Source organism: Amblyomma mixtum, chromosome 6 (assembly GCF_055824585.1).
Source record: "Amblyomma mixtum isolate Tamu chromosome 6, ASM5582458v1, whole genome shotgun sequence".
Classification (NCBI taxonomy): Eukaryota; Metazoa; Arthropoda; class Arachnida; order Ixodida; family Ixodidae; genus Amblyomma; species Amblyomma mixtum.
In genome coordinates this window covers 101,546,289-101,684,672 of record NC_143017.1, presented here as the reverse complement: position 1 = coordinate 101,684,672, position 138,384 = coordinate 101,546,289, and the positions used below count along the sequence as shown (strand labels likewise).

The 138,384-nt window shown below is 47.4% G+C and overlaps 3 protein-coding genes and 1 pseudogene across 4 annotated transcripts; 1 reads left to right on the top strand and 3 right to left on the bottom strand.

The window, feature by feature from the left end:
• Positions 1-16,945: 16,945 nt before the first annotated feature.
• On the bottom strand, positions 16,946-65,207 carry kuz (zinc-dependent metalloprotease kuz). The gene is made up of 14 exons (XM_089548518.1): positions 65,040-65,207; positions 53,740-53,881; positions 50,176-50,297; positions 49,336-49,595; positions 45,246-45,578; positions 43,580-43,775; positions 41,489-41,673; positions 39,502-39,679; positions 38,351-38,501; positions 35,305-35,403; positions 32,564-32,757; positions 27,641-27,855; positions 26,893-27,057; positions 16,946-22,775 (listed from the first exon to the last, which is right to left on the bottom strand). Exons 1-14 carry the CDS (start codon positions 65,095-65,097, stop codon positions 22,533-22,535), a joined length of 2,541 nt encoding a protein of 846 aa, XP_089404644.1. The 5' UTR covers positions 65,098-65,207; the 3' UTR covers positions 16,946-22,532.
• An 80-nt stretch (positions 65,208-65,287) lies between these two features.
• Smu1 (Smu1 spliceosomal factor) lies at positions 65,288-89,672 on the top strand. Its single transcript, XM_089548517.1, has 10 exons — positions 65,288-65,378; positions 65,765-65,831; positions 65,930-66,073; positions 67,611-67,763; positions 73,514-73,900; positions 76,551-76,646; positions 79,035-79,162; positions 80,695-81,010; positions 85,545-85,697; positions 89,501-89,672. The coding sequence occupies exons 1-10, from the start codon at positions 65,353-65,355 to the stop codon at positions 89,597-89,599; spliced, it is 1,569 nt and encodes a 522-aa protein (XP_089404643.1). The 5' UTR covers positions 65,288-65,352; the 3' UTR covers positions 89,600-89,672.
• A 2,928-nt stretch (positions 89,673-92,600) lies between these two features.
• Positions 92,601-95,788, bottom strand: LOC149339865 (gamma-glutamylaminecyclotransferase-like). Of its 2 annotated transcripts, none has more exons than XM_089548514.1 (3): positions 95,468-95,788; positions 94,884-95,219; positions 92,601-92,780 (listed from the first exon to the last, which is right to left on the bottom strand). In XM_089548514.1, the coding sequence occupies exons 1-3, from the start codon at positions 95,732-95,734 to the stop codon at positions 92,778-92,780; spliced, it is 606 nt and encodes a 201-aa protein (XP_089404640.1). In that variant the 5' UTR covers positions 95,735-95,788; the 3' UTR covers positions 92,601-92,777. The 2 variants fall into 2 exon arrangements, with proteins under 2 accessions (XP_089404640.1, XP_089404641.1); XM_089548515.1 differs by having other exon boundaries at positions 94,966-95,219.
• A 28,695-nt stretch (positions 95,789-124,483) lies between these two features.
• Positions 124,484-125,283, bottom strand: LOC149339864 (uncharacterized; annotated as a pseudogene).
• Positions 125,284-138,384: the final 13,101 nt, after the last annotated feature.

Sequence of the window (138,384 nt, the reverse complement as noted above, 5' to 3'; positions counted from 1 at the left end):
ACGCCTAAAATTTCACGGCAGGGACTTTATGCTTCGCTATTGTTGCCGTTGCTAGAGTTACAGGACGGTCCCCCCTCCTAGAAATGAATGAGCTTCATATTTTGGTGCGTGAGCTGAAGAACACGCCTGTCAGTCTGAGTTAAATGACTGCCATATCTGTACCCGTGCTTGCGCAAGCCTTGAGTAAGCGAGTAGATCTTGTTTTCTGGGGGCCTTAGATAGGAATCAACTCTTTCGCTGGCTTTCCGTTGTGCAGATCTGTTTCTGGGAGAGACCGCACTTAACGACGCAGTTATGTTCGGCAGCTTCTCTTGAAACACGGCCAAAGTAGTAAGTTCGTGCACCCCATCGCTCGCAAGTGCTCATAAAAAAGCTGTGGTGGAAGGTTGAAAGACCTCGCCTACGAGTCCTTATCATGCAAGGTGTACAGAGTTGGTCAAAAGTTCACAGGCCAGGGTCTGCTTTTCTTTCGTACATCTGGGCACTTAATAGGCCGATCAAGCTATCAAGGTAGTCAAAGGTTAGGACGATACTTCTTGTACCCTATACAAATATTTTGAGCTTCGTGGGTGTCGTAACTGCCTGACTATACTGCTCAAAAGTAGACCCGGTGGCCTGGAAATTTTGACCGACCCTGTGAATAGAAGGTTTTTGACGCATTAGATTTATTCAAGATATCGCACCACGTGCTGGTCAAAGTGGTCATTGCGACCTAAGACTGAGTGCCGGCCATTTGGGAAGCTTTTAGGCTACGCAGTGCACGTGTGTCTGGTATACAAGCGCACCAGAACCGTCCGTACCAACTCACCCAGCTGAGAACTCTTATTGGTACCATTGTGAAATCGACGCGTGTTTGTAACTGTTTAGACCAGACAGAGCGAAATGCATGTACTGACAAGAATAAATGCTACCTGCTATACCCTCTCGTGTTCAGCAAAACGACCAAATGTTTTAAAACAGGAAAAAGAAAACTGAAGGCGGTGCGGGCATCGTAACAGCCATTCACTTTTCGTAAGGGGACATGATTTCGATAGAGGCTGCGGTTCTGAATGCTGAAGTCGTGGGGTATTTCAGTCTCCTGTAATGTTCCTATAGTTCCAAAATCGCGCAACGCTGTGTTGCGTGGGTCGAAAGCTAGGGTTGAAAACTATACGCATATTGGAGAGGTATGACTGAGGGGAAAATCTATTCCTGGTACTCTGACAAGTAAGGATGCGTCAAGCCCGTATCGATAGCCGGAGCAGAATTCCGGTCTGTTAATCTCTACTCAAGTGGTTGCACGGGAGAACGTTTAAAGCTTTACGCGCATTGTTTCTTTGTGTGTTTATGCAATCGCGTGTGAATGTCGTGTGCGCCTCTGATGCTCGTAGAGTGCGTAATTTAGTCTGCGCACGCTTTTGTACCCGCTCTGTCATCTACAAGGTGAAACGCGTCTTCATTGAAAAAAAAAAAAAAGGCGTATCGCGAGAATACGTCGCGAGGCCACTGGTGTTGTCGTACATGTTTGTGCAGCATATACTTACTTCACTGTATATCTAGTCATTGTGCATTTTGAAGGGGGTCCAATAAAAACGCAACAAAGTTCCTTTCTCCCCGACAGTGTGCATCTCGTCCGCTTCTTACGTGTACATTCAATGACTCTCAGGGAATCTGTGCTGTGCCGAAACTCATTTTACTTCAATAAAGTCATTTCTCAGCAATGTGCTCGAGGCTCTGACATTTGGGCTCGTGTGTTCTTATCTTTCGCTGTACGTTCTCTTCTGTACTAATACTGCTGAGTTCTATAACTGTCCCGCAGGCGTCCACAACGGAGAAATGTGTTGGCTTTGTCATGACGCGACGCTTCCCTCAACGGTGGTCGCTGCAGCTCAAAGATTAGCGTGCCCCCAACCATTGTGCCAACCTGTGCGGATAGCCCCGCCGGGTTTCGGATCGCTTTGTTCCTTAATCATTTATGTTCGCCTTCGGGTGCGTTCAGTTCCTTTGAGGTCTTTCCTCATCAGTTATTTTGCAACTGCCATTCTGTTGTGTATCGTGGTGCTGCCGCTCCACTTGTGTATCACACTACTGCCGCTCCAAGCGCCGCTTCCCGTATAGTACCTTCTGTCTGGCCTGAGCATCGTATTTCGCTCAACACCTCATCCCCGCGTCTCCGCGGCTCTTCGGTCCTGGCACGTACCATATGCATGTACGAAGCTACACGCGGACACTGAACTCTCTACACTCTCTCTCTCTATCCCGACAGTCTGCCTCGCTTGTACGCTTTCTCTGAATAAACAGTTTTGCCTCAGACTCCGACTGGAGAACACATCACTGGCGACGAGGATGGGATTGCCGTGATCCCCAGCGCGCAATTGCAGTCAATACTGACCGCCTCAGGCAAAGCTCCTGGATCCGCTCCAGCCCTGCACGTCCGTCGACATGGCAGCGCTTCTGCCTTCGGCCACGATCGGAGAATTCTCGCCCGCCGAGCCTTCCTCCTGGCCAGTCTACTTAGAACGCCTCGAGTTCTACTTTCAAGCCCACGACATCCAGTCCGATGAGAAGAAACGGGCTTTCCTCTGCAGCGTATGCGGCGTCGACGCGTATACTCTGCTGCGCTCGCTGTGCGCACCCAAGGCACCTTCGGAGGTTCCCTTCTCAGAAATCGTTTCCTTGCTCGACACCCACTTCATCGGGAAACCGTCCGTCACCATGGAACGATTCCGCTTCAACAAGCGAGACCAGCAACCTGGTGAATCGGTGCCGGAATATCTCGCCGCTCTTCGACTGTTAGCTCGCCACTGCGAGTTCGGGGATTGGCTGGATCGACTTCTTTGCGACCGCCTAGTCTGTGGCCTGCGTGAAGAGCCTATCCAAAGACGTCTCCTGGCTGAACCGGACCTCAAGCTGTCGAAGGCCATTCTACTGGCACGTGCTGCGGAAGAAGCAGCAGCCAAGACAGAAGAGGTTCGCCGCTCAAGGGTCCCCTCAGAAACGCATCAATTGCAACGGAACCCCAAGCGCTCGGACGTCAAGCCCGCCAACCATCCTCCGAGTCATCAATGTTGGCGTTGCACCGGCGAGCATGACGCTCGTACTTGCTCCTATCATTCCGCCATCTGTCGCTACTGCGGCAACAAAGGTCACCTGGAGAAGGCCTGCAGGAAGAAAGCAGCAAAAGAAAAAACTTCCAAGCCTGGTCAACACCGAAAGGAGTTTTCTCGCAAAAACAAGTACTCTCGTGGACGCAACCATCAAATTTTGCAATCAGCTGATCCAGCTCAAGACGTTAACTCTACGGCTTCAGTCAGCTTTCATCGGGAAATTCAAGACCGCAAGTCTACGAGTGGTGCCAACACCATCACTTCTCCGGCAGTCTGCGTGGACGTCCTGATAAACAGTAGGCCTCTGACCATGGAGGTTGACTCCGGGGCCGCCTGCACCATCATCAGCGAGAGGACCATGGAGAAACTTCGGCTCTCAAGGCAAGACCTAAGGCCATCCTCTGTACAGCTGCGCTCCTACACAAGGGAAAGCTTGGAGATTCTGGGATCATTGGAAGTTGCCGTCTCATACAGAACGAAGAGCACTCGACTTCAACTTCTCGTTGTCCGAGGAAATGGCACCAGCCTGTTGGGGAGAGACTGGTTTTCTGCGTTGGGAATATCGCTCTGCGGAATAAACCACGCATCTCAAATCGAAGTTCCGCTAACCCTGCTGAACGCCGTCTCTGAATACCCAGAAGTCTTCGCTGAAGGACTAGGGAAGAGCAAGGGACCATCCGTTCGTATTGAGCTCAAGGCTGAAATCACTCCCATCTTCAGGAAAGCACGTCAAGTTCCGGTGGCTCTACTGCCCAAGGTAGACGAAGCCATCGACGTTCTTGTACAGGAAGGCGTCTACCAGCCCGTGCGATCCTCCCGATGGGCGACACCGGTAGTCTGCGTCGTTAAGAAGAACGGCAAGATCAGGCTGTGTGGTGATTACAAAAGCACCGTTAACCAAGCAATCAAGATGGAAACATATCCTCTTCCAACCATCGATCAGCTTTTTTCAAACCTTGCGGGGTGCACTGTATTCTCACAACTAGACCTCAATCAAGCCTACCAGCAGCTTGCCGTGGACAGTGACACAGCCGATCTGCTAACAGTCAATACGCACCGGGGACTGTTCAAAGTTACTCACCTGCCGTTCGGAGTGTCGTCCGCCGTAGCCATATTTCAGCGCTACATGGAAGAGCTCCTCTCGGGACTACCTGGGGTCCACGTGTACCTGGACGATATTATAGTGGGAGGTCAAGATGCCTACGAGCACAACAAACACCTGCGAGATGTGCTGAAACGCATAAGTGACGACAACATTCGTCTGAGCCGAGAGAAATGCACCTTCGGCATGCCGGAAGTAACCTTCCTTGGATACCGCATTGACGCTGCCGGTATTCATCCGACCGAAGAAAAGGTCGAAGCTCTTAAAGAAGCTCCCAGTCCAAGGAACAAGCAGCAACTTCAGTCTTTCCTCGGACTGCTCAACTTCTACAACAGATTCTTGCACGGTGCAGCTCACGCCCTCGAGCCTCTATACCGTCTGCTAGCAAAGGATCAGACGTGGAGATGGCACAAAGAAGAAGCCGACGCTTTCAAGCACGCCAAGGAACTTATACAGACATCCGATGTCTTAGTCCACTACGATGTGCACAAGCCGCTCACGCTTGCCTGCGACGCGTCTGCCTACGGGATAGGATTTGTCCTTAGTCACGAAGACTCTACCGGACAAGAATCTCCAATTGCATTCGGTTCCCGTACTTTGAGCTCGACCGAAAGGAACTACTCTCAGACAGACCGAGAAGCTCTGGCTGTCGTTTCCGGTGTCAAGAAGTTCCACCAATATCTGTATGGCAGACACTTCAAGGTCTATACTGACCACAAGCCGTTGCTGGGTCTGCTGCATCACAGTCGTCCAATACCTAGCGTACTTTCACCGAGGATGCTTCGATGGAATTTACTCCTCGCACAGTACGACTATGAGCTAATCTACCGACCAGGACGTCAAATGGGCAATGCTGATTCACTCAGCCGCCTGCCGCTGCCCTCCAGAAATGCCGAAAGTCCCATTATGACAGACGTCCTGCTGCTCGAAAACCCCCCAGAAGCCTTTGCAGATGCATCCAAGATTTCTCAGCTGACAAGGAAGGACCGTGTGTTGTCGCGAGTACTCAAGTGGATTCGTACCGGATGGCCAGCAAAGGTAGAGGACCAGTTCCAACCTTACTTCGTGCGCCGCGACGAACTCTCCGCTTATCGTGATTGCATTCTGTGGGGCTCCCGAGTCGTGATTCCACCGCAACTACGCATGGAAGTGCTTGAGCTACTTCACTCATCACACCCGGGAATCGTTCGCATGAAGGGACTCGCGCGAGGTTACGTCTGGTGGCCGAAACTCGACAGCGATGTGGAGAACACCGTCCGTGCGTGTGAGACCTGCCAAGAATCCAGGAATGCTCCACCCCGCGCTGCAGTCCATCCCTGGGAGCAGACTACGAGACCGTGGTCTAGGCTGCACATGGACTTCGCTGGACCAGTCCAAGGCAAGATATTTCTGATCGTCGTGGACTCGTTCTCAAAATGGCTAGAGGTCGTTGTGGTGAGGACAACTTCAGCTGCAGTTGTTGTCCGAGAACTCAAACGGCTGTTCGCCACACACGGACTTCCCGACGTCGTCGTATCTGACAACGGTTCTGCATTCGCATCAGCTGAATTCCGGCAGTTCCTCGCCAGGAACAACGTTCGTCAAGCTTTAGTCGCACCCTACCATCCGTCTTCTAACGGACAGGCCGAACGCTTCGTTCAGGAAACAAAGAAAGCTCTTAAGCGACTGAAAGGGGGCGACATCGAACTTCAGCTCAGTCGTTTCCTGTTCCAGCAGCACTTGCTGCCCTGCACGACTACAGGAAGAAGCCCGGCGGAGCTACTGTTCTCACGTCAGCTAAAGTCCGCCCTAGACTACTTGCACCCTGATTCTCAGGAAGGCAACTTGCGACGCGACCAGTTGTCGCGGAAGCTCCGCGCTACACCAACCCGCAAGTTTGAGCCTGGTGACTCAGTTTTCGCTAGGAATTTTTCGCCACATGGCTCTCGGTGGCTTCCCGCGATCATCCGCTCCTGCAAAGGACCTGTGTCCTATGAAGTCGAACTCCTGGACGGTACGTCCTGGCGTAGGCACGTCGACCATCTTAGAAAGAGGGACTATAACCTACCCGATCTTCCTCAACGTGCACCTGAACTCGAAATGCCTGAGCCGCATTCAGAGTCAGAAGACCAGGACGAACAACCCGCTAGCACTTCGGCCGAGCCAGACGCCGACTCACCAGAACCCGGGCACAGCCGCTCCAACTCAGAGAACGCGGATACCTCCGACAGAATTCCTCCGGCGACCGGCACCGTTCCTCGACGCTCCGCCCGAGAGAGGAAGTTTCCTTCTCACCTCCGAGACTACTACGTCTAAGGGGGGAGGAGTGTTGTGTATCGTGGTGCTGCCGCTCCACTTGTGTATCACACTACTGCCGCTCCAAGCGCCGCTTCCCGTATAGTACCTTCTGTCTGGCCTGAGCATCGTATTTCGCTCAACACCTCATCCCCGCGTCTCCGCGGCTCTTCGGTCCTGGCACGTACCATATGCATGTACGAAGCTACACGCGGACACTGAACTCTCTACACTCTCTCTCTCTATCCCGACAGTCTGCCTCGCTTGTACGCTTTCTCTGAATAAACAGTTTTGCCTCAGACTCCGACTGGAGAACACATCACATTCCCAGGAATCTGGGACATCGACGACACGCCATCTATCGGTTACTTGGCTATGCATTTTCAACGGGTGGGCTGTGTTAAAAATGTTTGTTTGGAACACCGTATTGCAGTCGCCCGTTATAAGAAAATATGAAGAAAAAAAAAACATCACGTTGTCGTTCCACGTGAAATATAAGAAAAATCGATCTGTAATTTTAGCAGTAATGAGCATTTTACCATAGCTGGCAGCACAAATTGCACAGCTGCGCCAGAGGAAAGCGCGTATAGCCGATCAGCGCAAGGAAAGTTCAGAAAAACAAAAAGAGACACCTGCAGGCAATAAGGTAAGGTCAGTGCATGCTCCGAAATGTAAACTTGCCGCTAGCACACCAGTATGGGAGGCGGTACCAGATACGAGCAGTATACATCACCAAATAGTCCGAAATATCGGCAAGAGTTTACACAGTGGAACTGCAGAGGGCTCTCTAATAAGGTTGTGCAAGTTGTGCAAATTAAGACGAAAATATTACACGGCAAACTGCATTCATGGGCGTTCTTGTTACAGGAACATAACCGGTTGGGTCCCATCACAGAATATACAGGGTACCAGTGCCCTTCCATCCCTTCTAAAAGAGCAATGGCAGAGATGGAGCGTAAATTGCTGGGCTAGTTGGTTCATAATGTTGTCAGGGTGGAACCAGCGGAACACAGACGCAGGACAAGAAAAAGGAGGTACACACACCACACCGCTGGACTTGCAACTGATTTATTTCGAAAAAAACCACCACATTTAAAGGTTTCCTTGCGCAAGCGCACACTCTGGACGATGGGAACAACTGTATTAAGATAAAAGAAAGTTATATTTTTTATCCGTGATAAAAACCGAGGGATCGCTGACGCACATCTCCTTGTTTTTCCTGATTAAAAACGCTTCAAGAATTTCACGCTCGCGTCTTGTTCTCCCCCGACCGATAATGCTCGCGCGGTGAAGCAAAGGAGAACATCCTTTGCATACCTTAACATGCAAGGCTAAATTGCTTCCAGTGCCTGAATTGAACGTTGTTCGGTGCTGTCTCAGACGTTCATTGATACACCCTCCGGTTTGCCCGATGTAGGTTTTCCCGCAGGACATTGGGATGCAGTACACCACCCCTACTTCACACGAAGTGAACCTCGTCTGGTGCTTGGTTTTACAGGTCCCCTTTTTCTGCGGACCACCAGAAATATGGGCGCACAAATCAGACAGTTTCCAAGGGGGGGGGGGGGGGGGGGGGGCAGAAGAAACCGTAGTGACACCGAATTTTTGTGCCACTTTTTTCAGACCATGCGATGTCTTGTGGCAGTAAGGAAGCACTTCAATCTTCTTCAGCACTTCATTGTTCTCTTGCGATGGACTTGCAGACTTAGCCGACAGTTTCTTCATCTTATTCCCCAGTGATTCACCCACCGCAAGCAAAACCGACGGGGGAAACCCAGAATCCGACAACCGCGCAACCTGCTCGGCCAGACTTTGCTGCATGACATGTGGGCAACTTTTCTTGAGAGCGTTCGAAAAACACAAATTTGCGATGCTGCGTTTCACCAGCTTCGAATGAGCCGATTCATATGGCAAAAGCGACTTTTTAGTCCTGGGCGCATATTTCCAACACACGTGCCCGTCGGGTAAAAAAGTCAATTCTAAATCAAGGAACCTAATGGTCTTGTCAGAAGGAATCTCTTTGGTAAAAGCCAAGTGCTTAGAGCATGCGCTAAAAACATTTAAAAGCTGGTCTGCCACAAGAGTGAGCTGGTCAGTTTCATTTAATTTTAAAATGACTAGAAAATCGTCCACATATCTGAAAACCCTAATAACACGTGTGTCTTGAATGGAATCCTGTAGAATCGAGTCAATTTTCGCTAAAAAAATGTCACAGAGAACTGGCGCTACACACGAGCCAATGCAGATACCTCGGTTTTGCACCACGTACTTGCTCTCATATTGAACAATTGTCGAATTTAAATACACCTTTAACAGCTCAAGGAAAGAATATTCCAGAGATATGCCACACTTATTCTGGAAGGAAATTGTCCCGCTTCTTTCAATTAACTCGCGTACAGCACAAAAGAGTTCATCATGCGGAACAGATGAGTAAAAACAAGTCCACAATGTCCAAAGAGAAGGCTGCATGCATTGGCACCGGGAAAACCGGAACAGAGGCACTCCACCAGGTTCATTGAGCTCTTCACCCTAAAGGGATCCGTCGGCACCAGACCCTCGAAGGAAACCTTGAGGTAGTTGGAGACCACTTTTTGCCAAGCGCCTTCTTCTGTAACGATGACCCTAAACGGATAACCAGGCTTATGGGTTTTAGCGCTGAAGAACACCCGCAGGACGTCTTGATCACTCTTCCGAACTTCTTCTTCCAGGCGACGCAAATTCAGCCGATTTAACAGCCCCAATTCCAGGGCCTTAGCCTTTCGTGGTTTTAAGTCAGAATTCCTGAAGTTCTTCTCGATAGCCTCGGTGGCTTTTGTCTTAAAAAGTGAAGAAGGCAAAACCACGAACCCACCTTCCTTATCTGCTTGCAGAAGGCTGAGGCCCTCCTGCTGGAAATGGTTGACCAAGGGGCGAAGATCCTTGCTTCTTTTATGTCGGCTAGGCCAAGTCCGTGCAAGACAGCCGACTCCCTCCGAGCGAACAAGACGCGAGCGTGAAATTCTTGAAGCGTTTTTAATCAGGAAAAACAAGGAGATGTGCGTCAGCGATCCCTCGGCTTTTATCACGGATTAGTGCACTGCACGGGCTCGGGCCGGCCCGAAAGCCCGGGCCCGGCCCGGCCCGCGGGCCGGGCCGGGCCGAGACATGATCTGTTTTGCCGGGCCTGGGCCGGGCCCGGGCCTGAAGTTGCGGGCCCGGGCCGGGCTCGGGCTTAAACCTGCGGACCCGAGCCGGGCTTCGGTCCGTATAGAAACGGCTGGTGTCCGACTATTCATTCACTATTGCAGAGTGAAGTACACAATTGCGGCATTGGAGCAGCGGCACAGGTGAGCCATGGGTTATAGTACGCGCTGAGAAAAGAACTAAGCTTTATTGATTGACTTATTTATTTCCTTGTTTCCGCACCGCGGTGGCTTAGTGGATAAGGTGTTGATTACTGAGCCGGGGAACCAGGATTTGCTCCTAGCCTCGGCGGCCGCATTTCTATTTAGGAGGCAAGCATGACAGCCATGTACTTTGTATTATCATTGCTCATTGAAGAAACCTATGTGGTCGAAATGATCCGGAGCTCTCTGCTTCGCTGTCTCTCACAGCCTGACTCCCCTTGGGCCCTTAAGCCCCAAAAACATCGCTTTCATTTTATAGCTATATTTTTCTCGTGTGAGAAAATTCACAAACTAAAGCGCGTTTGGTTTTCTTTTTGATCAGCTGACCGGAACGTCTCGTAAATGAAATAGTCACAAAAGCTCGCGAGAGTTTGTAAATCTCATCTGATAACCACATCTATCCCTCCTTGCTTCTTCAGCCTGGTTGACATGACAAGTGTTTTGCCCTGTAAGTTATCACGTGCTTCGCGCGTTATCTTCTGCTCCACCAACGAGAGTAAAAATTAACCGGTCTTAATCGCCCATTGATCGTTCGTCATCCCAAAAGATACCTATACACTATTAGAATTGCATTCGGGAAGGACATATTAGTTTAGGACGCTTATAGTCTTCAAAACACACACCGTGAAATACTCAAGCCTTTTAGCTTTTCGTTTCTGCTGAAAAGCGACTAGTTCGGCTAAGAGTTAAACCTGTGAGATCGCGTTCACTAAAAAAATGTCACCCCACTGCTGGCTAGGCAGCTTTAATGTTTATACTTCGCGGGCGGCAAAATATAACTGATTAAAATCATAGGGGAATGCAAAGTAGTCTATTACGCGCGTATGCAGCCCTTTTTATTTGGTTCTCGGAACTTCCGAGTTTACCTTTGCGCACGTACACGAGATCAGTGTCCAGAAGAGGGCCTGGCGAGCACTACTCTTAATCACTTCCTTCTGGGTCAAAAAGAACCAAGTTTCTGCAAGCCAAACTCAGAACCTTTGTCGGCCAGTTTCTTATCGGTCTAGTAGCAGTCTACTTGCTCAGAGTGAGCAGTATACCTCAAGTGGTACTGTGAAGCGGGCCGGGCCGGGCCCGGGCTGGGCTTCACTCCGGGATTCACGGGCCGGGCCGGGCTCACTAGAGCGATAATTTAGCGGGCCTGGGCCGGGCCCGGGCTTGAAGCCGCGGTTCAGGGCCGGGCTCGGGCTTCAGGTCGCGGGCCCGGGCCGGGCTCGGGCCTCAAATTCAGGCCCGTGCAGTGCTCTATCACGGATAAAGAATATAACTTTCTTTTATCTTAATACAGTTGTTCCCATCGTCCAGAGTGTGCGCTTGCGCAGGGAAACCTTTAAATGTGGTGGTTTTTTTCGAAATAAATCAGTTCCAAGTCCAGCGGTGTGGTGTGTGTACCTCCTTTTTCTTGTCCTGCGTATGTGTTCCGCTGGTTCCACCCTGACAAAAGCAGAGATGGAAACGCCAGGAAAAGCTACCAGCTATATTAGGGCCAACGTTCCCCAAACGCCACTTGTCTTGAGCAATTAGTGCTGTAACACTCAGCAGGAAGTAGTTGCGGTGCCAGCGTGTCCAAACAAAACGCCCCTGATACTAGTGTCCATGCAGGCTCGTCCCAGGAACGCAGTAATTAATCTTGGATGGGCTAAACATATCTGTCATTCATACTCTGGAATCCCGATACTGATAGGTGGAGATTTTAACACTCCGCACATTGCTTGGGGATATTATATGATGTAATATGATCAAGTTCACACTGCCTTCACAGAAATGGAGCGTACGCTGCTAAATCACCCAGGGGTCGCAACACTGCCTGCTACACAAACACACTCACCAGATCTGACCTGTGGAAGGGCCCCGGTGCGCTAGAATTAATGGCAGGCAGATGTTTAGGGTGGTGACCATGCGCCCATTGAAACAATTGAAACCATTAGCATAGGTTTCAATTTGGGACAAGTGAAGAAAATTCGAAGAAAAGTTTCTGTAACACATTGGGATGGCGTACGGCAAGGTGCAAGAACTCATGCTGTTAGCCTGAATACTAGTCAGATGTTTAGGGGAATCCCCCAAGGTGGAGTAGATTTGTAATAAGGGAGTAATTACTCATTGGCATCCACCCGAGCGCAGCCATACGGCTACAAAGGAAAGCTATACAGCTTTCTCAGAAACTTCGCAGTTAAAGAAAAATTCGTCCTGGTCCGGGGATCGAACCCAGGACCACCGCTTCACCGGAGCAGTCGCTCTACCAATTGAGCTAACCAGGACGGCAAGCTTATGGTAGGGCGAGAGCGAATTGATCAATAACTCGAAGTGGGAACTGTGTTGGTCAGGTGGATGCCAATGAGTAATTACTCCCTTATTACAAATCTACTCCACCTTGGGGGATTCCCCTAAACATCTGACCAACACAGTTCCCACTTCCAGTTATTGATCAATTCGCTCTCGCCCTACCATAAGCTTGCCGTCCTGGTTAGCTCAATTGGTAGAGCGACTGCTCCGGTGAAGCGATGATCCTGGGTTCGAACCCCGGACCAGGACGAATTTTTCTTTAACTGCGAAGTTTCTGAGAAAGCTGTATAGCTTTCCTTTGTAGCCGTATGGCTGCGCTCGGGTGGATGCCAATGAGTAATTACTCCCTTATTACTAGCCTGAATACTATTGTGCCCACCCTTCAAACTGTTCTCGAGGATCGTACCATTACAAAGACAGTGAACGAAGGTCAGCCAACTGCCGACCTTCACCTTCGACAACTTTGGGCACGCCGAAAACGGGCGGAGATGCAGGCTGCTCGACGTCCTGTCGACGTGCAAAAAAATAATTTAGGTGAACCGAGTAACGGCACAGGCACGCCGTTATGAAAAGCAGCTCGTTCATAACAGGTGGAGCGACTGGTGCAGTCGTTTGGGCTCATGTACAACCAACAGGGCAGTAACATCTTTTGCGTGGTTCTTCTTCCCTTGCAAGTGCGCCGTCAGGGCAGGTCAGGGACGGTGTTCTTAAACGAAGACTCGTAACACGGGGAGCAATAATGACAAAAGGAACACAAGCTTTATATACAACTTATTTACAATAATTACAAAAGTACAGCAAGTTGAGCCTAATAAAACACAAGGTGGATCTGGCTAACATTGAAATCACCCCTCCTCGCCTTAGCCGCAGATGCAGAGCATCTGAGCCTAGCCCAGACCGATGGATTGGCTCCCGGGCTTGTTTTCATACTCTCAGGAATCCCTCTCACATCCGGGGAACATTCAATCGCAGCTCGCATTGGTTGCTTCCTGCATGCTACCCCCAAAACACAGATTCTAAAAAAAATTACCGAAGACACTTTGGAAATTCTAAAGTGTGATCAGCGTCATGAGCCTCCGGGACATGAACGTTTGAGTGCAGTGGGGCCGTGCGGGGGCCCACGGACCTGTGTGTCCCAAACTCCCCTGCTGCAGATAAAGTTTTCAGCACCACCACCTTGGCCAAAGCCTTGTGGTCAACCCACTGCCGCTTCCCCGAACCGCTTGGCGCGTGGCGGGCTTCACGCATGTGCGGTTTTTTTGTCTTTGGCGACTGCGATCACTATACCAACCTTTGGTAGCATATATACAGTAACTCTAGCCATGGAGGCGGAGTTCGCACACATGAACAGTAGAAAATGAATTTCGTCCAGACCTATGTTCAACGGCAGTTAGTTCGCCCATACAGAGGTACTTGATGGCGAGCAAACGTACGACAGCGTACCCCATGCCGTGCTTTTGTCCGGGGATGGGGGCGGCGGTAGGTTAGCACCAAAAAGGAACTAGTGCATAAATAATATCCGCAATTTCAGGGGGGGTTGCCCCCCTTCCGGACGCCCACGGTTTCTTGTGTTTATACTGTTCTCTTTTTATTAATTTACTCAGCTGTATAGTTTTGCAGTACGTTATTACTTCTGCAGGGTTTGTTGTGCAAGTTTTGCCCATTTATGTCGTCTCTGCTGACATGCAGAGCAGCTAGAAAGGAAGACCACATGGACAGTTGTAAAAGTTGCAAACAGGAAACAGAGCCTGGGGCAAAATTGAAAGCCTTCAGCTGCCTCACCTCTCGGTTGATTCCTCCCTGGCCGGGTGACATCTGAGATCGTTTCAACCTTTCCGATCTAGACAATTTATAATTTTCCCTCTGTCTTATCGTGTCATGCATGATGAAAACGCTTTGGAGAGGTTCGAACACCTGAACCTTGCATCGGGTTCACGCTTCGTGTTCGTTCGTTTTTCTTTGTGTTGGTCTGGCGGGACGAGTGGGTGTCAGACGGCACTTGCTTTTGTTGTGTGTGGCTTGGCCTTTTTTTCCCGTTTGGCTCGCTTAGAAATTTCCAGAGCTGGGTATCCCCAGCCGATGAGCAGAGGCCTGGAGTACTGCAGAACGAGAGCTCATTCTCGCACGTCAGCCGAGCTGCGTAGGAGCAGCTCACGAGCTCCCAGACAAACAGTCTGGCGGTGGGGGGTGCTGTTATGATCGGATGCCTTCCAGCCTAAGTGGATTAAAAACGCGGACTCTAGTCCGGCGACACGGCAGCGGCGACAGCAATTAAGCCTCCCCTGAAGGCAGCCAGCGCAGCTCTGCCAGTGCACCCTCATATATATGACGAATATCAAAGCCAGCCGTAATGGATTTTCATGAGGGCTAGGCCCAAGGGTCAGCTGAGTTCAGTCATGCTTGACAGCGCAATCCGTCTTCAAGGGAGATGTTGGCGGCGAGCGGTTTCCCTACTCCGATGTGGCCTTGACCTCCAGCAGACCGTGCCACTAGCGGACCTTCCGGTGTCTGCGCGACGCAGATGGCATCCTTCTCTCAAGCTCAACGTGTGAAAGGGGCGTGTTCCCTATGAGAGATTGTGGGATGAGTGCCAAAGCGAACTTTTCAGGACACGCCTTTCTTGGCAGGTCCGGCCTCTATCCAGGGTTTTCGGGAAGGAAAACCCTATATAACTCGGCATCAAGTACGGCCGAAAAGCTCTCTCAGTTCCTATGAGTGCAGATACTGTAAATGTTTCTATAAAGTTTTCAGTGTCTTCCTCGTTATAACGATGCCTCCGACTTCCTCGAACGTCCCTTCTCCAGCCCGGACACGCTACCTAGGCCCAAACACTGCCTCCTTTAGAATGGGGAACAAAGTGGGACGCATGTACCCCATTGTTCCACAAAGGGTTAATGAAATAGCAAAAGGCCTTTTGTCTCCCATCAATAAAAACAAAGAATTATATATGCTGTTATCCCGTATATGCACCGATTAAAGGAACCCTGAAACGATTTCGATGGGCATATTCTAGTGCAGCAGATCTGTAGAGATGGTTTTTGTGGGCATTCGAGTCAAATTTGAAAGCTCTGCGTGGGCCGTATAATTTAGAGTGAATTTTTAAAAATCGCTGCTCGCAGTAGCTCGCAACCGATTAGGGCTACCTGTGCATGCGGACCACCGTGATGCAGACTGATGAGGCGCGCAGTATGCTATTTAGCAGAGCGTGCACTGCTGAAGTATCGCTGCCGCTCACCGCCGATGCGCATGCGCAGCTAGATCGCTCAGAGGCGCCACGTGTCGGCACCTGCTACAATCTGCCCGTGCGCACCGGCGGCGCGCGGTACACGCTGTGCTAAACATCGCGATAAACAACGGACTTAAATTAAAGCGTAAGCATTTCAGGGGTCAGCGCAAGCGGAAATGGCAAAGGCCGTCTGTCAATAGCTAGTGGCAGATGGCCCACTTGGCCACCAGGGTACGACCTTGCGCACCACCTCGACATAACAGACCTTAGAGTGCCACTTCGGATATAACGAACTTAGAATGTTTAGCTCGCACAAACGTTTGGCTGCTAACACATTCAAACAATCCGTCGAGGATCAGCCAAAAATCTTATTTTATTACAGCCACCTTACATTTTGTTAGCTGTAACTGGCCAAATCTGTTCCGCGCTGAATATGTATATACCTTTAAGTGGGCAAGTGTTCGCTCAGTTTTACTTCTCTCTTCAAGGTAAATTTCTGCGGAGCAAGACAGTTAAGTTGCCGGGTTGTTACGCAAGAGCCCATCGAGCGCGCACGCCGCACCGACAGGTTGCCCTTGTTTTATGTGTGTTAGTATTGTCTGTCGGGGCTCCGGCAGCCCGGCGCTGTCGAAACGGTGTTGTTTTGAAACAAACGTGGCAGATGGCGGCAATGACGGCTAACCGGCAGCGAAAAGGTCCGGCCTTGCACGGTCGCGTTCAAGCCGCAAGATGGAGCCGATGCGCGGATGCCTGGGGTTGCGAGGGGAGTCATGGGTTCCCTTCGACGGCACACAGCACGACGGACCGGATGTCCTAGAGACGAGCAGCGAAGCGTGGGAGCGCGACTAAGGCAGTGCGAGTGGTTCCGACTGCGCGTTCGCCCCCCCCCCCCCCCCCCCCCCCCGCTTTTTTTTGCTGGCGTTTTTGTGTGCCATAACTACAAACGGAAATGCGTAACGTTTTCATGGAATTCACGCGGTGGTTGCGCGTTATCTGTAGAAGTCAACCCCGTGAGCAACGCGCGGCGTATCATTGGCTCCTTGAATTTGAAAAAAATTCTCCTGATCTGCTCTGACAAGCGCACTTCCTATTGGCTACGAAGAGGGTCTCCAGAATGCTGGTCCCGGGATTCAAGGAGGCGTTTTGGCGCCAAAAATGAGAGTTGGGAGTCGAGAGACCGGATAGATCCAAGCTTTGAATGAGCCGCAGTGCGAAGCATGAATTAGGTCAGTCAGGCTGACAGTTTCATAGGGGCAAGATCTGGCCTGATGCTCTTGACCGTTCGGGATGAGAACAACCGACCTGATTGATGTGTAAGAAGCTCTGAACAGTTGTATATAAACCAAGCTGTACATTTGTCCCAAGAAGGTAGTCTACGCCTCCCTTCTGCAACATGTCGCACCCAAACGAACCCCAGCCTCCACCGAAGACAGACATTGCGGAACTGCAACAATTATACCCAACCAAGTCTAACCAAGCCCAAACTGCCTTTTACAACCAGGCAGCACTACAGTGTCTATCTTTGTATATACCAAGTACTCTCAGACTGTGAGTATGAACTTCTTAATAAAGACATTCCGATGGTCAGTGCTTTGCTGAAGTGTTTTATTAGAAACATCTCCCTACGATCATTCTCCAAAACTGTTTCCTCTCATGTTGTTTGCAAATAACAATAAACATAGGACACACAAATGAAGGTGGAAGATTTGAACAAGTACATCAGCAAACACACACTGGTCTCTCGTGTTGCAACACAGAGAAAGCTATGTATATTTTATGCATTTATATATATATATATTTATAATATGTATAATACCATTCACACACAAACTTGAAGCATAACATCTACACATAAGGTACAGACAAGAGAAAAAAAAACTGCCAGCACTTCAAAACACTTCATTTCTCAACAGGCACGCACGCACGCACACGCACACACACACACACACACACGCGCGCGCGCGCACACACATACACATATATTTACAGGTCTCTGCAGCTGTGTCTTACATCTTGAACGAAATAGTGCTGTTGCCTTTGTACAATGCATGAAAGAGTAGCGCAGATTCTATCAACACACATACATGAATGTTTGATAACTGCCTGCATGCACGCTAGCATAACCAACAAGGATGCTCATGCACCCACAGTTGTGTCGCCCAAAACAAGCCGAAATGAACAACCAAAACAATCTTTCAAGCCTGTGGCACAAATGCTGTTTTCTCTCCAAGACGACTGATGGTGACTCACACTTAAGGAGTTGTGCTTCGTTTCAGTTTAAAAAGGTCCCATGATAAACAAAGATAACTTCAGCGAGGAGCACTACATTGTAATGTGCATGCTTAAAGAATGAAAATATTGTGATCCTTTAATGCTCAAGTTGCTATCACACTGAGCTCACGCTTAAAGCATGTCACATACTGCACTCTTCAAGGGGTGTCACCAGTGGCAATAAGACTCTCTCACAAGCAGCACGGGCATCAGGTTGCTGGAGCCAACATACCACAGTGTCATATCGAATTAGTGCAGCTTGTCTCTTGGCAACACGGGACACCTCAGAAATTGGTGCTTTTGTTCATGGCTGCAAGAGTGTAGGTGCAAGCGTGCTGTGCTCCGCAGCAGGGCTACAAAGACTGGGCACTTTGCCTTAGGCTCTGCCATGCTGGCAGACTCTAGCAGAACAGGCAGATATGCTACATGAACATTTGCATGACTATCAAGCAAAACCCAAATGCTTAGCATGCATGCATGAAGAAAGAAGGTGTGAAACCTTATTTATACAGCCCTCACGGCAGGGCAGATTTATGAGACGGGCAGCGTCCCCTCAAGAGAGAAATTTTACATTGGAAAACCGTGCTGAACCTAATCATTTAGACAAAAGTCCACGAAATGCATGTCTCAAATGAAATTGCCCCCACCTCCTACCCACAACTGCCCCATCCAAGAGGAACTCATAAGTCTGCTTCTGCTTTCTGGGCCCACAAAATACTCATAAACACAGCTTGTGGCACAACCTGGCAGAGGGCTCAAACATGCATTTCAGTACAGAGTCTCAAACAGTTTTGTTCATGCCACAGCTGTCAGAAAACCCCCAAGTATCAGCATGTCATAGCTGCAGCTGACAGGACACAAAGGGATTCACAGTGGCTGGCCCCTAGCCATCAACTGCACACAACTCTTTATTGTGCACATCCATTCAAACCAGACATACAATGTGTTTAAAAAGAAGAGAGAATCACGTTAAAACATCTAAAAGGACACTTGTGGCTTCTTCACATGCGCAAAGTATGTTTCATTGAGTGTGTATATGTGTGTCCATCAGTGTGTAGAGGCTTTGTGAGTGTGTTTACATGCATGGTCCATATCACACCACTACAACCCTCCTGGTGCTTCTTGGAGAGCTTCTGCGTGGAAGGATGCTCTAAGCGGCAGAGTTTATAGACTCAGAAGCCTTCTTAAACAAGATTCCAGTGATGTATGCTGACTAGCTTGTCTGAGCTCTGCTTGATTAAATTACACCCTTTTTCGATTAACTGCCTTCTCTATCTTGGATCCTGCTCACACCTCTTGCTGAGTAAAAGGTAGACCTACTGGCAACACAGACTAACAGAAGCACTCACATTCTATTCCCTGCGGCACTTCACAAAAAAAATCTCCATTTAGAGTTTAGTAATAAAGCTATGTTTTCACGCTAATAAACTTTCGTTGTTAAAAAGAAAACACAACCACAGAGGAAAAACACATTAGAAAAGCCAAACACTAACAAATGAACACATTAAGATCTCTACAAGTGTGCTCTTCAATAGTTTATTCTTTTTTGTTCAAATCGGATAAGATGAGCCTTGATAAAAGGCAGCTACAAGGTTAAAACAAGATTAAATCATACACTGTAGCCATTGTGTGTTGCAGGTGAACGTGAATCGCGGTAAGACATAACACCAGCACAAAATTGCATTACTTATGATACTTTGTGGTGCGTGGTGCGCACTGCATCTCAAGTAGGCGTAAGTAGAGATGAAAACAGTGTGGCAGCTTACAAGCATGTAAAATCTTTTGAGTGTAAAACAATAAATTAATAAACGTCTACATGGAAACACTGGTAAAGCTGGTCGTTACCTGCCATGCCAACCTGCAGCAGCAACAGCATTTCCTAGCAATAAAGCTGGTGGGCATAACTTAAACAACTATAAATATCGAAATTAGAAGACCAGCAGGAATATAACATTAGCAACTATACAATTAGGAAACATCATCAACAACCGTTGCAGCCCGATTTAGCCACAGCGTTCCTTGTAATTGATCAGCCGAATCTGCCACCTAAAGCTGACACAAAGGAGGAAGAACTTGGTCTTGGAGTCCGCCAGACTGACGCTCAATTTATGATGCACCTTTAAAAGGTGCGACAAAAGATTTGCATTATGTTCTAAGCCACATATTTGTGCACAAGAGGTAAAAGAAAGAAAGTATGTCAATGCACTCATGTTATCAGAGATGGAAGCGCTATCAAACCATTTACAATGCATTTTTTTTTCTCCACAAACAAACTGCAGCTAGAAAAAAAGGCCAAAAGTGCATTGCTAATGTACGCAACAAATTGAAGCCATCCAAGAATGTTGGAATGTGCAAAACAAGAAAGTCAAAAGCCCAGCCAAGAAGTCAGATGACAAGAATCTACACACTTCTTCCTGTGTGGTAGTCGTACATGACGCAGACATTCAAAATTCTTCAACACGATCCAACCATCGTAGCTCCAATTGCCTTCTTTCTTTTCTAGCAAATCTGCCTTGTTTAGGTGTAACCTAGTGGAAGTTACTGGAAAAGTTGAAAAAAGTGAAACCCTTTCAGCTGTCATGAATGCCCACACAACTGTAATGCTCACAATACACACAAACTAAGGCAGTGCTATTCATTTCTTCGCATGAGCCAGAAATATGCCAATACTAATCTGGAGTGAAAAAGATGGAAGTTGGCAAGGCAAACAAAGAAATGATCTGTTGCTAAGAAGGAGACATGGGCCTTTGAGGGTCATCAGCCCATTGGCAGCCATCAGAAACGCTTTCTTTGGAACAGCCTCTCCTCACTGCAAAAACATGCATCAGAAGGAGTGCATCTTTCTCCCACACTTGAGTGCAACGTCTAGGAAGCAAGCACACTGTCAAGCAGCATCCAGGGCAAGCCTATTGCACATAGAAGACTTCATTGCACAATGCGAACAATACCAAGCACCTAGAATCAGTTTTAGTTATCTCAGAAGGACTAGAAGACTTCTCTCTTGACTGCCTCGTGTCAATCTCAGAGAAGCAGATGTTGGGTGGAGCAAACTCAGCCTGTGAGCAATGAACGACTCCACACAAGTTCCTTTCTTCAGCGAGGACTGTGTCTTGGCACACAAATCCTGAATTCGTAGCCTTCGGGTTGCATAACCTAAACTTGTCAACTTGAGAATAACCTCCCGAGAGAAATGTCCCCAACCGAAAGCAACAGCTGGCATAACACTTGCGCACTTTCCAGAGAGTGCAACGGAGCTGACAAAAAGAGGAAAATACCAATATTATCTATGCGGCTTGGTGGTAATGTCTGTACAATGTGTTGGAAAGGTTTCCCAATACACATTTAACACATAACACGTGGATGTATAAGAAGCATTAAGAGCTCTTTAGTTACAGCAACCTGCCATCAAAGACAACTTAATGAGCTATGAAATTGGAGCAAAACTCTTTTTCAACATACCATTAGTAATGTCCAGCTGCTTGTTTTAAACTGAAATTCACTGTACCAGCCAGCATGGCACGTTCAACTGCCAGCCTTCAGGCTTAGATGAGTGGCAGTTCTTTCGATGAATGTGAACACCATTAACTAAAAGAAAAAATAGACTTTGAAATCAAAGCATTCACTAAATTTGGCAGTCTACTATTCCAAACAAGGAGCAGTGCAAAAGTCCTGGCACCTGGGAAGAAAACTGTGGTGCTGAAAATACAATTATTTTAACAGACGAAAGTTCACAACTTTGTCAATAATGCAAGAAAAAAAAAAAAACAGTGGCATAGAAACAGCTTATGGCAATATAAGCAGTCTACTCTCACATACAGTTCCAGTCTTCTAATGATACCATTTTGGCTTTTGTTTACCAGGGGCAGCAGCAAAAACAAAACTGCAAGAAATAAGACAGTGCAGCCTAATTGTGCAAGCTCTTGGGGACAGAACTACAGTCTTTAAACTTTATGTGGCCTTGAAATCTTTCGCATTCAGGTGCCAGTGCATACACCACACACAAAGAGAGCCAGCCAAGATTTGCACATGCTTTTGAATTATGCCTTCAGCAAGACACCGGCATGGCAAAAAAAAAAAAAAGGAAGCCCCTCTGCCCTAGCATTCAGTGGAAGTTGAGCTGGCTAACATCCTTATAAACGAAATTTTGGCAACTTCAGCGGCTAATTTTCCACTTCTCACTCTTTTCAGCTGCAGAAGAGGGCATCCATCAACATGAAAGTGTGTCCCAACAGATGAAGAAAAAAAGCACATTGCAGTGGAAGAGAGGAAATGGTGGTGTTGTACCTGAATGTTCAAAAGTGCACTTCCTTCGTGGATGAAGGACTTCTCCTGACGTGCTTTCATGGCATTCAGTGCAACTTTACTGTGATGCCATTCACACTGAGTGCCATAGGAGATTCACCTTAAAGTCTTTGATCGACAGAATGCTCTCTGTGGCGCCTCCCCATGCAAGTAAGTGTACACCTGACCATCTTTCCCCAGCCCTCCTGCGGGTCTGCCACAAGGCCTAGGCAGCAAGAGCTGGGGCTGTTTCCGCGTCGCTGGTGGCAGTACCGAGCTATGAGCCTCTGGAAAACAAATGCCACTACAACCGGTCAACCCAACTTTCCTCGGAACTGCAGGTTTCACCGGCATTTCTACACCCAAGCCATGCTTCTCTGAGCCACACACTTGAATTCAAGTTTCCACCAACGTCAGAAACAAGCAGCGCTATGTTGTCCACTGGCACAGCCAGAAAAAATGGCCCTAGAGTCTCAAGCTATGCTTCCACCCCTACAGCAATGGTGGCAGGTGGATGTTGGCGACAAGATGAGGCACAGGCCGCACTATTCTTTTGGCAGGTAGGAAGGCAGTGGGATGGGCAGGCCAGCCTCTCCCTCTTGCAGTCGCCGGTAGTGGCGGTGTCAAAGGTGGCGTTTGCTGGCCGGCCGCAGTTCCACTGCTTCCGGAGGCAGGACCGCCCCTCGTGAGGACCCCTGGTGGTGCCTTGCCGACCCAGACGACCCGTGAGCCGACCGGCTGTTGTAATGGCCCCTGCCCTGGCCATAGCCGTGCGAAGGGCCAGCCGGAGGGGCACTCGGCCGCGGTCCCCCCGGATAGGGCGGTGGTGGGCCCCCAGGCATTGCAGAGGGATCAGGCACTCTCCGCTGCGCAGAAGTGAAACTCAGCATCAGCATTTTCAGGCCACCAGGTTCTTCCAAACTCTTTTGGCCTTGAAAGAAGCCCCCAAAGAACGGTTCTGGGGCTTGCCCCAAACTGAGGTCCAAAAAACATCAAGCCAAAAAACAAATTAGGGGGTACACTTAAGCTCTGCCTTTAGAGGTATGAAGCAATATAGCATTAATGGCTCCCTTTAGCATTTTCTCTTCACACAGTCACTGTTCTCTGTCCACATTCACACATTTCTTACAATCCTTACTACGCAGTTTCCACATTCTTGTCTTTGAACTGTTCCACACAGCAGTCTAGGCACATAATATTGCTTCTAATACACGCACACTCAATAGTACTTACGGCACTACACACATAACGACATGGCCACAAATAAGCGTTTAGCCCGGGCGCAGGTTCCACACTGAGGAAGCTTTTTACTCCTCTCGCGATATATCTGTTGGGGTAGTGGTGTACATCAGATTGCGGGGCTTTCCGATGGCCGCCGCATGCCAGCGCCACTACGCCAAGTCAAGTAAAGAGGATATGATGCGGATTTTTTTTAACACAATGGCATGACACGAGTTTCTCGACACATCTCAGACACAACTTTTCTGCTAAATGGGAGCCTTAAAGGTGTCGCTTTAAGGACATCCTAAAATCTGGATCCTAATATCCATGCCAAGACACACATGTCCCGAAAACTTGGAGAGCTGGCTGGCTCCATCACTGGAAACCAAATAATGCCTTGCTACTCCTGGTACAGCACATTCGCAACATGGTGGGTGAGCAGAGGCAATCCCCTTTCCCTAAGAGGTCGGACCCGACCTAGTAAAATAAGGTTCTCCTTGCTATTAGCATACCCTCATTATACTAAGTGTTCATTTTGAGTCTGGGTACCACAGCCTGAATGTGCACTGTGGCAGACACATCACTTTGGCTCATATCAGGAAGTACCTTTTATAATCGGCATGTAAAATTGGCCTTCTCTGTATGTTTGAAACACTACCCAATACAATGCTGGAAGACACGAACAGAAGGATGAGAATACACATCCACACACACACAGCGTGTGTGAATGTCTTCTATCAGTGTCTTCCAGTGCTGCTTTGGACAAGGCAGAACCAACTACACCAACAAGCCATTTTGAAATACACTGAGGCCATCAACATCAACTGCTTTGATGGATGCACACACAAGGAAACGGTGTCACCGTATGCGAGCAACCGCGGTTAGGACCGAATTACATTTTGAAAGAAACAGTTTTCTAGTCTCAAAGGATCCCCCTGATGTTAATCTGTACATCTGCTGATAAATCATTTGCCTCAGACTGCATACACGAGCAGTGAGAAGTGATGCGCAGCAATGCAGGAGTTACAGTTGGGCAGAACAAAATTCCATGCACCAGAAGCCTGAAAATGCTCAATTTCTGGATAGCTGAATAGCTATAGCCAGCAGGCCAGCTTACCATGTCACAAAAAGTTTTTCAATTTTCAAGGAAGTATAGACTACTCGAAACCTTTCGGACTCTCGAACAGCAAACATTGCACACACATGCGGCGCTGAAGCCACTGCGGTGGCTTAGTGGTTATGGTGCTCAGCTGCTAAGCCGAACGTTTGGTTTACGGTTCGTGGGGTTTAACATTCCAAAGTGACTCAGGCTATGAGGGACGCCGTAGTGGAGGGCTCCAGAAATTTCGACCACCTGGGGTTCTTTAACGTGCAATGACATCGCACTGTACACGGACCTCTAGAATTTCGCTTCCATTAAAACTCGACCGCCGCAGCCGGGATCGAACTCGCGTCTTAAAGGCAGCAGTCGATCACTATAACCACCGAGCCACCGCGGCTGCAAACTGACCCAAAAGACACTGGTTCTATCCCAGCGACGGTGGTCACATTTCACCTCCATCGGAATGCTAGAGGCCCGTGTACTGTGCGATGTCAGTACACGTTAAAGAACCCCAGGTGGTCGAAATTAACCAGAGCCCTTCACTATGGCATCCCTCATAGCCTGAGTCCTGAGTCGCTTTGGGATGCTAAACCCCATAAACCAAACCACATGCGGCGCTGCACCAGTCATGTGGAATAGCACTGCATTTCTCGCTGCAAGTTCTTGGAAATGGGCCCATCATGTGCTAGTAAATATGTTTTCTTTTACTCTTAGGGCAAGCATGCTGACCAGTGATAGCATATTTCAATGGTGGCCGTAGCTCAATGAGCCCACAGTCTACAATATGAAAACTGGGGTGGGGGTTTAAGCTGACGCACTGCTTGATACATAATGGGGTTTAATGGGTCTTTGCAGGAACCTATAAAAGGCAAGCTAAAGTATGTGCAAGGCATAATCGCCACAGAAATGTCTTCATAGCAGCCTGTCCACCGTCACTACTCAGAAGGGAAATGCGTGATGCGTAGAGAAAGAGCTCATAACCCAATAAAGGGCAACCCGGGTGGGGGGGAGTTTCTCCAACTTTCTGAGTTGACTGTAATATTCCTTGAGTCTCCTCTCTCCACCACAACAAACCATCTTTCAAAATACTGAGTGCAGCTATTTTAAAACAGCAAAAATAGCAAACTGAAACTGAACTTCAGTGCGTTGCCAGAGACGATGCTTTGTGTGACACCGTGATGATGTCACAAACATTGCTGGAAATACACTCGTACATGCTTTCCATGTTTGAAGTAGCAACTTGAAATGATGAGTCCTTTATAAAATGCCCGAGACGACCTAATACCATATATACTAGAGTAACGAATCCAATTTTTATTCAGTAAGTTGATGTCGATTTAGGGGAAGAATTCATTATGTGGCAAAAAAAGAGTCCAAACTTTTTTGGGAGACTCGAAATTTCATATCATACGTCGCCCACCCGTCCGTCCATCTGCCTGTCTGTCCGTCCATCCATCCATCATCAACAAACGCAAGGGGTCAGAAGCGTTCGTGTCGCTGGTGTTTAGCATCATTCACTTCCGAAAGGTGTTTGCTGTATCAAGGAATGATCTAACGGTTCTGTGATAGCCGGCGACACTGGCCATTCACGGTGAGATAAAGTGAATGTGCTGAACACCGGCCCTCAAGGTCAGGTGTGCGTTTTTTTATGCACACCTGAATATGCGAATATTTAAGCCTTAGCTGTCCCGACCTTGAGCTCGCCAAATCATTTGGGGGGTCTGAAGGTCCTGCTTCCTTCATTGCATTTGAGTGTTTTACAGCGCTGTGGTTTAAACTGCTATGCTCCTCTTCAGTGCTCAAGCACTCGCCGGCTTTCTAAACTAACAGCAACGCAGCCTGGCACGCAACAGCACGCTGAGCAGGCCGCTGGTGCTGGCGCCACAACCTTTTGGCACTCTGTCAAGTTCATCCAGCCCGACACACCACTGCATGCAGCATTTGGGCATGCTGCCAAGATCTCGGCTAATGATGGCGTGAAAACTGAGGAACACGTTGTCAAACATGGTGTGAGTCGTCAGGAATGAGAGAAAAACGTACACTATAAGTTCGATGACAATACGGTATCCTTGAGAAGCCCCCCAAGCAGCTCTACCATTACGTCGCATATAAAGCTGAAAATTTAAAAATGCTACTATGTGCAGCAAGTATACAGTCGGGAACTCAAGAATAAAACAATAGATGCCCCTCTAAGGACATCCGTCCATCAATGGCATTGACGTATTTTCACGAGATGTATTGAAAATGCCCCCCTTAATTCAAAGAAATTTTTGGGCCCCTTCGAGAATTACCAAGAGTTGTGCGTACACATACTGGTGGAATTCGATAGTGGGAAAAGTGCAAACTCAGCACAAACTGAAAGGGGTTTATGGTTTATGGGGGGTTTAATGTCCCAAAGTAACTCACGTTATGAGGGACGTCATAGTGAAGGGCTCTGGAAATTTCGACCACCTGGGATTCTTAAACGTGCACTTGCATTGCACATGGGCCTCTAGCATATACCTCCACTGAAACGTGACCACTGTGACCGGGATCAAACCCGTGTCTTTAGGGTCACAAGCCGAGCACCATAACCATTGAGCCACCGCAGCAGCCGAAACTCAAAAGGGCACGGATAAGCTAGATACACAAGCAGATGCCCAAACTGCATGCGTACTGACCTTTCTGCGGAAGGTGTCGCCTGGCCTCCGAAGGGTGTCTGTGATGCGCAGTGCGGGTGCCTTGCGTGGGTTGCTGCTGGGTGTGTGCACAGCGCAGCAGCGGATGAACACTGCCATCACCACGATGAGGGCCACGAGCATCAACAGCACGGCCCACCAGTTGAGCTGGACACAAAGGAGAACGCGGTCCTTCCTGCCACTGCCTTCGCAATTACAGGCACGCAGAACCATGGCCACTCTAACCTTTCACTGAGGTCACTGCTTCTCCATCTAGAAATCTTTCCTCTTCCTACTGGCACTTCCACTTCTAGCATGCAAGGAGGTGCAATGAAAGGCTTAATACATAATGGCTGGCTAGTTGGTTGTGCACACTTGGGACTACAGTGCAGTAGCGACACTGAGAAGTCAAGGTAAGGACACTGTGTTTGCGCCCTTTTCTTGCTACTATGCTGTAGTCTTAAGCAATGACAGGCTTGCAGTGAAACAGTTCAACAGCACACAAACCAAACAGAGGAAAGGACAACACAGCACTGACTAATAACTGAACAGTCAGGTCAGGCAGTGCTGTGTTGCATCTCTTCTCATTTATCTGCCCATGTGCCCATGATTAACACGCGATGCTCCCAATGATGCTGACTTCAGCATCCTTTTTCCTTTATAACCCCCTCTCCCTTTGTGCATGCACACACACACCGAGAGAGTGAAGTAGTGGAGCTGGTGCATTTAAACTATTGCCAGAGCCACTGACCGTGACCCACTGCTTCACAGTGAGCAGTGACTCCTTGTCAAAGAGGAGCCGCTTGAGACGCGCCAGCGGCCCTTCGGCATCCACGTTGCGGCACTTCTGGAAGACATCACAGTAGCCGTGGAAATTGTTGCACGGAGAGCCTGGCCGCAGCTTGATGCCACGGATCTCCTTCATGCGCTCGATCTCGTACGTGCTCTTGCAGGACTCTGGTTTGCCTGCGTGGGAGAAACAAATGCCAGCTCAGCAAAGACGGGAGAAGTGCACACATCTGCTGCACATTAAATGCAACATGTTTTACATGAAACACAATGGAGGAACAACCTGCATGTTTCACATGCCATGTTTCCTACTGAAAGACAGTCTGAAATGGTTTGCCTGACCATGTTTTACATCTGCCTAACATAAGCACAACATATGCTCTGTCCTACAACATGTTCTCAGCGAAGTGGAAGCTACGACTGCAAGTCGATGACTACCACAGATTGGCTGTTTCTCCAGCACTTGCAAGCCAACCACAATTGCCTGCTGGATGTTACCATTTCATACTCGCAGCTTCCGCTCCACTGCAAACAAGTTGCACGATGGAGTGCAGAGTCTTGAATTACATGAGACGCTTGGAAGATGACGTATAAAAAGGCAGCAAACACTGCAATTACTGAGTGCCGCAGCTTGTGCAAGGAGCAAGAGACTTATCAAGAAATAACCCCCTACCTCTTTCAAGCTGTACTCTTCCCCCAATTGATGAACTCAGTCCTACTTTTTATAGTACTCATTAAAAGACAATAGACACTTAAATTTAGCTGCATGCTTTAATTTTTCAAACGATGCGTTAGACATTACAATTAGGAGTGTGTAAATAGCCGAAATTTAGATGCCTCAAAATTTAGATGCCTCAAGAACACGAATTGAATAAGTTTTGATATTTGGTTCATATTCGTATTTGAGAAATTTGAACCTCCAAAAATTTTCTAATACCCTCCAGCGATCATACACCGCATTGCCTTTCATAAATTCAACCATGCGAAACAACAATATCTGAGCAAATTATCCAACGACTGAGTTCAACTCTTTCTTTACTGCGAAAAATACTGATTTTGAGTGTTTTAAAGGGACACTGAGGAGAAATTGAAGTTGGCTTGTATCGACAGAATACCAGCTCCTGATTACAAAAACGCCACTCATACTGACAACAAAGCTCTTGTAACGTAGAAAAGAGCAAGAACCAAAATACAGGTATTGCCGCCACAGGCCAAACTCGCAAGTACAAACGTGATGAGGTCATAGGACAAAACAGTGTTGCTAGAAGCAATGGTTGTAGCAACACTAGGACACGAGAAGGCACGAATCACTGAGGCGCAGCCAATGCTTGCGCAAATCTCCTTGACGTCGCCAGATGGCGCCACGTACCCGGCAGCATCAAGACCAATCAGCGCCTGCTCACCGGCAGTAGGCGGGCTCCCGGTATTCCGCTAACGGTAACAAGGTACAAGGTATGCTAAAGGTGTCTATTTGCGAGAACTTCGTTGACGACTTCGAAAACGGGATCCATCGTAACGCTGGTAAAATGCCGGTGGAAACGTAAACGAAGCGACAGTAGCGACGGCCGCAATAGCCGATAGATGCCTTCAACGTGCGGCCGGCGGTAGCTTTCTTTTCGGCTGGTGCCAGGCTGCCCTGCTGGTGGCCAGAAATCACGGAGTCTGTGTTACGTCATGTTCACGTCATGTTCCACGTCACTTAGTCCTGTGTCGTCATAAGAGAATCCCAAGTTTGAATCAGAGCGGCGGGAAAAACTTTTTCAACTTCAAATCCAAATTTCTTAGAATTAATGCATCTTTCACTGCTGGCCCAAGTGGCAACAAAGCCATGAAATGCCGAACTATCGGATTTTGCTTTAAAAAATATATTAATAGAGCTCTCCTCACTGCCCCTCTAAAATTAAAATTAATTCATCAAGAAGTGTTAAATGCACTGCACATTATAATACATAAAACTCTAGCTTACTAATTATACTTGCGAAAGAAAAAATGCTAGAGTTGTGTGTGCAAAACTTGTAAAATTTATTGGTAAAATATGCTGGGAACACAAAAAAAGAATACAAGCAAAACAAAAATAAGCCTCACTGTTTCATTCATGGGGTTTAATATTCCAAAGCGCCTTAGGCTATGAGGGACGCCGTAGTTGAAGGCTCTGGATAATTGCGACCACATGGTGTTCTTCAATGCGCAATGACATCACACAGTACACAGACCCCTGGCATTCTGCTTCCATCGACATGAGACCACTACAGCTGGTATCGAACCCACATCTTTTGAGTTGGCAGTTAAGCACCGTAACTACTAAGCCACTGCAGCGACTTGACCTTGCTGCTCAGTGGAGGCTGCATAATATTAATATATAAAGATTTTTTCTGGGAGCTGGACTCACGACCTTGTGCGCGGTGCTTATGAAGGTTGTGGGTTAACCTTTCACAGGTAGCCAGGTGGCGTTCTTCTCCTCTACTTTGGTAAAATTATGTACGTAAAATGACCACGCAATTAGTTCGCTTTGCTAACCAGCACCATCACCACCACCAAGAAAATAAAAAAACATTCCCTTAGTGGTTCCCAAAGAGGGGTCCATGGAACCCTAGTGTGTATGTGCGCATTCACCACGAATTGTGCCCGCATCAAACTCAACGGCAGAGTTACTGCACACAGTACCTTTCACAGTGCTACGCTTGCCACCGACCATACTAATCAAAAGGGAAGACACCATCATCATTGCCACTGCTGTCACTATGATGCCGCATCGACCAACACCGACCAGCTATACAGTGCTCGCTCAGCATGTGCCAAGAAGCTTTCTTGGTAATGTTGACAACGTCCATGTTGATGATCTTTTAACACCAGTGTCTGATAAGATGCACACTGCGTGCCATCGCAACGTTGAAGTTACGACGGCACATAGATAGTTCCCTGATGTCTGGGTCAGCGGAAATTGGCGGCAAGCTGCAATAATGCATTTTGTGCAGTGAAGTGCTTGCACATAGCTCCCTCGTGCCAACCAAGCTGGCCCGCAGCCACCTCGACTTCTTCGCAGCAAAGAAGTGCACGCTGGAGCCCCAGAAACTAGATAACCCAAGTGAAGCAAGATCACATCAGCAGCAGTTTGATAAGAGGCTGCCAATTAACCTTGCTTTATTTGTCGATCGGCAGTTGCATGTCTGCTAGTTTCCTGCTGGGGTTGGGAGTAATGTATTGTCGGGTGAAAAAATGAGGGGCTTCTGCAGAAAACTTCAAGCTATGATGACACTCTTGGAATGTCTATCTTTTGCAAAAAAGAATTATGATTCTATCTAGCGCCGTTCAAAAGTTACAGGCTAAATTGTTACCTGCATCGTGCTGAAAGAAAAAAAAAAAAAAAGGTAAGCTGTTACACATGCAAAAAAGACTACGGAAATGCCCAAGACGCTTCCTACAGGTGTGAAACATTTTAGCACTCTGGGTCTTTGCTTTCTTGTGTATACAGAAACTTATTCATATAAGACATGTAATTTCCAATTTTATTTTTCTCAAAAAGAAAACTTGTTCTTTTTTGTGTTATGCCAGCATGGATAAAATTACCCCCCGTAAAAATTTTTGCTTGAAACTTCGCCTGCTCATTTATTAAGATATCAAGGCATGCAATGAACTAGGATTATTGAAATCCACTAATATGCTTTTGGAAAGCCAATTTTAGTGTATGTTTTCAGTTTTTTTTGCAATAACTGCCTGCGAAGTCATTACTGACTCATCGTTCAGGTCAATGCACAGCTAAAAGGTAGACCTGCATGAACTGCAAAGCATTATGGTGCGCATTAATTTGTTTGCGAGTTATCACTGTTGGTGCGAGAGGCATATTTAGCATTTTCCAAAGGAAGAAGTTATGATTAATAAATTACAAAACATTTTAATGAAGCAGTATGCCCCCTGACGATATTAACATGGTATGCCTAACAAATGAAAACAGAAAAAAATTATATTTTATCCGATAAACATTTCGCCTTCAAGAGTGGCGTCATACCTTAAGGTTTCCAGAGTACAACAGGATGAGATGATTATTCCCCATTAAAGTTGCAGAGGGACCTCAGAATCTCTGGGACAGTATTTGCAACTGACAAAGAGACATTATCGCACATTTGAGCAAACTCAGACTCTGGGAAATAACCTAACCAGTTACTTCCCACATTTTCCTTCAGACGAATGGCTTGTGACCCTTTTCCAGGCAGATATAACTTGCTTCACTAACGAAAGTGTTGATGCTGAAAATTGGTGAATGGAGAGCTTCTAGAAAATGCTGTAATTAAGGAAAAGTTTCCCTTTGAGGAGAGCTGAAATGCTTCCCCTGCTCTACAAAGAGGCTGAGATTGTCACAGTTTTCGACAACATATGCGCGCGAACATGCATTTTGAAGGCCTGCTTACTTGAAAAGCAAGTGTCAGTGCAGGCAGCTATGCTTAAGTGCAGCTATGCCACGAATTGAGGAGCTAGCAAAAGTGAAGTAAAAAGGGCCTCTGGATGCGTCCCTTGTGCATGGCAATAAATCCTATTCATGCTTGTGAATATCTGCATTATCTGCTTCAGCATCGTGCACGCCGTGTTGCTTGCGCAATCAATAAACAGTGTCCATTTCACACTGCAAATGCTTCCACTCTTAGTCGTGACATCACACACGAGCTAGTATCTCCCATCTGGGTCCCCCACTACTTGTGTCCGCCCACAAGAGGTCCCAAACACCCACGGCTGAGAATCGTTCTACTATCGCACCCGCGGTTTCACAGACAGCTGGCTTTCACATATTTATTGTAATGAGCCCCTCATCGGTGCTATTCTTGTCTGCTGTCTGTATGCCAAGCATGAGCAATCTGCAGCACGATGCATGCACTGCAAGATGAGGGCCCACCTTTCTCCTGACAGGCCACCTCGCACATCTTGTCAGGCGACGGGTTGGCGTCATCCGTCAGGGAGCACTCCTCCATGCCATACTTCTCGCAGATGGAGCCACTGCACTCGCCGCTCCAGCACACCTGGGTGCCGTTGTTGCACTCCGTCTTGTTCAGCTTGTGCTCGGGTGCTGGGCAGCTTGCCTGCTTCCCAGTGCAGCAGTGGTCAAGGCACTTACCACATGTGAGAGAACCTCCCTCTCCAACAAGCAGAGAGTTCAATGCCATAACCTTCTGCCTTTGAAATTAAAGCTGCATCAATCGTTAAACCACTCACTTCGATCTACATAACTTGTGCTGCCATTACTCTTCACCTCAAGTTGCGTGCCGTATTTTCTCGACTACAGTCTGCAGCCGATGCGTTAGTCAACAGGGGCAAATTTCAGCCAAAAATAAATAGCTTTTGTTTAGATAGTCCGCAGACGGTGTACAGCCCACAGGGACTAATTTCTGCTGAAAACAAGTTTTAAGCCGAAAACGACTTTCCGCAGATGTTTCAAAGAAGCAGCCCAGATATCCTTCGGATTCTCTAGGGAAGCAGCCCACATCCAAGCAGTTCTTTCATTGACATCAAATTTTTTCTCCTCTGCGTGGTTCGACTAGACTGCTTGCGCACACTACTCCACTACACTAAGCTCGAATGCTGCGAGGAAGGCTCTTCACGAAGGCGTTCTGCCATTACTCACTGAGGTTTTTTCGCATGTGCTCACAAATTCCGAGCAGTGAAAAGCAGCCACTCTAAGTACCACCAGCCACATTTGCTTGCTTATCGGAGCTGATTTCACTACGTGATTTAGCATGGCAGAATGTTGAGGCTGTAGTCGGATCGTTTTCTTTGCTTCGATGGCCACACTAGCCTTCTTCGGATGTGACAAATGATCTTAGAAATGAAATCATGTATAGTCTGCACCGATAGATACTCTGCACTACACAAAATATTAGCTTTTAGACATGTATAGTCCATGGACTAGAGTCAGAAAAATATGGTAAATCGAAAACATTGATGTGATTGCCATTTCTTATTGTTGAAACAGTTCTTAGTTCAACATGTTAAACTATTTCTTGCAACCATGACAATGGATCTGCACTTTGTGAGTGGATTATGTAGTCATTATGTTTTCATGTAGCACTTTTATTTTGTACCTTGTTTTCTTCTAATAACTAATCTTTACACAGGCATGACATCAGCAATTGCTTCAGTTTAGTAGCTTAATTTACTAATGACAAGAGGTTCCACCAGAGCTTTTACAGCAAAACCTCGGTACTTCAAACTCTGGTTAATTTGGAATTCTGGAAAATTAAAAGAATTCCATCACCCTCATAATTTCCACTGTAGATATGACCAGATAATTTGAAGCAGCACCCTGCACCAGTCCAGTTAATTAGAAAAAACCTGGGGTGCTATGCGGGAGTGCCTGATTCCGATTCCACCACAAACCGGTGAAGTGATGGCCCCTCACAGCCAGTCACAGAAGTGCCGATGCTTGATACGCGAAGCACCCCATGGAATTTTTTGCTTTTGACCTTAAAGGGAAACTGCATAGGTTTTAGAAATCAACGAGCTTAAGAGGGTCGAATGTGTGAGACTTGTAGGTAGAGCATGCGAAGTCTCCCTGGGCTAGCGCTTGAAATAGTGACGTAATCGTCGATTAAAATCGCGATGCCCTTCAAGCTTTTCTGCCATGCACAACGCCAAGTGGGGGGTGCATGATGACGTCATCGAAGGTATCAGTACATTTCCAACGCACGAACGCCTGCTTTGAAGAAAAAAAAAACAATGCCACCGAAGGCAAATCTCTCCGAGAGTTGTTTGGCAGTACCCAACGAGGCGGTGATTTGAAATTATAGCTTCCGTGACATCAATATGAACTTTCCTGCATTCCTTCAGTGCACTGAGGAGAAGTGCAAAATTCAATCGTCGATTACGTCACTATTTTAAATGCTAGTGCAAAAACACTTGGCATGCTTTACTTACAGCCTATATGGATCTGAATCCTTGAATATCGCGAAATTCTCAAAAAGTGGTGCAGTTGCTCTTTAATTGCCTTCAGACCTTGTGATCACATCATTATGCATTTGTTTCAAGCTCTGTGCACGCCGTGATACCATACTGCAGGATGCTATAATCACACATGACAAAATTACTTTTGAAAAGTAACTAAATTACATTTACTAAATTACTATCACAGTAATTTAATTACTGTGATTTCATTACAGTTATTTAATTATTGCCATGTTTGGCTGCAATGCAATGTGCGGCAGCAGGACGATGCAGGTGGGGCGGGGAGGGCATGTATTTGTACCGTGTAATCCACTTATAATGATACCAGATATAACAATATTTCGCTTATAACGATCAATTCCTTTAGCCTCATCAATTCTCTCTTAGCCCCTATGTAAAAAATAAACCCTATATAATGACACAATTATCGGCGAAATAACGGATACAACGATAGGATTCTGTCCACCCTGAAGGTGTTTACCACCAATATTTGAAAGTTTGATACACTCAGTCTCTCTGTACAACACAACATATATGCAATGTCTCCCTGTATGGGTGCACTGAGACCACACAGAAGGTGCTGGATAGCTGAGGTCCTGCGATGCGACACTTGCAATGACACGTGTAGCAAGCCTGCACTGCTCAGTTCTACCTTACACACATCCAGCACAGTTTGCAATGGCACTGAGAAAAGGATATTCGCAATAGGACAGCTTTGTGCAGTCAGACTCATGCTTGCAGAGCTTCTCCTTGCTCTCAAAGTCGCACTTGTTGGTACAGCAGGGCCCCTGGCTGGGACTGCATCAAGGAGACAAACACAAATCTGCATTGGTCACAAGTCCAGATCACCATAAGAAGTTCATAATGTTACTGCTGAACATACAAAGGCAATCATATTGCTGGCAACAGATTTAGTAATCTGCTGATGAAGCTTCTAATTACAATTTGCCCCAATTAACCGAGCTTAAAAGAATCCTTGCATGCCAGCAAAACGGTTGTAAGAAAAAGAAATGGCGCAGTGAGTGGTGGACAGCTCAACTGCGTGCTACGAGGGAAGGGAGGAAGGCGGAAGTGAAAGGAGATAGAGATAGAAAGAGATGCCGCAGTGGAGACTCAGGAATAATTTCAACTACCTGGGGATCCTTAACGTGCACTGACATTGCACAGCACACTGACAAGCCATTCCTACTCAATGCACTCTACTGCATTTTGCTGCAACTACCATATCCAAAGATATAATGCTATCCCACTGCACATTAAATACTTGTCGTGTTTTCCTCCAAGGCTTTGAAAAATAAGAAACTCACTGAAAAACAAACACAGCATGCAAACAACACTTTTATGAGACGCCGCACCATCACCACCACCAGACAGGTCGCGTCCACTGCAATACAGACAGTGGCACCCCTATGCCAGCAAACTTCCAAACCTCACCTTCCCATCCAGCTCTAAACTACATTTCCGAACCCTGGGAGCACAACCTTTATCTGTTACTGACCACTGGTAACCTGCTCTCCACACTGCACATCCCATCACTTCCCCATATTACCCCACGTTTCTTCTCTCTGCCTTCTCTGGTACCTTCAGCTGCTTGTTTCAGAGCACACTGGAGTACTTTGAGGCAACTGCACGTTCAGCTGGCTCTTGCCGAGTGCTCGCCTCCCACTTCAAGGCACTCTGCCTTTCTCCTCGGAGCATTCTGATGGTTAGTACCCACCAATCCCAGCGCAGTGCTAGCACGATGGCGGTATGGTGCAGTTGTTGGTGGTGGGCAGCGAAGTGGACACATGACAAGTGTTTTGAGGTTCTTGAACATAAGTTCTGCGCAAGCTTCAATCCAACAAAGTATGCTGAAGCCTTAGAATATTCCTTCCCAGTGCACAGTAGCAGTGATGACCCGATTAATGTCGGTGACTGCACCAACAGCAAGTGTGAAAAATACCTAGTACGAGGGGCCTTCTGTGGTGTCTGCACATCTCCATTTTTGACGGGATATCTTTGCGGCTCTCTTCTTGTGTCAGTGGAAATGTAGTTTAGGCGTTCATTACAGTGTCATCATCATCATTAGCCTGACTACGCTCACTGCGGGGCAAAGGCCTCTCCCATGTCTCTCCAATTGACCCTGTCCTTTGCCAGTTGTGGCCACCGTATTCCTGCAAATTTCTTAATCTCATCCGCCCACCTAACTTTCTGCCGCCTCCTGCTACGCTTGCCTTCTCTTGGAATCCACTCTGTTACCCTTAAGGACCAACGGTGGTTATCTTGCCTTCGCATTCCATGCCCTGCCAAGCCCATTTCTTCCTCTTAATTTCAACTAGGATGTCATTAACCCGCGTTTGTTCCCTCACCCACTCTGCCTGTTTCCGGTCTCCTAACGTTACACCTATCATTTTTTTTTTTTTTCATAGCTCTCTGCGTTGTCCTTTAACTAAAGCTGAACCCTCTTTGTTAGCCTCTATGTTTCTGCCCCATAGGTGCAGAATAAATGAAATGTACCAAATGCTACCCATCGATGCCAAGTGCACGTTTTCTTTTTCGTGTGACTGGTCTTGGAGCAGCTCGGATATTCAGTTTGACGGCACCTCCTCTGACTCGAAGCTCGCCCCGATTTTATGCTCTGGGTCAGAGGACCAAAGTGACCAGTCGGAAATACCATTGATGATATCACTGTTGTTTACCTTTCCCTACTTGTGCAGTCCTTAATTTATACTGAACCTTCTCATCACCTTACAAGTTCCAGACCCAATATAACCGAGTACTGGCTGGATAAAAATAATCGCATACCTTTCTATTGAGAGGCATCAATAAAGTTCCATTAAAGCTCCTGAGAACTGAAACAAAGTGCACTTTAACTGATGCTGATTCTCTCGGATATTTCTTTTCATCGTTTGGGTCTGTGGTCACCGCTTGGCCTAGATAGATGTCCTAGATATCGGCCTAGATAGATAGATAGGCGGCCATTGACGCTAGATTCATTCGCTGTCCATAGATGGCATGGCGTGTGGGAGCGCGGGTGATTCAAACACATTTTAGGTGTAGGTGATTCAAAAGATCGAAATTTAGCATGTTTGAATTTTTTTTTTTTCAGCTCGTTTGCACGTTTTGAGCCCTGCGAATACAAAAACTGCTTCGTTATAACCGATACAGTGTCAAATTTTGAATTTCTTGTTTCGTTATGGAGATAGAACTCCCATAGAAATAAAGCATGACCAACCAAACTTTCCTTTTACTTCGTTACAACGAGGTTTGACTATAATACTTTGACTATATACTTTTCTTACTAAAAAACCATAAACTGTCTATGAATGCAGACCCCTTCCTTAAACCTAACACTACGCGCCAAACACGAAATCATCATACACAATCATTAACCCCTTACAGTGCTAGGATTAACGCCTTTAAATACTCATTTTTTCCACGCACCATTGAGGAGTGGAACAGGTGTCCGCCAGATCTCTCAACCAGAGCTGATTCTTTCGACTCAATGTTTTCTTCACAGCATTTAATTTGAGAGCCATTTATTTCTACGTTTACTTTTTGTATTTTGCATCTGAGCCTTGTATTTATTGCTGTATTTTGTGTTACAACTTGTATTTAACATTTTTCAATTTTGCTAAACCTGTTCTTTTTTGCATATATTATGTATTCGCCCCTCCGGCTTGGGCCTACTGTAGGCCTGCAATATGTTCTAAATAATAATAATAAAAAAATAATGAATGCAGGCCAACTTATCCTCAGCCTATACCTGCAGATGGCCCTGGGCTTGCGTGTGCAGCCTTTGCCCTGGTGCTCGCGAGGGTAGCAGCAGTCCTCCATGCACTCCTGCTCCTCGTAGCCGCAGTCACACTCTTCGTCCCCTTCCACAATCTTGTTGCCACAGAAGGGGCCCTCGTCCTCTGCAAGGGTGGAACCGCATGAAGCTGCACAGGGGCTACCACAGGTGCCACAGCAGAGAGGTTGGGATTGATTCTGACCACCTCAGGCTCGTCAACTGGCATTGAATAGCACATAAGAATCATCATCATCAGCCTGACTACGCCCACTGCAGGGCAAAGGCCTCTCCCATGTCTGTCCTTCGCCAGTTGCAGCCTCCCTATTCCCGCAAATTTCTTAATCTCATCCGCCCACCTAACTTTCTGCCGCCCCTGCTACGTTTGCACTCTCTTGGAATCCACTCCGTTACCCTTAAGGACCAGCGGTTTTCTTGCCTTCGCATTACATGCCCTGCCCAAGCCCAGTTCTTCCTCTTGATTTCGACTAGGATGCAATTAACCCGCGTTTGTTCTCTCACCCACTCTGCCCGCTTCCGGTCTCTTAACGTTACACCTATCATTGTTCTTTCCATAGCTCGCTGCGTTGTCCTTAACTTAAGCTGAACCCTCTTTGTTAGCCTCCACATTTCTGCCCCATGGGTGAGTACCGGTAAGATACAGCTGTTGTATACTTTTTTTCTTGAGGGATACTGGTAAACTGCCATTCATGATCTGAGAGAACCTGCCATATGCACTCCACCCCATTCTTATTCTTCTAGTTATTTCTCCCTCATGAGCCGGATCAGCTGCCACTACCTGCCCTAAATAGACGTATTCTCTTACTACTTCCAGAACCGCGCCACTAATTTCGAACTGCTGTTCCCTTGCTAGACTGTTGAATATTACTTTGGTTTTTTACACATTAATTTTTAGCCCCACCAGTCTGCTCTGCCTGCCTAAATCACTGATCATGCTTTGCCCCCGTCAAAATGCAGAAAAACTTGAACAAAGAACGTTTCGATGCATTCCTTCTGGTACCCCATAGCTTCTACAGCCATGCATTGAGCTTGTCAAGGGAAAGACTGTTCTAAGCCAGAGTAGGAGAAGATTAAGCAGCTCTTTGGGTCACAGGGAAGCCGGTTACCCTGGAAGCAGTTCTCCTTCTGCTCCCCGTGCAAGATTGCCGACAGCACGGCCGAGATGTTGCGGATGCTGCAGGGGGAGAAGCGCTGGTTGTTGGCCTGGTGGCCCTGGGTGGCGCTGGCGTACATTATGTAGTTGCCAAATGTTCCTCCCGGCACACACTCGGGCGGGTAGTCGTGCTGCACAGAACATGACCACCCGGCTTTGCAGTGCACATTTCCAAGAACAGTCACACAGAGGTGGCCAGGGGGGGTTATGTGGAAAGGCTCTACTAGTTGTTTGCTTAGCATGTTTCCAGGAGAAGATTCAATGCAATCACACCAAACACCACAGCAAAATTAAAAATCTCCCTTATCTGCTGGACAACTAAAGTTATGCATCCTTGCAGAGCTTCCTCATGGAGACCTAATGCTTACTCAAGTTGAGCATGCCAAGTGAATTATAGCCATCCAGGGAGAACACCCGTTTGAAAAGTCCACCACTGCAATGCAACGGATTAAAATGCGGACGACTGCATAAGATGAAGTGGTGATATGTCTCTTGAGCTGCTTCCCAGCACACATCCGTTAAACAAGTTTGAGTAATCGCCACAGTTGTGTTCACATACTATAATACCCGTGCCACACGGACAGATTTAATGCCATTAAGTGCTTACTGCCTTAAGTTTTAATGGCATTCGTGCAGTGCCACACGCATAAATTTAATGGCATTAGCCTTACTGCCGTTCGCGACCTACTGAGTTTGCCACAACTCATTCGCCCGTGCAATGTGTACTCTCGTTCCCATTCCACACGCAGAAAAGCATGCAGCTTTGTAAGTAACAACTTCCTAACAAGTAGAAAATGGTTAATTCTTAACTTTCAGTCAGATGAGGCATCTATATCACATTTTCGTTGCAAAGAGCACCATTTTAACCAGCCTTATTGACAGGTACTCTCGACTTATGTGCTGACATGTGAGTTTATGGCTACTTTTAAGACTTGTAAAGCAGGAACAGCCGTATTTTCTGGAAAATCGTTTTAACATTACATTTGAACAACATTCCCGATATATTGTGCTCATTAGGAATGTTTATATTCAGATGAAACTTTTGACCACCTTGCAAGCGTTATCGTCATCGTCACTTTGGATAATGGCATTAAATGTGGACGTGTAGCACCAACTCCGAAAATAATGGCATTAACAAACTTGAGGCCTTAAGCATTGACTGCCATTTCTTGTGCGCGTGTGGCACGGGTATTAGACGTCAAGGCATTCATGTCTCTGTTCTTCTGTTCATACCTTTACTACATCATTACTAAGTCAAGAGGTGAGGGTCGGGAATGTTGGGAATCAGCATGGAGCCTGCCAACTGGTTCACTGCTTTCCACATGCATTGCTCAGATGGCTTAGGGCCACAGCACCACACGCCGTTCTCTCCTTTCAGTTTCCTTAGCACATTTACAAATGATGCTGCCATGACCACAAATACCGAAACCCCACTTGTCCCTCTCCAAAGCACAACCACTCTTCCAAAGGATTAACAATACGGAAAACGAAGAATTTGTGATGGTAAGGTTCTTTCGCAAATATTTTTTGCCATGAAACTTGCAAGAGCCTTTAGCTGGCTCATTTAACACAAACCTAGTGAAGATTTGCTAAAGAAAGTCCAAGTGAAACAACAAGTGCAGCGAGTAAATGCATGCCGCAGTTAAATGGCTGCAGGCATAAAAAGAAAGCTCACCACACTGCTCTACTGGGCCAGTTAATAACACACTACAACAGTAGAACAGTGCACAGGCCCAGCAAAAGTTCATTATCGTAAACTGGGCTTTCGACAAAGTTCAGCACAGCACTAAATGCACATGTTGCAGTGCCTGGACACTGACTTAGAGCTGTTGATGTACTACAAAGTGACAACCGAGCTGTCAGCGTTTAATTTTTTTTTGCCGCAGGGGAAGGCGACAGCGTGGCACGGAAAGCAATGGTGCATAAGGCGAGGCACTCACAGGCGAGCCAAAGTTGTGGCCGATCTCATGGGCAAAGGTGATTTCGGAAACCTTCAGTGGGATTTTGGCGTTATGATTGAGGAACGTTATGATGCCTGTGTTGAGACTGCGCTTCACGTTCTCCGACTTGCCATTGATGTTTTCAGAGTAAGTCTTGTACTTCTCGCAGATTCCACCAGAAGCACCTGCCAACAAGGAGAAAATTGCAATCACAAAAAAATCCTGTTCCACTCAAACAACCACCATCTGAGATGAGCAAACTACTTCACAACAGACTGTCGCAATCGGGTTTTCACAAGGTGAATTGCCTCATGATAAACAACATGACACTGAGTACAGCTGACAACCAATTTTAACGCGGCAGGGTTGAAGGACCCGTTACACAGAAAATACGGTGTTGGCACTGTGAGCGAAAAATCATGGGCATGGATCTTCTGGCATGTGATCCCCAGAGAGCAACCTAGGAGGCAGCTGGGCCACCTAGGTCACGTGACCTTACGGCATCATCACAACCTGCCCAACCGACAGATAGCAACCTGCCCACCATAGCAGGTGGCAGTTAAATCAATGAGGCATCTCAAACTGCCTGCATGGCACTCAAGACGATACGCTGTGAGCCGCTGACGACCAAGAAATGGTCAGCAACAGCAATGACAGCTCTGATTATGACAGTGAGACCAACAAGTGGCCAAGAGCATGCTGTGAATAAATATGAATTTTTGATTCACGTACATCACACACGTGTTTTCACAACAAAGGTAAGGTTTTGATCCAGATTTTCTCACCTAGGCAGTGGTATAAAATTTTGAAAATTCGTTTTTGGTTTTAGAGCAGGGGTTCTCAAACTGGGTTCCGCGGGCTGTCTTCTTGTGTTCCGCGAGAACCCTCACCGGCCCTGACCCGGCAGCTGATATGAGACTGGCTCTGAGTGCTACTGAGCCACGCTTTGACTTGCTCTTAAAAGGGAAGAAGCAGTACCACCCATCACATTAGTATTTGTATTAATCTGTGCAATAAACACTTAACTGTTGCAACTTTCTCTTTGCAAAAATGCACTCGACAACATTGCTGGTAAGTGAAAGCGGGGGGGGGGGGGTTCCCTGCAACTTATTGAAGGCTTTTGGGGTTCCTCCAAGCAAAAAAAGTTTGAGAACCCCTGTTTTAGAGGAAAGGAAATGGCGCACTAAATCCCTCACATATGGGTGGACATCCGCGCCATAAGGGAAGGGAGGAAAGTGTGAGTGAATGAAGGAGAGGCCATAGTGGAGGGCTCCAGAATAATTTCGACCACCTGGGGATCATTAACGTGCACTGATATTGCATAGCAGATGGGCACCTTTTGCATTTCGCCTCCATCGAAACGTGGCCGTCGCGGCCTGGTTTGAACCCGGGTACTCTGGATCAGTAGTCGAGCACTCTAAACACTGAGCTAACGCTGCGCCGCTTAAGAAAAAAAATCTGAAGACACTTTTTCCTCCCATATAATGAACTGTCCCCAAGCTGAAGTCAGCTTTCTTTAAAAAAAAAAGAAGGGTTCATTACACGATTAGGTATGGTACTGGATGCAGCTATTACTGCTTTGTAGCAACCTCATCTTCCCTGTAAGAGAATGTCAGTGAAAGAGGAACAGTAAGATAACAACCCAACCAGTGATAAGACTGGTGAAAGCATTACCTTTACTCCAACAGAGCACGAGATGAATATAAAATTTCTGGGCAAGACATAACAGCAAGGAATTCAGCCAGTGTTCACAACTACAACCTTGGCAGCATTTTTTCATTGTACAGATCATCAATAAGTCTTTTGGCACGCTGCAATCACAAAGCTTCACAGGAAACAGCAGATCGAGCACTGATAAGTCAAAAGCGGGCATAGAAAAACTACAGACAATTATTCATTTCTTTACTACGCTAACTACTCCATTTTAAGCTGCCAGAAGTGCCAATCACAAAGCTTCACAGGAAACAGCAGATCGAGCACTGATAAGTCAAAAGCGGGCATAGAAAAACTACAGACAATTATTCATTTCTTTACTACGCTAACTACTCCATTTTAAGCTGCCAGAAGTGCAAACAGGAACTCGAAACCCACCATTGACCGATGCCACCCAGGCCAGGCCCAAGGTGCCATGCTGGAAATCTCTGAAGGTCCACACATAGGCCAGGCAGAAGTCGTCGTGGTTGGACAGGGAGTTGAGGTTCAAAAAGTTGGAGGCGTCCAGGTTGCCCGCACAGAATGGATTGGTCCGACGGTTTCTGTCATCAGAACATGCTGAGGTGTCATTGATCTGTAAAAGAAGAATGTTTGGTAAGTGACATGGGGTCCCCTGTCTAGGCTCTCACTCCTCCTGGCTCTGACGTCAACCAGAAATACAGATGGCACAGTGCGACGCAAGCCCTGAAGCGGCAAATGCAGAATGGGTCACTGCATTTTTTGGATTGGACTGGATGTGCAGCTTACGCCTTTATAACGCGCAGACATTAAAGAATAGTCCTAGCCAAGTTTGAGACGCTACGGTGGAGTCTGTCCTGCCGTGTTGTCAACACCACCTGTCGTTTAAGCCTATTCCAATTTTCAAGGCAGTGTTTTGTAGTTGTTGCCTACTACATCTTGAGTGCGTTACTGCCTTCTCAAGTGAACAAAAAGGCCCTCTGCTAATCTGCTGAAAGGCCCTCTGCTGAAAAAAGAACATTCTGAGAATCATGCGGCTTAAAAACGAAATGCCAGCTTCCACTTCATCACGTTCCTATTCATGTGATTCTGAAACTGCTCTTCAACCACTGCAGTTTTATTTTTATTTGGAAGCTTGTTTCATGCCCTTTCATTTGACACCTACCAAGATGGCATCAATAAGTGCACACAGACTTCAAGACTCTCAGTTTGTGATTTTACCAATACACTCTCTGCCTTAAGGGCTTTTTCTCTGACTTGCCTTGGGCAATTGAAATGAGCTTGAGTACAGCTGTGTGGTGACGCTATTTTTACTGCCTTTAAGATTATTCCTAAATTTTAATTATGCGGCTTCCTATATTGCCAGCCAACCCATTTTGCATGTTACATTCCTAGAATTTTTTACCAACGTGTTTTCACTGAGGCAAGTGTAAAAGCTGCATTACTGCACAAAGTGCATCTTGAGTGATGCACTGCTGTAAATACTTCTAATACTAAAAATTTTTTGGGCAAACAACCAGTAATGAACAGTCCAAATAAAACCATAAACCTCCTTATAAATAAATTCTGAGTGATGTCAGAGCAGGTTAAAGATCCCAAGGGGGTCCAAATTATTCTGGAGACCTTTCTTCTTTCACTGCCACCTTCCTCCCTTCCCTCAAGACAGTGTTCCCAGATGTGAGAATAAGTGAGAACAAGTGCACCATTTCCTTTCCTCAAAAACAAATTAATTTCTTAATCCCCCCCTTAAATGAGCACAGGCACCAAGTTTTTGAGTTACGGTTCCTTTTTTTTTTTTGTGGCAGCAGTGCACAGGGTCTTAAGAGCAAGAGAACTGGTAAAGATATGCAGCTCCTCACCCTCTACCTTGGCGGTGAGCAGTGAGCACGCATCTGGCGGGAGCGAGCGACTATGCACGCGGCGCCGACGACAGCGATGCCACCTGGCGGAGCTCGGCTGAAACGGTTGCTAGGCAATGGCTGTTCGAGGCCATTCGTGCCTACCGGCTACCGGCTACGCGACGAGGTGAAAACCTGGCGTAGTGTTGCTAATGCAACAAAAATAAAAAAAAAAAGCCTGCACGCACCCGTATCCTCTGCACGGCAAACTTGATGTCCCGGATGCCATTGAAGTTGGTGCTCCGGTAGATGCGGCTGGCCGCCTCAACATGCTGGGCGATGAGGGAGGAGATCTCCTCACGGGCCTTTACGGGGTCCTTGCCCGTGATGATGTGGTCCCACAGGTAGGTGTCGGTCTGCACAAACAGGTTGCAGACGCGCCGCTTGGGCAGGTAGCTGCTGCTGGCCCCCAGGTGGAGGCTGCTGGCCGACCGCAAGTACTTGGCCTGTGGTGCCTCTGCTACGTGGTGGTCCTCCGAAGGAGAGCGAACTGACCGCCGGGGCTTGCTCTGGCTGCTTTCCTGAGCACAGCCAGGAGAAAAAAACAAAGGGCAAGTTAAACCTTATTAGTATCATGAAACTCTCAAAAGCTCTCGACTTTTGTCACGTGCAGGTGTTGGTCACATGCAGATTTCGCAGCGGAAATGAACGCACAATGCAAATAAATGTAAGTGATCCTACCCAGCTAATGTTGGCAGTGAAGTCTTAAAAATTAAAGAAATGTTCAGAGATAATTAGAGTTGCAAGACAAAAGCAATTCCAAAATTTTCAGGGTACTAATCATGCACTGTAGAAATTTAAGACTTATCTAAGTTATTTAGCATACAAAACTTCACTATGCAGAACAAGTGCTATGTTGCAGCAGGACACTGCAAAAAGCATAGCTGCCAAAAGAACAGCATGCGAGTTTTTAGCTCACAGTTGCATTGGTAACACAACTGCGTCAGCAGCCGCTACCATCTCCACCACAGCTCACATGGTGACACTACTTGTGGGGCGAGGAGTCGGAGGTGCGCACCTCTTCCTATGTCAACCCCCCCCCCCCCCCCCCCCCCCCACCTCTCTCTGCCCAGCCTTGAACTGCCCTCAGAAGACAGACTCTGCTCTCGCCTCAAGTCTCCGTTGTTGCCAGTGTTACAAAATGTGGAGGATCATTACATTCAAGATTACGTTCACACACAGTGAAAGCTCATTACTTGAAACTTCCTTAATTCCAATTTCTGAGCAATTCTAACTCTACGACTTAGTCCATCCACGCTTCATTGAAGTCTTCATAAAACGTAGCATGTAAATTCGAATGTGAATCTGTTCAGCCACTGATAATTCAAACTATGTGCTGCCACACCTGGGCGGCCGGTGCACATGGCCAACCAAGCAATGCACCCGCCTGAGAGAACAGGTGAAATAACCCTGCAGTGAATGAGAGTGGGAAGGGGTGGTCCCTAGTGATGCAAAACTATCGGTAGTACTATCGATACTATGGATAGTTGATTCACTATCAATGGTAAAAAAGACTATCGATACTACTATCGATAGTTCTATTGATAGTACAATCAATAGCCGTATCGATGCTACTTGTTATATATAGTTCTATCGATTCTATAAAATCAACCACGCGTACCCACTGCATCCTAAACTTGGTTTCCTGAGTGTGTTGTATGGAGGTGATGGTATGAGTATCTGACAGGACTCGCCGGTTTTCGCGGCCTACGCGTCACCGAGCTCTGCAGACGTTTCCTACGTAAAGCTGCTGGATAAGATGTTAGCGTGCGAATGTCCTAGTTGCGAAGCATGTGTGCGAAAAGCATTTCTGCAGCAGTTACGTCAGCAAGACGACGTCTGCTGTGCACGCTGGGGTCGTGTAAGCCAGCACAACTTGTGCTGTTTGTTCTTTCATCGAATGCAGTTCCAGGCATTTGTCCAAACTGTCCCTGTGCATGTTAAAAGAACCACAGCTGGTCGGAATTTACCCGGAGACCTCCACTACGGCCTCCGTCATACCTCGAGTTTCTTAGGAACGTTAATTCTCATGAGACCGTGAAACCAATCAGGTATCACAAATGTTTTGGTTATATTGCTGGCCAACAAATCCATAATATCAATATTGTTACTATCGATAGTGTTACTAGTGATAGTGTTACTAGTGATAGTGTTACTAGCGATAGTATCGCTATCGATAGCAAGACTATCGATAGCAACATTATCGATAGTAATACTATCAATATTATTACTATCGATAGTAATACTATCGATATTATTACTATCGAGAGTAATAATATCGATAGTATTACTATCGATGGTAATAATATCGATAGTATTACTATCGATAATACTAATACTATCGATAGTCAATTTTCCGATAATTTTACATCACTAGTGGTCCCTCTGTGTTAGCGGCAACATAGAGCAGCGGCAACTACAACTTCCAAGATTTGTACCAAACCGCTGGTTGTAGTCACTGACCTCAATCACTCCAGTTGCGTGCTTTCTTGCTAAGCAATGAAAAACGTCACCAGTGCAGAGATAGTGTGGATCAAGCTGATCATGTGCATCGCACCGTATTTGGCACTCCGAAGCCACGGTGTGTACGAATCCGCGATTTGCACAAAACAAAGTGGAGCTTTCGCTGAGAAACCATGCTCTTTGTCGACTTGGGAACGTCATTTGTCTGCGATGATTACTCCACCAAAACGTTTCAGGCAAAGATTGAAACCATGCTTGAAGTCGATGGCCATCCATTACCGAAACAGGATATTGCCAAAAGGCACACTCATTGGTTTAGCAGTTTGTGACTAAGAAAGTTGGAAAATCTGGTAACGTGCGAACATCCTAATGATTGTCGCACAATGTGTGCAACTTGCAAGTGGGAATTTGTGAGTCTCTCAGGTTATGTGACAGTTTGGTCAAAAAGTGGCAGTCGCGAGATGATTGCATGCTGCTGTATTTTCCAGCCTTGCAAGCACGCTCATAGCCGGCCGCATGCGGGATGTGCAGGAACCAACTGGTTCCAGTTGTGTTTTTAGTCACCCGACCAATTGGACCCATTAGGCCAGGCAGTTATTTCACCCACAAAATATGTTATGTTCATTGAGAAAGGTAGCTAAATGGTTGTGAATTATATGCTCTAGGATCTTGGATAAGTAATTCTACAACTTAACATATTATAATGTGCAAAAGTAAAACTGATTTAAGAGGACTGCAGGGAGACTCTCTGTGCCTAGTGCCAATCAACATTTTTCTATGAAATTGAAATCAACATGCTTTTAGGGAAATCAAAGTCAACAGACACACATACATCGCACACAAGCAACACTGCACATTCAGGCAACAGCAGCATATGTTAGCTAAATATGTACATCCAAAGAACACACTTCTGCGCCAACTTATATACCCAATTTACGAGGCTCTCATGCTGGGGACAGTGGCGCTTGGCCACAGAGCGCAGTTATTTAATTTCAGCTGCAGTGGTGGTGTAGATGATGAGTACAATTTAGTAGGTTAAGCTGCTGATAGCTCTTATTATAAGAACCATATTAGTTCTACCTTGTTTGTAAAATATACAAACATTCATCGGATAAATTGGGTGCAGTTGGGTGGACCAATTGGATGCAATGGGTAAGAACAATTGGGCTCACCAATTGGAAACCCAACTGATCCAACTGGATAGTCCATCTGGACCATCCAAATGGAACACCATTCCAATTGGAACCAGTTGGAAAGCCAATTGGTTCCAATGGTTTTTTTTTATTACTGGCTTGACCAAACCATAATTTTATTTTGGCATCCTAATCATATAACACGCGAGGTGTCAGAGGCCTATAATATCTAATAATGAGCACACATGTGTTAGTGACCCATCAGTTGTCCTGCATGAAAGGGAGGTCTAGATATGGTCATATCTAGGCGCTCCTCATTGATTTCTAATCTTTTATTGTTTGTGAGTATGTACCTATTCTGCGTTTTCTGAATAAACAGCCAGTTGCGAGCCAGCACCTGCTGCATCTGTTCCTTCTAAGTCCGGGTCTTTTTGCACTGTTTTTTCCAAGAAGCACTTGACAATTATGCAACACCAAACTGCCAACCACAAGAAGCACAACCCAGCACTAATTCCTTTTGTGATGCTTCGTTCCACCGCTCCAGCTAACTTGTGATCATCAAAAGCCCTTCCAAAGGTAATCATTCCAGAACACAACCTTGGTGTACACATTGAGGTTACTGGCCTTCCCGCTTTTCGTCCTGCAGTGACCTCAACAAGGCACATTTTCCAAGACAACTTACGGCAGTGTCCTGCACGGCGCTGTTGGCAACCCTGTCCATCCACTGCCGCACGTCTTCCGTGATGCCACACCCCGGCTGTGTGCCGTTCTCGTGGCCAGGCAGCTCAACGTCATGGGCTGCGTACATGATGGAGTGGTATGGCTTGCCCTCGCCAAAGTACTTTTCAGACCGCTCTGCATAGTAGTGGCCCCCCGTTGTCTCAATGCGCCCCTCAAAGATGCCACCATGGAGGGCCCCAAACACATGACTCGTTGGCTCTCCTGCAAAGTAAGAGAACAACCAAAGCAATACACAGGTTGCTGCAAGAGGACACGAGGCTTTCCTTGAAACTAAGGTTCAGGCAGACTGACGAACTACCAATGGCACCGGGAAATGTCAGTACTTTTTTCAGAGCAAGCGAAGTGGTTCTGGAATTTGAAACATTGACAGAAGCTAATTGCAATCAAGACTCGATACAGCTAACCATTTGAAATTAAAATGGCCTCTTCAATGTATGTTGTTAAGCATGAACAACAGTGAGTTTTATTTACGTCACTACAATTCTCCCCTTGATCTCTATACTAGCCTTCCTTATTGCAGTTTTCTTGCATTACATTTACAGATTTACAGCAAAAAGGGTGTTTGTGCCCCTAGGCAAAGGCTCATTTTTGGTGCCTTTCATGAGATGTAATTTTGATGGTTTTAAAAGTTAGTCTATGCACTACACATGGGAGAAGTTTCGGCAGTGGAACAGGGAACTCTGTCATCTTCCATGAAAAATCACATGAGTAACCACAATAGGGAAAACGAATGGTAGTTCCCAGGCTGGGACAAGATACTGCAAAGTTTTCCAACACTCACCTAATAAATGCCCAGAGTAAATGTGCGACAGGTCTACGTCCAGCGGTGTCCTGTCGTGAGCTTCTATCACAAGGTCATTGCTGAATACTGATGTGTCGCGTTTTAGTCTCAAGTGAAAATGTCTGAAAAACAGAGGTCAAGCATACATTGCTGTATTCAAAAAGCCCCACACGTGAACCAAAATCGTCAGTGAGCACTGTGGTACAATAAGGCACGTGCCACTGAGCTTTTGATATTGCTAGTGGGTGCAGTGGTAAGTCAGCACTGCATAAACAAAAACAGAATTCACAACATAAAAGAAGAGAGACTGGACAAACTAATCTACACTCTGAAATTTACATATCACTTACCCTAACAACACAGCCTCATAGAAGATACTGGCTTACTGAATAAAAATTTCCACAAAAGTAGTCCCAAGGCAGACGTTGCATATAAAGTGAACACGTTACTTTCAATGCAAACACTGGCGAAAGCTCGCCTAAAGGACCTGCCAGAAAATTGACAAAAAAAAAGTGTCAAAGTGTCCCAGCGCCACTGCCTAAATTGCACAAGGACAGGAGGTGAAATACGAAATACACTGCGTTCAATAGGAAAAGTCCAACCTTAAGAACTGATGGAAGCAACACATTGATTCAGGCTCCCAATTTTTTTTTTTCACAGAAGTTGGCAAGACTGCTAATTTGAAATTTTCATTTCACAACTCAGCGCCTCTGTTATGAAACCAGACATCGAAATTCAGTCCGCAACTCCTTGCTCGAACACTGGTAGCAAACAAAATTACATTAAATTTGGCATTATATTAAGCCATTTTATAAACAAGAAATCTGCAAAACCCTGTGTGTTTGCGCTGTTGAACCATCACTAATGCTTCCACACAGTGATATTAATAGACACTTTACAAAAGTTAGCGCCATCTAGTGAGAAAAACATGAACAGCGCACGGCGGCCATGTTTGGTTCAGTCCGTCCGCGCCGCCCGGAGTACTCGGAGGACAGTTCACTGTACCCGGAGAGTACGCGCCAACGTGAGCCCTCGTGGAACTCGTGCACGCACAGCGAGCTTCATTGGAATTCCCGCAAGTGATTGCGTCATTTGTTGGCATCACAACAGTCGGTGCTAGCACCAAGCTCCATTCGGAATGCCAGCATGTTGCTGCGTGCCTTTCTGCAGCCAGCGCAGCGTCGTAGACGCGCACGGAAACAAGGTGTGTATACGACCGTTCGTTTGCATTCTTGATCGGCTTTACAAGTGTCACTTGCAGCATGTCAGGCATTACGGCATGTACCTCTGACTGGGAGATAGCTCATAGAACGCGATCGCGATCACCTGAAACAGCGAGGTTGTTTTGCGTGCAATGGAGCCTTGTGAACTTCACGAAAGCTTGTGCTGAGATGGAAAATGACACTGGAGAAGGAGCAATACATGTGTAACGAACGCTAAAGCTCGAATAGATCCGTTGGAGCCTTTTGTACGTGGATTGCATTCGCCATTCTCTATTTGACTTATTACAAGGGCATGATTACCGAAGCTAGTTTTCAAACCATTGTGTGAAATGGCCGTGCATTGTGCAGATGGAAAAATGGTTGCCTAGGGCGCCCAAGCTGCCTGTTTCACGCTACAAAAGCGCCTGCCAAAGCCGCGGCGTCCTGTAAAGCAGGAAAAGATGAGGCATCACACGTGTAGCGTCATGCTCACATCCAGCCCGTTTCAAAAGATGTTATCGCCTGATGACGCGTGCGAAGTCCGGTACGCGTCCAGAGCGCGCAGCTCAGGTTTGTAGTCTGTGCCTATGAATACTTGCCAGCGCGATCCACAAAATAACGAAGCTTGCGTTTCACTCTAGTGGGTTTTCTCGAATCCCATGATGGTTTCTTAGTTGACAGCCACCCGATAAGTCAGTTGGTTTTGTAAAGATGACGATTTCTTGTTTATTTCCTCTTTTAGTAGACATTTCAAGCTTTAACCTCATATGCAAGAGCTGAAATGGGCGGCCTCGGGAAAAAGGAACTGTGCTGAAATGATAAGGAATTTTAAAAATCAGCTATCACCGCGCCATACCTGCTTCGCGCAAGAGTTCGTGTGAACAGATTTTCCAGTATTGCTATAAAGTATAGCATCCACAGCTGTAATGTGGTGCTTGTTGACAAAACCTGTTTATTATTTGTGCAGGTCTCCTTCCATGGCTTCCCAAGCAACCCGGCTTTGAGAAAGAAGTCGATTATTGCAATACGCAGAGATGTGGGGAAATACTTCACTATAACGCATCACACCACGCCTCGGCTCTCAAAATATGCCTCTAGCCGTCGCTGGCAGAAACCGTCAGGGACAAAAGAGAGGTCCCTAGACCAGGAAAGGACTTCGCTTGACATTGAAAATCCGTTCCACGCACAGTACACTTGGCGACAACGTTACAAGCACGGACACAACGGCGGGCACTGACGGACGGACACGGAGCGGACGGACGAAGCGATCCAAAGATGGCCGCCACCGCGGGGTCAGGCGAGGTCAGCGTGCCTGTCACTGTTGCCAGACCTACTTTTGTAAACCCTCTATAGCATCAACTTTGTTCTATTTAAAGCTATAAGTCTCCGTTTCAACTGCACAACTACAGGTTCATGAAATTTAAATCAAGGTTTTCATGTTTAGTTCATTTCAGCAACTGTCATGCACAAAGCTGGGACCTTCAACTAAATGCCATTTCTATCAGTTACTAGAACTGAATTATTAACAGTCAAGTATCATAATTCAAATTAAAAGGACTGAAAATTTGTGCCCGTTAAGTAGAGTCTGAATTAAGGGGAACCTTTTTAATATACTCTATAGTCACAGGGCCAAAGAAAGCATCAGTCCAATTAAAGCAAATGTTTATATTAAGCGAGTTTGAATTGACAATAGTCTACTTTTAATTAGTTCGGAGCTCTGAGAGGAGGTCTAAATTAAAATCCATTAGTACCAGAAGCTCTCCCTAGCGTTACACTGAAACCTAAGTACGCCACAGGTATCTTGATTCTGCCTCCACTGAAATGGGGCAACTGAAAGAGGGACGGGTGCCGCAGCCTCACCGTCAACAGCAGGAGATCGCAGCCCCTAAACTATCCTTACTCCCAGTTGAAGGGACATATATTAGGTTGGGGCAACCTAAAAAGAAGTAAAAATAATAAGCCCCTAGTTAAAGGTTCACTCAGAACATGCCAAGTGGTTGCCGTACTCTAAGGATGGAGAGGCTGCTGTCACAGAAAACATTTTTCCTTTGTTTTAAAAAAAGCCAAAAAATAAAACCGAGGTATCACCACTACAAGCAGTCTTCAGAAACAAACTGCACTGATGTCACATACTATTTTGGTTGCGGATATCCTAAATTTGAACCAAGTGGCAGAAAAAGACATCCCACTTGAAGCCAAACTAGCCTCAAAATAGCCCTCAAGCAGCTGAACTTTGCCAACAAAAAATAGAACGCAGTTGTTGCCCCTCACAGAACAACAGTGCTTCTGTTGATATCAAACATACATGCAGCTTAAGGAGTCAACAAGTGCACCCTTCACCATACTTTTGAGCTGGCTTTACCTGTTATGTGCATAAAACTTGAGGTGGAGTGCTGTGTCCCGCTCTTCAGGAGACCTCCTGATGCGCATGTGTCGTTCATGGACATCATGATGATTGTATATCAAAGGCTCATAGTGTCTGACAAACCTATTAAGTCTTCTTGCTGAAATTAAAGGAAAATAAGGCTGGATTGTAGGGCAACACATTTCACTACAGTGACTGTGCACTAAAGAACATGAACGACCAAGTGGTGAAAACAGCTTGCAGATGTACACCCCTGGTTATAGATCTTCGAGCTGTATGGTGTGGTTTTCGGCAGGGTAATAATGCACTTATGACACACACGAAGACAACCCTTGCCTTTCAAGACCTTCTTGGTCTTTAGAGGTTCTGTAAGTGCTATGCTGCACAGCTCAAAACCAAACTACGTAGCCTGAAAAATTCGACGAAAGTTGTACATCAGGTTTCACTTTTTCATAGAATTCATGCAAATTCAGTAGGCTCGACCTTCTAGACTGTGTACTACGGATGTCATGCAGACATGAGAAAGTGATGTGTGAACAAGTGTGGGTGTGCTTAAGAAAAATAGCAATGGTACTGTCTACTGCATGGCTACTGTATTCCTTCTTTAGCTGATTTATAGATGGTTTGCATGTTAGAGAGCTGTACTTGGTGCATGTGCTGTCGCTCCTGCACCTTAGTTTCTGCAAATTGTGCACACAATTTCTGATAAAAATCACTCAGCAAAATGCCAATAACATTGGCCACTAAATCGCAGCATCATATTTTTACCTGGGACTACCTCAGTATAAAATTTATGGTCAATTATGCATCAATAGCACTTTTTGCTACTTCAGGATTTTTTTCTTTCTCAAACTTCATTTGTTAAAACTTGGTTCAAACATTTTTAACACAGTACAGATCTCAAACAGCTGAAGAAATTTCTCATAACACCTTGTAAAGACACCTCCATTTTTTCATAAACTGCTGAGCTGATAATTTCTGCACTCAAATTACATACAAATTAAGTGCTGCCATTTTGCTGCTACTCAATGGGATGCTTTAAACTGTGTTCAGAGCTAGTTTTGCACTTGTCCAGAAAATTTGAGGGGTGGTCTATGACCTCAAGATCCTTTTTTTTGCCAGAAATATGTAAAAAAAATCTGACAGTACAATAAAGAGCCATAAATCTGGAAGAAATCGGGAAGGGTTGAGCACGAACTTTGGTGCACTTGACAGGAATGACCTCACATTGTCTGCACTGTATATTAGGGAAGGAGATTCCTTGACCTTTTCAAGAAAAATGTATGTACTGCTGACCAGCACTGACAGAACTGCAGACGATACTGAACAGACAAAATATTATAAACAACGGTTATTTTATTGATAGATACCGAGGTTACATGACGCATAGGTAACTTAATCCAGCTTTTGTGTTCTTGGCTGGCTGTCAGGATAGGCTTGGCTTTGACCAGCTATGGCTACCTGCAAACCTATTGCGAACAACCATGTGCCCAACAACATATCCTTTAATACTATTTCACGCAGTGTGCATAAAAATATTCATATCATAGCTTTTGTTCCTAGCATTCTTTCACAAATGTAATGTCCATAGCATCCATTATTGGGTGCATACGCCCCCTTTATGGTTTATGGGGGTTTAACGTCCCCATGCGACTGGCTATGAGGGACGCCGTAGTGAAGGGCTCCGGAAATTTCGACCACCTGTGGTTCTTTACCGTGCACTGACATCGCTCAGTAAACGGGCCTCTAGAATTTTGCCTCCATAGAAATTCGACCGCTGCGGCCGGGATCGAACCCGCGTCTTTCGGGTCAGCAGACGAGCGCCATAACCACTGAGGCACCGCAGCGACTTGCATACGCCCCCTTTGGCCACAATTCAAATCAATTGCGCAGAGAGGGACGACAGAACAAAAAAACAAAGAACGGCAGAGGGCGCTTCGTCCAGTGTCTATTGTATGGTAATTGTAAATGGCTTCTCAAAACTGGGCACGACAAAGAGGAAAAGCAGACGGCTTTTCCCCCCGTAGCACAGCGAACGCAACCAGGCCCAATTAATAACACCCCACCCAGCCGAAGGAAAGGGGCTGGACAGAACCCGTTCAGAGGCCATCCTCCGGGGGTGACCCGTTCGAACAAACCGGCGCTCGAGAAAAACCGCGCGCCCAACAGCGCCCAGCTGGCCGCCGCACCAACTGGTTCTCCCTTTCCACCGGTCGGCGCCGGTGGTGGAGATGGCAGTGGCAGCGTCATCAGCGGCGCGGGGAGTGGCTGTTCACCTCAGGAAGTCACCCCTCCCTTCGCTGCTCGGCATTGTTCGCGGCTCTCGATCGGCGGCCCAATGATAACAAAAAGTATGCCGCAACTCAACACGCCCACGCCATCGAAGCGGGATAGGACGCGCGGTTTACGTGCACTTCGAGCCTCGCCCGGCATCCGCCTATCTGCGTGCGCCGGCCCGACATGACGCGTTTCGCACGTCCGGCGGCTCACAGGAATGTGCAAGACGCGTGTCGATTCCGACCATTGAGTTTGCTTCCCACACATCGCAACCGGAAGTGCGTGCGATTACCGCGACACGGAATATCTGTACAATCGGCTTCCACGAAAGATATAGTGAGAACGACAGTTATCTGTTATCGTTGTCAAGAGCCTTGGGCCAGCGATAGCACAGTGAAGAAACAACAGGAGGATTCACTTTGGTCTTTCAAACAACTCCGTGTATTTCCGCAACGAGACAATAGACACATTTAGCATACCGTGTTACCGTTACCGAAGTACCGGAAGCCCGCTCGCCGTGGGTGAGCACGTGCTGATTGGTCCCGAAGCTGCTGGCGTGCGCGCAGCTGCCGGGTACCTGGCACCATCTGGCGCTGTCAAGGCCATCTGCGCACGCGATTGGCTGCGTGCGGCCTCCCGGTATTCCGGCACCGGTAACACGGTACACAACATGCTAAATAGACACCTTTAGCATACCATGCTATCACTACCGTTACCGAAGTACCGGCAGGCCGCCCACCGGCGGTGAGCACGCGCTGATTGGTCCCGGTGCTTCAGGTCCCGAAGCCCCCTAGCCATGACTCGTGATATGTCACACTTGACTTCAGCCACCAATAAGACAGCCTGTTCTCTCTAATTCAAAGAGACCGGCCAAGTGGTCACCACAGAGCCCAACCTTTCGGCGCTATAATATAAAGCTTCGTGGACAAAATATCCATTCGGTAACGCTTGCTTAGCATAGACCGTGAAACATTTTGAAGAACTTGTCGGTCACAAGAACGCGATGGCACACCGGACAGCAAAGCCAGCGGGTTTTATCAAAAAACGAATCGAACGGCAGCGAAGAATTGCGATTGTGATCCTCTCCTTCATGACACATATACTATACACGCATCTTTATACACGTTTGCGCACACGATCGCGCCGCCGTGTCACGTGGGCTGTCGCTATTTAACGGAAACAATTGAAAATAAAACGCAATGCACGTAACAGCCAAATTACACGTGGCGGGATACACCGTCGGCACTAAGATTTCACCGTAGAACGTCGCCTAATCTGGTTTCATGCGATTTGCCATGTAAATCAAAATTGTAATGTCCCTACCTGACCACGTCAGTGAGGCATGGTGTTCTGAGTCAGCTGTAGATAACGTCAAGGTCAGTTGGCGGTGTTTTCAGATATTCGCACCACTTGTGGCGCTTAAATGCGACTTTCAGTACTGCTTCATAGAGCGTCACAATGGCATGGGCAGCGTGTACAGCGAGCGCAAGAAATTGGCTGTGGCTTAGTTAATGTTAAGCCTGGATATCTCGAAGCAATAAGCTGCGGCGATGCTCGTGGTTTAACTGAAGGTTATACTTACGGTTGTACTTAGGGTATAGCTTTCTGGCTTTTCCGAAACGTATTGTCTTAGCTATACAAAGTTTGTACGGAGGAGGAGACGCGCGTGTAGTGAACACGGTGCTGTCTTAGAAGGTTGCGTCAGAGACATGTACTGTGCAAGATTTGATGGACAGGCATTTTCTTTCCTTAAAAGCAATTTTCATTTCATTTTAAGGCCCTTACGGCGCGGTTCAAGTATCCACCGAGATATGAGACAGGCGTCGTTTCCTTTCCTTAAAACCAATTTTCTTTTCATTTTCCTTCCCTTACGGCGCGGTTCTTGTGTCCACCGAGATGAGCGTTTCCTGGCGCACTGTTTGTCTTTCATTTATTTTTTTTTTATTTGTGATATTTTATTTCTGTCATGCCTTTTTTATTTTTGTGTGTCAGCGGCGGCGGCGGCCACCTGCGCCGTGCGTGACGTCACTCGATTTCGCGCATGCGCAGAAGTGGCAAATCTGAGCTCCGGCTCACGCTAAGCGCGGAGTTGACTAGCCTAGTGAAGCTTTTCGCTTCAAAAATTCCAAGGACGATACCCCCAACGCGATATTTGAGCGCAGCTCAGCTTCGACGGCGCGAACGGCAGGGTCCTCTCGGCGGCGGCACTGAGCCTCTGCTAGGGCAGCTCGTCTACCAGCAGCGGCAGGCGAAGCATTTCCTAGTGGGGTTAGCACCACATACACAGAACAGGAACAGAAGAGGCGCGTCTGTCATGTTGGGGCTCACGCCACCTAACCATGACTCATGAAACTTCACTCGTCTCGCTTTCAGCCGCCAATCAACATTCGCTTGGTTATTTCTGCCCGCTTAAAATCCATTTTTCCGTCACTCTCCTTAAACCCCAATGCTTTGAATAAATCAGCCCCGCTGCTTTCAATTGTACGGCCCTTTACAGAAAAGTTCCAAGTATAGTGAACTATAGTATTCTAGTTCACTGTAGTTCCAAGTGTTCGGCCGTTTACTTTTCCTCTCCACACGCACCGCATACCGTGGCTATCTTCATGATGATGATAGTGTGGCCTCCCCTTTGAGTTCCCAGGCCGCATACAGAGCAAAAAGGGGAAAGAAAAAACTAAAAGAAAACAATAACGAGGGCGAAGCGGCACACACACACGACGAAACTATCAATGATAAACTAGAGTTACTGTATATACAGTAATTCCATGAGAAACAGCCCTCAGGCGTCATCTATGAGCGAACGGCGGTACTCTCTCGCTCGCTCGGTTACGCCGACGGGGCTCAACTCACGATATTGAGAGCTGCGCTCTAAAGCAGGTATCACAGATCTCAGGGTTGTGACCACTACTCAAGCCGCCAACGAGGTAACCTTCACCACGAGTGCATTCCGACAGGGCCACTGGCGTGCCCTACACGCACTGCGCGCATACGCCATAAACGCCACTGCGCGCTCCCGTTAACCGTGAAGAAGATAGTACGACGGTAAATCGGATGCATCCCCGCACCCTGTGATTGGCGACACGAGAAGGCGCGGTACACGATTCACCAGAGCGGCAGTCAGAATAATTTACAGTAAAATCTGGGACACGCACAGCCCACGCATGTAGCCGGGACTGTGCTGTACATCACAACGATCGACACTCAGAGACGACAAGGAACAATGGAACATAACATAGCCGTTTTTAGTTATAAGGTTAACAAAGAAAGCCAATGAAATATTCGGAAGGAGCGGGGATAAAGCACCAGCACTGATGTCAGAAACGGCATCGTTAACGGATGTCGAACCAGTCGCAACGATGAAGCGGTTTGCAGAATCCGCGCTCCTATTATAGTTGTCGGAATGAACTGCGTGTTCTATGGGCTACAGCGCCAGTAGCTAATTTCCCCCTACCGTGTCCGTCTGGAGGGGTTAGGAATGGCGACAGCACGTCGCGCGCTTCGGACGCTGTCCAAGGCTGCGGGAAACGGGGACCAAGGGGCCGACGACCCCTTGAAAGGGTCCCTTGACGACCATTGAAAAGAGATTAGCCCTCACGTGGGTGGGGGTCAGTAAGGTCAAATACTCCTGAAACCCCCGGCTGTCTAGCTAGGCAGTGGACTTTACTGGCGCCTCTAGAGTCGGGCTCTGGCGAGCACTGGGCTCCGCCCACCTGTATGTACAGTGTCATTGCAGCGGTATTGGTCGAAATTGGGCGAGAGCAGGTTTGATAAAGCTCCGCCCAATTAATGAAGGCATTAAAACCCGCTGCAAACAAAGAACGAGCGCGCCGAGTCCCAGTCTCGGCCGCTTTTCTACAGCCCTTCTTTTAAACCGCCTTTTCTCTAAGTGTTTGTATTTTGCTCCAGTCTTCAATAAATTAGTTTTTTGCTTCTAAATAAGTTTGGAGTGGCTGCCCCAACCGGCAACGTGTCGCCGGACGAGCGTACGAAGACGTGAAGTGCTATACGATCATCGGCCAACGTGCCATCGACGAACGTCCGACCAGACCAAACCGGCCATTCCGACGTTTTTAGACGGAAGAAACTTAACTGGTGCATTGACCAGGAGGATGACTAGTGTTGCGAGTTAACTCCCTCTGTCTGAGCTCAACAGGTGAAACAGTATGAGAAAGAGCCCTTGTCTAAACTATGCGCCAGAAACCAAGCGACGACGTCGACGACTGCGTGCTAACGACAGTGCCAGAACTTGTGCGCCGCCGTCGAGATACCTACGAACGGGGCAGACCTGCAGCACGCGACGCAGTATCGATGCTATAGGTAAACGCGTCCACCAAAAGCCGAGCTCGATCACAGGAAGCGCACACGTGGTGCAACTAAATCCAAATTTCCCCCTCATTCTATAACTATTTCTGGGAACGTTCTCCAGCAGCAAAAGACGCATTCATAGGCGCAAAAATACTCCCGGCACTCGTTTAAAACTCGTGACGTCTACACACAAAATGACACCGCTATGAAGAGAAAGGCGGTGCAGCCTAGCATCAGTCTCTTGGCGGATACAGGCCAACTTCGGCCAGCTGGTGATGCACGCAGCTGACTGTAACTGCGCTTTGCACGGAAACGTCATACACCGACACAAGCTGTCACCCGCCGCGGTGGCTCAAGGCGCGCGTCTACCGAGCCGGAGTTCCCGGGTTCGAACCCGACCGCGGCGGCTGCGTTTCGATGGAGGCAGAACGCAAAAGGCGCCCGTGTGCTGTGCGATGACAGTGCACGTTAATGATCCCCAGGTGGTCGAAATTATTCCCGAGACCTCCACTGCGGCACCTCTTCTTTCACTCGCACCTTCCTCCCTTCCCATAAGGCGCAGTTCAGGTGTCCGCCGAGATATGCGAGACGGATACTGCGCCATTTCCTTGCCTCAAAAACCAATTTACGAATTTTTAGATACGCTGTCCCACGAACGAGAGAAACGCAAGCGCCGTACGGTGTGGGCAAATCCACAAGAACACTACACATTATACGTGCGTTTAGGCGAAAGCCTTTCTGAGGCCTTTGTGCTATCGTTGCTGTTACTGAGGCTTCGAGACCTCACCAGAAGCCACGCGTTCTCGAGCTGTCTTCTGGCTTTCCGATCAGTGCCCTTGGCTCTCCTCGTGTTGTCAGGGCGAGTTCTGAAGACGTTTCCATCACGAGCGCGCTTGGTAGCGGGAGATATGGGAACTCGACTCGGCGCCATCGAGCGTCCGTTGGGAGCTAAGCGTCGACCGCCGAGGAGATGGGAGCGCACGCGCAGCTGGGAGCAGTTTATGCTCGTTTTAACCGATTTCTAGTTACGAAATACTAGAACGTTATATCTGACGTGTTCGTTATAACCGATTTGAGTTACGACATACTACACATTCGTTGTAATGTATACAGCTCAAGAAGACAAATCGTTCGTCACCACTTCGGACGTCCTACATCAGTTTGGCCGTAACGGACGTTTGAAGTTTCATGAAGCCACGGTTTGGGGAACATAAGGTCGTCGGTGCGAATCCCTATGATATATGCTATGCTTTGATTCGACTAGTAATCTTATGCTTCACGGGTAAGATCCCGACCGCGGCGGTCGAATTTCGATGGAGACGAAATTCTAGAGGCCCGTGTACTGTGCGATGTCTTAAAGAACCCCAGGTGGTCGAAATTTGCGGAGCACTTCACTACGGCGTCTCTCATAGCCTGAGTTGCTTTAAGACGTTAAACCCCATAAACCAAACGCGCGCATCGAGGATGGATGGATGGAAACAACTTTATTACAAATAAAATCTTCCAGTGTGGTCCCCTACTGGTCCAGGAGTCCACGGGCTTGTGCTTCACGTAAAGCCCGATCCCATTTCTGGCCGGCGGGCTGAGCGGATTGGGGATGGGAGGTACTGCCTTTGGGGAAGGACATTCCCAAAGGTAGTAGAAAAGTGTGGATCTGGGCACGCCACAGGTGTTACAATCAGGAGGAAAGGTGGGGTGAAATAAAGCAGCCTGTCTGTAATTGTCGCCATGTGGCACTGGATAAGGGCGACAAGGTACTGTGGGGTGGTGGCAGTGTCATGCGGCTGAATTTGTAAAATGTGGTAATTTGGTGATATGTAGAGAGGACCGAAGGGGCTTCTTGCGCAGGGTTGGGTGCCTGATCCTCCGGGGTCCGGGAGGAGAGTTCTCGGGCCAGCGCATGAACGCGCTCATTACCGGGGATCGAGGCATGCCCAGGGACCCACGACAGAGTAACCGTTCGGTCGAGAGGGGTGGCCGTGGTAAGAATACGGCGTGTTGCCGGCGTCGTACCTACCCTCGAAATCTTAATTCATTGCTGCGACAGCCACCGCCTCTACCCGGCACCTGCCAAGGGGCTTAGTAAGGCAGATGAGCGAACTCTGCGGCGCCTGCAGACAGGAACTCTTCTCTGCTCTGCCATCGCCAAACATTCTGACCCAAACATAGATGGGCGCTGCCCGCACTGTGGAGATACCTGCGATATCTTTCACATGGTGTGGGCATGTACTCAGAATGCTCCCCTTCCCCCACCCCCACCCGAGAGGCATGGGAGACTGCCCTCCTCAACTGCTCCACACTGGAGCCGCAAAGGGCTCTAGTAAAGCGGGCGCTAGACGGGGCGTCGTTGTGCGGTGTCCTGACTAAGGATGCCGACCATGTAGCGGGGTCTTCTGACCCCAACTCTCTTTGAGTAATAAAGAAGTTTTTCACCACCACCACACCACGCGTCCCGGGCCGAGACACGCTGCGCGACGTCCGTACGCATTGCGTTTTTACCCTACATGTAACCCTCTATCAGCCACTATAAACGCGACATCACATTCGCAACGGGAAGGTTCAGGGTGGTACTGTTAAATGATCCCACCTGTCACTTCGTCACTTGCCAGCGGCGCACACGGCGTTTCTTCGTTACGAAACAGCGAAATTTCGTCTGGGGGACACGAGATATTCCGTAATAAGCCTCAACTAACTTGCGTACAAACGTGAACATCTAAACCCAAACAAACAAAAACACTGAATTAGGCGCCACGCGTCGGGGAAAGAGGCCACATGACTTGCAGGAACGCCAAGCGATCGCGACTTCCGCATGCATGCTCATGGCCATGCCATTGTCGCACAAAACAGTCTGGGTAGGGGTCAGAACCGCGAACGACGCAAATTTCGCATCCCCTTTTTCCGAGCCACTGTACAATGTGCGCGCACTGCACATGATGTGTTTGCTCCAGGCAACATGTTAACGGGGCAAACAGAGCCAACAGGTGAGCCCGAAGCGGAAGAAAGGAGCCACGCCGGCTGCGCGGGTCGCCCGGCTTCCGTGGGCGATGCTCGCGCTGCAGGTTCGCGTGGCCTCCCTTTAAAAATAGTGACGACGGACGGGCTGGGACGCCTGAAGCGTGTAATTGGCCACGTTTAGCGACCCCGAGGAGCTGGTTCGCCTACCCGTCTCGACATCGCCTCCCCGCCCGCTCGGAGAAGTCTATGACATGTCACATGAAAACAAGCCGCCGCTTGATTAGTACACCTTCAGTTTGCTGTCGCGTGAAGCTGCTTCTGCAAGAACGGCCAAATTCGTACTGAAGCGCAGAACATACTAAAAGAAGGCTGACAGCGGAGAAGACTGGTTTAGTGCGACCAACTCAGGTGCAGGGAGTTAAAGCAGATAAGGTTACGGGCTTTTGTCCCGAAACTGAACACAGGAAAATGAGCACCTGCATTACAAAAGTAGCACACCGCGCAATTAATTCCATATAAGGCGCATGCGGATACAACGAACCGCGATCACACGAGTGACAAGAAAATAAATTTATAGTATAACGGTTGGCGCAAACAGCCTTTTACTTCACAACCCTCAGGGCGCCTTGATTTGCGAAAAGCAACCTTTCTTTTCACCTTCAGTCTGGGGATATACTTTTCCTAGAAGCGACGAAAGGAAGTGAAGGGCGCGGCAATTTCAGGCGGACACCGACACAGGAGTGTTGTAATTTGTTCCTTTCGGCACGGTGCCGAATCGCATGTACTACAGTACTTACGGTGGTTTGCCACCCAAATGAAGTTTTGCGCCTGCACACACGGACACAAAGACGGCGCGAGCAGCGAGCGATGAGGCGTTGCTAGCTTTCTGTACAACCGCGGTTACAACACGCGTTGAAAAGAGTGCTTTGCATCACCGATACGTCTTTCCGTGTTCACTAATGCAACGCACAAGTCACTAAACTTTACAAACAGCACGAGGTCGGTTTTTGAGTGCAGTATCCAGAAAAACCGCACGCGACGGAAACGTCGGTGAGTCATAGCTAGCGCGAACGTTACCTAGGCGGCGAAAGGGGCGAGCACCGTCCTTGCCATCCGGAAAGCTAACGCACGCCGCACTCGTGACAGCAGGCAATGCACGTTTGCGAGCCTGTCGAACGTAGTACTTCGTTAGCCACCCCAGGCGAATCGAATTGCCCACGAAGGCTTGTTCGTCGTCTGTCCGGGGCGGGCAGAAATAAGCCACCACTCCTGATTAAAGCAAACAAGCTGCGCATCACAACGCGAGGCTGTTCGCGTAATTTCGGCGAATTTCCGGCGGTTGCTAAGCGAGCACAATGGGCAGCTCCGTTCGCAAAAACGCGCACCCGCAAGTATGCTGGCCTTGTACCTCGCGCCGTGCGCGTCTAACCCAAAACACAGGACGAATATGGACTGCGTGGTGTGCTTCTGAACGGTCACGAGCAGCGTTAATCAAGAGCGCGATAAACATTTAAAAATGGCTATTGCCGTCGCGGCCTGCACAGGACGTCGTACAAGAGGAATATGCTGCAGCGTTGACTTCGAGTTTATTCTCTGTCGTCAGCGCAGGAAAAGAACGCCTCACAAAGAACCTAGAGGAGCAAAAGGCTCTTATGCGAGAATAAGAATGATGCGATGAGCCAGGGCACAGCGGAGGAGTGCGACAGCATTCATAGCCCTGACTCGGATATCCGAAACAGACAGATTCGAAGTCCACTCACCGCAATCAGCTGTAGTTGCATAAAGTGCTATAATAAAAAACAGCAGTTCAGAACGCATCCTACTGTCATCTGGTTCCGTGTGTCTAACTCCGGCCCCGACAACAGAGGAAGACCGTGTCAAAACAACGCACCACAGACACAGCACACACGCTCAGACACAAAAGTGAACTGTAGTTTATTTTTTTTCGACAAGATTTCCGAAGTGGCTCTTGGCTGCGCATGCGCTAACTGCGCAAAGTTTTAATGGGGTCGAGAGTAGATTTTTTACGTATCCTCAGCACCAGTGGCGCTCCAGTCGACGTGCGCTTGGAAAATGGCGATTGAAATCGAGTCAGCGGAGTACGTATCCTAAACATTTGTCAACACTCAAAGCCCGAACGCTTGTCTGCATCAGATTCAGTCTGGAATTAATGCTTCCTTTAACACTGTTTGCTTTGACCTGTTTTTAAGGTATTAGCATTGGTCGTCAAGTATTTAACTTAACATACCGTGCGCGCGCGCGCCTAGTTCTAAAAGCGTCGATAAATTTTCAAGTTATTGAAACGCTTTCAGTACTTGATATAATGCGTGGATATTTGACTTAATTGCTTAAAACGACTAGACGGACTCATTCTTTTGTTTGTTTATGCGTGAATATAATGCTTGAAATGGTTCTTTGGATTAATTTGACTGTGCCAGACAAGACCATATAATGTACTCACCAATTTTGTTTTGCATTGTTATAGTGTCGTTCGCCTGATACAGCAGTACCTAAAAGAGAGCAATCTCTTCCGAACACTTCAGGTGTTGCAGGTGAGAGCAGATTATTCACAATCTCATGCAGCGCTTTTCGAAACGTGTTTTGGCTTGGTGCTGAAAAGGCTTGCTCAACGTATTGTCATTTTGTGCAGGAAGAAACGTCCATATCTTTGAACACAGTCGACAGTGTGGACAGCTTCGTTCAAGACATCCACAGTGGTCACTGGGACACCGTTCTCAAAGTGGTTCAGTCGCTGAAGCTTCCGGACAAAAAGCTAATCGATCTATATGAGCAGGTAAGTTTCGTTCGTGTGCAGATAGCGAAGTAACAGAAACGGTGGGCTACCGCTCGGGCTGCTGCGACTGCTGCTTCTATAAAAGCACATTAGAGACACTTTTTTATATTCGCCTGTTTTTATGGGCGAATGTCAGCTGACAACGAGCGCAGGAAAATGTGAGAGTAACGTGTAAATGACCTCCGATTTAATGGATGTAGGCTGCAGTATTCAAGTCAGCTATGTGGGACGAAATGCTTCATTTATTTTTTGTCTGAAATGAAGCAGAAGGAACCAATGTTTGGTTGTCTGGGTACTGGAGAGAAATGTTACCATGGTGCGAGTTGATGCTTGCGTTTGTTAGCCGCCAAGATGTGAATGTTGCAATGACAGATGATTCACAACTTCCTTAACTTGCACTGCCCTTGACATGGAAGTGGAGGAGTGCTCTGTCAAATCGTGTGTGCCATTCGGTTAGACTTAGACTTTTTATTACCTGGCTACTAGCTGTCATTATGTCTGAGCCAAGTGCCTAACTCTCTGTGGCAGTTGATGAAAATGCACCCGATAAATGCTCTATATCTCTCTTGTAGTTGTCTGTGTAGAAGAAGCTTCCCAGTGCTGTGACACTGCTCACATGTTCTCAGTGTTGAGCGGATAATAATAATAATAATAATAATAATAATAATAATAATAATAATAATAATAATAATAATAATAGAGATTTATTCATCACAACGATGAAAAGGGCCAAGGAAAAAAGCCAGCAAGGCTTGACGAGCCCTCGGTCCCTACATATACAAAGGCATCAGGGGAACAAAGAATAAATATTGTGCAAAAGTATCACAATAACAAAAATAGTACTACAAACTTTTGATGCAAACATTGAATAAAAAGGAAAATTGAAAAGATTATAAAACCAGACTAATTTTTGAAACACAGGAAATGTTTACAAAGGTCACGGATCGGCGTACTAATTATGTCAATATTTTTATGATGTAACGTGTTTAGGCAGCTGGAAGGCAATCATTTGTAATCCGTAGTTTGTTCTTGGAGTTTTAGTCTGCCACGGGTAGTGTTGTCTAGTGTTATACAGCTTCTCGCTCGGCGTTAGGCAGGCCAGTGTCCCCAAATAATCAATATGACGAAGTAGCTCCTTCTTATACCTCGAAAGCAGTTGAAAACTATAGATGTCAAAAATTTTCATAATGCATGCATCTTCAAAGTACTGGTTTGTATGCTGGTTGAAACTAAGCTGGAATATGCACCTTATCACTTTCTTTTGAAGTAGATAAATTTTGTCAAGATTATTCAGCGTGGTCATGCCCCAGACAAGGTGACAATAATTCAAATGGTACAAAAACAAAGATTTGTATATGAGCTCCTTAATCCTCGCAGGAAGCATTGTTTTCAGGCGATATAGGTGTCCTACGACTCGAGCGAGTTTAGGCAAGATAGTATCTACATGATGGTTCCATGACATTGTTTCGTGAAAAACGACTCCAAGTGTTTTAAATTTTTCTACTATCTCGATGACCTTTTCCTTCCTTTCCCTCAGGTGGTGTTAGAGCTTATTGAGCTGCGTGAACTTGGAGCGGCTCGGTCTTTGCTGAGACAGACAGACCCTATGATCAAGCTCAAACAAGAAGAACCAGAAAGATACATCCACTTGGAAAACCAACTGGCACGCTCCTACTTTGATCCGCAAGAGGTATGTGGGCTAGCACCGCAGTGAGACTCTCAATATAGGCATGCCAAAGTACTCTCAATAGGCATGCCATGGTACAGCTGCATTCTACATTTCATAGACTCTAGTGGCAATTTGCTTGGCTTTCTGCTTCTACATGCCCTGAGTCATGGTGTGCGGATTTTTTGAACTGGAAGAGCTTGGAGGCAATATGCCACATGTTTCTAGAAGCAGAAAACCGCAATAAACTCTACTGTGACATCTAAAGTTGCTCGGTCTCCAAAGCCACGACAGCTGTACCAAAAAAAAAAGGTTACGAGTGTAGGTGTCGAAACAGTAGACCACAGTGCAAAAACATGATTCACGCGGCGGATACATCTTGCTGATGGTTGCGTTATTATCAGCAAAGAGTAGGACTGTAACATTCATAAAAAGAAAGACTGGCTCATAAAATCATGGAGAAAGATAGACAGGAGCACTGCTTTGCTGATAAAAGGCGCTCAATTTTGCTACATTCGAGAGAGCTTGACGGGGCATCTCATGGATAGTGCTTGGTTTTGGTATTGGCCCTGGTACCGCACTCCCGCCATGTTGCTGCTGCGGCGGTTTCACGGTCCATGGTGTGGGAGCTTCCATGCCCTTAATCTGCTAGCATGCACCGTGGCATGTGTTTCTGTTGTTGTCTGCTTCATGGCTTTCCTGCATTGCTGCATTTGCAGTCTGCTTTTGCCTGCTTCATACAGCACTTACTCCCCATGCAGACGTGTTTCTGTTCTTTCAGTCTTTTCTTTCGTGTTCCATGCCGGCTGTGTAGTCAGTATTAGTACTGCATCAGGAAAATGGCTAGGTATTTCAGGCTTAATGTCTGGCGTCTGCAGGTGGGCTAACAGATAGAGCGTAGAGGTAGGCTCTGGATTAATTTCGGCCAACTGGGGTCCTTTAATGTGCACTGATACCACACAATACCCACATAGTGCGCATATTTAGAAAATTTATGCAACTCAGCTTGGTAGGTGCAGCATTGGTGGCAGAACGGCACATCACTGCTGGGTGTTGAACAACTCTTCTTTGTCATATCCTTGTTTACAGCCAATAACGTTACATTTCATCACCTACCGTCCACGTACGGAACACCAGAATTCAGATAACACTGCATAGCATGCTGTTCTCACGTCTCCTGTGCCGTTTGCATACCAGCCGTCTCGTGGGTTGTATTTTCTGCGTGCCCCTATGGAGTCGCATTCACGGGTATATGCAGATGACATCTAAAAATGATATGAGTGGTGAACAGATGACCCGGCATCAAGCGAGATTAGCGGGCTGCTTCCTTCAGTGAACATGTATTGTGTGGAGCCGGCTGCAAAATAATTAATGCCAGTGACTGTTGAACTGCAAACATAAAAATTTCTGTACAAAAACATTTCCGAGTTTACTGCTGCGGTAGCTCAGTGGTTATGGTACTGAGCTGCTGATCCTAAAGATGTGGGTTCGATCCCGACCACGGCAGTCACATTTTGATGGAGGTAGGAGGCTAGAGGCCCGTGTACTGTGCAATGTTAGTTCACATTAAAGAAGCACAGGGGGCCAAAGATTTTCCGGAGCTCTCTACTATGGTGTCCCTCATAGCCTAAGTCACTCTGGGATGTTAAACTCTCATGAACCATAAAGCATTCCTCTATTGATAGAGACGTGTATCTAGTAGAGTGAGAGATTCCACAGATGTCTTACTGCAGTAAAACTTTGTTGGCACATGTTTAAAAAATGAGGCGGGAAAATGTATTATGTGGGAAAACGTATGATCCAAACTGTCTAATTTTGAAAAATGTAGTTTTTGAATGAGGTACCCTTTGATCTGACACTTTCACTTCATAAAAATGTAAAGCAATCAACCAATCTTTTATTTCCTCTAAAATAGAGACGGAAACAGGACTAAAAGCTTGTGAGCTTTCCTCTGTGCAACTTGGTAGTACAGCAGAGAAGCGGCAAGCGAACGTTGATTAGCATTTCTTGGCCTAACCTAACCTTGTTTTATACGTCGTGCTTTTTAAAGAAAGCTATCGGCCTAGATTTGAATAAATGCAGTACCTGGATAAGACTGCATTCTCACATCTTCCCCTTTCAGGCTCACCTGTGCTTGATGATGATGAAAACGTTTATTAAAGCCACAATGCCTTAGTTGAAGGGAAGGCTGATCGGGTCCCTAGTCCGGGACGCCGTTGGTGAAAGCCGCTGCCCGTGCTCTGGCGACGAGGGCTCGTTGTTCCTCGAGGTCCGAGCTGGACAGGGCCGCCTCCCAGCCCTCCCGCGTTGGCTGATTTATGATCTCAATGCTGTCATTTTTCTGACAAGCCCATACCATGTGGTACAAGTTTGCGTTCTGGCCACAAAATTTGCACTGTGCCGAAAAGGACTCGGGCTCAATGGCGTGAAGCGTAGCTGGGTTATTGAAAGACAAGGTTTGTAGCCTGCGAAGGTGACATTCCTCTGATTTACTGAGACCCTTAGTGGGCCTCGGGAGTGTCTGCCTTTCAAGGCGCAAATGTTGCAATATTTCTGAATATGTCGTTAGCGGAGAGGGGGAGCCAGAATCAGGAAGGGAGGACGTAGAAGGATGCCGGGGAAAATTTGGAAAATTTTTTTTTTGCTGAGACAAAAAACTGCACATTGGCAGATGTGGAGGTCATGACTGGAGACATGAAATGCATTTCTGCATTAAGGGGGGAAGCTGATCTTAGAAAAAAAAATTTTGTTAATGAAGTCACAATAATGGAATCTTCAAGAATATTTCTGTGTGCTGATTCGAAATATGTAATTTAATTTTATGTAAAGCAAGACTCTGTGCACTTATGTAATATGTTATGTTACTTTTTGCCGAGAGCTTTCAATAAGTTTTGCTGCAGGAAACTTGCTAGGACGCATGCCATTGGCTTGTCTTGACATCAAGCTATGCAATAAGGGCAAAATTATTATCCTGCCTATCATAGAAGTTGAGTTACAGGGTTTTTGAATTTGCCACTTCACAAACGGGAAGAAACTGATCATATCAAAATCCTACAACTCACCTTCTATATCAGGCAGGACGATAATTTTACCCTTATTGCACAGCTTGATGTCAAGAGAAACCAATGGCATGCGTCCTAGCAAGTTTCCTGCAGTAGAATTTCTTTCACTGTCTCGGCAAAAGTTACCTAACTTATACCCCTGCCACACGGCAAATTTAATGTCATTCCCATCAAATGACGTTCGTTCAAAATGACATTAGTTTGCTGCCACACGAGAAAATATAATGTCATTCGATGAAAACGACATTAGGTACCGAATGAGTTTACAGAACTCATTCGCCAGCGATCTCTGAGCTAATGTGTTCCCTCGACACCAGAGACTTGGTGAGAATATACACCGAAAAACACGATTACAAAAACGTCACAAGCTTTGTAATATTTCCACGTCCGTATGATTGTGCAGTCGTTCATTTATGTACATAAAAATGTCAAATAGAATTGGAAAAAATAAAACTCACTCTCGCTACCAGCCTTGCGTGGTTAACATTCACAACATAGCGACGCCCAGCTCGCCCGCTTCGGACCGAATACTGCGTTGCCGCTGCATTTTTCTACGGGATAGCTTGCTCTAAACGGTTGTATTCGCTCTTATTTTGTGCATTCTCATCCCTCCGTGACAATACAGGTTTGAAATATTAGTCGCTTTTGAGATAAATTTCAGAATTTGTTGATGTTAGCTGAACTATGTACGGCGTACACGGTCGTCATAGCAACGACCCCGAGCGAAGTATTTCTCCAACTTTGCACTAGAATCTACATTTTCATTTCATCCATTTGATTTACATTTAAAAAAAAAACAAAGCCTTCAAATGCATTCATTACTGCCGTTAATAAAAGAGAAAAACGTTTCTTCGGCACTCAGTTCAGGAGGTTTGACTTGCTGTCATCTAGATGGCGCCACAGTATGTTATGCTTCTTGCGCGCTGCGCTAGTCACTCCCAACCACCGTGCTCCCAACTAAAACTGTTGTGACGACGGGCGGCAGTGCGCGCAAGGTGCGCCCGTAGCATGCGCAAAGCTTTTGCGGACGCACAGCCAATACTGTCTAATTTCACCAAGAGAGCATTTCACAAAATGACGTCCGCCATTTGCCTGCCGCCGCTGGCTGAGGTTTGGCTTGGCTTGGACTCATGGTGGATAGCAGTGATCAACACGTTATTGAAATGAGGATGAAGATTTTAAAATCGGTTTCCATTAGCAAAGCAATACTTTTTGCAACGTATTGAAGCATACATCGAAATTTTTGTATGCTGTACTCTCTTTCCATCACAATCGCCATCATTTGCAAATGACATTAGTTTTTGCTGTGTAGCAGCGCGTAGAAAAAATGACATTAAGTCGAACAAATGTCATTCGATGAGAATGACATTAAATTTGCTGTGTGGCAGGGGTATTAGTGCGTAAGTGCACAAGGACTTGTTGTACATGAAATTAAATTAGATGTTTGGAATCAGCATGCAAGAATGCATATTCCCTGAAGATTTCATAGTTGTGACTCCATTAATAAAAATTTATTTCCAAGACCCCCCCCCCTTAAGGGTGGACGAGGGTCTTAAAACTGACTTTTTTATTTATGGCTAGAATCTGATGAAATTTTGCACACAGGTGCGTTTCTCTCTTCTTATTCTAAATATGTAGTCATAATTGAGCTGGTGGTCCTAGATCAAAAGTTATCTTGCATTCTGAGTGTGATTAGGTAATTTCTTACGTAGCTTTAATGAACTTTCTCATTGCATTTTGTTGCTTTTAATTACATGAATTGATAGCCAGCGAATTCCCATACCCGATGACATTCTTACTTTTTTTTGTTTAGGCCACATATAGATAGCAATTTACAATTAGCTTAACGAGTTGCAGTGTAAAATACTGCAACCTTTTACTCTTGACCTAGTATATCAGGATGACATGCCTTTAGAGAAAAACAAAGAATGTCATCGAGTATGGGAACTCTCTGGCTATCAATTCATGTAAAAAAAAGGAACAAAATGCAATGAGAAAGTTCATTAAAGCTGCGTAAGAAATTACCTGACTACACTGTAGACTTTGTAAGATCTTAGGTCACCAGCTCAATTATGACTACAGTTTTTAAATCAGAAGAGAAAAATGGATCTGCGTGCAAAATTTCATGAGATTCTAGCCATAAATTAAAAAAAAATGGCTGAGGCTTAGCTAAGGTTAAGCCTAGTCAGATGCGAAGCATATTGATGGCTAGGCTTGGTAATACATGGCTTTCCTTGGTTGACATTCATCCCGCTCTTCATCGGTCTCTGTGGCACGCTGAAGCTTTCGCTTCTCGTTCAAATCAGCCCTGCTTCTAGGCGGCATCCCAACACCTGGCCGCCTCGTAAGTGCCCGGAGAGCGAGGCAAGCTCAGCTTTATACCACTGCTGTAGCGTCACGTGGTCAGCTGCAGCGCCTCTGATGTGGAGCCTCCACCGCCGCGGCCGACCGCGCGAGCCGGCAGCCCATCTCTCCTCTGCTGTGACGTGATGTTGTCACGTGGTGTCACGTGGTCACGCTAAAGGTCAACGGTAGCTCCACTGCCGCGCTCGACGGGCTGTAGTGTAGCTCTAGTAATATGCTTCGCATAAAAGTTAGTTTTAAGACTCTCGTCCCGTCTTAATGTGTGTTGATAATGAAACTACCGAGACGTACACTGAAAACAGAGCGTGTGTTGTTGGGTGTGAAAGCAAGCTGGTGCTTTTGCTGCAGGCGTACTCCAATGGGAGCAGCAAGGAGCGCCGGCGGGCAGCCATTGCGCAGGCCCTGTCGGGCGAGGTGAGCGTGGTGCCCCCGTCGCGCCTCTTGGCCCTGCTGGGCCAGGCCCTCAAGTGGCAGCAGCACCAGGGCCTGCTGCCCCCCGGCACCACCCTGGACCTGTTCCGGGGCAGGGCCGCCCACCGGGGGGGCACCCAGGAGGAGGAGCGCTTCCCCACCCAGCTGTCTCGCAGCATGCGCTTTGGCCCCAAGGCGCACGTGGAGTGCGCTCGCTTCTCCCCCGACGGGCAGTTCCTCGTCACGGGCTCGGTGGACGGCTTCCTCGAGGTGTGGAACTTCACCACGGGCAAGATCCGGCGGGACCTCAAGTACCAGAGCCAGGTGTGTGTGTGTGTGTGTGTGTGTTGTCTGTGACGGCAGCTGGCGGCAGAAACTTGCTTGCACACGAACAAAAAGGCTTAAATTAAGGACCGCGCAGCACAGTTAAACCTGTTTATAACAAAATTGACAAAAGTCCAGGATTTTTGTTGCATCTATTTTTTTGTTGCGTGCAGTTTTCAAGAGAAGAGTCGAAAAGGCACTGCAGAACAGAAACGAAAATAAGTAATAAATGTAAGTGAAATCACCCAGGTGATTTCACCTACATTTATTTATATTTAACATTTTCAAGCTTGAAAATGTTTATACAGAAAACAGCGTTACTCGTAGTCATGAACACGGAGAAATGCTTCATGATCACACTGATAGCACGACTACGGCTTGCACAACCCCTCTACGAGTGGGGTGGGGAGGGTGCGAGAGGCAGGGGTGTCGCGGCTGAGCCAAAGGAGAACGTGCGTGCCTGTGCCACTGCTGCAGACCAGCAGCAGAGGAATATTCGCTCTTTCGATTTTCCCCTCTCTGTTGCCCCAGGAAACAACCTCACATTGCGTTGCTTGTACTCTTCGCCGTCCCTTCTTCCGACGCGTGAGAGCTGTTGGTGCCGGAATGGTGTAAGCAACCGCGCGGTGGCGATGGCTATGCACTGCTGGTGTCGTTTTTTTTTCTTGCTATGCCCTATTGTTCTTCGCTGCTTCTGAGCATTAACTCTTGTGACGCTTGTGGTATGACGTTCCAAAAGAGAAAGCGCCAGAGATGCACTGACGGCGCATTGTGTCAGCTGCGCCGTTCGTTGCGATCAGCGTTCCTCTCATATCAGTTAGGGCTTTATCGTCACGAAACTTTCACATGATTCTGCCAAATTCGAGTAACTCAGCACTAGCTAACAGATAGATGGCGTAGCCAGTTTGTTACATCAAGATCAATTGCCTCAACACCTTTGTTACATGGAGGCGCTTCAATGGGGGCGGCGTTGGGGAATTGAGAAACTTCGTGATATTGAGGAATTCGCTACATGAAGGTTCGTTACATCTAGTTTTAACTGTCAACTATGTAAAGGAAAATGATAGCAGTTATATAAAGCGATGGAAGGAGCGCAGAGTTGATAGCCTAGCTGGAATTTAGGATTTAATAGACATATACAGGGTATTTAATGCAGAGATCACATAGCCAATGGCCTCTTGGGGCAACAAGGTGATTTCTGAGTGAATGTAAACACATAGAGCCAGGCGGGCTGTTGAGATCGGGAAGTTTGTGGGATACGGTGGCTGCAGGACAGGGCTGATTAAATATTGATAGAACAGGTCTCTGTCCTGCAGTAGCTGTAGCTGAGCTGGTGATGAGCTGGGGTTAGAGGTTCAGCTCATGTAATGTGACTGTAAAGGTGGAAGGAAAAAATTTGCTGAGTTCTCGGGGCACATTAGCTAACCTCACTAGTGGTCAGCATTTTGTTGAGAACCCTCTGTGATGGCTTGCCTCGTGGCCTGATGAGTATACTTTGGCACATAAAAATGCACTGGTTTGTCCAGAATTGATGGGCAAGCTGTAGATTTATGCTTGTTGACAAAGTCGTCAGCAATGTTTTGTTGAAACTCCGTTTCATTGTATTTCTTTTCTCAAATCGTTACTGCCCCATGCCTTTGCTGTGTCTGTAATCATGCACTCAGACGGGTGGGTGGTTAGGACTGAATGGAACGAAACAAACATATTCCATCAAAGTGGCCTCACATTCATTACGTGCCTTCCATCCACTGCTTAGGAACAGAATGTGCAAGGCATGGTTTCTCCAGGAGAACAGTGTGCAGAGGAGGCAATCTCATAATGCTCTCTCCTTTCACCTGTACTCACAATTAGAAATCTACCTATATTCGTGTCACCGTGTGTGTTTATGAGCATGAATGAGACGAAAAATGGGGTCAGCTTTGTTGTTAAAACTCTTGCGACAGTGACATTTTGTAGTAGCTTGTTTTCTGCTCAGGCTGCATGACAGTTGTTGCTTTTTGTTTACCTTTAGTGCTGAATATTAAAAATACCGCTTCCCGTTTTATCATTTTCCCATTGTACAAGTGTCTGATGTTGATGCTTAGGTTTTAAATTCTTTCCAAGGGCTCCGTCAGTCCACCACTCTGCATTGATGCTGTTTTCACACGCCATACTGCGATTTCTTCCTTGTCTCTCGTTTAGTCCATTTAAACTGTCGAGCAACAAAAGACTGACTCACACGAGATTGCCACCATTGACAAACAAGCGAGAGTTTATTGCGAAATTTTAAAACAAGCACAATTTTACCTAGGCTGCACCCAGGAGTCCTCCGCAGTGTCACCACATTGGGTAAACAGAGGGACTGCCTCTAGGTTGTGAAAATTGCCAATAGACAGGTTCATTGAATGAGTGGCAGCCAAAGCATGTCTGGTGTGCACAAATTAGCCTAAAAGGATGTTAATGTCATAAAAATTCGCGCTGTGTGCTGTCCATTTTAGAACATGGTTGTATTTAAGTCTTGAGAGCTGTTTGATCACATTTGAGGCTTGTGATTTATTGTCTTTTTGTCTGCACTAATTTTTGCATTTGTTTTTGAACATGACTACTACTACTGGTGCTCATGGGACCTGTGTGGGCTGGTGTTGCATGAATTGTCTGGTTTTTGTTTCAGGACAACTTCATGATGATGGATGACGCAGTGTTGTGCATCTGCTTCAGCCGGGATTCCGAGATGCTGGCTTCTGGAAGCCAAGATGGCAAAATCAAGGCAAGGTCACCTTTGATTGTGCTACCAGCATTGTTCAAAACATATGCACGCATGGTAATGGGCAGGCTAGTGCAAATGTAGGCATGTGCTGCAGATTTTAGAGTGCAGAGCACCACTATCTTGTTTTGACCACTATCTGCACAATTTTCCGACGGCTCAGTGCATAAGAGGAAGACATTTTTTAAGTACTGCCGGGAACGGTTGCAGACATTTGGGAAGCATGCCTCGGTGTGTGGCTGAGCATATGGGAGAACTTTTCTTCTTCGATGTGACTTCTAAAGTGCACGGTTGACATGATAATGGTGTAGCAAGACTCCGTGCTTCATATAGCTCTTATCTGATAATCTTTTCCACGGCTGTCTTGGAAAAGAAGGGGCGCGCGAAACCTTGCCACAGTAATGGTGGTGTCGTAAAAACCGGATAATGGGTCGAACTTTTTTTCAAAAAACCATGGCAAAAAATCGACCCCCATCTTATATATACTGGTCATTGGCGAAAAAACTACGGAAGTCTTGCAACAATGGGCGACTGAAGTCAACAGCCTCCATCACCATCGCCATCAGCAGCAGCGCAGTATGGCGACGTTGTGGCGCTGTCAATTTGCGTTTCCATGGTCACAAAGTTATTTTGGTCTGTGGCTGGGTATTGTCAGTGTGGAAATCTCTCCCCGCAGAGATGGTGCGCAAGCCTTTTAGAAAATGCGGCGTAAGCAGTGCGCTAGACGACACAGAGGATGATACTATATGAGACGTGGGCAGCGAGAAGCAATTGTCATCCGACTTGAGTTCGGACGACTCTGATGACTCGGAGTAATGCTTGCGCGCTTCGTGCCCTTCTCTGTACTGTACACCCGGCCAATTCTTTAACAGTATTGCGCGACCATTGCCGCATGTGTTTGTCAGCACCTCATCACGGAGCGGAGAAAGAAGCTAGAGTAAGCGCATGTGTACACATGTGCGTATCTCGCTTGCTTCACCGCTCAGCACCGTTAATAAGGCGCCGACAAGCACGCCGGTCGGTGGTCGCACGATCGATAGTGTTAAAGAATTGGCCGGGTGTACATACGAGCAGCATCTAAGTGGAAATAAATACTGTCACCATTGTGCAGCCGGTTGAGTCGCACCTGTTTCAAGGTAAGGGTTTCTTTCGGTACTTTTGCCGTTGAAAAAGATTTTTTTCATGTTTAGAATTGGTTAGTTGGGGGGTCGACCTATATTCTGGTCCGACTATATTCTGGTTTTTACGGTAGCAAGTGCCTTATGGTTTTAAGGCTCGAAGGTGGTCTTGCTATGAAGACAAGCCACAGGAAACCCTTTTTTTTAGGCAGTTTTGTTTGTAAATATCTGCCCACTTCTTCACATACGTGGTGTCATTCTCCATGATTCATTCATTCATGTATTTTTCTTTTTTTTTGTTTCCTGCTTTTCAGCACACAAAGTTTACTCTCACTTTACACTTGCGGGCTTACTTTATTTTTTTTTTCCTGTTTCATGCCTGTAAAGGGACCTCATGTTACAATTGTGGCCTCATCTCATTTGGGTAAATACGGTAGTTTAGGAGAATAAATATCGAGGCAAACTAAGTATGCAGACGATGATAGAAGAATTGGAATGTGTTGTGCACACTTGGGTGTCACATGTTGTGAAGAGCATCTTACGTATTTATCTGGAGAACGAAGTACACACCCTAACTGGTGTAGCTTGCCATTACCTGTGTATGGGGCCAAGACGTGGTAACTTAGGCTGGCGGTCAGGTTACGAACAGTGCAGTGAGTGATGGAAAGTAAAATATAGCTGCAACACTAAGGGACAGAAACGAAGGAGCATGGTTTTGATGGAAAACTGGAGTTGATATTTTAGCCAAAATCAAAAGAGGAGAAATAGATACGGGCAAGATATGAAATGTGCACAACTGTCTGCTAAGAGGAAGAAAAGGTAGGTGGGAGCGTCCAAGAGTCGGATGCTATGATGAGATTATGAAAGTTGCTGGAATAACATGGCCATGGCTGGAAAGAGCAGCAGGTTGGAAAGAGCAGCATAGTTTGGCAGTAAGAAAGAGGGATTGCTCTGCAAGTATGTCGAATGTTTGCAAATTTTTGTGTAATGATTGCTGTTCCGTGGAACCACTTTCTTTTCTTCGTCTTTCTGGTGCAAGTTGAACGGGGCATTGACACTTTATTGGTGTAATGGGAACGTTGGTCCTCAGTCTAAACGTTAATAGTTGTAAAACCTTGAAGCCTGGGTTTCCAGCTGTAATTTGGTCAACAGTGCCTGGACCCAGACAAACCTTTGCGGATCCGAACATTTTGTCGCACCCCTTGCTTCTGTTCTGTTACGTTGTCAGCTGGGAAAGTTAAGATACTTTTCGTTCATCATGGTGTATGTGCAGGTGTGGAAGATCCAGACGGGCCAGTGCTTGCGGCGCTTTGAGCGCGCCCACTCCAAGGGCGTCACCTGCCTCACCTTCTCACGAGACAGCAGCCAGCTGCTCAGTGCCTCCTTCGATCAGACCATCAGGTGCGTCTGGGGCAATTCCTTGTTGGTGTAGGCACAGGTGGAAAAGAGGCACCTTTTTGGCAACATGCTAAACTCGTGGTAGTATGTGACAAACTAATGGAACACAGAAATCAATAGCAAGCAAAGTTGCTACAGAGGTTCATGAGAGACTTGCATGATACATGATACGGTTAAACCTCGGAGTAACAAAATTCAGCGTAATTAAATCTCGACGTAACAAGGTATCATAGTTTTCACAACTTAGTGTCCCATAAAACACGATGTGTTTTCAGCCTGAATGCAAAGAAGCAAATTTTGGTGCACTTTGAGTGCAACGATATTTCACTGCTGGCTGAAAGCGAACATGGAGAAAAGTTGCACCTGGAGCTCGAGTGGCTGAGTGGCACACGGACCACTGCAAGGGCATGCAAGTGGATGCTGCTCAGCTAACAGATGCACAGTGCATAGGCCATTCCAGACGGATGTTCGAGATGATGATAGTGGCCAGTGCGCCAACTGCCACGTTATCTGGGGTAGTACAGGTGAGGTTGGCAACCATGGTGTTGAGTGACGCCATCTTCTATCTTGACAAAATCGATACCAAATGCGTTGCACCATCTATTGTGTTCATTGTCTTCTGAGGCTCGGTGCAAAGACAGGAAAAGTCAGGGCTGTCGGACACCTCGCTTCAGATTCAGGCTTAGTGCGCTCGTGCTTGTAGTAAAAAAAATGTGATGAGGCTTGGAGTGAGCTTGATTTCATTGCATCAGGGGCTGATTGAAGGGCACTTGCGAGGGCACTTCCCGCTTTCGCCAAAATGGAGAGAAAAAGGAAGGGGAGGTGCCAGCGTAACATGCCACCGTCAGCCTTTCCTTTGTTTCTCTGCATGCGAGATAGCGACGAAATGCCTCGTCGTGTCATCGATGTGCTCAGGAAGACGCAAATATGACGATCATGACCATGAAACCAATACTTGCGACGGGTGCGTCGCACGCAGGGTTTGATACCCATTCTGAGGTGGTTCACGAGCTTGGAACATGAGTAATAAGCAGTGGAATCTCTATGGGCATATAAACAACTTGTAAATTGATAGCTAAGGATAAGCAGAAGTAGCAGATCAATGCAGATCAATCTCACTGCAGATCATGTTTTTCAGGTTAGTGAGCCACAACATATTTCAAGAGTTCTTTTCATGCTAGGAAATGAGTTTTGATGTAGTGAAGTTTCAACGTAAGGAAGTAAAGTGTGGATTTTACCAACTTTGTTATATTAAGGCTTAACTGTTAGCCTACTTATAGTGAATCTGACAGTTGTTGACCCGATACTTTTCGACATAGATTTGCAGGTCAGGGCTTCAGTCTGAGGGCTTCTGAAGGCAGTGTTATCAATCTGTTGGTATCAGCTATTCCGTGTGTCCTATGTTGAGTAGGGAAGCGTATCAAGAGGAAGTCATTCCCCTAGTTTGTGAATGGTTTGAATTGCATTGCATTGTGAAGCATTGCATTGTGGAGCTTGCTGGAAAGAAGAGCACATCTTTCTTCCTCTGCCCACAGGATCCACGGTCTCAAGTCTGGGAAGCTACTCAAGGAGTTCCGTGGCCACACCTCGTTTGTGAACGATGTCATCTTCACGCCCGAGAGTCACCACCTGCTCAGTGCCAGCTCTGACGGCACGGTCAAGCTGTGGAGCGTCAAGAGCACCGAGTGCCTGAGCACCTTCAAGTCCCTGGGGGCAGCCGGTGGCACGGCCGGTGGTGCCATTGGTGCCGACATCACGGTGAACTCCATCCACGCCCTGCCCAAGAACCCCGAGCACTTTGTGGTCTGCAACCGCTCCAACACCGTCTCCATCATGAACATGCAGGGGCAGGTAGGTGGAGGAACAGCGCGTTTTGCAGGAATCGCCGCGTTCTTTGCGCTTGCCACATCATTTGATGAACAGTGGAGATTGAATAAGGGAGTAATCACTCCCTTATTACAAATCTACTCCACCTTGGGGGATTCCCCTAAACATTTGGTCAACACTGTTCCCACTTCAAGTTATTGATCAATTCGCTCTTGCGCTACCATAAGCTTGCCGTCCTGGTTAGCTCAGTTGGTAGAGCGACTGCTCCGGTGAAGCGGTGGTCCTGGGTTCAAACCCCGGACCAGGACGAATTTTTCTTTAACTACGAAATTTCTGAGAAAGCTGTATAGCTTTCCTTTGTAGCCGTATGGCTGCGCTCGGGTGGACGTCAATGAGTAATTTCTCCCTTATTACAAATCTACTCCACCTTGGGGGATTCCCCTAAAAACATTTGCTCAACACTGTTCCCACTTCGAGTTATTGATCAATTTGCTCTCGCCCTACCATAAGCTTGCCGTCATGGTTAGCTCAATTGGTAGAGCGACTGCTCCGGTGAAGCGATGGTCCCGGGTTCGAACCCCGGACCAGGACGAATTTTTCTTTAACTGCGAAGTTTCTGAGAAAGCTGTATAGCTTTCCTTTGTAGCCGTTTGGCTGCGCTCGGGTGGACGTCAATGAGTAATTACTCCCTTATTACAAATCTACTCCACCTTGGGGGATTCCCCTAAACATTTGGTCAGTGGAGATTGAGTTGCACGGCACCAGTTTGGTTGGCGTGGATCACAGCTATCACCAGAGGAATGTGGAAATTACTGTACGAGCTGTTTGGGGAAAAGTCAGCAGTGCCAGTTCCGAAAAAAGGAAGAAAAAAGCAGATGCCAACACTTTTAATATAATTTGGCCGTTGACAGGGAGTTCATGCATTTACGTCAGGAGGGCTCATCACCATTTCATACACAGCCAGCACCTTTTCGTTTTCACATTCAATGGCCTGTGCTTCACAATTAAAAATATATATTCATCCACAGAGTGGAAGATTTGGAACATTCTTGTCCTTGAGCAAAGTGTAGAAGAAACGATTGAAATGATTTAGTACAGTAAAACCTCGCTAATTCGAAGCCATTGGTACCGCAAAAAAATATAAATACTATTCGAACGAAACACAGCCAAGTGGAATTGTCGGATTTTAGTTTCAATTGCGAGACTTCGTCTCAGAGGCTCGAGACATCAGCGTGGTCTCACACGTGTTTCATTTTACTGTTCACATTGTATTTCACATAGTGTGCTTGATTTGTAAATGATGAGAGTGGTTTTATTTGGTGCTTTAGAGTCTTTGGAACATACTGCCAAGATACTTTACGAAATGTGTTTGCAGATTTTGATTATGGTGATGTCAGGGAAGGCCAGGCCCCTTTTCCTATGCCTTAGGCCATCGGTCATTATGTGACTGACGTTTTGAACTTGCCGGCAAACATTGAAGCGCTCCTGGACAACCTGTGCCATCTGGTTTGCTGCTATAATGCTATCTCTTTAGTTTCGTTTGTTCTTTTTAATTTTCCTAACACAAGGAGGCGACATGAAAAATGAAACTTTGACTGAACGTAGTGTGCTGGTAGGCAATCTGGTGTGTTGCCTCGCATTGCTTTCTTTTTTTAGAGCAGCAGTGGTGAGTGAGACAACCGTGTGGAATGGTCAGATTTCAATATTTAAAATTTGAGGTACTACGTTATCCATAGAGGCCAACTTGTGTTTGTCCTCAGTTCCCGTTTAACCTGTTGCAAAGCTTCTTTGTCTGCAAGTTTGTGCACGAATTGCGTGCTTGATAAGGGAGTGCCAGGAGTTTGCTTTGGCAGCTGTGAAAGTGCGTTTGCTCGAAGAAGAGGTGGAAAATCTCAGGATGGCACTTTTCCCATGACTCTTCATGTCTTGTAGTTCGTGTGTTTCACGTCGTTTTCTTCGGCATGCACCCCTGCCAACTAGGCAGAGCCATTGGGTTACCAAGGTGTCAATGCCAGTGTGGGTGCAGCTGAAATTCGTTGATGTTCAGAACCGGAATCAGAATTTTTATTAGTCAATCATTTGTTCAGTACAAATTGATATGCAGAAGGAGGTCCCATAGTCGATGACTGAAAGGGGACCTCCTGGGGACATCCTGGAGATGTCGCTGTTGCTCATCAAGCGAGCGATGATGATACAAACAGTCGTAGTGATCTCATGCTCAAAAAAAGCCTGGTCAGAAATGTGATTGGGTGGTTTTGCTGCGTTTCAAAAATGAGAAACCATCGGATGCATTCGAAGCTTAAGGGGATCAGCGGCAGCGCCACTGAGAAATAATAATAATAAAAAAAGAACAGTAAATTGATTGTTAATTTTCTTGGCACATCCTTGAATTTTTTTTCTATGTTAAGGAATTAATTGCCAGTTTTGCATTAAAGTGTTTTTACTATGTTTGATTCCTGCAAATAAGGAAGGGGGCTTCCTTGTACTTCCGTCCCAAATTTACTTATCCAAAGGTCAGGAAGCTGTTCTTTCCTCATTCAGTCTTCAAAGTGTTTCTTTGGCCAAGGCCTAATCGGAGGCCAAAAAAATTTGTAAACACTTCAGTCTGGGAGCATTAACTAAATCAGTGGACAAAACCACAGGAATCAGCTTACAGCTATTTTTTAGTGCGAAAACCTACAAGCCAGATGTTCCATTTTGTGTAACCGTTTCCGAGAACGGAACGTGGCAAAAGTCTGTTTCAGTATTTAAGAATGTTTCAAATTCTCTGACCTTTGACGATCCGTATCAGGTGAAAAATTCACAGCACGTAATCCAGTCTCTGGAAACGCACAAGAACAAACGTCTTTTAGCCCGCTCTTTTAATGTAAATGACCTTTATTATTCACTGCTGCATGACGAACTGTTTTCACGTATTGAGGACTTTATTGACAAGCACGGCATAGTTGCATTCCAGATGGAGGCAGGCATCTCTGTAGGAGGGTTTTTAGAGCTGCTTAAAACCTTATTCAGAATCTACTTAGAATTTTTTTTGCAAAATCAAGGCATTTGCATTGGTTCCTGTATAGCGGCCATGCTCAGTGACCTATACTTAGCAAAAAAGAACAGAGTGCTCAAAGAACAATTCAGAGTTTCCAAGGTTCTAGAATGCTTCCGATATGTCGACGATTTTCTTGTCACGTCAGAAACTGATGTCCTTGATTTAAATGCTGTCTTCTCACAAATCTAAGGTATTTTTGTTCAGAGCTGGTTTCCTCTTAAATTAACGAGTGAATTGCCTCAAAATCAGGCCATCAGATTTCTGGACCTGAAACTCAAGTTTTAAGAAGAACCATACTTGCTGGTCGTACGAACCACATGGCAACGAGCCATTTCTTCCCTTTTCTTCGTGTCATTCTAAACTGGCAAAACGTTCCCTAGCTAAGTCGTGCTTCTTCACCAGTGCACTATGTAAATTTTGCAAACACTCATTACAAGACAATTTCAACAACAAACCCATTGTCTCTTGAGGGCTGGTTATCCCAAACAACTGCTTGTCTCTGTATCAGAATCCATTCTTCGAAGTTTGAACGAAAAAGAAAAGCCGGCTGGTTCCGTTTACAAGAAAAAAGAAAAGACCACTGTGGTCCCCTACATTCATTGTTTCACACACAGGCTGGAAAAGATTTGTAAGCGTGCAGAAGTTAGGGTTGTCTTCTGGGCTCCTGAAAAGCTAGGTAAGATATGTAAAAAGTTAACAATGTGTTGCGCAAGAATGAATTTACCACTAATTACGAGAACCGTTTTGTAGCTTACCAAGAAGGTGTTGTCTAGGTTATCCCACTATCCTGTGGTAAGCAATGTGTTGGCCAGATGGGCAGATCCCTAAATGAAAACCTCAAAGAACACAACAACAACGTGCATAACACCGTGAAAGGGCATCTAGGCATTCATTGCAGATATTGCGAGAGCGAAAATTGCCAGCCGGACTTCCAGAAAATCAAGGTGATAAGTATAAGCACTAAAATCAGCTAACGTGTGAAATTATTGAAGCCGCAAAAATCACCCGGTCAGCAGAAAATTGCATCAGCAGCCCCTCTTAGGCAATTTCATCTAAAGAATTGCACTTTTTAACCACATGCAAGTGACATAGAGATTGGCTCCTTGAGTATCATGATTGAATGTGCATGTTGTTTCTTCTGTTGTTTGGTCAGCGCCTATTTATGTGTCTTGCTTCAGTAATTGGCTGATTCGGTCTGTATTATTTGGTTTTTCAGGAAACCTTCTTTTCATTTGAAACAAAAATTCGAAAACTACTGAAGTTCACACATTCTTGTTAGCAGAGATCATGTTGAGAAAAAAGTCTTTTTTTTTCCCCTGAGTACTAGCATGCTACCTCCTTTTCTTACTGTACTCGTCAGCTGCAATGGTGGGTGTTCCCTGTGAATGGAACTCCATTATAGGCTCTAACTCGTGCTTGACTGTTCCCTTTGCATTGTTATGTTTCGGCCGTGTTCGTGTCCGGGTAAATTCTGTGGAAATTGCCATTGTGTAATAAAGATGCATCTCCTCTGTGCAGATTGTGCGCAGCTTCTCCAGTGGCAAGCGGGAAGGTGGCGACTTTGTCTGCTGCACCCTGTCACCCCGGGGAGAATGGATCTACTGTGTTGGCGAGGACCATGTGCTGTACTGCTTCTCCACTGTCTCGGGCACACTGGATCGAACACTCACGGTAAGGAGGCTGCTTAAGGCCGTGGAAACGCTATTTGCAATGTCTCTCGTGGTGATAGCATGCAACATTCTATACTCCAAATGCAGTGTCTGAGCAGGGGGTGCTGACGATTACCCTATTTCCTAGTGCTAAATTTGAGTACAGCTTGACTTTGTGATATATTGAAGGAGAAAACTTGGACACCTATTTTCCTTATTTTTAGTTCAATCGTAATGAAACTGTACCACCTTGCTCAGTTTTTTATACTGATTTAAACAATGAAATTACCTTTCTCATAAATTAGTCGGTTCCCTAGATAATTAATTTTAATTAGTCGCTCATTAGCACCTCTGTGGGAAAAACTGCTCAATAAAAAATCATTCTTAATCCATGGCTACATAGTATGATGAGTAGAGAGTGCAATAATCAAAACCATTTTTTCATTTTACCCTCATTAGTAATCTTACAGCACTTGGAATATCAATGTTCAAGGTGTGAATGTAAAACATCGATAAACTTTGTGAAGTTATAAATTTTTGAAGTGCATTTGAACAAATCTGCTTTGATTATTGCACACACTGTGCCTTCAGCTTCCGTTAGCAAGCAATATGACATATCTGTCTGTCCTAGATGTTGAGATATCGACATACCAAGACAGCCAGAGGTCCAAAATTTTCATGCCATTAAATTATCTGCTCCTGCAAAAATTCAGCAAACAAGATGACCTGAGTTTAATATTTTGGTCAAAATGTTGATTTCTTGAAGGAAAAAATTGGTATAAGTTGGAATATAATACCTGTAGATTCGACAAATGTTATTTTCTGAAAATCGATTCTTTTGGTCATTTTTTGGTCTCAAAGACCAGTGTCCCCCCTTAATGACTGACTCAAGTTATGACTAGCAGTTTTGTGGTAGATCTTGGACTGATACGAACATAGTCAACCGTGCACTTGTGTAGCAATTAGGGGTGCACAATCTTTGTGTGAGGAATAGCCTCACTTGGGCCAGGCAGTGCATCGTTTTTCACAAACCTTCTTATGTGGCAGCCTGAAACGGAGGGGTTTTGGGGGAGATCTGCTTGCTACTGCATCCACCGCTTATGTGCAGGCAGTGCACATTCTAAGCATGGCTGCTGTCTGTAAACATGTTTGGGGAGTCGATTACGCTACAGCTGGCTCAAACTGAGCACAACCCCTCTCACCTGGCCCTGTCGTATCTTCCTCCTCCGTGCAAACGGCAACGCCGACAACATGATCGGAGGGAAATTGCTGCGCTCCTTAAGAGGGGCCTGCCCTTTTGCAGTAAAACACTTCATCGTGAGATGCATGGCCATGTTGCAGTGCAAGAAATTGTGCTATGCTGTGAAATGGCGACAGTGTGGTCATGCTGCTGCTACACCATCACAATCCCCATCCTCGTCCAGAAGCGATTGAGGTGACTGGCGGTCTGCTCATTCGTTGTGGCTTTTCGTAATCAAGTTTGTTTAGTCTGGGAATGTTTAAAAGTGCTCACCGTGCTAACGTCATGTTGCAGGAGCGCATATTCAAGTGACAATTTTTATATTTTTTGGGCTTTTTATAAGCTTGAAAAAAGAAACCACACTGTATATTTGCTCACATAATATGTGCACGTTTTTCTTTAAATTTAAGCTTCAAAAAAGAGGTGCACAATTAAGCAGATTTTACAAGCCAGTCTTAAAAAAAAAACTCGATACAAAAGTCATAACGTGCAATATATACACTGTGTATTGCTGCTTACATGTTCACCCTCCGCCTCGCACCCCTTACTTGCCATAATATAGTTGATTCCAAACGTTATGTAAGAGACATACCCCCTCCTGCCCCACACCTTGTTACCTAGTTGCCCGTGGGGTGACAGGACAGCGTGTGCGCAGCTTGAAGTAATAAACGCAGCGATACAACGCAAAGTGAGCAGTCGGAGGTTTTTATGTTTCGGAAACTCTGCAGACTTTTTGTGGTGTTTGTTTCAAAATACAGGTTTCGTTTTTTTTTTTTTTTTGCGAATGAATTACTGAAATTTTTGTTGTGATTTAATGCGGCAATTGTGTGTGGTCAGAAGTCACTAAGAGTCTATCTCAACATTTTTGACAGCATGAACAGTTCGTTTGCCAGTAATTAAATTTACCAGTAATTTTGCACTTGGAGGTGTGTTTGTAGAAGGAATTGCTTTTGTCATTTAAAAAGTAACGCAATTTAATGAGACAGCCAGCAGACAAGAATGTGAGGGGAAGTTTACTTCTAAGAACTAGCTTGACAAGTTTTCTTTGAGTTGTTGGGGTGGGTCGAGCTAGAGGGCGGGGCATCACCTGGTCTGCATGTTGACAGCAGAGATCGAACTGCGGCTGAATCGTCACAATAGCCCAAGCATGATACTTATCAGGATGACCATGCATGGTTTCGTGTCATTGTCCTACATGCAGTTGATAAACCCACTTAACTGAATGACTGCTCTAAGCGCTCTAACAAACAGTCCTTAGCTGACGGTAAGGGGATGGTGCTTCCTGGTCTACAGATGGGTGTAAGCAAGTGGAAAAATGGCTCAAATAGCACAACTGTACGGCTTATCCAACAGTGTCACCGTCTAATCAAGCCCCCGACTTCCCTGCTTAGTCATGTATCTCATACTCAACAGCCGGCCCGCTATGCCTTGCATGCCAAGAATACTGACCTTTTTCGATGAAAACCGAATTTCAAACACTAAATTCAGCATACTTTTATTGGTTTCTTCCGGTTTAAACTGAAAAGTTGAACCTCTAAATATAAGAAAACAATTATTATCAGCATTTCTCAACATGCAACATTGCATAGAAAATTTTGCACTGAAGTTAAGGATACAAATGTTAGTTATCTTTGTTGAACAGTTAGAAAATTAAGCGCATTAGAAAATATACAGAACTGGTGAAGAGGATTGCCTAAAATCCAGCATTATTCTTCAATCTTGTCTTCATTTAATCTGTTGACCATTTTTTCATACCCTTGCTCAAGTTAGCTGAAATACCATGTATTTTCGCACTTTTACATTATTTCTAGCTGTCGCGGTGTCTCAGTGGTTACGGTGCTCGGCTGCTGACTCGAAAGATGCGGGTTCGATCCCGGCTGCCGCAATCACGTTTCAATGGAGGCGAAATACTAGAGGTCTGTGTATTGTGCGATATCAGTGCACGTTACAGAACTCCCAGGTGGTCAGAATTTCCGGAGCCATTCTCTACGGCCTCCGTCATAGCTTGAGTCGCTTTGGGACATTAAACCTCAGTAATCCAAACCACTATTTCTCAGTATTGAGATGAGATCCTGCTACAAAACACGAGGAAACTGCATCACATTGAATTACGCCTACGACCGAGCTTACTCCAGATCGCTCTCGGCCATTCCCACCACTGCCATTTAAATGAAGTACATGCTGCCCTTGTTGAAACCAAATGCTGATTACTAGCAAGCTCTGTTAGCAACTTTGGACATGCAAAATAACCAAATTGGTTTTGCGATTTCCTGTCACGACAGGGTTTCAGAAGCACTTCGTTTTACTGGCATGTGTTGTAGCACATGTGCTCAGCTTTGTGCAGTGATGGGTAGCGCTGTACAGCGGCCTGGCAATTATGTAGCCAGCAAATGTTTTCCTGAGAGCAGAACAGCATGTGTTGCAGCACTAGGTTACAGGTAAGGGACAGCAGAGATTGCAGTGTTTTCCCAAGTATTGTTAGCCTTCCCACTGCATCACGTTGTCAGTATACAGTCAATAACTGCCTTCGTTCACCTGCTATATAACAGTTGTTACAACGAGCTTGTCTGGCTCCGTTATTGCAGGTCCACGAGAAGGACGTCATTGGTATCTGTCATCACCCGCACCAAAACCTCATCGCAACGTACAGTGAAGACGGCCTCCTCAAGCTCTGGAAGCCATAGGTATAGGGACATTGTAAATAAAAAGAACCACTTGTGTGTCAGATGTCATGACGTGGTGGTTTGCGTGAACTGTGCCAGTTGCCTGTTTCATTTCACTCGTTTTCATGCATGTTCCTTAAAACAGCACAATAGGTGGTTCACAAGCACATCGCAATACTTCACGACGAATGAAGCTGCCTTGCCAATGCACGACTCATTGATCAAAACTTCCGCTTTATTAGAACTTAGATGGTATAACCAAGCACAGGTGGGGTGGGAGCGAATGAAAATGTTAGTGGTGGATAGGACCTCAAGTGAGAGAATATCAGGGGGGTGTACGAACTTGTTGCTAGTGTGAGTGACGGGTAGAAAGTAGAGGATGAAAGAGGATTTGGCTACCGGAGCTGCGGGGAGCCACACGAGAGGCATCCATGTACGCCTATGAGTACTGAAGGAGGGACTGCGATAAGAGGCAGCGGCATGTTGGCAGCCAGCATGCAGGACTGGTGACATACTAGAGGGAATAAGAAGAGGGACGTCTGAATGGGGGGGGAATAGTAGCCTGGTTGAGAAGCCAGCGTCCATGAGCTGTACTGGAGAGGCGAGCCACTTGTCGATTGCTGTGAAGAGAAAGAGGATGGAAGAGGACAGTGGCATAAAGTTTATCAGTGGAAGCGATTGTGGGGAGGTGGAGAGCAGCCTTATAGAGGCCGTGGAGGGCGGTGGCGAGAGAATTCATCTGGGTCCGAGTAGAGTCATACGGTACAATTTAACAGCACACTGTATTGGGCTAGTTCGAAGTAGTTCACCTTGAAGACCAATGCTAAACAGACAAAGGACTAACAAAAGAGAAGACGACACGGGCGCCGACTAACAACTGAAGGTTTAATGGAAAAATCTGGAAATAAGGTGAAAAATGTGAAATAAACGAAACAAAACAGAAAAACATCAAGGATTACAGTGCAGAGGAGAGGCACTTATCAAGGAACGCTGTCTCATTTCCTTGTCGAGTTCTTGGCGATCCAGTATGCTGAGAAAATTTCCCTGGTTACTACCCTTGTATGCTATCGACGAATCGCAAAAGTCCGGCAGGCAAGGATGATCGTGTTCTTTTCATTCACGCCAGTGCAGCATGAGATTAGAAGGGGATTTTTTTGTGTTGTCAAGGGAACTTTTGTGCTCTTTTAACCTGACGTTTATGTATCTAGCCGTTTGAACATAATAAATTTTTCCGCATGACAAAGGAATTCTATACACCACCCCTTTTTTGCAGTTAATGAACTCGTCTGCATGCGACACAGTGCACCTTTGAACGCCCTTGAAGTAAAGAAATGTATTGAGAGCCAGCGCATGAGCCAGTCGACATGCATGTGCTTCCCGCAGGCCGGAAGACCGCCTCACGGCTCTGCAAAGTAGGTGAGTGACAGGTAGAAACAGCCGTATGGAGAGCCTGGACGTTCTTGGCGGCATGCCAAGCAGCCATTCGTGCCATTCAGTGAAAAACGCTCATGCACACAGTCCACGGAACTCGAGGCCGCACTTACATCGCTGCAGCCTTGCCCAGTTTTTCCGATGGATCCTTGGGCACCCAGGGATTGATGGCAATGGGCTGGCTAACCAGCTCACTTATCCAGGCACCGTTAATCCCCTGGCCAAGGCCTTCGGAGGGCATGTCGAGACTATCTCTTTGCGTTACCATCAAAGAGTATGGCAACGCTCTCTGCTTTGATCATAGACTCTAGTCCGACCCTAACCCTAGTCTATGTGCGGGAGGCTCGCATCCTTCAACAGATACAAGTTAACACACTTGTCACACCTGCACAGCTTTATCTATACAAATTCCGTCACGATCCTTCATGTCCCAACTGCCCTGCCCCTTATGCCAACCTCTCCCACTGTTTTTTCTCCTGCCCGGTTGCTCTGCAGTCTGGTTTCTTTCCCACTCCCTCCCATACTGTCGGGACCTGGCTGGATTGGCTAGGAGCTGAAGACGAACAGCGCCTGCTCGCGCAACAGGCCACTGACGTCTTAGGTGCCTAAGTGTTGTGCCCGAATAAAGTCATGTACTACTAAAACTATTAGAACTTGCGCTTGTTGCTCCTCTTAAAATTAGAATTAGTCGAAATCAAGAATGGGCTTGGGCAGGGCATATAATGTGAAGGCAAGATAACCATTGGTCCTTGAAGGTAAAGGAGTGGATTCCAAGAGAAGGTAAGCATAGCAGGGGTGGCAGAAAAAAGTTATGTGGGCGGATGAGATTAAGAAGTTTGTGTGGATACGGTGGCTGCAGCTGGCAAAGGACACGGTTAATTGGAGAGACATGGGAGAGGCCTTCCGCCTGCAGTGGGCACAGTAGGGCTGGTGATGAAGTAATATTGTGCAGAAATTATAGAAATATTGCATGGTAATAAAGTGTGGTGCTAATGAGCCATTTGTAAGTGAACAGTTTGCAGTGCATCCATATAAATTATGTCACACTTAAAAAAAGCTAGGCATGTTACATAAATTATGTTGCACTTAAAAATGGTTGGTTGGTTGGTTTATGAGGTTTAACGTCCCAAAGCAACTCAGGCTATGAGAGACGCCGTAGTGAAGGGCTCCGGAAATTTCGACCATCTGGGGTTCTTTAACGTGCACTGACATCGCACAGTGCTAGCATGTTACGCTCGAACAGAATTGCACTGTGTGAACTTGGTTTCAATAAATGAAGTATACATGGTTTAGGCATGCAAAGTATGTATTGGCTGCTTCATATCTTTGCCAAAAGTAGCCAGGAAACGGTGTTTGTTTCTTAGCCTTATGGCGGAACACTTGTGGCACCCCTAGGCAGAGGCTTGATGCAGCTGAAGCCAGACAGTTCTCGTCTTCTTGGCCCTCCTTACGCCATCTCATTAGAATTGCTATGCAGATCCCATCTCTTGAGATAGTACACGATTCCGGAGTATAGGGTACCACAGTGTATTCACATGATGTGCCACAATGGCACCTCGGGAGAATGTGTTTGCCAACACGAAAACTTGATACCACAAAATACCTATATTTTGTTCCCAGAATTCTTGAACGTCTTGTACATGCCGCTCATAGCAAGTAAACATTATTGGTTCATTTCTTGCAGGCCAAGCCGTAGAGGTGGGCACAGAGAGCACCATTTCCACCTTCATTAGATTGTCAATCAACGTCGTCCACGGAGCTTGTTTCTTCACTGCGAGTGTAAAAATAGAGAGAAAAAAAAAAAAATCAGCCGGGCTTTGGGAGCACAAGCTGCATAGTAGCTGGTGCAGACAAGCTACTATGTGGTAACAAGCACTGGAGATTTGGCGGAATTAGCTGGCACATCTTTGGAACTATTGCATTTACTTGCGTAATGAATGTTCTTTTTTTCTATGAATATTTATAAAAGTCTAGGGGCTGTGTTCATCACGTGGCGTAGGGCATTAGCAACTATATTTTGACAACTACAATAGTGGCAACAGAGCTAACTAACAAAAAGGGGTACCAGCGGATACAAAGACACAAGAAAGAGATGTCAGGCATGGACGTGTGCTGGACTTGCAACTGTACTTTACTGAAACTTACTATTGCCGCTAAAAACATCCGACGCATCCTCAAACACTCGCATGAAACGCGCATTGATAGCACCTTGGATCATCTTTATCTGCCCTCTAGGTAGGCACGTTCCTTGTGCATTAAACACAATGATATGTCACTTACACAATTATCTTTATAATTGTTAATGTGAATGCTTCCAAGATGTCCTGCTCATATCTAGTCCTTACCTCCCCTAAAATGGCGACACGCTCAAACAGCTGCACAGTTTGTTTGCATTCGTAGCAGCTGCTGCAATGAAGAGCCAAATGCCTACCTAAGCCACTTCCTCCCAGGGAGTTTTTATGTTCCTGCAAACAAATGTTAACACACCTGCCTCTCTGCCCTGTGTACACTTTTCCACAGGCCAGCAGAATGCGGTACACAACATCAGTCTTGCACTCAACTAAGGGTTCCACATGCTTGATCTTACATGCCCCTTTCTTCATCTCCTTGTTTTCAATTCTTGCTCAGAGGCCAGCCAGTTGGAAAGGTGTGGAAAATGCAATGCTTACACCCTGCCTTTCTGCCACTTTCTTAATACTGTAGCCGCCGCGGTGGCTCAATGGTTATGCTGCCCGGCTGCTGACCCGAAAGATGCGGGTTCTATGCCAGCCGCGGCGGTTGAATTTCAATGGAGGCGAAATTCTAGAGGCCCGTGTACTGTGGGATGTTAGTGCGTGTTAAAGAACCCCAGGTGGTCGAAATTTCTGAAGCCCTTCACTACGGCGTTTCTCGTAGCCTTAGTCGCTTTGGGATGTTAAACCCCATAAATCAACTAAACCAACCAATCTTGTGGGAGACTTTCTGTAGGTACAGCATTACTTCGAAGTTCTTTATTCGCACTGATGTCGGCGACGCCTGGCCTTCAAGACTGTTCACTTTCTGCAACTTGGCTCCAGCAACAGCCCTAATGACTGAGAACGGAAAACCCACTGCCAGCAGCCTCTCGACCTGCTGCATCAGGCTACACGCCATGATGTGCGAACAGCACTGCGAACAGCACTCTTCGGCACTGCGTCCAGAAAGCGTCCCATTACTACGCCCCTCCTGACCAGCTTTGAATGATTAGTTTCATATAGCATCAATGATTTTTTGTGTTCCTTTGCAATAAACCTTCAACTGCTAGTTAGCACCTGTCCCGTCTTCTCTCTTGTCCCTGTTGCAGCGCTGTTTTCTTTAAGTATGTACCAACTTGCTCAACTCGCCGTTTTACTGAAGTTCATTCAAAGCTCCTCTGAACTTGCCCTCACAAGGGACATGTGACGGCTTTTTCCCATGAACCATGAAAGTTAGGTTGATAAAAAATGTACAGAATGCTATCAATATACTATCTCCAAGAGAAGTCTGAGCACAAAAAAAAAAAATAGTGGGGTAACAAAAGTAACTTCTAAATGATGTAAAAATAAACATGTAGGCTACAATACACTGTTTTTTATGGGTCACAGTCACCTTCTTTACATTAGGAAAACGCAAAATACAGAGTGCCATAAAAATACCCTTGACTGTCAAGTAACTAAATGGAAAAGAATCTATGAAAAGTCGTCCAACGCAAGCACACTCCCTTCTTTAGTACATGAGTCACTTTGCTAATCCCTGACAAAACACAGTTGTACAATCATGATACCACCAAACATCCTCTTCTCGAAAGTTAGAATAGGCTGCATTAACACACATTCGACACAATACCCTTTACGCGCCGCATGCCTAGTCAACCCACCTGCTTCTCTAAAGAAATTGCCTCGCTGAGAAGAACCTCTTTGGTGTGAGAGTTTTTGGGATCTTGAGCTCGTCTTAAGTACCTGGGAACATATTCAAGTCCGTGGTTTCCTTTGGAAGAGTAGTCGGCTATGTGGGGTCTCTGTAGCAGCTCTTCTCTGTAGTTCTTGAGGAAATATATCCACGCCTTCAGCTGCTTCTTACACTTCTCGTCCGACTGGTCTGCTGAGAGTTCGACGTCTTCTTCAGTTCGTACGTAGTACTCGGGATGGCACTCGAAATCATCAAGCGTCGACAGCATTTTGTCGTCCACGCTGTAAAGCTCCCCGGTCACGTTCTAAAAACAGAAAAACAACAAAACTTTAAGGTCTTATCAGCCTCCTCGTCTGGTGCTCGACTCGCACCGCGAAAAAGCGATACCTAATGACAAAACGTGCCAGAGGAATTGATCCTGCGCGCTGCTACACATGACTACATTCAGTGCGGCAAAGTCACCTAGATATGAGTGCTGCGAGCAGGGCATCATTGAAAAAGGAAAAAAAGAGCATGTTGTCGGTCAGCAAGCTCGCTGCAGCAGCAACTTACGTGTCCCTTTCCCTCGCAGTACAGGAGGTAGGGTATGTTGTACGTCGATGCTATGACAAGTGGCCACTTTTTAACCGTCGTTGCGAGTCCAATTAGAGTAGCATTTCCGTTATTAGAGTCTTTCATGACACCGCTGTTGGGCTCGCCGGTCTTCAGCGTTCCGTACACGAAAACGTAGTGTGCAGCATGGTTTGCCATGACTGCCAGAAAGCGCGCGCTGCGGCCGCCGGCACATAAGAGTGGGTTCACAAGTGGTACGATGGGCATTTGATTTACCAAAATCACGTGTCATACAGCTGGCCGCATAGGCTGAGGCATGGAGAAATGAGGGGTGGATGGACGGGTAGTGGATGGAAGATAGGAGCGTTCCCTTTGAAACGGGGTGGTGGTAATTGGCACTATGCTCGGTTTGGAGGAAAGAAAATTTTCCTTTCTCCATGATGCTCCGCTTTTTTTTTTTTCATTTTTTTAACTGTGTAGTAAATTGTTGTTAAAATTCGCCATTTTCTTTAAATACGTTTTCAGTCCTATACTTCTAACCTTATGTACCTCTGCTTTTGAGCCACCACTCTTCCAATCGCCTTTTGCCAACTTCCATCGCAGATTTATTTACATGGCCATTGTTATCCCTACACTCTCAACATCCGGATGGATACCATCACATTAGAGTATGAGGTGTTCAATTGTTCCTGCAGATTTAACACACGCAGCGCACATGTGTCATCTTTTTTGTTAAATCTTATTGTAGCGGCGCGTTGTATAAGACACCGCGATCTAGCTTCAAAGAGTAGGGCACAGCCTCTTGAGTTAGCATAGAACGGTTCTTTCCTGACCTGCCTTTTCCAGTATCGACTATGCTTCTTTTCCATTGAATTAATCCAGTTGGTATGAAGATGACCAAGCGCCGACACCAACGACTACGAAGCTCGAAGCGGCCTTGACGCTCGTGCTAGGAACTGCTCTGGGCGTAACCCTGTCTCTCGCCGCGCTGTTTTCCCGATTACTTGTGGCCGAGTCTTCGTTGTCGGCGTTGCTCACGTCCCCATAAACCACTCTTCACAGTTTTTACCTTCCGTGTTTTTTTACCTGTCGTTTAATGCCCTTTCTTTCTCCGCCCTTGTGTCCCGCCTACTTACTTACCTAGTTCCTTTAGGTCATTAAGAATCAACGCTCTTTCTGGATAAGTATTTAAATACCTTAGCAGTCCAGTTGATATCGTCCAATTTCCTCAGGCTTTCTTCACGTAATATTTTACTCTGAATTACCCGTGCTTCGAACGATGCCAAGCCCATATCCCCCTGTACTGTCCCGTTAGTGGTTTTGCCGTGGGCACCTAGTGCTGATCTTCCAACAGCTCTCTGATTTACTCGTAATTTCGATTGAACTTTTGCCCTTAAGCACAGAACCGCATTCCCGGAAGTAAGGCCCGCCGCCATTATTCCTTTCCAAATACCTCTCAGTACTTCATATTTGTTATACCGCCATAATGCCCTATGTTTCATTATCCCGTCGTCTCTTCGCCCTTTCGTCCTAACAGATATCTGTCCTTCGTTTACCCATACCCCGTATTCGGCCCCTGTACTGTAAGCACCTGACCAGTTGTATCATTGAAAATCATCACACCTGACTTTGTTGCGCTAAAACTGAAACCTAGACCGTCTACTTCGTCTCCACAACAAGTAACTACAGTTTGCAGATATTACTGGCTGTCTGTCAGCAGTACAATATTGTAATCATACATTAAACCTGGGAGCCGTTCGTCAACGACCTTTCCGCCTAATCTGTATGACAGATTATAACCTAGATTACTTTCTTGTAGCCTTCTTTCCATATTTATCATGTAAAGCATGAGCAGCAGTGGCGATAGAAGACAACGGAGCGCTCCGGCACGGGCCTCAAACGCTAATGCGCCGCCAAGGCCACTGTGTAATATGTTTTCTGGTCCGACATTGCTCTTGTACCTGCGGTATACAGCAGGTGTCGGCTTTTCGGCCAGCGTCTACTGCCATATTGCTTGCTGTCTTCCTCCATCTCTTTGCTTCCTGTTTCTACGCCATTGCCAATTCGGCATTTATAGGTGACTGGAAAAGGCCATACTTGCCTTTTATTCTGCGGAGGCGCTTCATCCATGTAGCACGCAGGCACGTCGCAGCGAGGTATTAAGGCGAAAGCCTTTAATGGCTCATTCTCCCGTCCGTCCGTCCGGTGTTACATCTAGCGCATGGGGTGACTCATCGACGAGCGCAGCTGCCGAAAGGTGACGGCATCTTCGTCGACAGGTGGAGGTGTCGGCGCGGCGGCGTCAAGCGCTGCTCCGTCGTTAGTCGGTGTGCGGCAGCTAGTGGAGGAGAGCAGAAAGCTGGGCGAGTTGGTTGATATGCATGGCTCCCAAGCGGTGCAGCCGTAACAAACATAGGCAGTCATTGGCAGTCCAAGTAGCGCGACAAATTCTTTCGCCTAGCGCACTTTAGGCTGCCAAAATGCCCCCATAGTTTTTTCAAAGATGCGCGCTGCCTGTCGGTCGCAGCTCATGAATTGCTGTCGACCCCAGTACACTAATTTGCTGCATGCCTCCCTTGCCTCAAAATTGGACCATCCAAGGCCGCCTTGGAGGGCTGCGGCCACCCGTCCATGACATCCGATCGCAGTGCGGCCGACCTCCGATTGTCAGCGCTCCAGCCAATTCCTGGTGGCTGAGGAGAGGCAGACCACCGCGTTGGCGAACGTATAAATCCTGGGACGTGTGCACGCTTCGAGAGGTCACGGGCCATCATGTATTGGTGGCGCCGCCACCGAAGTCTCAGGATGCATTGCGCTTTGACTGATGCGTACCTTGGCCTCGTGTAGCCTGAACATGTCGGCCTCAACGCACACCGTTATGCACAGGCACTTGTATGATGTGTGGACTGCCTCTCCATTAATGTTAGCGACAGGTGTTCATTCACATCGCCTGCTAGCTGGACAACCATGGATTTCCTGTGGTTGAGGCAGAGGCTCTTGAGCTCCGCGGCGGAAATGTCGAGCAGTCTGTGCACTTCCTGTGGGACCTCTCCAATGAGTACCATGTCATCGGCAAAGACCTCCAGGGGTTGTCGATTCCGATGACTCAGTACCTTAGGTCAAAGCCTAGGTTTGCTTACAAGTAGGGGTGACTTCTCTAGTCTGGACACATACAGCAGGTCATCCCTGCTGTATGTGCTCTAAGTGGGCATCCCTGCCAAGGCCCTTGTGGACATCGACCCATTCCAACTGCATTCTCCTTTTCCACTGTGTTGTTCACTTGCTCGTATCTACTGCTGACTTGTTATTCTGCTTTCCATATCCCTAAAACCCAAAGCTACTGGAAAGTTCATCATGTCCTATTGTGAGACATTCCAGCGGTTAAAAAGACAGGGACAAAGGAAGACGAGACAGGACGAACGCCGGACTTCAACTGAGGTTTATTTCACAAACAGCTATAACATACAAAAGATGGCGCAAAGAAAAGTGATCCGTGACAAGATAAACCCATAATCCAAAAAAAAAACAAAATGCAGAAGGCGCCTGTGCCATGCCACTCGTTTGCCACATCGGCGCACCTTCTATTTATCGCCTACCTGGCTGAATCAACTCGTTTTCCTTCAGGTAATCTATTTCTTGTTTGCGTAGCGCCACAGAAGGGCTGCTGACGCCGTTTTCTTTATCATTGATAATGCTGAACGCTTCAAAAATTTCTCGGCTCTTTTGAGTCTTAAACTTGCGCATCACACTTGTTCTTTCTAAAACCGCCTTGCATGCTGGTTTGTGTGAGCAACGGCGAATGTGGTCAGCTATAGGTGACCTCCGCCAGATAACGAGTGAGCTGTCCGGCGATGCTCTAGAAAGCGTTCGTTGAGGCAGCGTCCCTTCTGTCCGATGTACCGTCTGCCACAGGCGAGGGGGATGCTGTATACCACACCAACTTCACATTCAACAAGAGGTTTGGTTTGGTTTATGGGGTTTAACGTCCCAAAGCGACTAAGGCTATGAGAGACGCCGTAGCGAAGGGCTCCGGAAATTTCGACCACCTGGGGTTCTTTAACGTGCACTGACATCGCACAGTACACGGGCCTCTAGAATTTCTCCTCCGAATAAATTCACCGCCGCGGCCGGGATCGAACCCGCGTCTTTCGGGTCAGCAGCCGAGTACCATAACCACTGAGCCACCGTGGCGGCCTTTTCAACAAGAGGTTTGATGTGCTTAATTTTGCACATAGGCATCTTTTTAGCATCATTCACGAGGCGGTACATGCGTCCCAGCTTTTCCGGGGCCGAAAATACGACACGCACGCCACACTTGTAGCCGACCTTCTTGAGGCGGTGGGAGACCTGATGCCAGTAGAGCACAACGACAGGTCGCTGTTTGGTAGGTGCGTTTTCGCTTGGCTTGCACCGCCCACCAGATTTCACCTCGCGAATCTGGGTTTCCACCACTGATGCCACAATTTCTCTTGGATACCCAGCCTTCCAATCGCCTTAGTTGGGCATGGACGCTGTCACGCACTTGATGCTCGCACGACTTGGCAAGAGCAGACCGGACGCAATTTTTTGCTATAGCTCTTTTCACGAGCTTAGAATGGGCCGAATCATAGTTCAGAATTTGTTTCTTCGACCGTGGCTTATACTGCCAGCGCACACGCGTTTCTTCAAATATAAGGCACAAATCAAGGAACTGGATGCGACCGAAAGAGGACATAATGTCCTCTTTCATATATGGATGTAGAGCGTTACTGTCTACCACAACGTGTCTAACGTTTTCTACACTGCTCCCGCATGCTACGCATATACGAGGGGGTACCCAAAAGAAACCGGACTAAATTTTTTGGTCGGCAAAGCTTCTGTGGTACCGCGTTTTGCCACTAGGGGCGCATAGAACGAACATTCCAGAGTCAGTAAGCCGAGTGCCGTCGTTGAAGGAGGTCAGACTAGTTTAGGCAGAGTTTTAGAGTGACGACTGTTTTGTGTGAACGTCGTTTTTGCAATGGCTGATTTTCGTGAACAGCGTGCGCCGGTGAAATTATGATTTTTGCTCGGAAAAAGTTGAACGGAAACTCTTGAAATATTAAGAAAGACGTACAAGGACGATGCTATGGGACAACCCAAGTGTTCCTGAATCGAATCCTGAATCAAAGCAACAATCATGCCAATGGAAAACTACAAATTCACCTCGCCTCAAGAAAGCTCGTCAGGTGAAACCCAACCTCAAAACAATGCTGATTTGTTTTTTCGACGTGAGAGGAGTCGTCCATTGAGAATTTGTTCCGCAGGGTCAGACAGTTAGCCAGGCTTTCCACTTGGATGTTTTGAAAAGATTGGGCAACAGTGTGCGGTGGAAGCGGCCAGATTTGTGGCGGTTGGGTGACTGGTTTTTCCATCATGGCAATGCCCCTGCTCACACCGCCCTGTCTCTACGACAATTTTGGACCAAAAATGGCATGACCCCTATTCCTCAACCCTCATACTCTCCCGACCTTGCCCCGTGCTACTTTCCTTGTTTCCTAGAATGAAAGAATAGCTGAATGGAAAGCGTTTCGCTGATGTTGCTGAGGTGAAGAAAAAAACGACGGAGGCACTGTCAAGCGTCACAAAAGATGAATTTAAACAATGTTTTGAAAAATGGAATGAAAGATTCGACAAGCGTATCATTGCAAGTGGGGAATACTTTGAAGGAGATTGAAGGTCTGTGCTTAAAATGTGAAGAAATAAGTTCAAACAAAAATAAGTCCGGTTTCTTTTGGGTACCCCCTCGTACCTACCTGTTCATAGTCCTATATTGTCTTCTTTCAAGACAATCTGATCTAGCCTTACTACCTCTTGAGTTATCATACAGCGTTTCCCTACGGATTTCGCTCCTTCCAGCTCTGCATTCACGCAATCATTCTTTTGTTAGCATTTTTTGTCTCCACTTAGCCGTCTCGGTTCCGCGAACTCTCTTTTTTCGTTGTTGTTATCTTCATACAGTCTTCCTTGTTTCTGCCTGCGCAGCCTGTCGTAAGCTTTCAGCTTTCTTGTCCTTTTCCTCCGTCGCGTGTCCTCGTTTTACCGTACAAATACCTGAATACTTTGGCTGCCCACCTCATCCATTTTTCGTAGTCTCTAATCAAACAATATTTTGCTCTGTGCGTCCCGCGCATCAAAGGACGGCCAACCCATTTCCCTCTGTACAGCTTCGCTTAATGTCCTTCCACGGGCCTCTAAAGTCAGTCTGCCCGCCGTTCTCTTGTTAATCTCTAGTCCTCGTACAACACGTAATTTTAAGCACAATGCCGCGTTCGCAAAAGTCAGCCCCGGAACCACGACGCCCTTCCATTGTCCTCGCATTACTTCATACCTACTGTATACCCATTGTGTTCCATTCATCATTATAGCCGCGTCTCTCTTTTCACCTTGAGACGTTTTTCATGGGTCCTTTAATATTATTTTTTTTTATAAATCCACGTCCCAAGATTTCTGTATTTTCTCTATGCGCGGTATTTCACGTACCTGTATTGCTACTGTTACAGTCCCGCTTTCTTTTAAGTACACAACACCAGATTTTTCAACTCTGAATTTGAAACCAGTGTTTGCTGCTTCCTTTCCACAGATATCCAAGGGGAGTAGTAGCTCTCTTTGGCTATCTGCAAAAAGTACCGTATCACCCGCATACACTAAGGCCGGAGGAGACTGGACTATTGTTAGACCTTGTCGAGTATGTGCTAAATTATACTTATCTCTGTTCTCCTCTAGCATGCGTTCAGGGTGCGTACAGGGTGGAGACACCGCCTGCATGCCCACCATCTAGGGGCAAGCTCAGAAATGCCGAGCTAAAGAGCGTCGGCCGCTGTTTTCGTTCGGCATGAATTTGTGCTAGATTACAAGCGTTGAAGTGCGGGCTATAGTTGGTTGCTCATTAGAAAAACAGCGCGAAGGACGCAGACGAATGCCCTTAAGAAATCCTGTGAGCACCTACTCGACATCAGTTTTGCCCAGCAAGCATCTATAGATTAGCTGCCGCAGGCTACCCGATCCATATGCTGGTTTCTGTTGTGGAAGGCTTGCTCAGGCACGAACTTAACAACGGAAATAACCGACAACCTGATATCTCGAACAAGCCGAAAAAGACAGTTGTCATTCCTTACATTCACACCCTATCTCACAATCTATCTCACAACGTTCTGATGTACGAGTAGCCTTCTCCGCTTCGTGTAAACTGTCAATGATTAGTCGCGTCAGTAATACCGGTACTGAGCCAGCTCTTGCTTGCAAGACAAGACATAAAAATAAGTTCGTTGACTGCACTGAGGGACTAGTATATGAGAATCCTCTTTCATGCGGGAAAGTGTATGTAGGGCAAACGGGACGATGCCTGAACGATCGATTAAGAGAACATAATAAGGATGCCGAAAATTCCAACGACCGTAACCTGCCTCTTCACTGCCTCGAATGCACTAAGGAACGAAAAATAGAATGCAAACCGCCTTTCGATAAATGCAATACTTATAAGAGAAGCAAAGACCGCATCACAAGGCAGATAATAGAAGCTAAAAGAATTTTGGAGCTTGGGGACAGTTGCGTCAGCACTCCTTCACTCGCGTTATATGACAAAGAGCTGGCGTTCTTGGCAAGGCGAAAGACTAGATGATTCGCTTCATCTTCGGCATGCGGATCACATCTGTGTTTTTTTTTTCTGTCGCGCATCAAGCCTTGTATATATATTTGTACACTTCTGCAAATAAATATCAGTTGTCAGTCAGCGCTGTGTTTGTGTCTTCTCTTCTTCGTCTGCGTCCTTCGCGCTGTTTTTCTAATCAGCTGTAGAGTCTTTGCACACATGCTCACGATTCTGAGCACTGTTTGCTCATAGAAATAAAAAAAAAAGGGCCTAACGTACGTTTGCATGCGTAGCTCTCAGAGAAAATGAAAGGTTTATAGCTAAGTTAGCACATACTCTTTGTCCGTCTTAAATGCTCGAAGCGGTTATTTTGAATGGAGTGACTGCTTTATAAAGCAATGCCTTCCGGTACCGCCTTGCATGAATGCGTTTACAAGGTGCATAACATGCATTTGGATTCAATTGCGTCTCTGCTATCGATAAACAACTTCAGTCAGCCGCGTACACCAAAAATGCTTTGTATCGTAATGGTCTATTCTAAACCGTAAAATAGACACCGCAGAAGTAGATGAGCTACGATTAGTAGACAGAATTTTGACACGTGTCGCAAGCTAATACACACGCATTTTATGCCTAAACAAATCTCACCACTGCCTCTGGCTGCACGCCTATGTAGGAAGAGACATTTCGTGAACCAGGTTATTCAAGACTAGTGCACGCTGCAGTTCTGCTGCCGCACCCATAATTCCATTCTCCTGGTGGACTTAGCCACCTCAAGTAAATGCGCAGGCGCAGGCGACTAGTCCAGCTGCCAGCCACATGCTGTAAACGATTTAATTTTCTCGAGGATACAACTTTCGTCCCTTTTGCGAAATCATATACCTCGCGAAGAACTGTTCTCGCTAATAATTTGAGAAAAAGAAGGTACCTATTACCTGTGCTTCGCGATATTTAGTACTCACGAATAGATAATTGGCAAAATTTCAGGACGGCTGACTAGCAGGAAAGTTTCTTGCAACCAAAAATCCGCAGACTGTGTTTTCACTTCCTACTTTTTAGCATGAGGGGAGATGCGGTTATATCCTTTCCCAAAACCAAGGCATAAAAATGCCTCTTAATCTGCGTGCCTGGACGGTTGCCAGCAGCTCTCAGGATTGAGTCTAAAGGGCATCTGTCGACTTTGGCAAATACCAAACTCGACTTGCTTCACGCTTTAGCACCGCGGCTGCAAACACTAAAGATGATCGTGTGGCACTCCGCCAATGACACTAAAGTCGAGCTTCACTCATTGAAAGTGCGACTAAATTTTTCTCGTGTGACTGGCGTGTAGCAGAAGGAATTGTCCATATATTAGCTTATAAGCCTTTACGCGGTTCTCAATTTAAATGACCCGCTTCAAGAAAACAGCGCACTACTGTCGATGCTAGGGAGTTCAATGCAACGCGTGTGATAGCCCCATTTCAACGACGCTTTGAGCTGCTTCAGCCGTGGAGGAGGCACACCAAAATCTCTGTTGCGCACAGTTCGAGCCTGGTCAACAATTAAAAGAAAGAACCAGCGCGAAGAAACACGGGCACACGAAGAAGCGACACACACGCACGAGCGCTGACTCACAACTGAAATTTTATTCTGGTGAAAAGACGCTTAAGTAGAAAACATGAGAGGGTGGGTAACAGGGCTGCTGCAGCGATTACCGGCAATCAGTGTGGCCACGTCACAAGGTGGCAAAAAAAAAATACAATAGGGAACAAAAGAAAGTTATAAACGATAAAAAGACGGTGTAAATGGCCGCGAAACGGTGGTCAGGTCACATTACAAAAACAAAAAACAATGAAAAAGTACCCAGAACCCTGCTGAAAAAAAGTTCTATGATGCAATAACCTCATAGATCATTCATCATAGAATATTATACAATCTGTACGACATATCATACAATCTGTATGATATATCATACAATTCGTTCGATATTCATACAATATTATATCATACAATTCGTATGATATATCATACAGATTGTATGATATGTCATACAGATTGTATGATATTCTATGATGAATGATCTATGAGGTTATTGCATCATAGAACTTTTTTTCAGCAGGGAAGGGCGGGGAATGGTAAAAACTATAAAGGACGCAGATGAGATTACACAGGTGAAAACAAAAAATATAAAAACGTGAAAAAGGTAAAAGCTTTAAAAACGTTCCCAAAAGGGGGGGGAGGGGGAACTAAAAGCAAAATAAAAGCAGCACCAACGAGGGATCCGTGAATTATTCAGCTGTGTGTGGCACACAAGAAACCTTAGGTGTTTGTCAAGTCACCCAGAAAATCCAGCTCTTTTTTGACAAGGAGAGAGATGGAGTACTGACGCATTGTTGACCGCACATAATGGATTTTGAGTGCTTCGATGATTTCCCTCGTCCACCTATCTCGTCCTCGCCCAATAATGGTGCAACGATTAAAGTCAGGGGTGCAGATTCCTTCAGAGGTATTTTCTCCAATTTTGCACTTCTTACAGTGCTTAGCCAGGTGTCCGGAAATTGCGGTGCTTTTAACATTGTTTTGATGTTCTTGGAGTCGGATATTGATACACCTTCCAGTTTTACCGACGTACCTCTTCCCACGTGACACTGGCACCGAGTAAATTATTCCTGAATCCCAGGGGACATATTGGTCAGAGTGTGTCACCTTGCACCCTCGGGGGTGCAAGGTGACACACCTAACCTAACCTAACCTAACCTAACCTAACCTAACCTAACCTAACCTAACCTAACCTAACCTAACCTAACCTAACCTAACCTAACCTAATTCACTTTGGAACAGAGGGAGGAAAGCTTGTTGGGGGCCGTGAAGACGACATCCACGCCGGCGCGCTGTGCGACTTTTTTTTAGATGACGACTGATTGTGTGGAGGTAGGGCATTACCACAACATTTCTGCCCTTATTGTTTGAAGTATCAGGTTCGAACAAACTACATAAAATATTGATTCAAACCGCACAAACTTAGCGCCGTGGAATAATGTTGTTGCTGCCGGAAACCCATAAATGCATGCGACATGTGCAAAAAGCAGCACAACTATTGTGGCTTTATCTCACAGATCTTCGCCTTGTCATTCGCCGTCCAGTCTTCACACTTCACTTTCGCCTCCCATACTCTTCTCCGCGTCTCCTTTCTTTGCCGCGCCGGTGCACAATGAAGCACAATATGCTAGTTTTCGCGATTTAAGTAGAGTTCAGTCGCCCAGCAGCCAGCGCACAACAGAACAGCTTCGCACACCCCACAGCAACGGCACGAAAAGCGACTTGCCCCAAGATGGCGACGGCGCGTCGCATGCCAAAGGGTGTCAACACCCTGTACGGAGGCACCAGCATCGAGACCCCTATCCTTGCGTAGCATCATGGAGGTCGTAGCATATACAGTAACTCTATCCTTGCGTCATCTGCGATGCCATCTGCCGACGAGTTACAGAAGTGCAAATGCAAGCTGAAAATGATTGTGAACTTGACTGCGAAACGACGTCACGAGTGATGCTTCTGCTATCATCGCTTGGCCCCATCCTGCTGGAGCGACATGCCATGGAGTTAATTTAACTGTTTCAAAGTCCAGGAATAGAAAAAAAAAATCGGACGGTTGCGAGCGTGAAACTCGAATATCTGATCGTTGGCTGCGGTGGTGGTGGTGGAAAACATTTTTAAGGAGCTAATGCATGAGCTGACCCAGAGGGCCCTTACGAGTACTAGGTGGAGGTCCCTAGTTCAGCACGCCAGTAGCGTAGGCCGCCGCCCGAGCTCGCCCGACCAAGGCCCGTTGGGCCTGCCGGTCAGAGCAGCCGAGCAGGGTCGCCTCCCAGTCTTCCCGGTTTGGGTTGGGGTGAGGGGGGATAGCAGGGTTGGATGGGCAGGCCCACACCATGTGGCAGATGTCCGAAGACTTCTCCACACAGTGCGGACAGCTGCCCGAGAAAGAAGGGTCGAAGTGTTTAAGAGCTGCCGGGCACAGCAAAGTAGCTCGAGCGCACGTACTCCAACGCGCGTTGCATTGTGCACCATGCATGCCCCTTTCAAATCGTCTCGCCGACGTGCACTGGCGCTCAGCACCTTTGCGGGCTACCAAGGTCTGTGACGCCTACGGCGCGAAGCTTAGGAACGAGCTAACGCTTCAAAATGAGTTTTAACAACCTGGATACTGTGTCACTGTGTAGCGGCAAGTGGAAGAAGGGGCGGTAGGCCAGACAGGGTGCTCGTGGAACCAACAAATAGGCTCGTGGAACCTAGTTTGAGAATCCGTGGTCTAAAGGAAGAAACAAGTTATCACGGCGCCTGGGCTTCCGTCGTGACCGCATCACAAAAGTAGCGAATATTCTGTGCCAGCCCAGACAACAACAAACGTCCTGAGGGCATCCTCAAATGATCAGAACGTCCTCATCCCGAACAGGACATCCTGAGTACCTTTTGAGTGCATCGATCGATGGCTAAATGTCCTCATGAGGATTTCCTCAGTTTGCACATTGCTGGGCGGCTCGACGATGGAATTTAATCAAATGTCCTACAATCATCCTATCTCAGCATGGTACTGTTGAACCCAACTGAGATAAAGCCAGTTTTATCTCTCGCACTCAGCTCTCATTAATTAAAACTGCGGGTTTATTAAACGATGTGTGTGTACAATATAGATCTAATGAAGGAAACCATTGTGGCCTCAAAAATTATATGCCTTGAGGTGATATCTAGAGATATACTTTTGCTTTTACACCTGCTCTTATGCATCGCATGTGAACATGTCGGACCAACTGACCCAGAACTTCACCGTACAGGCACGGATATGCGTTCGTTTGTATACTCTGCGCCATGACACGGATACAGATCTGGTAGTCCTAGCGGTGGGGGTTAAAAATGAAAATTGGCTTTCGAGGAAAGGAAATGGCGCAGTAATTGTCCCACACCTGGGTGAACACCCGAACGGCGCCCTAAGAGAAGGGAGGATGGTGGGAGTGAAAGAAAAAAATGAAAGAGGTGCCGTAGTGGAGGGCTCCGGAATAACGTTAGTGGGCACTGAGGAAACCGCATTAGAGTGGTGCGAAAGCATTGACGCCTCCTCGCCGTCTCTAATTGGTCCTCTTTGCCTCTACTTGCTCCACTTTTCCTCTATGTCGTTTGTGATGTCACGTCTGACAATCGAATCACATAATTCACCTTAAAGCACAGTTAATGCACCTTACTCTATAATTAACCCGCATTTAATTCACAATTAATTAATTTAACTAACACTTAATTCCTTCAATTCACAAGTCTGACGCAATTAATTCATTTAATTAAACATAATTCATTTATTCGGTATCTAATAATTTAATTCGCATCTAATTCACAATTAATTCTCAATTGACCTACTCTAAATAAACTTTATATGCATTGCAATGTATCATTAAGTCACATTCTACCCACATTAATCCACCTTAATTTATAATTAATTCACCTTAATTCACCCTAATTCACCTTACTTCATCTTCATTTATTACTGCCGTTTCTATGACTTGTTATTGTTGATTAGATTCCGGTTGACTCCCAAGCCCTCATCGTTTCACCTCGGTGTTCATTTCGGACATTAAAAATTTCGCGCCGCGCGTTGGCTCCGCCCATTTTTCCGTTCACGTGGGCCATCACGTGGTACATCACATGGTGTGTCACGTGGCACCACACTTCCGCCGATTCAAATTTCGCGCCCCTTCCGACCCGACCACGCCCACATTTGGTTACTTTTTTGGCTCTAAATAATTAATTAATGATCCGATCAGAACCAACATTTTTGCGCCGCATCCTCACATCATCCTCCTTCGATTATAACAACATTTGAGACGATATTTCTTTATTGTTTCCCACAATCGCTGCGGACACGGTTTTGATGGCATAAAACCGCCGACATAGCCTAGTAATGCTTTCGCATTAATAATTTTGACCACCTGGGGTTCTTTAACATGCACTGACATCGTACAGTACAGGGACGCCTTTGCGTTTCGCCGCGGCCGGGTTCGAACCCGGGAACTCCGGCTCAGTAGCCGCCGTGGTGGCTAACCACTGAGCCACCGCGGCGGGTCCGGCTGGTAGCACTTGCGCGTTAATTTGTAATAGTCCAGGATTTCTTTGTAATGGCCGAGCAGAGGACTAGGGGTGGAGATCGCGGCTCGGTTTGTGTGCCCACACAGATAGCGGTAGAGCGAAATATAGATAGCGTGCCTTACTGCCGACGCGCTCTCTCTATATAGGGCCTGGGGAACGCTTTTTTGCAGAAACAAGACTCGAAGACCATATCTCACGGGTACGGATGCATTGTTGCAGCATAAGCAGCATAGAACATCCCCATAAACGGGCTATATATATATATATTTTTTTCATGAGCTAGTAGTTCAACGAAACCCCCAGGCAGCGCAGCCCTTTATACTCTATGTGCCCAATGCTCAGCAGCGATTGAAGACAGGCGCCGCTCGAAATTTCGCAAGGCAGTACACCATTAGGGACGATGCCCTGTAATGACGTTGTTATGCTCCCCTCAATGCCTTGAAAGGATAAGAACTTTTAATGCATCAGACGGTGAAGTGGCTGCTTTCGCAAGAACGCACGTTCCAGCTTTCTTAGCTTCAATAATGAAGAGCTGCGCCCCTTCTTCTGCACCGAACAGGGTAAAAACCACGAGGCGAAATCCGAGACGCTCTTCTTCTGAGGCATTTAGGGTTTTCGATCCTTTACACAATATAGGCTATGCACCACGCCTGACTGATTTTTCGAAATCAAAATTCCAAGTTGCGTTCTGCGCTGCAAAGCACAAAATTTGCATCAAACCGCTAACATGCACACTACGCTGCCTTGAAGAAATGCTTAAAAGCAAGAAGATTCGAGAAGGGACAACTTGTCAAGCTTATGATGTAGAGAGATTTTTTTTCTAGCTTGCCCCGAAGAAAATATGGATAGAGATCTCATATGGCGCGCTACGGACCTCTATATTCACTTACCAAGTTATCATACCCCGAAAACCTAATCCCGAAAACCTAACAAAACCTAACCCGACGTAGCGGAAAGCACTGCGGCGTCATGGTGGGCCCATCTTTCCTGGGTCTTGACTTTCTTTCACGAGCGTACGGTCGCGGTGCAACAGCAGACATGCTTTTCGGCAGAAGTAAGCCCCCACCTTTCGCACAACAACGGCCGCTGTCTCTTTGACACATTGCCGGGCCCCTGAGAGAGTATCTGTGCGCATGCTTTAAGCACCTTGCAGCTGGGTACGAAGACGACGAGCTGGCAGGTCGTCAGTTGTGTCAAGACCTGGGAGGAAATATCTCCCGCAGGAGCGCACTATACAAGAACAATGCAACGGCGCCTGTAACCGAGACTGCTGTTTATGGCCTGGCTATTTTCCCGCAAAGCGGACGCTGGAAAATTATTGAAATGCGAAGGGCGCTCGTAAAACTGTCGCGATGTTCTTGTTCGGAGGGAGGCGGGAATGGCTCTTCACTTTTTACTTTTTTTTCCCTGTTCATTCCCAATGGGGAAAAAACATGACAACCGTGTCAAAAATAAAACAAAATGTTTTGTCGTTTTGTCGTAACGACCGATTTTGATGCTGTTTCGTATAGAATTTTTCTATACTACGGCATTCTTTTCTGTGGTACTCTTATGTAGTGTGTAGTTTTTTTTTTGTAGCAGTTACACTAAATTCTATAGTTATTGTAAAGTCATGAACTAAACACAGCAGAAAATTTAAGTAGTTTTTTTTTCGACGCTTTTTTTTCTTATTTTTGCTCTCGTCTTCCGTCGTTGAGAACAAAACGGCTGGGCGGACAAACCTATTAGTATTTCTTTTTTGTTCACTCTTCTCAGACCTCCTGAAGTAAACTGAAATTGGCATAGGGTACTAGGGTCGACGAAATTGCGTCGTTGACGGTCATAGCCTTGCGTCGGAGACGTGCCACTCACGAAAGCACTTCGGTTACAGCACATGTGCTCGTCTCTTACTATTCAATCAAGGGCTGCTACGGCATCCCTTCCTAGTTCCCCTTGCTTACGACGTTCCCCTTGCTTACGACGTTCCATCTTCCGAAAGATTGGCTTGGTTTATTGAGGTTTAACTTCCCGAAGCAACTCAGACTATGAGGGACGCCGTAGTGAAGGGCTCCGGAAATTTCGGCCACTGGGGTTCTTTAACGTGCACTGACATCGCACAGCACACAGGCCTCTAGAATTTTGCCTCCATCGAAATTCAGCCGCCGCGGCCGGGATCGAACCCGCGTCTTTCGGGCCAGCAGCCGAGTGCCATAACCACTAAGCCACCGCGGCGGGTTCTTCCGAAAGAGGCCCTCTGTTTGCCGTGAGTATGTCCCGCAGGAGAGTCGAAATCTGGGTCAGCTGGCACGTGATTAAGAGGAGTAAGGCACACGGTTAACACCGTTTTTGTGTTTTGCTGCTGATTTCACGGCGAATTATTTTACATCCCTTTGAATCGAACCCAAGGACGCATTCGAAACCTTTCTCGGACATCGTAGCGAACAAGTGTGGATGGTAGGCAAGTTAAGTGCGCTGCCGGCGTCAAGAAAGATGTTCAAACCGCGCAGAATGGAGCACTTTTTAATGAAATCGCTACGCAGGCTTCACCTGTTCCTCGTAGTCCCTCACTTTTTGGACGTCTAATGCCAGTGTGTAAGTGCGACGTCTAGGCGCTTTTACTAAAGAATATTTCAAATCTCTTTATTTCAGCATCGTTTACATCGATACTGTGGGCTGTAGACTAAAAGCCACACAAACGGCTTGACGAGGCCGACGGCCCCATACGCTTGACATAGGCTGACAGAGCAGGAAACCGTATACAGTGCAGGAATTTACACACACCTCGCATGCAAGCAGGAAAATAAAATTGAAACCAAAAAGAAGGAAAAACAAATTCGCAAAGAGAAATGAGCTTACACAATACTATTTAAATAACTGGGAAGCAGGAACTGTACGGTGTACAGTTGTGGTAACACTTTAGGTACGCCAGGAATGATGAGTTAGTCGCATTCATCATCATAATTATCATCATCGTCATCATCATTCCTGGTGCGTCCACCGCCAGTCAGATGACTTGCCCGTTGTTTTCCAACTCCTGCACCAGCTGCGTCCACTTCATCCCTGCTGAATTAAGCCCCCCCCCCCCCGACTCTGCGCAGCTGTGAAAGTCGTCTGTTGTAGAGCATGCAAAGTTTTCGCGGAATAAGGCTAGATAACGGGTGGGGGAGTCAGAACTGATAGCTGGAAATGTTCACCTACGTAGGCGTCTCTATTTGTCAATCTTGCCCTGATCTCCACCCTCCTCCTCTACGAACAAGCACGCGTAAAAATTATGCCCATATTTCTCAAAACTTACGTCAGTAGCATGTCCCCGCGGTGAAAATGATGCCATGCACGAAAGACAGGACGCAGCTTAATTCCAGACAGTTTTTTTCTGTGGCTGTAATCGGCTCCAATTAGTCGATATAAAGACTTAAAAACCCGTCGAAACTTTTCGCCGCTCCTTTCTTTTCTTATCATACCCGACAACGTGCGCTATGCAACGTGCTTCGCTATAAACAAAAATCAGAAGTAATAAATAGTGCTGCCGTCGGAAACTGCGCTTGTCGCTGCAGGAGACAACGTCTCAAAATTACTTTCTCAGAAATAAAAAGAAAAGAAAGTGACAATGGCGCTAATAACTCAACGCCATTACGTCTCTCATTTCCACAGCGCACATCTATCCTCACGTGTTCCGCCCAGACGGTATTAAATCTGCGGCTTCTTTTTTTTTTGTCACCATTTATCGAAGGACGTATAAATAGCTTGACGTCAGACACAGACTCACATCAAACCGCCTCTGCGGAGAAAAAGGAAAAGCGAACGGAAGCTGCAAGCTGCTTTAGCGCAAAAATATTGGGAGCGAAGGATGGGAAGGAAGAATCGGGACGGCTCTTTTCGCGGGGACGGAAGCCGAATGGGCAAATCCAGCTTTTGTTGCGAAAGCCACGCTGGGACATCGTAAAAGGCTCCGATGCTCAGCTTTAACAAGAGACAAAAGAAGGGAAGAGAGAACGATAAAAGAAAGATAAAAGAGAGAGATAAAAAAGCACCCAATAGCGCAAGCGACCCTAGTGAGTGCCACATAGGGACTGGTTTGGTTGATTTAACGTCCCAAAGCGACACAGGCGATGAGGGACGCCGTAGTGAAGGGCTCCGGAAATTTCGACCACCTAGGATTTTTTAACGTGCACTGACATCGCACAGTACACGGGCCTCTAGAATTTCTCCTCCAAAGTAATTCAACCGCCGCGGCCGGGATCGAACCCGCGTATTTCACAGGGACTGTCAAGGCGCTGAAGTTATCCCAGAGATGTCGCCTAAATGGCAGAGGTGCTGCAAAGTGAAGAAGAAGCACCACTTCAGTGTGCGGCGCAACACAGAAAGCGCAGCATTCGTGATTGAAAGCATCAGACACTAGCTTAGGCGAGGCCAGCTCAAGGCTACAGAGTAAGCTCATTTCGGAGGGGGATGCTAAGGATGAGTTGGACGAGTCTGTGTGCAGGGCTGTTGCTACGCGATAGGAGCTTGAGGTATTGCGCAATGAAAAACAAGCAGAAAACACAACATGAGCAAATAAACAAAGCACGAACAAATTTTCTAGCGCATTCGGAGTCGTTAGCTATCGTTGACGTGATGCAACTCCGCTGCGAACGCGCAAGAGTGGGTAAAAAGTCTCGTTGCGGCAGAAAACTTCTACGAAGCAAAATAATCGCCTTTATATTTTGCTGCCAGCGCTAAAGGTCCTCAGTAAATTATCAGACGATCCGTTCATTCGTTACGCTCCGTACCGGGAACCTTATCAGCATGTAGCCAGACATAACGCAGCAAGAATGAACGATATTGGCGGTCATGTCGAAAGCTTCCTCATTGAACAAAGCGTTTCCCGACCGATGCAGGAACAGTAGATGGGATTTCTTGGAGCTCGGTGAGCGCGTTGTGTCGTAATAAGACGTGTTTATTTCAGCCATCATGACGGCAGGCAAGCAATGCTGTCTGCAGATATACCGGGTGTTTCATAGAACACGTTCAAAAATTCCTGAACATATTTGGTTCAATATAGCAAAAAAAAATAAAAAATAGATAGGATTACACTCTCTGCCTCGGCGGACGCAATATGCAGCAAAACCCCTCTAATTATCCAGGTAGTTTACAAAAACCCACTAATTAACTTTTTAGTTATCGTAGCTGGGTGATTAGTCCCAGAGGGGAGTTTGATGCCGTGAACAAGGCGATGTCATATCAGTTTTTAAAACGAAGAAAAACTCAATCTCTAGAGCCCTGCAGCGCGAAGAAATCCGACGCTTTTTCCCGCACGAGACCGAAACTGAGCGCACGAGGAGCGCCGTAAGTTACGGCGTAAGCGAAGCGTCCGCTGGTGACGTGGCGTAGTGATTGCAGCGCCCTATTCGAAACGCGTGTGCTGACTTTCTTCGCCAGAGAACCTCGGCGCTCAGCTTAGACTGCGGCCGGCGTTATCGACTGCTTCGTCCTTGGAGTAAGGAAAATTATAGTCATCGTCAGTTACGGGAACGTCGATTTTGAGAGCCCTGATAAGCGCATCTGCAGACGTCTTTTGTGTGTGTGTGTGTTTTGATCATCTGTTTTCTTATAATCGCTGCGCATCAGGAACTACGTCCGAAAAAGAAAAGCTTTGTCAGCGTGGCAAGGAGAGCTTGCGCGGCAGTGGCTGTGTGCTATCGCGCAGTTGTTCTTGCGGTTGTGGTAGCGTGTGTTAGCTTCAGTTTCCCAGTAGAGAGCAGTCGTTTGCATTTAAGGTGCTTGTCTTGGAGGTGCGCGTGTGACAAGGCCATTGCAGTGCCAGTGTTTCGGATCACTTGAATGTGTGGAAGTGCCGCCTAGGGTTAAAACGTCACGCCGCATTGTGTGAATTGTGTGAATGGCCGCGCCAGCTCAACCACAATACTCCACTGCCGAGAAGGTGGACATTGTGATCGCTTATGTGAGCGTGTGATCGCTTATGTGAGCGCCAAATGGACGCGGAGCTGGCATCCAGACTCTGTGCTGCCCAACATCCTGGTCGTCGTGTGCCAACTCGCCCAAGTTCGTATCGACATCTAATCGATTTAAGTCTACTGGATCAGTTCATGCTCAGAAAAGGAAGAGATCACGGAGAGCAACCGACGATTTCGGCATTGATGTCCTCGCGTACATTTCTGTCAGGCGAGAAGCAAGTGTCAGGGAAGTCGCCAACGCTTACGGAGCCAGCCCGGCATTAGTTTGGAGGTCACTATCAAGACACAGCTACCACCCCTATCATGTGTGTCTTCACCAGGAACTGACACCGAATGACTTTCAAAAACGGCTCGATTTTTGCAACTGGTGCCTAATTAAACGTGATGAAGTTCCACAATTCCTGCCCAAAGGGCTTTGGACAGACGACGCCCAGTTTCGCAGGGACTCCAATGTCAACTTGCACAATGCGCATTATTGGTGCGACAAGAACCCACATTGGCTACGCCAGCGCAAGCACCAAGACGCTATCAGCAAATGTTTGGTGTGGCATTTATGACGGCCGTATTGTAGGTCTTTACTTCATCGACGGAAACCTCACTGGGAAAAATACAGAGACTGCGTCTTAAAAGGCGCCGTCTCTGACTTTGTCCCAGAGCTACCACTGGTCGGTTTGAAAAAAAAAAAAAAAATGTGGTTTCAGCTTGGCAGAGCCCAGCCACACTTTTTTCGTTCCGCGGTGGAATTCCCGGAGAGCACTTTTCCCAACCAATGGATTGAGCAGGGAGGAACAACAGCGTGGCCTCCAATATCGCCCGATTTGTCACCACTGGATACCTTCCTCTGGGGATACGTTAAGAAGGAAGTTTTCAATACGGAGCCAGCGAATCTCGAAGACCTGAAGGTGTGTATCAAGATATAAATTGAAATTATTCCCCGAGAGATTCTTATTTCTGCTGAGAATTCCATCAACGACCGCATTCTACTGTGCATCGCAATGGACGGCAAGCATTTTGAACACGTGACGTGAAAACGGCCTGTTTTCATCCACTGTACTAGTTCTTTCCTGGAGTGTCCAAGTGGGGCTGCAACCAACTAAATCCATAAAAGGTACAAATTTCGTTCATTCTTGTTAGTTATACAAGTAGAAAGTGCTAAACATCTACGGACAAGGTTTCCTAATTAAGTACTAGCACTTCTTACAGCCCGGCACGTGTCTGGTCTGGCAGACGGCAACCGTATTGAGCCAGCTGGTACGGAGCACCTTGATGCTAAAATTGCTGTTTTCAGTAGAATTTTTTCATCTACGAAGTCATTCTCATTTATTGTAGCAGTCAAGCCGACATCGCATAAAAGAATTAGACGCTTGACAGACATAATACAATGCATGTCGATATACTGGCACTGTTTAACATTAAACAGCAATTTGCACACTGTCAGAAAAGAGTACCTTTAATCCTTTCACGAAGCTAGGGCCAAAAATAAAAAAAAAAGATTAAAGAAACTCTTTCCGGAGTTAACCAGACAGGCAGAGCGCCAGGTGTGTTTATCAGTGTTCCCAAAAGCGACGGCCGCGTAGCAGACGATGACTATAATTTTTCTTACTCCGAGTGACGAAGCAGTCGATAACGCCGTCCGCGGTCTAAGCTGAGCTGGATGAGCGCCGAGGTTCTCTAGCGAGGAAAGCTATCACACGCGTTTCGAAATGGGCGCTGCAGTCATTACCACACGTCACCAGTGGACGCTTTCCTTACGCCATACTTCCGGCGCTCCTCGTGCGCTCAGTTTCGGTCGCGTGCAGGTAAAAGCGTCGGATTTATTCTCACTGCAGGGCTCTAGAAATTGAGCCTTTCTTCGTTTCAAAAACTGATTTGACATCGTCTTGTTCCCGGCATCAAACTCCCAATTGGGACTAACCACCCTGCTACGATAATTAACAAGTTAATTAGTTGTTTTTTTTATTAATAATCTGGATAATTAGTAGGGTTTTGCAGCATATTATGCCCGCCGGGGCTGGGAGTGTGATCTTTTACCTATTTTTTTGCTATATTGAACCCAATACTTTCAAGAATCTTTGAAAGTGTTCGCTGAAACACCCCGCATGCTCTTTGCAGCAGTAAGTTGTCATAGTACACCCGATACACACATTAGGGCAGCATCCGGCGAATGTGCGATATGACTGAATTTAGGGAAATTTCACTCAACCAAGAAAGAGGAATGACCCTCTTGTTTTGAATCGATGAACACAACACTTCTTTTTTACTGTCACAGCAGATTTTCCTGCAGTATTTTGGGGCCTGATGACAGAAATTCTTGTCGTGGCAAGGTTTTCTGTACTATTGTGCAGTCTTCTGTCTTAAGGACAGAGCCAGTTCTCTCGCGACAACATACAACTTCATATACTACACAAAAAGCTGTCGTAACGATAAGACGACCAAAAAAGTGAAAAACTTTGTCCGTAGATCTTGTCCACAGATCTGGAGGTGCTATAATTAGGGGGGGGGGGGGGGGTGCGAAGAATGGTTTTTCAAAACCGAATCGAATCAGTGCAAAAAAAAGAGCAACGGACAAGAAAGAAGACGGACGACATGAACAGAGGCGCTGACATCGTCATCGTCAGTGCCTCTGTCCGTGTCGGCCTTCTTTCCTGTGCGTTGCCCTTTTTTTTGCGCTGGTTCCTCTGAAAGCATGGCTTACCAACTAGCCCAACAACATTAAGTTTTGCCGAATAAGAACATTGTAGCTTTGATACAGAATTGAATACAAACCGAATATTTTTATGAATTTTCGGTACTTGTGCGAATATCCGAAGAAGATCAAAAATCGTGCGAAATAGCGAAACACTGAGGCGGCGTTGCGGTACGCTGCTATACCATATGGAGTTATAGATTTCCAGGGCCTCAAGGGAGCGCCACAGTTGAACAAATACGGCGTCGTTACCGAGGGCTGCTTCCAGTGACAGCATATAGGTAGACTCAGGCTTGTTTCTTGATAGTGGCAACTTCGGGTGAGTCTCATAGCCTTTATCTTCTCGAGGGAGTAGAGGAATAAATAAACTTCCTCCTTTCGCTTCTCGTCGCCGAATTTCACACCTCTGCCTCTGTCACAAGTTTTTTTCATACATCACCCCGTCTTGTGCGCACTCTCGGCTACGAGTGGGCCACGTGCGAAACGTCCTCGTCGAGCGAATTGGTATGTGGGCTCGACCGTAGCCGACGCGAAGCAATCCGTCGCCTTGCATATTGTACGATTGCGTGAAGGATGAGCTCATGCGTGCCGCTGACGACTGCACAACGCTACTCGCCGATGTGGCGGCTGCCACTATCTGTTGGAGCCGATGCTGTTTAGGTTTCCATGCAGCTTGAGCATAGACCGACAATATAGAGACGGCACTGCAGGTACTCCGTAATGTCGCTACTGACCAGGCACATCCACCCGCAAACTTCCGACGCCTCCGACGTCTATTCCGCACAGCGACGGACATAGCGAGCAATGAAGGCCTTCTTTTCGCATCGTTCTGCGTTTTGCCTACTCAGCCATGGGGAGGATCTGTCTGGGGCCACAGATTACTGAAGGCCTGGTGGGGTGAAGCCGGTATCGCTTCCCACTTGGAAACGCACTGCCACTCTTGCGAAGCAATGACTAAGTAACAGTGGTTTTGCGAAAGCAAGCGAACGTGACTACATGCGATGGCATCGAAAAGCTAATACAAGTCATTTGACGACTCTCGGTGAGAATTATCACATCATATTCAAGGGCTCTAGCGGCAAGTTAGAACTCAGCGACAACAAGCGATGGTTAGGGCGACGAGCAGCTCAAGAGAGTATCCGCGGCCCTAAAATTTAGTACGGCCAAAGCCGACTAATTTTAGGTGCTGCGCAAACGGGCACCAATCGGTGCAGTGAGCCAGCCTAATGGAGAGTGGGCCTGTTATGAGCTTCCCTGAGGTTCGGGCGTGAAATAACGAAAACTCTCGCGCACAGCTCGAGTGAGAGCGTCGCAAAGCATCTTACGGAGCGTTCTTCCCGCACAGATGCACTGAGTGCCCATATGGGCACTGCGAACAAAACTCCCAGCGCGGCCTGCACGGTTGTGTTGTTGGTGGAGCCCCGGATGCTCTTACTGCCTTCGTCGTTGTGCACGCTCCATCAAAGTGCTTCGCTTGCGGCTGAGCGCAACAGACATCGATCGACCACAGCTTCCTGCCTTGGGTGTTGGCTCCGACAAATCCCTGCTGTGGTGACCACTCGATGTGTACATCGATGCAAAGAGAGTGGAGATGGAGGCTTGGGCATGTATGTCAGGTTTTACGTGTGCTGTAGTACAATGGAAAGTTGGGATAGTTGGGTTCCGTTTATTTTAAAAGAAAAATACAGCACGAACAGAGACGACGGACGAAGAAGAGGTGCACAACACAAGCGCTGTCTGGCAGCTAAAATTTTATTCAGGAAGGAAACATATATAAAAGCGACCGAAAAAACGGTGAAGTCAGCAATCACATGAGGCAATCAACACATGGGACAAACTCAAAAAAAAACGCACAAGATTGCGCGGGGCGCCTTTTTCTATGACCCATGGCACATCAGGTGTTGTCCAAGAACCGTATCTCCGCATCATATAATGTGATAGAGGGTTGGCTGATGCACGCGCTTTTTTTTTTTCTCCTTATGAAAAACGTTTCCATAATCTCTCTGGTACGCTGATCGCGGTGCCGGTACAGTACCTCGGTTCTCTCAAATATCGCCTTGCAATTCTTTTTATCTCCGCACTGAGCACAATGTTTAGATACATCTGACGATACTTTTTCGTGTTCTTTTAGGCGGATATTTAAGCATCGCCCGGTGCGTCGCATCGCACATGGTATTTCCTTACAGGTGCAACGACTGACTGCGGCAGGTTTCCCGCTCTCAGTTATAACACGTGCATGCGAAAAACTAATTGCCAACTTCAGGGATCTCCGAACCACGAATAGAGGCGAAGTAACGGGAGCCTACAAGAGAGCAGTGGCCATTCCCTATACGGGCATCGCATGGCGCACAATCTGAGGAATGTTGCTCGCCGTTTCAGTGTTGACGTGGTTTGCTCAGCACCCCTAAAGCTTCCACGCCTGTTTCCGATGACAGGGGCAGATGTCCAAGAATGGAGGAAAAAAATGCACCCCTTTACGTGTTCGATGCGGCACAGATCAAGATTTATGGATTGTGTGCGTTCGGTGGTGTACCAGATTACTTTCACTTTCCAAAAGGTGTATATCGGACAAACCGGGCGATGCTTGAATATCTGCCTAAAAGAACACGAAAAAGCATCGTCAGATGCATCTAAACATTGCGCTCAGTGCGAAGATAAAAATAATTGTAAGGCGATATTTGAGAGAACCGAGGTACTGTACCAGCACCGCGACCAGCGTACCAGATAGATTATGGGAGCGTTTTTCATAAGTAAAAAAAAAAAAATAAAATAAGCGCGTGCAAAATCTGTTTCATCCTGGTTGAAAACTACGTGTTACTGTTTTGGCGTCGTCGTATAGTTGTTTGGCGATTGTGGGGGATAGGGGAGTACTGGGCGGCGGGTCATTACGTGAACTGTTATTCTTTCCTTGAACCGCCCGAACACAGAAGTAGCACGATCGTGGGCTCAGGTTGCCGGAGACTTGAGGAGAGCCAGTAAATATGCGATAGAGACCTCTTTAGCGAAAGCGAGGGTCCTATCAGGGTAAGGATTTTCCTAGTTTATTTGCTTTCAGCGCTGTTCCAAACGCGTATAGCCCAATTAGTGCCGCTGTAGTTTCGTGTCATAAATTTTACAGAAATTCCGAGAGAGAGGGCTTCTGAATCAATGCTGACAACCTGAATAAAGTACGCGCGGCGGCCTTAGAGATCCCCGGAGAGTCAAGTGGGCTGGTAGTCAGCCGTTTGCGATATCCTTGCAGCCCCGAAGGTCTCGAAAGGCGGGAGGGGAGGTGGGGTTTGGTTGAGCGTGAGAGTTTACCTGCCTCTTCAGAGATTCAAAGCTTAAGAGGGATGTCCCTACTGCCTCACTGCGTGGCTTAATAGCGTGCCCTGTTGACATGAGGTCTGGCTTTTTTTTTTGTTAGCAAAGCCTATAACATGTTTGCCGCATGCATTAGGTAGGCGCTCTGCCTTACAGAAAGTGCGTTGTACCGAACACAACTTCTGAACGAGGCCGCCACTCTACCCTGGCCTATTTCCAACTTGTGCAATAATTTAGGAAGCTGATCGCACCACAGCGCTTTTCATTATAGACTGTCGCATCCAGCGCATGTGTCGCGGCTCGCCTTGGCACATCTGTATTTCTTCTGCTCACGGTTGGTAAGCACGCCAGCGCTATAAAACCAACGGGAGTTGCGCCGCTGAAGGCGGATTCACATTATGAACGAGCTCGCGGACTAATCCATGAGGTTACATAAAATCAGGTTACGGTCCGCTTGCTGACCACATTCACTCGAAGGACGAAAACAGCAGACGACAGAGCGCACGGAGCAAATTTCTCGAAAACAGGTTGGTGGCGCGGCGAAGGATAGCCGCGACCTCAGCCCTGTATTCCAATCTGCGCCCTTTTCGTCGGTTTCGGAAAGGGTGCAAGTTTGAATGGGGGCAAAGCAGACATTTGGGCTAGTTGGTGTGAATTCATGGTGAAAAAAAAAACAGCGCAAACTAAGACAGAAAACGCAGAAAAGAGGGGAGACACTACAAGCGCTGTAGCCCTGTACAGCGCTTGTAGTGTCTCCCCTCTTTTCTGTGTTTTCTGTCTTAGTTTGCGCTGTTTTTTTCCAGTTTGAATGGGGGCCCTGGCCCGAGAATAGAATGGCATTGCAAATAGGCGTGGACGAAGATGACTATGATGATGCTAACTGGCTAACTCGATAATGGGCTTCCGGCTCACTAGTTTCTTGCCACTCCGTAAGAGGCCAACAACAAATGCAGTTACCAGTAAAAAGATTGACAGGAAAGAGCTGCGTGTACAAAGCCAACTTTACAAAGAGCTCCATGAGCGAATACCGCCGGCTGTTTTGTGTGAGCGAAGAGCAGTTTTTGCAGCAGCTGTCACGAGTGGGTGTTCGCATGGAAAGGAAAAACGCGGTAAAGTACAGGAAAGCCAACAGGTGACCAGGAAGTTACATAGTGTTTCATTTTAAATTCGCGTTGGTTCGCCACGTATCCCAAAACGAGAAAAAAATACCCTCCTTTTTTCGTCTGCATCACCCGCGGTCACCAATTGGTCGGCCAGAATCTGTGACGTAAAGCCACGTGATGCGTAGTTCGTAATCTAGATCTGTGATTCGGTCTGTCGTTGAATACACCTTTAGGAAGGGCTGACTGGGCGACTGCGTGCAGCAGGGCGTATGCATTTATTTCTTGTTTCACTGTTCCAGTAAAACTGTTTTGCAGCCTTCGCTTTGTCTTGCTGTATGCTACGGACCGGATGCAGCAAGGTGCCCCACAAAACAACTAACTAAAAGGTGGCAGTGGTCGTAAAGAATATTGCAGCGACACAGTTCGCTGTCATTTTTGTCATCATCACCACCAGCCTGACTACGCCCACTGCAGGGCGAAGACCTTTCCCATGTGTCTCCATCAACCCTGTCCTTTGCCAGCTGCGGCCACTGTATCCTTGCAAACTTCATTTCATTCACCCACCTAAGTTTCTGCCGCCCCCTGCTACGCTTGCCTTCTCATGGAATGCACTCCGTTACCTTTAAGGACCGTCGGTTATCTTGCCTTCGTAGTAAGTGCCCTGCCCAAGTCCATTTCTCCTCTTGATTTCGACTAGGATATCATAAACCCGCGTTTGTTCCCCCACACACTGTGCTCTCTTCTTCTCCGTTAGAACTATCATATTCCGTTCCACAGCTCGCTGCGTTGTCCTCAGTTTAAATTGAACCCTTTTCACAAGCCTCCACGTTCCTGCCACATGTGATCTTTCTCGGTGCTACCTAAGGCACGCACGTCACAGGTTCGCGTGCCACATTGGTTGGAAATAATCGGCATGGTGCAAGTATTTTTTGGTTAGGCCAAGCTTTGAAACTCGGGCAGCTTAGCATTTGCGAAGTCCTCAACATATCATTGCTAGAAGGACTCCTAGAACAATGAGCAAAACACGAAGAACTTTTCAGTGTCATTAGTAGCGCATGTCAAAGAAGTGCTCTTTCTGCTGCTGATTCTTTCATTTTTTTGGCAGCACAGACATAATGTAGCTGAGCTCATGCGACCAAGTGGTGCAATTGTCTCCCAACTCGGCGCCCATGAGGAACGCCGCTGAAGGAAGCTACTGTAATGCGCACAAGAATATCTTACCGTCGAATTCACAAACGCGCCTCGACTCGACACTGCGCCTCCACTCCGCGGTGTGTTGGAAACTTGGGAGCAGCCATTCGAGGGACGGTTCGGAAAGTTTTCCCCGAGGAGTAGCTCATCAGGAAACCTCCCTGCACTGCCTTGCCTCGGGAAGGCTTGAGTGGCTCATAGGGACGAGATTAAGACAAAGCGTTGGCAACAAAAATGCATGTTAGTGTCTATTACATGCATATTTTGTCACGTGTGCCATATTAATAACCTTCGCGAAGCACCTTAATGTTGGCAGCCTAGAGTAAAGTATCCGTTTCGAGCTGCTGTGAAGAAAGCAGCAATGAAGAGCAGCTAGAAACGTTTCTGCATCTGGCAGCCTTCGCCGCCAGTGACGGCACCGATCTATAGGTGCGTTTGGGAGTTTGGGAATGGACCCTTAACAGCTGTCGCTATAAAAACCTTTACTTGGGATTTGCGTGGCCCGCGAGGGCGAGCGGTGAACAGTCGCTAAGCTTCTAGCGCTTCTATGTAGCGTGTTGCAACGCATGAACCCGCCTTAGTGAAAACCGTGCCCTTCCGCCGATCGCGTATATCCCTTTGGCGGTATACTCTGCGACGCCGGTGTAACGTCTGCGTGTCGCGGAGGCCGTACGTACCCTGAGGTGCTGGGCAATGCTTTGATGCGTACAGCCCAAATGTCCACTCTGCTCCACGTAGCTCCCGAGCGGTGAGACACGCTCGGCAACTCGGAACGCCGCGGATGGGAAACGTTGCTCAGCTTTCTAGAGACGACTAGAGATGAGTAGCAGCAGCATCGGAGTCAGCCACTGATCACGATTATTGATGCTCTACATGAGCGACTAGCAAGCCATCGTTGTCTTCACAAAGGACAACTTGCCAGAAACACCGGGTCGAATGGCCTGAGGCCTGATATTTCTGCGTGAAGGAGAGGAAAAATAACAGCATCATGTGTAAAAAACAGTTTCAAAGCTTTGCGCAAAACTCTCTCTAAAGACCAGATGCGCAGGCTAGACAGCTGTGATGCTCTGTATATGCCGGTCATTGATGATGGGCATGTGGAGGAATACAGGCTCTTGAGCTGAATGAACTTTCTTCCATCCTTCAGAATGCAACGCTGTTCTTCTTGCCAGGGGCAAGGATCACGCTGCCCGGCAGCTTCACTTTCTTGAACTGAGGCCTTTGACATGGCGCAGTAAGGGGCTCAAACTCATGTCGTGCAGTGAGCAGTAGGAAATTTGGCGTCTGCTGAGCTTGCTCAAGTACATCTCGTTACTCTGATAGTCTGCTATAGAGCTGCTCAATTACGCGCTCTGGTTTTCGGAGCAGGCTTTTCAGAGTAAGCAAGTGGTTTTCAAATGGGAACGCGCTCCATTCATCCAATGGTCCTAGGTGCTACAGTAAACATCGGATGCCAGATGGCAGTCCATGCACATTGTGCGAAGCATGATCTTTAACATATATCTTAGTATACCCTTTAGGAAAATTAGTCAAAAGCTCGCTTGTATACTGAACTTCACTTTTTGTGCCATTAGGCATTGAAAGAATAGTAATAGCCACACGCAAAGCTAGAAAAAATTCATACATCTGTGATGGAAGAAGTGATGATAGCAGCACAGGTCGCCATATAACAAGAAGAAACGAAACTCTGTGGCCTTCCACCGAGCCAGATCTGCAAGACTACGTGGCTTTCGGTTAAATTCACGAGGAACAAACTGTGCTGCCTTGATATTTCTCTCTGAGAGTTCCATACGGACTTTGCTGCCAAGCCTTGCAGCTTTCGGGCCACGGAACCGTAATACAAGCAACTTGTGCACCACGCCTAGGCAAATAAGGTGCATTTAATCCAATCTGCGGGTGCGATGAGACTATAGCCCACAATTTTTGTAAATGATCTGCATGCAGTGCCCAAAGACCGTTTCTTTGTCGTGCTCTGGAGCGTCCTATGACAGACGGAAATCAAGATTCTCGGGCACTGGCCGCGGTGATCGTCGGCGGTTAAGGCCTCCCAGGCACTGCTCCGCTTCTTGAGAACTCCTGGCCTGTATGATAGGCTATGGCTTTACCGAACGCTTGCTGACCGCATACTGACTTTATTTTCCTGCTACTCCCTTTTCTAGTAATCTTTATATTCCCTCATCCCTTTTCCGCAGTGCAGGGTAGCAAACCGGGAGACCTGCCACCGGAAGTGAATTCTACTTTTCATACTGATTGCCTTCCAGTATCGAGAAGCTGGACAGGCCAGCCCTGAACAATTCTCGGCCGCATAAGCAACCTCAAGCATGCGGCACCATTTGTCACTAGCATTTCTTTGTCGGCAGCAAGCGGAGCGATGCAAACGAGTTTCTGCACAGCTTTCTTGAATAGCTGAATGCTCTTTGAGCTACATGCATTGCTGTCGAAACTTTCGCAATATCCCTAAAGCTAAATGCCATAGTGAGTGATGCACCTGAAAAGGCATTTCTTTCGTGCGTTAAAAACCACAGGAGCTATTACAGTTGCATGAAGTGCACTGTTAAGAGTGCGTGCAGTGAAGGAAGAGTCTGTTACAATGCCTATCGGCAGCTCCTCTACAATACTGCTACCATATTATACTGCTCCTGCATCCTATGTCAAAAACTACGGAAATTTCGCAGCTCACTGCTAACGTTTGGAAAACAGATCCTTTCATTTAGTTATATGTTACATATTATTTCAGAAAAATCCCTACCTCAAGGCTATGCATGGTCCTTAAAGTGTGTTCTGTTATAGTTGTTAGGAGGGGTATAGAACTATGAACGCACTCTGACCTGAGTGCCCACTTCGGCGAGTGCATTTACGTTACGCCGTTTAGCTGTACTAGAGTGCACTTTTATCAAGTGACACGCTTCGTAAGTGCACTTTATTTTGCGCGCGGGGCATTAAATTCATTCTCGAGAGGTGCCGGAACCGGCGACACAGGCAGGCACTACCGTGTGGTGGGGCTTGATGACGCGAGAGGAGATGACACCCTCAAGATTATCCTCAGGCTGGGGAGGACCCCATAAAAAATTCGCTGCGGCTTAGCTTGGTTAAGCCCGGTAATTGCGAAAGCAATATCCGTACCTACGCCATGGTTCTGCTGGTAGTGTAGCTGGTGGTGGTGCTTGTGGTTAGACTTGTGGTGATGCATCGGTTATACAATCCAATCCAATCCAATCCAATCCAAACCAATCCAAACCAAACCAAACCAATCCAACCCAATCCCATCCCATCCCATCCAATCCAATCCATTTCATTCCATTCCAATCCAATCCTCGCCTATCTAATATAATCTAATGTAATGTAATGTAATCTAATCTAATCTAATTTAATCCAATACAATCCAGTCCAATCCAATCTAATCTAATTCAATCTAATCCAATCCAATGCAATCAAGGTCAAATGAAGGTCAATGGTGGTCACCGCCGCGGCACGGCAAAGTGAAAGTGCAAGTAGTATTGCTTTCGCAATAAAACCCCGTCCGGGCCAGCTTGTTCCCGAGAGGAAAGTCGAGGCACAACGATTCGAATAAGAGCCGGCGCAGCCAGCGAGTCATAGACGTGCACCCGGCCAAATCTTTAACTGTCTAGAGGGTGGCATTGATAAATGCACCTTCTAAAAGCTTGCTTTCGGCTAGAGCGCTAGCATATTCACGCTGTAATTTGACGCGTGAGGTGGCACTTGGAGGTTTTTTTTTTCGTGATATTCGAGTGAAGTACTCGCCTACTTGGATAAAATTATTAGAAAACCGAATCGTCCGCATTTACGAAGAGCCCAAACAAGCGGCATACGCAGCAATCGTTCTGGTCCATATGGCCTCCTCCTCTGGATAAACTACCACTCCTTTCATGGCAGACAAGTCGTTTACCCAGAGTAAGCACAAATGCGCCACCAGAACCATTGCTGCTTATTCCGCTTGTTTCGGCTCTTTGTAATGGCAGGCGCCGAATATTTCCGATAACTTTGATCTAAACAACCAAGTACCCCGCTCAAACATTATATGAACAAAAAGGAATCACGAGATGCCATCTCACGCGTCAAATTACAACATGAATATGCCAGAGGTGTAGCCGAAAAGGGCCTTTTATTAGGTGCATTTAGCGATGCAACACCCGAGCCAGTTAAAAGTCTGATCGGGTGTACGCGTCACCGCCGCGTGCGATAAGCGTGAAGTGTGGTTCACCCGTCTAAATGACTCTGGATAACCTTGCCGAGGCGCGATCCGCCAGGCACTGGTTCATCGATCGAGTGATCGAGTAGACAAACAGACTGTTGGTGACAACAGAGAGTCATAACAAGATGTTATTACTTGTTAGTTCGGAGGGTAAAACAGGTTTAGTGCGTGATGTCATGTGGCTAAATGCTTCCTAATGCAGAGGAAAATTTATTTTGACAGTATAGTGCTTTGCATTCTCTAATTCCGTGTTTAGTTTATTTCTCTATTTTTTAATTCAGTGAACTGATCAGGGTCCCTTGCTTGAAGAGGAAATCCCGTCTTTTCGGGACCAAGTCGTTCCTTTCTTCAGGGGCGTCTGAAGAAGGTATCCCCGTCCAAGATGTCCAAGTTGAAGACGTTGTTTTTCAGGGGCGTCTGAAGAAGGTATCCCCGTCCAAGATGTCTAAGTTGAAGACGTTGTTTGTCACGATCCGAATGTGGTATGAGGCAAAGAGGAACGCCGTAGTGGAAGGTTCCGGAATAATTTCGACCACATTGGGTGCAGTGACATCGCACAGCGCACGGGCGTGTTTCGCTGGGAGGAGGTTAGAGAAGTAAGGGTGCAGGGAGGATGGCAGTATTACACTACCAGCAGCATATGGTCAGCAGTGGCTTTTCTAATGAGCAAATGGGGCAGTGCAGGACAGGTGCCGGTCCGATTGCGCACCATCAGCGCCTGAAAGGCAGAGTACACACAGGCTTGCGCGTTGGGGTGTCTTGTCTTATACGGGTAATGTGATAGAGGCTTGTAGAGCCGGCTGCGTTGGGCTTCGTGCGTTGGGCGGCCAACTTCCTTATTCGTGCACGGCACGTGTTCTGGCCTGCAACCGCTCGAGGGACGCGGCACTCGCACTGCGAACACACCGCAAACCCAAAGGAGGGCATTCCTGTGGGCGCTGATGAGACCTCCGTTGCGCAAACGTCGCTCGGGGTGGCAAAGCATAGCCGACATTCGTCAGCATGCCGGAAGAGAGTGGAAAATTGTGGAACGCAGGGCCTCAAAGCACACTCCAGCTTTGCGCCTGTGCCATCTAAGCATTTATCGTCGGCACGTCGTCACGGACGGACTGGATCCGCGAACGAACGCGCGCACGCACGCACGCACGCACGCAGGCACGCACGCACGCATGCACAGACAGACAGACAGACAGACAGACAGACAGACAGACAGACAGACAGACAGACAGACAGACAGACAGACAGACAGACAGACAGACAGGCAGGCAGGCAGGCAGGCAGGCAGGCAGGCAGGCAGGCAGGCAGGCAGGCAGGCAGGCAGGCAGGCAGGCAGGCAGGCAGGCAGGCAGGCAGGCAGGCAGGCAGGCAGGCAGGCAGGCAGGCAGGCAGGCAGGCAGGCAGGCAGGCAGGCAGGCAGGCAGGCAGGCAGGCAGGCAGGCAGGCAGGCAGGCAGGCAGGCAGGCAGGCAGGCAGGCAGGCAGGCAGGCAGGCAGGCAGGCAGGCAGGCAGGCAGGCAGGCAGGCAGGCAGGCAGGCAGGCAGGCAGGCAGGCAGGCAGGCAGGCAGGCAGGCAGGCAGGCAGGCAGGCAGGCAGGCAGGCAGGCAGGCAGGCAGGCAGGCAGGCAGGCAGGCAGGCAGGCAGGCAGGCAGGCAGGCAGGCAGGCAGGCAGGCAGGCAGGCAGGCAGGCAGGCAGGCAGGCAGGCAGGCAGGCAGGCAGGCAGGCAGGCAGGCAGGCAGGCAGGCAGGCAGGCAGGCAGGCAGGCAGGCAGGCAGGCAGGCAGGCAGGCAGGCAGGCAGGCAGGCAGGCAGGCAGGCAGGCAGGCAGGCAGGCAGGCAGGCAGGCAGGCAGGCAGGCAGGCAGGCAGGCAGGCAGGCAGGCAGGCAGGCAGGCAGGCAGGCAGGCAGGCAGGCAGGCAGGCAGGCAGGCAGGCAGGCAGGCAGGCAGGCAGGCAGGCAGGCAGGCAGGCAGGCAGGCAGGCAGGCAGGCAGGCAGGCAGGCAGGCAGGCAGGCAGGCAGGCAGGCAGGCAGGCAGGCAGGCAGGCAGGCAGGCAGGCAGGCAGGCAGGCAGGCAGGCAGGCAGGCAGGCAGGCAGGCAGGCAGGCAGGCAGGCAGGCAGGCAGGCAGGCAGGCAGGCAGGCAGGCAGGCAGGCAGGCAGGCAGGCAGGCAGGCAGGCAGGCAGGCAGGCAGGCAGGCAGGCAGGCAGGCAGGCAGGCAGGCAGGCAGGCAGGCAGGCAGGCAGGCAGGCAGGCAGGCAGGCAGGCAGGCAGGCAGGCAGGCAGGCAGGCAGGCAGGCAGGCAGGCAGGCAGGCAGGCAGGCAGGCAGGCAGGCAGGCAGGCAGGCAGGCAGGCAGGCAGGCAGGCAGGCAGGCAGGCAGGCAGGCAGGCAGGCAGGCAGGCAGGCAGGCAGGCAGGCAGGCAGGCAGGCAGGCAGGCAGGCAGGCAGGCAGGCAGGCAGGCAGGCAGGCAGGCAGGCAGGCAGGCAGGCAGGCAGGCAGGCAGGCAGGCAGGCAGGCAGGCAGGCAGGCAGGCAGGCAGGCAGGCAGGCAGGCAGGCAGGCAGGCAGGCAGGCAGGCAGGCAGGCAGGCAGGCAGGCAGGCAGGCAGGCAGGCAGGCAGGCAGGCAGGCAGGCAGGCAGGCAGGCAGGCAGGCAGGCAGGCAGGCAGGCAGGCAGGCAGGCAGGCAGGCAGGCAGGCAGGCAGGCAGGCAGGCAGGCAGGCAGGCAGGCAGGCAGGCAGGCAGGCAGGCAGGCAGGCAGGCAGGCAGGCAGGCAGGCAGGCAGGCAGGCAGGCAGGCAGGCAGGCAGGCAGGCAGGCAGGCAGGCAGGCAGGCAGGCAGGCAGGCAGGCAGGCAGGCAGGCAGGCAGGCAGGCAGGCAGGCAGGCAGGCAGGCAGGCAGGCAGGCAGGCAGGCAGGCAGGCAGGCAGGCAGGCAGGCAGGCAGGCAGGCAGGCAGGCAGGCAGGCAGGCAGGCAGGCAGGCAGGCAGGCAGGCAGGCAGGCAGGCAGGCAGGCAGGCAGGCAGGCAGGCAGGCAGGCAGGCAGGCAGGCAGGCAGGCAGGCAGGCAGGCAGGCAGGCAGGCAGGCAGGCAGGCAGGCAGGCAGGCAGGCAGGCAGGCAGGCAGGCAGGCAGGCAGGCAGGCAGGCAGGCAGGCAGGCAGGCAGGCAGGCAGGCAGGCAGGCAGGCAGGCAGGCAGGCAGGCAGGCAGGCAGGCAGGCAGGCAGGCAGGCAGGCAGGCAGGCAGGCAGGCAGGCAGGCAGGCAGGCAGGCAGGCAGGCAGGCAGGCAGGCAGGCAGGCAGGCAGGCAGGCAGGCAGGCAGGCAGGCAGGCAGGCAGGCAGGCAGGCAGGCAGGCAGGCAGGCAGGCAGGCAGGCAGGCAGGCAGGCAGGCAGGCAGGCAGGCAGGCAGGCAGGCAGGCAGGCAGGCAGGCAGGCAGGCAGGCAGGCAGGCAGGCAGGCAGGCAGGCAGGCAGGCAGGCAGGCAGGCAGGCAGGCAGGCAGGCAGGCAGGCAGGCAGGCAGGCAGGCAGGCAGGCAGGCAGGCAGGCAGGCAGGCAGGCAGGCAGGCAGGCAGGCAGGCAGGCAGGCAGGCAGGCAGGCAGGCAGGCAGGCAGGCAGGCAGGCAGGCAGGCAGGCAGGCAGGCAGGCAGGCAGGCAGGCAGGCAGGCAGGCAGGCAGGCAGGCAGGCAGGCAGGCAGGCAGGCAGGCAGGCAGGCAGGCAGGCAGGCAGGCAGGCAGGCAGGCAGGCAGGCAGGCAGGCAGGCAGGCAGGCAGGCAGGCAGGCAGGCAGGCAGGCAGGCAGGCAGGCAGGCAGGCAGGCAGGCAGGCAGGCAGGCAGGCAGGCAGGCAGGCAGGCAGGCAGGCAGGCAGGCAGGCAGGCAGGCAGGCAGGCAGGCAGGCAGGCAGGCAGGCAGGCAGGCAGGCAGGCAGGCAGGCAGGCAGGCAGGCAGGCAGGCAGGCAGGCAGGCAGGCAGGCAGGCAGGCAGGCAGGCAGGCAGGCAGGCAGGCAGGCAGGCAGGCAGGCAGGCAGGCAGGCAGGCAGGCAGGCAGGCAGGCAGGCAGGCAGGCAGGCAGGCAGGCAGGCAGGCAGGCAGGCAGGCAGGCAGGCAGGCAGGCAGGCAGGCAGGCAGGCAGGCAGGCAGGCAGGCAGGCAGGCAGGCAGGCAGGCAGGCAGGCAGGCAGGCAGGCAGGCAGGCAGGCAGGCAGCGCGCGCGCGCGCGCGCGCGCCCACGCACATACGCACGCACACCCGCGCGCACACACGCGCGCACACACGCACTCACACACGCACTCACACACGCACTCACACACGCACTCACACAAGCGCGCACACACGCATACGCACACACGCACTCACACGCATACGCACACACGCACACACAATTCGGTATCAGCAAGGGCTTGCTCAAGGTCGTCTTCATGGTGGTGGTGGAAAACGTTTATTTGCTCTTTTTTACAATATTTTTTTTGCGGCTTCAGATGGAGCCTTCCATCTTATCATCAGGGTCGGTTCCCCTGGTCTTCTTCATGCTTGTGTGCGGTATAATTCGTTCATTGTTAAGGTTTGGTCTTGGTCTCGTGTGGCTTCCAGAATATCACGCCAAGGTGGGAACAGGTGGGTGACGCGCGAAGAAGCGCCGACTTAAAGGAATGTGAGGCAGTGGGGAAAAAGGAAAGTGAAATCAAATAAGAAAAGGCAACCGCAACGGGAGTTGGTTGTAAAAAAAAAGTTGAAAGAAATGCGCAGAGGTGGGGTGCAGGGACTAGGTTCTGTCGTTGACGTCTATCTGCACCGTATGCCGTTTAAATGGTTTCGTCAACGGGCTCTTCACAAAGGCGCCAGCGTTTTTGAACGGCACGGTGATTGAAAAGCCGCGGCGGCAGGTCTTCACACCGGGGAGCTGAAGGAAGCGCACAAGATTGATTCGTCGCGGGCAGGGGAATAAAGCGGGTACGTCAGTACGCCCATGATTTCTTTTCAACGCTTTTCGCGCAGAAGTTTTGGAAAGCACACAGGGACGGGAAAAAAAAAGAGATGCAGCTGGGAGCCAGCTGGGAAGACCTCGGAGACAGTCCTTTGCCTGAACCTATCCTTGCTTTCCAATCACTGCAGTTGGACTTTAAAACTTCAGTGAAAGCTAAGAACAGAACTATGTAAACAGGGTGTAATAAACTTGGCAAGAGCAAGTGAAGACATGAAATATGGTTACACTCAGTTTTTAAAAGTGGTTTACCAAATGGCGCTACTTAGGCGCGCTGTTCACACAAGCGTCGCCGTATTCAACCAGATATTGTAGAAATAAACGACTTCGAGGGCGCATATTAGTTCGTGTTTTGTTGATTTCTGTGGGCTCTGCTTCATGTCTTAGGGACCTGCAGGACGATTCCAGTAATCTGACCAAAATTACTCGTCACAGATTCATTGAAGTATGCCGCCCTCACTTTTCCTGTACATAAAGTTGAGGAACGATGGGCTCTACACGCCAAACTACAATGCTGGAATGCCCCTTAATGCTTTCCGAGTTCGTTTAATTAAAATATATTGATTCGTGAAGTCCTTCTTGGAAAGTGGAATGGAGAAGATGCGAGGGTGCTCGAAGCACAATCATAGGGTTTCCATGCACCGTTACTCATACATAAAGCCAGAGAAAAATCTCTCCCGAAACTTGGAAACTGGATAATGTTGCCTAACAACCAGAAGTAAGTACACGCGACTGATGCAGCCACTGCAGCGACATTCATGATGAAGTTAGCGCCAAAAACGAGGCCTAAAGTAGGATAGAAGACACAACACGAGCGCTTTAGTCCTCGTTTTTGGCGCTAACTTCATCATGAATAAGATTCAACTCGCCCAACTTTCCACCTTACCACTGCAGTGACCCAAGTGAATCCAGTTGAAAAGCTGTGTTAATCACCATTACACTCATATGAAGCAGTCAACGGGGGGTCAAAACAGGCCACTTTTAAACGCACAAAGGGGTAAGCGGCTCCGTACGAAGTTACACATTTTTTTTTCTAGCATGAAAATTGTCATTGTGGCAGCCAATGAGGTTTTATCACAGCTCTTGAGGAACCTGGCACCATCCTCGATGCGGCTGGAGGCTCAAATACGATGACGTTGCTTTATGCGAAGGGCATGCTGTCGCGATGAAAAAGTACGAAACGAACAAACATGACGACGTTGCCGATGCTCAAACTTTTGTGGCTAACAGTACCTACTGCCACCAAAAAAGCTGTTAGTGTTTGAAGACCACTTTAGTTGTTCTATCTGTGAAGCAAAGCGAGGTCAACTTACTGGGTTAAGAGGAGCTCAACCCTGCTATTAAAAATGTCAAAATAAACTCAGTCAAATTTTTATTTTTTTTTCTCAAAGGGAAATGGGGTGTCGGGTAAACGCCACGTGAGTGCAGCTTTCTAATTAAAGCTTTTCTGGAAGTGCGTACACTCCAGGAAAGAGGCCAAAAGACAAGAGCGCCTGACAAGAGCCTTTCTCCCCGTGGTAGGCATATTATGCCTTCGGCCGGTTACAGAGAGAAAAATATGCAAGAAGCGTAACGTAAGCGTCAACACTTGTTGGCGTAATGGCACAAAAAAAAAGGGAATTCATGGTCATAGACAGAATGCGTTGAATGAACATAAAAATACCTGTTTTAAGAATACCTTGCATGCAGAAAAAATAAAAAAAGCGGCAAACCACAGGAAACAACAGCAGCACCAGAGAAATGTAAGAAAAAGTAAGAATAGCATAAACGAGGTTAGGAGACACTAGTTGAAATTTGGTAAGATAAAACACGCTATAGCTGCACAAGGAAGGCATAAACAAATAGTAAGCTGCTTTACTGCCGCAGGAAATGTTCTCTTCCTACATTATTTCCATCAGGCAACACGAAATACCAAAGGACAAGCCCAATCATGCAGTATTAAGATTTGTGTGATCTTCCTCTTTAACATTTCTCGATTTTTACAGCGTCCCCCGGCTACACGGAATTCCTCCATATCCTCGCTTTCACGTTCTTTTTTTATATCCCACTTGACAACAACATTAATGTAAATTATATAAATTACTTTTCGGAATAATAAGCGATCTATCGAATTAGTACCCTAAGAATTTATTGTTGTGAACGAACATTTTTCCTTGCGTTGTCAAGAATAAACTGCTAATTACTGGTGTATCTACTAAATAAAACTGCGTTGTTTTTTTCTGTGTGTGGAAGGAAAGATCGAAATTTTCTCAAGTGTCAAGAGCGAAATCGTGCCGGCCGACATTGTGAGGTACAGGGTCGTCCACTCTTAGTTAGAACACGCTAGCGCATGGCCGCACTCTTCAGAGGGCCACCGCGTGTGGCACAGTCGCTCATCGCAGCAAAGTGGCGCAGGAGAAGGTGTACCTGGACGTGGTGCTTCGCGTCATCTGCCACTTCGCTTCGATGCGCAGCCGTTTCGGACGCAGTGACCCTCCAAAGAGCACGGCCATGTGCTAGCGTATTCTAAGAATGGACGACCCTGTACAGCTGCCAGTGGCGGAACTAGGGTCACTTTCTTCAGGGCAGGTTTCAAATCAGAATTCCCCCTCCCCCTCTCCCCTCCCCACTCGTGATAACAGAGGGAGGCACATCGTCAGGAATAATTTCAAGTCTAGCGAAGTGGCTGTGCGAGAAAATAAAATCCCACTGAGTTAGTAATGTGACGACTCCGGTGCTGCCCGGTGCTTGACGTCTTCTCTGGTCAGCGCTTGCCGGTTTGGGCTGTCCACATAGCCTAGGTATTTCGACGGAAAGTTTGCTAACAGACAGCTACAGCCGTAGAATGGCGTGAGTTTCGGGGTTGAAACTTTCAGTTGATTCCGTTTTAAATACGGCTGGATGGATGGATGGAAGTATAGGAGCGTCCCCTTTGTAACGGAGTGGTGCACCGTGCTCGGCTTTTTTCCTTTATTTTTTTACTGTGCTGTAAATTTTCATTAAAGTTAGTCATTTTCTTTCACTATGGTTTCCTACACTTCTAATCTTATGTCACCTCTCTGCTTTTCAGCCACAAACCTTTCAATCGCTTTTTGCGAACTTCAACCGAAGATTTATTTACATGACCACTGTTATATCTAAACCCTAGGGCATCAGAAAGCGTGACTGTGCCTGAATCGACATCCGGATGGATACCATCACATTTGAGTATGAAGTAAGTGTTCAATTGTTTTTGCAGATCTACCACACACAGCACATATATCTAAACCCTAGGGCATCAGAAAGCGTGACTGTGCCTGAATCGACATCCGGATGGATACCATCACATTTGAGTATGAAGTAAGTGTTCAATTGTTTTTGCAGATCTACCACACACAGCACATATGTCATCATCATTGTTAATTTTTTTTTTGTAGGTGCGCGTTCTAGGACACCCTGACCTAGCTTCAAAGAGTAGGGCATTTCTTGAGTTATCATATAACAATTCCTTCTAGATCTGCCTTTTCCAGGATTGATATAGTTCTACACTATGCTTCTTTTCTATTGAGTTAATCCGACTCGCCGCGGTTGCTCAGTGGTTACGGCGCTCGGCTGCTGGCCCGAAAGACGTGGGTTCGATCCCGGCCACGGCGGCTGCATTTCGATGGAGGCGAAATTCTAGAGGCTCGTGTACTGTGCGATGTCAGTGCATGTTAAAGAACCCCAGGTGGTTGTAATTTCCGGAGACCTTCACTACGGCGTCCCTCATAGCCTCAGTCGCTTTGGGACGTTAAACCCCGATAAACCAAACTATTGTGTTCGTCCAATTTTTACCTTCCGTGTTTTTAACCTGTCGTTTAATGCTCTTTCTTTCTCCGTCCTCGTGTCTGGCATACTTACTGGTTAGTTTCCTAGTTCTTTTCCGCCACTGTGAGTCAACGCTATTTCTCTAAATATTTAAATACCTTAGCTGCCCACCTGTTATCGTCCAGTGTCCTCAGGCGTTCTTCAAATAGTAATTTACTCTGAGCTTCCCGTGCTTCGAACGATGCCCAGCCCATATCCCCCTGTACTGCCTCGTTTGTGGTTTTGCTGGGGGCACCTAGTGCTAATCTTCCAATAGCTCTCTGATTCACTTCTAATCTTTACTGAACTTTTGCTCTTAAGCATACCTCTCAGTACTTCATACTTTTTGTACCCCCCTATGTTTCATTATCCCAGCATCTCTTCGCCCCTTTTGCCCTAAGAGACTTTTCGTGCTTTTCCGTGTATATCTGCCCTTCGTTTAGCCATATCCAGAGATATTCGTATTCAGCCACTGTAGGTATTTCATGGCCTTGTATTGTAAGCACCTGATCAGTTGTATCGTTGAAAATCATCACATCTGACTTAGTGGCGCTAAAACTGAAACCTAGAGCGTCTCTTTCGTCTCCACAACAATTAAGCTGAGCTTGCAAATCTTCCCGGCTATATGCTGACAGTACAATATCGTCCGCATACATTAAACCTGGTAGCCGTTGCTCAACGAAATTTCCACGTAATCTGTACGACAGATTATAACATAGATTACTTCCCTGTATTTTTCTTTCCATATTTATCCCATAAAGCATGAACAGCAGCGGTGATAGGGGACAACCTTGCCTTAATCCTTTGTGTACCTACACAGTTGGCGTACTTTTCATCTCTTCCCATGTAATTTCAACTTTTTTATCGCGGTAGATTTCCTGTAGAAAATCAGTTACCTCATGACCGATACCTTCATATTTTAATAAGTTCCACAGGAGTTCCCTGTTCACGTTGTCGTGTGCACCACTTATGTCCAGAAAGGCTAAATATAGAGGTCTCTTTTCCGCCTTAGCTATTTCTATGCATTGGGTAAGCACGAACAGGCTATCATCTAAGCGCCTACGCCTTCTGAACCCGTTCTGAAGTTCTCCGGGTATCCTATTACTTTCTGCGCATGACTGGATTTTTAATTTCACCGCCTGCATTTCCAGCATGTATATAACAGATGTTATCGTAATCGGTGGGAAGGATTTTATGTTTATCTTATCTCCTTTCCCTTTATAAATCAAATTCATTTTACTCTGTCTCCAGCTGTGAGGAATCTGCTTATTTGTCATGACTGTCTCCAATGCTTTTATCAGCGTTTCCTTGCTTCTTGGGCCGAGTTCATTAATAAGCTTAATTGGAATTTCATCTATCCCTGCGGATGTGCATTTATGAATATTTGCTTCCACCTTTCTCCAACGCCCCTGTGCGGTCGCTGCTACAACCCCCTTTGCTGCAGTCGCACCCCCCTCAGCACTGTACCCGGCGCTGTCTGCACCCCTTAGTGAGGCCACTGACAGTTGCTTTTATGGTGCAGCAGGACGGCTAGGAAACGCGTAAAATTATACTAAACATCTTTCTTTTTTATAGAGGACGCTTACGTTTGTGTGGCTGCAACTTAATACTTCACACATCTGAATTGGAAAATTAGGTCTGAGGCGAGGCTAGTTGGCAGTCTGCACTTCTTACTCCTTGAGATACAGGTTATTGGCACCGTGTTTCTGACTTAATACATCGCCGAAAATATAGGAATGAAAAATAAACAGCCGCCCAGGCTTTCCCGCTGAGATATTGTAGGATTTGCAAATGAGGGTGCAAAAAGTCTAAGAGCCTAGTCAGTTTGGAAACATTACTTTAGGAATTTGCAAAACCCTTGTTCTTATTCTGCGAACGCTGCACTCAGTGTTTTGCTGCTTGCAGCGGCTTAGAGCACGAGCTGCAAATTTTCTATCTTAAACGCCTGCCTTACGCGAGCGAAGAAGACTGGGTTTCAAGCCTAATT

What these genes read in the sequence shown, in the direction of transcription:
- kuz (XM_089548518.1), bottom strand. Translation starts at nt 65,097, where the DNA reads ATGCGTTCTGAACTGCTGTTTTTTATTATAGCACTTTATGCAACTACA. An exon ending in TTGCCGTGCAGAGGATACGG is followed by an intron (nt 43,776 to 45,245) that starts GTGCGTGCAGGC and finishes CTTCTTTTACAG; the next exon opens with ATCAATGACACCTCAGCATG. An exon ending in CTGGGTGGCATCGGTCAATG is followed by an intron (nt 41,674 to 43,579) that starts GTGGGTTTCGAG and finishes CCTTGTTGGCAG; the next exon opens with GTGCTTCTGGTGGAATCTGC.
- Smu1 (XM_089548517.1), top strand. Translation starts at nt 65,353, where the DNA reads ATGGCGATTGAAATCGAGTCAGCGGA. An exon ending in CCTACTTTGATCCGCAAGAG is followed by an intron (nt 67,764 to 73,513) that starts GTATGTGGGCTA and finishes CTTTTGCTGCAG; the next exon opens with GCGTACTCCAATGGGAGCAG. An exon ending in CACTGGATCGAACACTCACG is followed by an intron (nt 85,698 to 89,500) that starts GTAAGGAGGCTG and finishes CCGTTATTGCAG; the next exon opens with GTCCACGAGAAGGACGTCAT.
- LOC149339865 (XM_089548514.1), bottom strand. Translation starts at nt 95,734, where the DNA reads ATGCCCATCGTACCACTTGTGAACCCACTCTTATGTGCCGGCGGCCGC. An exon ending in ACTGCGAGGGAAAGGGACAC is followed by an intron (nt 95,220 to 95,467) that starts GTAAGTTGCTGC and finishes TTCTGTTTTTAG; the next exon opens with AACGTGACCGGGGAGCTTTA.